At 43.9% G+C, this 144179-nt stretch overlaps 3 protein-coding genes across 12 annotated transcripts; 1 reads left to right on the top strand and 2 right to left on the bottom strand.

Annotated features, from left to right (window-relative positions):
* Positions 1-66762: 66762 nt before the first annotated feature.
* CRYGS (crystallin gamma S) lies at positions 66763-79870 on the bottom strand. The gene is made up of 3 exons (XM_023551566.2): positions 79725-79870; positions 69343-69661; positions 66763-68747 (listed from the first exon to the last, which is right to left on the bottom strand). Exons 1-3 carry the CDS (start codon positions 79868-79870, stop codon positions 68475-68477), a joined length of 738 nt encoding a protein of 245 aa, XP_023407334.2. The 3' UTR covers positions 66763-68474.
* On the bottom strand, positions 69473-103336 carry TBCCD1 (TBCC domain containing 1). Of its 10 annotated transcripts, XR_010319404.1 has the most exons (10): positions 103271-103336; positions 99794-100172; positions 93500-93655; positions 89384-89750; positions 86924-87110; positions 86274-86771; positions 81251-81402; positions 74216-78425; positions 73778-73909; positions 69473-69585 (listed from the first exon to the last, which is right to left on the bottom strand). XR_010319404.1 is itself a non-coding variant. In XM_003412906.4 (8 exons), the coding sequence occupies exons 2-7, from the start codon at positions 100127-100129 to the stop codon at positions 81273-81275; spliced, it is 1674 nt and encodes a 557-aa protein (XP_003412954.2). In that variant the 5' UTR covers positions 100130-100172; positions 103271-103336; the 3' UTR covers positions 71599-78425; positions 81251-81272. The 10 variants fall into 10 exon arrangements, 6 of the variants coding, with proteins under 6 accessions (XP_003412954.2, XP_023407336.2, XP_010591135.2 ...); XR_010319385.1 differs by having other exon boundaries at positions 73778-78425; XM_003412906.4 differs by lacking the exon at positions 69473-69585 and having other exon boundaries at positions 71599-78425.
* A 5099-nt stretch (positions 103337-108435) lies between these two features.
* On the top strand, positions 108436-128045 carry DNAJB11 (DnaJ heat shock protein family (Hsp40) member B11). The gene is made up of 10 exons (XM_003412907.4): positions 108436-108708; positions 111615-111771; positions 116028-116125; positions 118228-118360; positions 122934-123076; positions 124184-124266; positions 124884-124941; positions 126007-126118; positions 126527-126686; positions 127593-128045. The coding sequence occupies exons 1-10, from the start codon at positions 108641-108643 to the stop codon at positions 127655-127657; spliced, it is 1077 nt and encodes a 358-aa protein (XP_003412955.1). The 5' UTR covers positions 108436-108640; the 3' UTR covers positions 127658-128045.
* The last annotated feature ends 16134 nt before the right edge of the window (positions 128046-144179 follow it).

Here is a 144179-nt window from a genome sequence, read left to right as displayed (position 1 = left end):
CATCTGATGGGGTACCCGTGGCCTCTTACCAGGCCCTTCCTCCTCCTCAGATACAAACTTACTATTCCCCCTACCCACTGCCACCCCCTTGCTGACGCATATTCTCTCTAGCTCTGGGAGAGTCTGACTGCCTTCTCTTCCACCCCCACTTCCCCTTCCCCCAGCACCTAGTTCACCTTGCCTTCTTTGGTAGTTAACCCTTCCCTGCCCAGTCAGTATCAGTGTCTCAAGCCCAAGCTCCTTTAATATCCTATCATAATGGGCTCATTCATTTTCATATCTAGGCACTTCATCCTGCCCAGGAAACGGGAATCTGCTTATTGCTATTAGGATCCTTCCCTCGCTCACCCAGGAGTCCTTGGGTGCCACAAACGGTTAAGCACTTGCTGAAAGGCTGGTGGTTCCCACCCACCCAGAGGCTCCTCACAAGACAAGCCACCTGGTTTCAAGAGGTCACAGCCATTGAAAACCCTATGGCTCATACCTGGGTCGCCATGAGTCGGAATTAACTCGATGGCAACTAATGACAACAACTCTGTGTATATAAATACATATATATATATATATATATATATATATATATATATTTAAGTTTCATCTCTAGTTGCTTCCTGCTCCAGAGGAGAGAACAGAAAGTCTAATAAATAGCAGAGTAAGCATTCCCCCCACAACTGACACAAGAGATATTTTCTCCTGCTTTAACTCACTGGCTGCTGCTGCTTTGGTCAGAAAAAAACAGAACTACAAAGCCTGCTATCCATAATTTGTTGTGATCCACACAGCCAAAAGCCTTTGCAGAGTCAATAAAACACAGGTGAGCCTCTTTCTGGTATTCTCTGCTTTCAGCCAAGACCTATCGGACATCAGCAATGACATCCCTTGTCCCACGTCCTCTTCTCAATCAGGCTTGACTTTCTGGCAGTTCCCTGTTGATGTACTGCTGCAGCTGTTTGTGATTTATCTTCAGCAAAATTTTGCTTATGTGTGGCGTTAATGATATTGTTTGATAATTTCCGCATCTGTTGAATCACCTTTCTTTGGAATGGGCACCAATAAATCTGTGTTGGAAGAAATACAGCCAGAATGCTCCTTAGAAGTGAGGATGGCGAGACTTTGTCTTGCTTACTTTGGAAATGTTATCAGGAGGAGCTAGTTCCTGGAGAAGGACGTCATGTTTTGTAAAGTAGAGGGCCCACAAAAGAGAGGGAGACCCTCAACAAGATGGATTGACACAGTGGCTGCCATAATGGGCTCAAACATAGCAGCGATTATGAGGATGGTGCAAGACCAGGCAGCGTTTTGTTCTGTTGTGCAAGGGTCTCTATGAGTCGGAACTGACTCGATGGCACCTAACAGCAACAACAAAGCCCAAGGAGAAAACCTTTCTAGGAAATTCAATTTCAACTCACAGTTCTCCCTGGCAGCCTCTTGTGCAGGGCTTGCGTGAGTTTTTCCCAAAAGTCTTGAGGACAGCTTTGTTACAATCAGCCCTGCAAGTCTGTTTTGAAAGTAGCAGGACTCTTGGCAGAAAAGTTAGTAATTTCCATGCTTTTTTGCATAAGCTTATAGCTGGCATCCCCAGAGTCAAACTTGTGAGATAAATAAAATTAAGGGTGTGAGGCTGTTAGCTGAAGCCTACCTTGATTCTATTCCTACCAGAGATTTAAGGGGAGATGAAGATAAAAATCAGAATGATTTTTAAATTAGCTCACCATACAGATAGAGGCTAGGACTTAGGAGGCTCCTCTGGCCTGTGTGAGGGCAGGAGGGATGGCTTTCCTTAGCACGTGGACAAATTCCTATGGCTCCTGCCCATCAGGTGGAATGTGGGGGGAGCTGCCACTCTAGTGCTCTCCGTGGCCCTCTCTGAGAACTATTGTGTCCATAAATTGGCCTGGCCACCACGCAAATGTCAAATTTGTCTCTGGATCATTCGATCCTATTCATTAACCTGAAATCCTAGAATTCAAGAGAATTGGTGAGGAGGAGCCCTGATGGTGTAGTGGTTAAGTGCTCAGCTGCTAACCAAAAGGTCAGCAGTTGGAATCCACCAGCACTCCTTGGAAACCCTATGGGGCAGTTCTACTCTGTCCTATAGGGTCACTGTAAGTTGGAATTGACTTGATGGCAACAGGTTTTAATTGGTAGGGTCAGCATTGCAGCAGAGCAGCAATAGGCTTTGAAGCCTAAGTGGATGGCTTGTAGACAGATGGACAGACAGATGGATGGATGGAAGGAAGGATGGATAGGGAACTATCATGAATAGAATTTGTACTTATGTGTGGTGAAATAATATTTCAAAACAATAATTGATATACTTTATGTCTCTTACAATATACTTTTATTTCTTAACATTTACCACCATTAAAAAGTACGTGTAGAAATTATTGAATGGGAACCTGTTTTGCTGTGTACACCTCCACCAAAAATACAATAAAATGTTATTTTTTTTTTAAAGCAAGTGATAGTAATAATAGTGGTTTCTCTACAGAATTGTTGTGAGGATTAAATGAGATAATTTAGGGAAAGCTGTTCAGCCCAGGTATTACACATCTTAAGAGATTAATACCTGGCAGCTATTATTATTTTTATTCTCCCTCTTTTATGTCAGTAAATTGCCCAGGGTCAACGGCTTGTAAGTGGTGAAACCCAGGTCTTTGCTGCCCTATAAGTTAGTAGCTGATGGCTTGGATTTCCCTGGAACCTCATGCATTCTTCGCTCTTGGAGTAAGAACAGCACCAATGAGGCTGCCCAATGCCAGGGTAGACCAGTCCTCCTCTCCCTCAAGTGCTCACAGTGCCTGAGTTAGAAGGAAAAGAGAGACGTGAGTATTGTGTGTGTTGCGATGGGGTAAGGAAGAGGTCTGCTATCCTATCTGGAAAATTACAATATGTGGGAGAACTCAGTGTGGTTTCCTGAAAGACCTTGTAGGGATGGAGGCCCTCAGTTTTTATTTTGGAAATCCAACACCCTCTGCCATAGCTCTGATCCCCCTCAAATAGGAAAGCAATGCATACCCGGAGAGTACAGGAGAGGAGCTACCAGCTCAGTCTTTTCTCTGCTTCTTTCCTCTGAATTTGTAAGTAAATAAACTTCAGCAAATCTATGTAAGCAGAGAGGGACCTCCCTGTTCCCCCTTCCCACTCCAGCTCCAAAGGTCCTTGATTGCCCTGAATACCAAGCCCGGTCCAGAAGGAGGCAGATCAGTGTTGGAATTTGGCTTTGCCAGGTATTAGCTGTTTTTCTTGGGCAAATTAATTTTCCCTCTGAGCATCCGAGTCTAGTAATATGGAAGTGAATGGGCGGGCCTCCGACAGAGAAGGTAATACTTGACCAGGCTTCATTAAGTTGGGTAGAAAGTTGCTGGGGAAACCAACATTTTCCACAAAAGGTATAGTCCATAACTCCTCCTTTGTTGTCTGAACGTTACATTATGGTAGCCTCCTCTCATGTCTGAGGCCCCAAGAGAGAGCAGGGTCTGAGAGCAGACACAGCAGCTCAGCTTGGTGACAGCAAAGTCCCCCTCCTCCCCAGGTAACCTGCCTGCTGCAGAGACATAGAAAGGTAGACCCGAAATAGAGGTGGACTAGAAACAGAGGGCCTCTGTGCGTGTTGGAGTGGTGGTTAAGAGCTACTGCTGTTAACCAAGAAGTTGGCAGTTCGAATCCACCAGGCACTCCTTGGAAACCCCATGGGGCAGTTCTACTGTTACGATGTGTAAAACCTGGGCTGAACAGCTTTTCCCCAAATTATCTCATTTAATCCTCACAACAATTCTGTAGAGAAGCCACTATTATTATGAGTTGGATTCGACTTGACAGCAAGGAGTTCAGTTTGGTGAATGCTAAGGAGTGCCTGGGAGGTGCAAATGGTTAAGCACTGGGCTGCCAACTGAAAAGTTGGTGGTTCAAATACACCCAGAGGCTCCTTGAAAGAAAGGCCTGGTAATCTACTTCCTAAAGATCAGACATCGAAAACCCTGTGGAGCACAATTCTGCTCTGAAACCTATGGGGTAGCCATGAGTTGGAAGCAACTCAACAGCAGCATGTTAGCATGGTACATGCCAACACTCAGATTTCTTCTTCTGAAGTACACAGTACCGACCGTGCTTACCTTGCCTATTGGATAATCCGCCCCTACTTACAATATAGCCTGATTTATAAAAAGCCCATCTGCTCACAACATATGATGTTTGTCATAGCAGAGTGGTTGGTTTGGCTACACTACTCATATGAGAATGACAAGGACAATGTTTCTTTGACTCGAGTGAGCAGTTTTCCTGAGATTCTGAGGCTAGTTGCCATCAAGTCGGTTCCAACTCACGGTGACCCCAATTGTGTCAGAGTAGAACTGTGATCCATAGGGTTTTCAATGGCTGATTTTTCAGAACTAGATTGGCAGGTCTTTCTTCTGAGATGCCTGTAGGTGGACTCGAACCTCCAACCTTTGGGTTAGCAGCTGAGCGTGTTAACCATTTGTACCATCTAGGGACACCTTGAGATTCTCAGAGAGAGAGTATATTTTCTTAGAGATTGTCCCAGTGAATCACAACTATGACAATATAGTTTGTGGCTAAAAAGATGAGGAAAAAAAAAATAAAACGATCTAGAGGAGATATGCTGTCATACTGGCATCGAAGGTGACGGAGGGTGGCAGGGCTGGAGGAGAAGCCAGGACCAGGACACCTGAAGCAGGCCCTTTGTGAAGATGGAGACGGCGCTCGAACCTGGAGGGTGGTCTTGAGGCAGGAACCATACAGGCAGTTAAGACCCAGGAAATCCATGAACCAAAGCATAAAAGCAAAGCTGTGGTTCTGAGGTCAGTGAAGAGCCAAGGGGCCCACAGGACCTGAGGCTTCAGGCAGAGGTCCAGAAACCAGAGTTACAGGTAACGTGAAAACTGGGGAAGCTCATCAGCTCCAGCCCAGGAACTCCAGTGCCTGCAGGTGTGTAGGATAGGTGAGCCACATCTGGGAGGGTCCTGTGAGCCAGAGATAAGGCTGGGAGCAGAGATTCACTTGAAATGGTTTATATTCGGAAAAGGTGGGGGCATACTGTCCAAAGGCCAGGAAATTAAATCTTACTCTCTGCAGTCTCCCTGTCTATCTACAGTGGCAAAACCTTTTCTTTCTGTAACTCTCATTACCTGAGTGAGGTGTGTAGCCATCTTGTCAGGGGTCCAAAAGGGAGATAAAATGCTTTCCTAAGCCCTGTCATCTCACATTATTGAACTGAAGAAAGATCTTCCAGGAGGGAAATTAAATCCCCAGGACTTCAGCAATTGGCTTTCCTTTTTTTTCCTGCTGTGGGAACATTGCAGATTTGGAAAACAATGCATTAGTTTTGGAAAGACTCAGATCCTCTACAATGAGGAACGGCAGACTGCGGTGGCCTTTCCTGCCCATAGCCTTGAAATATCGAAAATCAGAGAAACAGTAAGAGAGACAGTGGCCCAAAGCAAACTCTGCCCACTTCACCGTTTTGCACAGAGCTGCTCCTGAGTACAGGCATCCTGAGCAGCATGCCTAATACGGGCAAGATGATTAAAGATAAGGCTTTGAGAGGCATAAGTGCATATTTGGGTTAATGGGAGCAGGAGCGGGTTGGAGAGACAGGAGCAGAAACAAGGAGCCCCAGCCAAGTCAACATACTGCATAGACACTGTGCTCTCTCCCGTATTAGGCAGCTTCCTCCAGCAAGTCCATTTTTATTGGTGACCAAGATGAAGACAGAGGAGGCACACTGATGAAATCTGAGAAACCACAGAGTTGCAAGGAAAAGCTAATGCATTATAGAACAGAATTTGGATGTAAAATAATCTCAGAAAGATAGAAAAAAAAATTAGAACTTAAACAGATAAACGTAGGAGTCTTCACTAGGGTTCAAAAAGCACGGTCTCACATATGAATAATGGAAGAGACATGTCTTGGCAGTAAGCAGAGTAGGTGAAAATCTTCTAGACTTTTTAATTGGCTGCAAACTTAGCATGGGGCAGCAGTGAGAGAAGGCTATCAACAAGCTAATGTGGTGTCTGGCTACATTAATGGAAGTGTGCTGCTTAGGTTGGGAATTAGCAGTCCACATATCTGGCCAGAACACCATGAGGGTTTTATAGGCAGTTCTAGGTCCAGTCCTTTAGGAAGGGCTTCCACAAAAGAGAGACAGCAAATGTGGAAGCTGTAGTAGAATGGTAGCAGAATTCCAAAACCATGATACATGACCCCTACCTCACACCATATACAAAAATTAGCTCAAAATGGATTAATGACCTAAATATAAGAGCTAAAACATAAAACTCTTAGAAGAAAACATTGGGGTACATTTTCATGACCTTGGATTTAGCAATGGATTCTTAGGTACTACACCCAAAGTATGAGCAACAAAAGAAAAAAAAATAGATAAATTGGACCACACCCCCCCAAAAAAACTTTTGTGCGTCAAAGGATATTATCATCAAGTGAAAAGACAACCTACAGAATGAGAGAAACTATTTACATATCATATACCTGGTAATGAGTTAATATCCAGAATACATAAAAATTCCTATAACTCAACAACAAAAAGACAACTCAATCAAAAAGTGGGCAAAGAGGGGTACCCTGGGTTGCACTGACAGAACCAGACAGGAGAAGAGCAAGACCTGCAGAAGCCCAAGGCAATGTAGGACTATTTGTGAGCTTGTGTGGGACACGCCCTGCAAAGAGGCAAAATCAAAAACCTAAACCATTGCCATCAAGTCAATTCCAACTTACAACTACACTATACGTTGCAGAGTAGAACTGCTCCATAGGGTTTCCAAGACTGTGACTTTCAAAAGCAGATAAACGAGCCTTTCTACTCACATATCTCTGGGTGGATTACTAACCTTTCAGTTAGTAGCTGAGCACTTAACCTTCCGCACCACCCAGGGACTCCACAAAGGGGCGAGAGCCAGTAAAACTGGATTAGAATCATTCATAGGATTCTGTTTGTAGCCATAGGCTGCTGAGGCCTAGGGGGAGCAGATGAGATCTCTGTTTTGAGTATTAGAGTCCCGTCAGGTGGGAAAAGATGGACCAGCTCCCATGAAGATATTTAGTTGTGTAAATACTGGGTAGACAGCTTTTACCCCATGTGAAAAACAAGAACCTTAACTGTCAGAGATATCTAGAGCAGGGGTGGACCGCCTCGTGAGGCAGCAAGCCCCCTGCCCCAGAATCAGTTCCAACAGATTGCATGACTCTGGGTCAAGAACCTTGGGTAGAAGATGCAGGAAGGGGATGGGAATAGGTCCTCTCAAGGGGAATGTTTTCAAAATGCTGCTGGAGGATCACCTGCTTCAGAACCACCTACCCAAACCCTAAAAAAAAAAAAAAAAAAAAAGCAGGGTTAAAATGCAGATTCCTGGCCCCTCCCTGAAATTCTAATTTAGTCGGTCTGGGTATGGCCTGGGAATCTACTTCTCTGACACATTCCCCTGACAATTCTAATGTGCGTTAAGGTTTGAGGACCACTGTAGTAAAGTCTTTGCAGCTGTAAAACTTGATGCCTCTACATCCCAGCATTGTTCTTCCTGTCCCTGCAATAACCCCAATAATTATTTCAGAGAGAATCCCTGAGTCTGTAACCCACTCAGAACTCCTGCTCCCGAACACTAAATATTAGAAAAAAAGCAGGACACTGTGTAAGTCTCTAATTTCTTTTTTTTAAAAAATATTTTATTGTGTTTTAAGTGAAAGTGTACACAACATATTAGATTCCCATTCAATAATTCTTACACAAATTGTTCCACAACGTTGGTTATGTTGGTTACTTAACCCCAGTGGTTAAGTGTTTGGCTACTAACCAAAAGGTGGGCAGTTCGAATCCACCAGCCGCTCCTTGGAAACCCTATGAAGCAGTTCTACTCTACTTATAGGGTCGCTATAAGTTGGAATTGACTTGACAGCAACAAGTTTGTTTGTTTTTAATATGTCAGCACTCTCACCATCTCCACCTCATCTGCCCCGGTTCCATCCATCCAGTTTCCCTGCCCCTTCTTTCCGTCTCTTTGCTTTTGAATAAATGTTGACCAATTGGTCCTGTATAGTTGATTGTTTAAAGGAACACATGCCTAACAGTTGTTGTTTATTTTATAGGCCAATCCATTATTTGGCTGAAAGGTGACCTCTGGGAGTGGCTTCAGTTCCAGGGTATCTTGGGGAAATTGTCTTGGTGGTTCCTCTAGTCTCTATTAGCCCAGTAAGTCTAGTCTTTTTTGTGAATTTGAGTTTTGTTCTACATTTTTCTCCCATTTTAACCGGGACCTTCTATTGTGTCCTTGGTCAGAACGGTTGGTAGTGGTAGCAGGGCACCATCTAGCTCTCCTAGTTTCAGGCTAGAAGAAGCTGTGGTTCATGTGGACCATTAGACCTGTGGACTAATTTCTTCCTTGAGTCTTTGGTTTCTTTCACTTTCCTTTGCTCCAGATGAAAAGAGACCAATGTTTGTATGCTACTTAGATGGCTGCTTACAAGCTTTTAAAACTCCAGTCACTACTCACCAAACTAGGATATAGAACATTATGTTATGAGCTAAGTTATGTCAATTGACCTAGTTGTCCCATGAAACTATGGCCCTGAGCCTTCAAGCCCCATAAATCAATCCTACAAGGTGTTTGGATAAGTCTAGAAAGTATCCATAACTGTACCCCCTAAGTGCTTTATTATGTATATATATATATATATATATATATATATGAATCATCCCTCTAACGGCTAATGACCGTGACCAGCTCTTCATGTGTTTGTTGGCTGCCTCAACATCCTCTTTGTTAAAGTGTCTGTTCATGTCCTTTGCCCATTTTTTAATTGGATTGAGCTGTTGAAGTTTGTAAATGGTATTTTTTTTTATTTCCTTTTTAGAATTCTCCTTGTTAGTATAGAAGAACCCAACTGATTTCTGTGCATTGATCTTGTACCCTGCCACTTTGCTGAACCCGTCTATTAGTCCCAGCAACTTTTTTGTGGAATTTCTGGGGTTTTCTATGTATAGAATCTTATCATCTGTGAATAGGAATAGTTTTACTTCTTCTTTACCAATTTAGATACCCTTTATTTCTCTTTCTGGCCTTATTGCCCTGGTTAGGACTTCCAGTACAATATTGAATAAGAGTAGTGGTAATGGGCATCTTTGTCTTGTTCTTGTTCTCAAGGGCAATGCTTTCAATCTCTCTCTGTTGAGAATAAGGTTCACTGTTAGTTCTAATTTCTTACTAATCTCAGAGCACTTGTCAAAGAAGACTCTCCGTGTACAGGTGTCGGACTAGGACAGCATGCATGGGCCTGAGGTACCACTGCCAATTCAGCACTAAATGTGGAACAGCCACTTTCACCCATCAAATGACTCTCTACTCCACTTTTTGCATATGTTGTGTCTAGTCTGCACATCAACCCAAGAAATAGGTGATCAGAAATAGGCGGTAGCATCCATAAAATCCTCAGGGGGCATCTCACAAACTCCCTTTAGACAAGCAGTTCTCTTAAGTGTGTTCTGCAGATTCCTTGAGGGTTGCTGTTGAGTCAATTCTAACTCATATCCACCCTATGGGACAGAGTAGAATATCCTGTAGAGTTTCAGAGGAGCACCTGGTAGATTCGAACTGCTGACTTTTTGGTTAGCAGCTGTAGCTCTTAACCACTATGCCACCAGGGTTTCCATAACAACAACAACATCATCCATAAATTGCAGATGATAGACTGAGGCTCAGACGTTAGGGAATTGCTTAAAATCCCATAGTAAGTAATACAGCCAGGATTCAAGTCAAAGACCAGTTTAAATCCTGGACTATTCCCAGTGCACTCGGCAGGGAACACTCCCACCTTTTTTCTGGCATCAACAGAACTTTATGAGTTGGTAGCTCCCTTTCTGCCTCACAGATAAGTAGATCTTCTTAGGTCAAAACAAGATGCTATTAGCTAGGAGTGCAAATGCAAATGTCTGTGAGGGTCAGGCAGATTATGTAAATGAATGAATTATGCAGTTAGAAAAATTAACATAAATCCGCTAGTATAATGAACATATAAAAATAGTTTTTATCCCACAAAGAAATATGTTTTAATTCTCTTTAAGTACATGGCCCTCTCAGTTTAACTTTCCTGTTTACCGCCTTTATGGCAATATGAATAAAGAACAACATTTCACTATCATAAAAATAGTGTTTACAATTGTTTAACAATACAAGGATGATAATAGAAAGCAAACTACATTCAGCTCCAGTGTTGAGGAGGCAATAAACAGAGGTAGGGATGGTGTCAAGCTGAAAAGTCTATTTCCTATCCAAAGGATGTTGTGAAAATAAGACCATAGACTCAAAATTTAAAATAAGTCTTTAAAATAAGTCCAAGAATTGGATTAAAAAAAAAAGAAGAAGAATTAGATTCCAGGAAGGATGGTAGGATGCATTCACCAGCCAGTAGTGGGGCAGCCATGATATCCCATTTCCCTAATGTGCCAAAATTACAGGTTTTATAACAAACACAAATCATCACTCCTCCCAGAAATGCCTGATGATCACCAGGTGATCATAAGGGGCCTCCTGACACTCAGGAAAAGACTAGAGGGACCTTAGGATCAATGGTTAGCAAACTTCCAAAGGGCCTTTGAAACTGCTGTTGATAAAATACATTTGAAAGGGGTCACAGGGTTCATGCAGGTTGAAGACCTATCAACTTGTTGACACAAACTTTCTTTCTTGAACTCCTGACCCACAGGAGGGGCTAGTTTTTTCACCAAGGGTGAAGTTTCTTTCAGCTCCAGTCCATTGTTGCCATGAAACAGTATGGAACTCAAATTTTTAAAAGTTAGCTCAAATTAAAAGCAAACTAAATGGAATGCGTGGCTAATTGGCTCCATGAACAACTGCTTACTTTGCCATGAGACCAGAAGAACTAGATGGTACCTGACTACCATTACTGAACTTTTTGATCAAAGATTCTATAGAAGAATCCTGATCAAAAGGGGGAAAATTCAGAACAGAGTTTCAAACTCTCATGGAATCCAGACTTTCTGGAGACATTGAGGTTGGATGAATCCCCAAAACTATTGCCCTGAGATGATCTTTAAACCTTAAACAAAAAGTATCCCGTGAAGTCATCTTTAAACCAAACAATAAAAAAAAAAAAACTAGGTAAGCTTAATTAGCAAAGAATTCCTACCCTGAGCATAGTGCTCTTTTAAAGAACTATCTGTATGGGATAAAACTGACAGTAGTAACTGGAAAGGTTAGATAAGAAGCTTGGGGAGCAATGTGTTTATGTTAATGGGATGAGAATGGTTGCACAACTGGAAGGCTGTAATCAATGTCACTGAATTGTACGTGTAATTTGTGTGTGTTTTTCTGTGTATATTTTCAACAACAACAACAAAAAAACTTTTGCAATTGAAAAAAAAAAAAGGCAAACTAATAACACCCTATGTGGACCAACTATATCATGTTTTGTTATTGTAATCAGCTCGCCATTTTCGTGCTCCACATGGAACCTTTGGGTACTAACCAGGGTATCACTTGGGAGTCTCTACAGAATTGAAGGGTTAGGAGGGGCTGCTGTTTGAGAGGTGGAGAATTGAATGATGGAATGGCAGGACAGAAGAGGAAATTGTGTAGTCTATAAAGGCTATACAACTAGGCTTATCTAGCTGTGTGCATGTCCCCCTGGTTGAATTATGATTCTCAAGAGCAGGGACCATTTCTAATTTATCTCTTCCACCGGTGGGTGTCACAGTAAAAGTTGATAGAATGAAATGGAATAAATGGGGTGGGGAAAGGTGTCCCACTTTGCCTACAGATTCCCTGGGGTCAGGAGATATGACAGAGGCCACATTACCAAGCGACATTCAGCATCCCACAGCCTCCTGGAGGTACAGGAAGAACCCGATGCTGTTCTCCTCATGTTGAGGTGGAATGGGAAATGACTTACCCCTGAACTTTTGCTAAGAAGATGGTCTGAGTGAGGCAACATTCTAACAGCAGACTAAAGACCACCTCCAAAACATCTAGGGAAATTTTCTGGGTTGGTCTGTTGGGGCTGTGTTTGCCACAGGCCCATGGAGATCCCAGGGTTTCAGGTGACTGGAATGAGGTGTAGACTTGACCCTCCCTGGAGGCTCTATCCCCTGCAGACCCAGAGTGACTGGAACCTGCCTGAGGCAGGCCGCCCAGGCTGTGGTGGGATCCGGATCAGCAGAGTAGGAAGGATACAACCAGGATAACTCCTGGTCTGTGGTATTAAACAACGTTTCCCTCCAGATCTGCTTCTCCCCATTTGCGTTGCGAGCCATGGGGGAGCCTAGGACACTGTATGCCTTTGTACTAACCAGCTGTGGAATCAGAGCAAGATCCCTCTCTCCCCCAGGCAGATGTGTCCTCTGCAGAGAGGGTTGGGATAAGTGATTTCTAAAACCCCTCCCAAACCCCATGGCTTTTTGATCTTCAAGAGAAAAGTTGGCTTTTAAAGCATCTCTGTGTATTTCTCCCCAGGACTTTGCCACCTCCCATCTCTCGTCCCCAGCCTCATCAAAGATTTGCACCATTTGTTGTTCTTCAGATCTAGCCACTGTGGTTCTCTCACCTGCTGCTCCCACCTGGCCCTCACAGGGCATGAAACTGCCTATTTTTAAGGTGCAAAGTGTCCAAAACCGACGACTTGTCAGGTGGGGGGCAGCTATTATGTTTGTTTTCTCCTCCCCCTGCACTCTGCTCAAAAATATTCTTTTAATTTTTCTCTTCTTTTTTTCTTCCTAAACAGTTGTTCAGAGGTTTTATTTAAAATGTGATTGAAAAAAATAATAAATAAATAAAAATAAGATGTGATTGATTAGCTTTCCCCACACATGGTTCCCCAGGCCCTGATTACTTCATAAGAACCACTGCTTACCATACACCTCACCCTGGCCAACCCCATTTACATTCATCATCTCCGTTCCCTCACACACCTGCCCTGGGAAGTAGGTATGGTGAGCTCTATTCTACATTTAAGGCATCCCTGGGTGGTGAGGAGCCCTGATGGCATAGTGGTTAAGAGCTATGGCTGCTAACCAAAAGATCAGCAGTTTGAATCCACTAGCTGCTCCTTGGAAATCCTATGGGGCAGTTCTTTTCTATAACTGATGGATCTAACCAACCACCACAGCAGAAAACCTATCAGCTTAGAATGAAGGGGACAGAGAAAGAGAATGCTGTCTGCCTCTTGGAATTCTACAAGCAGGAAGCAAGCCAAAGGAGCTGTATCTGTTGTCTTCCAAGAAAAGAAAAGAAACACCTCTGGAGCAGCTAGAAGATCAACTGACCTGTTGGAAGGAGCATGGGAAACAGAACTGCCTCGGTCTCAAACAGTGGGGCCAGGGCCTCTGGGGTCTCAAAGGGTAGAGCCAAGGCCTCCTAGGTTTGAAAAAGTCAGATCTTCACCAACTCAGTTCTAGACTGTGGGGCTACCATTCAGTTTGCCCAAGAGGATGAGGCCTCTGCCCAAAGCTCAAGGGGCAGAAGAATGCGGGCAGTGGGGGCTGAGGGGGTGGGGTTACCACTCAGATGGACTAGGAGAATGGGGCTTCCCAAAGCTAAGGGAGCAGATTTGCTGTTCCATTGGTCCTGGAAGGCAGAGCTGAAGCCCAGGGCTGATGGGCCTCCACTCAGAATCCAGAGAGCAAGGCAAACACCCCGAGTCTGGAGGGCAGAGCCATTTCCTAGGTGTTCTCAGAGAAGAGAGGATTATTTTCAAGCTTTGAAAGATAATGTAATGTGTTCCGCTGGGTTTTGGACTTGCTTGGTGCCCGTTGACCCTTTTTTTCCTCCGATTTCTCCCATTTGTAATGGTAGTGTCTACTTTGTGCCTGTTCCACCATTGTACTTTGAAAACAGATGACTTATATTCCAGATTTCACAGGTTCTCAGATGAAGAAGAATTTTGCCTAAAGTCTCACCCATGTTTGATTTAGATGATTCAGAAGATGAGATTTTTGGATTTGGAATTAAGACTTTTGGGATGACGTGATGAGAAGGACAGGAATTGGGGGGGCAGAGGGTGAAATGTTATGGCTTGAACTGTGTCCCCCAAGATATGTGTTGTAAATTCTAACCTCAACCTATGGTTGTAATCCCATTTAGGAATGGGTTGTCTTTGCTATGTTAATGAGGCAGGATTCCTGTAGGGTATATCTTGAGTCAATCTCTTTTGAGATATAAAAGAGATTAAATGCAAGCTAGCAAGTAGAGACTGAGAAAGACACATGTCAAACCACATGAAGATGTCCCAGGAGCAGAAGCTCAGGAGAGACGGGACCTTCCTCCAGAGCCAACAGAAAAAAAAAAAGCCTTTCCCTAGAGCTGACACCCTGAATTTGGACTTTTAGCCTCCTAAATTGTGAGAGAATGAATTTGTTCGTTGAAGCCACCTACTTGTGGCATTTCTGCTAAAGCAGCGCTAGATGACTAAGACACCACCCGGTCACACACCATGAAGCACAGAATTTTGCTGCATTCTAGACCCTGTACTTGCCCTAGAAACGCCCAGGGTTTGCCCTGAGGGCCTCTGTGAGATGGCCTGATATTTTAGAAATGTGTCGGAGAATGTCTTAGGGGAATAGTCTGGCCTTGATTTCAGGAGCCAAATAACACACCTGAAATTGAAATGAGTGATTGCTTTTCTGTCTACGGCAGGCCACAAGGTGACTTCTTTTCAAAGACTTTCCCATGCCACCTAAGGGAGCCCTTTGTCACCCACTGTGCTGAGCTGATTCTTAATGCCCCCCACCCCGGCTCCGCCCCGCTGCATCTTGCTCTCCCAATTTTAAAGCTTTTGAGAGCAGGATGTGTGCATGATATTGATTTTATTCCAGTCTCCACCCCATTCCAATGCCTAGGCACTTTGCAGGTCACATCAATGGTGACCAGATACTTTTAATAAAGAAAAAATGTCAGGCAGAAGGATCTAGGCTGATGGAGAGGAAGAGCAGACAATGACAGGAAAAGAAGTCCCCACTCATCCATGGTTTTACCTCATGCAAGTCTCTGGACTTATTCCCTGTGTCTTGTTATTTCCTCAGCTCTTACCTCTAAAGCTCCATTTATTCTAACACACCGAGGATTAGCTTAGCATTTCACCCTGGATTGCTTTATCAAAACATGCTGTGCATTTTCTTTCTAAGAGATTAAAAGAAAGAGAAGCTTTCCCCTGCGTGGGATGGCAGAAATGTGGCTTTGTCTAAAGGCACGATAAGTTCTCACACAATTATCCTGCCTCAAACGATTTGAACAAACAAGTCAATGTTCTTGCCTTTCTCCTTCTTGGTAGGGACCCTCTGCTACATGCTACTCCCCCTGCTGGCTAGAGTGCGGGACCAGCTGCACGGCTGGCAGTGCCACCCTGGGGTCTGAGCTGCTCGCAGGACGTAGTGTGGCCACAGACCCCATCTTGCCTGGTGAGTTCCTCCAGGAAGTGGACAAAAATTGTGTAGGTGGCAAGGAATTTTCCGGGAGAAATAGAATCAAGGTTTCCATTGGCTTTCTTTTTTAAGGCTCAGTGTTTTTGGAACTCGCCTGATAAGTTTCCATTTTAAGAAGTTGAGTAGTCACAGGTGTTAATCTCCGTGACCTATCAAAACTTTTTGAAAATGGTAGTAAAAGATAGCATCAACCCACAAGGACAAAGGGAACAGGAGAGCAACCGCAGACAAGCCATTGAAATGAATTTTAAAAGGATAGAAAGTAGACCGAGAAGTGGCTGCTGACTTTGCAAAAGGAACAAATTACAATGTAAGGGTCTGTAGTTGAAGATTCTGGCATGAAGCAGAACCCATAGAACCTCCAGAAAGGCTTGGGATTTGGAGGCTCTGCTGAGAAGCAGAGATGAGACTCTGGTCTGAAAACAACAGCCATTGGTTGAAGGTCTGTATATCGTGTGCAGGGAATCTCACCCCACCCCACATAACCAGGAAACACCTACTTGGGTCTCTCTCAGGGGAAATGCTGGCTCAGTATTTGAAAACCCCAAAGAAAGTCAACCAGTTAACAGGCTCTATCCACACACTCCAGAGCTTCCTAGTAGCTTTTTGCTGCCTCACTCTTAAGACGGATAGCTAATGATATGACATATGAGGAAAACTTCCAATATGAGAGAGAAAAAAGTCTCAAAAAGAAAAAGGAGACTGGAAGAAACAGACAACACAGGGAGCATAAGAAATGATGCTGTTGTTGGGTGCTCTCAAGTAGATTCCAACTCATAGCAACCCCATGTGACAGAGTAGCACTGCCGCACAGGGTTTTCTTGACTATAATCTTTTTATTATTATTTTATTGTGCTTTAGGTGAAAGTTTCTCCTAAACAGAGCAAATTAGTTTCTCGTTAAGCAATTAATACACATACTGTTTTTTGACATTGGTTGCCAACCCCATGACGAGTCAACACTCTCCCGTTCTCCACCTTGGGTTCCCATTTCCATTCGCCTGGCTTTCCTGTCCCCTCCTGCCTTCTCATCCTTGCCCCTGGGCTGGTGCGCTCATTTAGTACATGGTTGGACTACATTGTTTGTTTTATAGGCCTGCCTAATCTTTGGCTGAAGGGTGAACCTCAGGTGTGACTTCAGTACTGAGTTAAAAGGATGTCTGGGGGCTATACTCTCCGGGTTTCTCCAGTCTCTGTTAGACAAGTAAGTCTGTGTTTTTTTTTTTTTTTTTTGTGAGTTAGAATTTTGTTCTACATTTTTCTCCAGCTCTGTCAGGGACCCTGTATTGTGATCCCTGTCAGAGCAGTCGGTGGTGGTAGCTGGGCACCATCTAGTTGTACTGGACTCAGTCTGGTGGAAGCTGTGGTAGTTGTGGCCCATTAACCCTTTGGGCTAATCTTTCCCTTGTTTCTTTGGTTTTCTTCATTCTTCCTTGCTCCAGATGGGGTAGGACCAGTAGATGTATCTTAGGTGGCTACTCACAAGCTTTTAAGACCCCAGTCGCTACTCACCAAAGTAGAATATGGAACATTTTCTTTAGAAACTATGTTATGTCAGTTGAGCTAGATGTCCCCTGAGACCATAGTCCCCAGCCCTCAACCCAGTAACTTGGTCTCTCAGGGAGTTTGGACATGTCTATGACTTTGCCTTGGTCAAGTCGTGGTGACTTCCCCAGTATTGTGTACTGTCTTAGCCTTCACCAAGGTTACCTTTTATCTATTGTCTAGTTAGCCTTTTTCCCTCCCCACCCCTCCCCTCCCCTCTCTTGTAACCATCAAGGATTTTTTCTTTCTGTGTGTAAACTTTTCATGAGTTTTTATGATATTGGCTGTAATCGTTACAGAAACAGATTGACAGGTCTTTCTTCCACAGCTTGGGATTTGGAGGCTCTGCTGATTTGGAGGTTCTGCATCACCAGAACCCTATATGAAATTATTCTGCATCATAAAACAAGAACATGGTGCTATGAGAAAGGACCAATAATAGAACAAGAAATAGTCTCCAGGAAAAAATAAACGGGACTGATGTGGCTAAGCACATGGGAAATTTGGTAGATAGGAATAAGTCAGAGATGCTGGAGCATTTAGGAGAATAATAATAATAAATTGTAGAAAAACATAACACAAAACAATTACTAACTCCAGGAAAAAACAAGGATCATATAGGAATGGAAGCATGATCTAACTCACTACTCGGCTCAATGGTGAAATATTATTTGCAGTCAAAATAATAAAATGTGGATTGTTGATTTAACCAGACATTGTGATATAACTATGTTTGGGAGATGGGGGAGGGAAAATGAGATGGAAGGTTGGTTTATAAGAGTAGGTTCTTATCTACCACAGTAGGAACTTAATAGAAAAGAGCTAAAATCAGTAGGTTAAGAATTAGCAGTGTAAATATACTATTCAGAATATGGAAGTAACTACCAGAAGAACTAGAAAAGAGAGGTGTGGGTAGTTACTTCCAGGAAGCAGGACTTGAGGATGGGAAGGTTGCAGAACGTGGTAAGCGACTGGTGTTTTTCAATATGGGTTTTTAGTACCATTTGACTCTCAACCTTGAACATGTGTTAGTTGGATTTTTTAAAAAATGAATTATTAATTAAAAGGATATTGCTAAGGATTGAGACAGACTTGCTTGGAATCAATGAATAACAAAAACAAAACAGAACAGAAAAGACATCATAGGCTCCCTTGGGCACAGAGTAAGCACTCAAATGGCAATGGTTATTTTTATTACAACAATGAGCAAAGAAGCCAGCAGACTTTGCAAAATCATTGCCTGTCCATTACTGCCCTTTGTTCACAACTGGCAGGAATTCTCATATGTCAGCTGTAATTCTTAGTTTTGGCTTAAGAGCTGGGTGCTATGGCTCAGTCAAGGTCAAGAGAAACCCTTAACTTGGGGTGGAAATAGTAACTTCGCAATGGAGAAACCTGGCAGACACCACCTTAACCAAGGTAACATCCTCAGTGATACCATGTGGCTATTTCTTGTAAGTCTAAAATTATTTCAAAATGAAAAGTTTAAAAAAGGCAAAAGCTATAAATAGACAATTTAGAGAAGAAACTGGCCCCAAAACATATGAAGGTATGTCCGGCATCCCTAATAACAAGAGAACTGCAAATTTAAAAATTACGACCTATCACTTTAGCCCCACCAGAATGGCAAAAGGTTTAAGAGAATGAAAACAGCTACTGCTTGGGAGAATGTTGGGGTGAGGTTTTCCCCAAATGTTCTCTTTCATTGTACAGAGGACTGTGAATAGTAATGCTTTCGAAGATCAACTTGGCTCTATCTTTTAAAATTAAAAGTCCACAAATTCTACTACCCATTAGTCTCTCTTCTTGGAATCTATCTAATAGAAATTGAAATTAGAGTCCATGGGCATACCATGATCATATATTCGGCGATATTTATGGCAGCCTTGTTCCAAGTGGCCAACCAAAACCGCGATCAAAATCCAACAAAAGGAAAATGGAAAAAAAAAAAAAAAAAAGACAACAAATCAGTAAAAGAAGGAATTAGATCTATTCCAGCAGACTTGGGGGCAATTCCCAAGTGTGTTTTTTTCGTGAAGCTATATGATGAAATATATACTTTTATTTCTGACCTCCTGGCCTGGTCCACAAGGTGGTATCATGGGTTACCTGGAATAGAAAGAAGAGTTGATGCGGGTGAAGAGGTATGTAAAAAGGAAGCAAGGAAGTGAGGTTACAAAGACTGCATCTTAGAGAAGATATCCCAAAAGAAAAACAGCATGGATGAAATAATCTCATTGCTGTCAGAAGGATATATGTTGTATTTATATGTCCAGAAACATGTGTACGCAAATTGCTCTTAATAAATGGTTGATGGGATCTTCTCACAGTGGTGGGATTTTAAGTGGTTATTAAAGTTCTTTCTTACACTTCTGTGCATTGCTCAAATTATTCCAAAGAGTATGTGTTGATTATATAAAATGGAAACAACAATAAAGCTGTTCTCACAGTGAGGAAAAAAAAAACTTGTCAAGGATCCATCGTCCATGAATCTACCTGATGATCCGGTTTCTTAAAAACAAAACAGTAACCAACTTTGTCCTGGAGCAGACATGTTCCTTTATTTTCCTATGTGATGAACTAAAAAAAAAAACGACTCATAGCGACCCTATAGAACAGAGAACTGCCCCATAGGGTTTCCTAGGAGCAGCTAGTGAATTTGAACTGCCAGCCTTTTGGTTAGCAGCTGAGTTCTTAACCACTGAGCCACCAGCGTTCCACTATGTCATGGAGGTGGTAGAATTTCTTTTTTCTGTTCAAACACTCCCTCTCTCTTGCTGTGAGAAGGGTCACTTGGCACTCTGAGAATTGTTAAATAAATGCTGCCCATTGCTAAACCTGAAATCCTTTTGTGGATTTGGTCATTGGCTGTCCCATCAATTGTGCAATTCTCCCAGTGCAGAGCAGGAAACTAGGGCAGATAGAAATTAAAGCACCTACCAGCCTCACACAATCGAGAGCCCCCTCAGACACCACCCCGGGGAGCTGGTAGATAAACTGGAATGAACATTCTCAATCTTCTTAGTCTCCCAGGCCAATGTCTTCATCTTGCTATAGCGCAAGCATTAACGCAATGCCACCCTGTCCCTCTGCCCTTCTCTGGAGCAGGGCTGCAAGGGCAAGTCCCCTCCACCAATACAAGGCACTACCACAAATGCCCCTTGACCAGAGAGCCACTATTACTCTCCTTCCACCAGCCCATGAAAACAAATGCAGGCCACTCAGCCAGTCAGCAAGCTTTCAAGAGTGATGATGATGGCTGTTTTCAGGCCCCAGGCATCACTATAGCCCAGCTGTGCCTTCTGTGAGTCTCTTTCATCATAAGCTCCCCAGACCAGTGACCTCAGCCAGCAAAATTCCCAAAATAGAAAACCATCTGGAGAAGAGCCAGACAGAGGCCTTGACATCAGGGTTCCAGGCCCTGGGAGGGATGACACAGGGGCCGACCCAGCAGCAAAGCACTGCCTGGCCCCCCAGCCACCCACAGTCACTACCCTCCGGCCTCGTTTTGCCACCTGATTAAAACATCAGGGTCTTCGGAGAATAAAATCAGAGCATCTCTGGAGATAGAACCCCTAACTCTCGGAGTCATAAACTCTTGAGCTCAGAAACTATGGAATGCTAGAATCTCTCCATTGGAAGATAACTCAGAGGTTACCTAGTCCTGTTTCCACACCTGAGCAACAGGTATTTTCTTCTGAGGAAGCTGACTGCAGTGGTGCTGTGACCACCAACACCTTATCGACATGTCCAAAGTGGCAAAACTAAGAAGCTTTATGAAACAGTTGTCATCAGCTGCTGCCATGGGGTTGACCCCCAGAATGAAATGCTGCCTGGTCCTGCACCATCCCTATGATCAGTTGTGAATCAAATCACCCTGATCCATGGAATTTTCACTGGCTCATTTTCAGAAGTAGTTCGCCAGGCCTTTCTTCCTAGTCTGTCTTAGTCTGGAAGCTCCACTGAAACATAGTCAGCATCGCAGCAACACGCAAGTCTCCACGGAGAGATGGGTGGTGGCTGTGCATAAAGTACACTGGCCAGAAATCACACCTGAGTCTCCCACATGGAAGGTGAAAATTCTGCCACTGAGCCACCACCGCCCCCATTCTGATGTAATACATGAGGCAAAATATAGCCCTTCTCTGGGTCACTACGCAACCTACTCATATCTGGAAGTCTCTGGTACCTTGTACACTCTTGGAGCATCACTCTCCTTTGCAGAGGGTTTGAAGAGGAAGGAGAGGCTTTGAAAATGCCTTCACAGGCTTTCACCACTGCTTCTGAGGCTCCAGCCTTACATACTGTCATGGATTGAATTGTGTCCCCCAAAACATCTGTCAACTTGGCTGGGCCATGATTCCCAGTATTGTGTGACTATCCACCATTTTGTCATCTGATATGATTTTCCTGTGCGTTATAAATCCTGCCTCTATGATGTTAATGAGGCAGGATTGAGGCAGTTATGTTAATGAGGTAGGACTCAATCTACAAGATGAGGTTTTGTTTTAAGCCAATATCTTTTGAGATATAAAAGAGAGAAGCCAGCTGAGAGACATGGGGATCTCCTACCACTAAGAAACCAGAGCCAGCAGAATAGCACGTCCTTTGGACCTGGGGTCCCTGTGCTGAAAAGCTCTTTGACTGGGGAAGATTGATGACAAGGACCTTTCCCCAGATCCAACAGAGAGAGAAAGCCTTCCCCTGGAGCTGGCACCCTGAATCCTGACTTCTAGCCTCCCAGACTGTGAGAGAGTAAATTTCTCTTTGTTAAAGCCATCCATTGTGGTATTTCTGTTACAATAGCACTAGATAACTAACACACAGGCCAACCCTGAAAAAAACAAGAGAAAATGGGAAATTCTTACTTCTTTCTACTTCAAAACTATTGACTACGATAGTCGACGTTTTTGTTCCCCTCCTTCCTCCAGTTTTTGGTTTGTATATCTAAAAGCACATAAATAAAAACAGCCTGTTCCAAGAACTATATGCAATCTGAGGTACTCTGCTCCTCCCCTCCTTCCATCCATGGCAGACTCAGGCCACAGCCCGTGAGCGTTAGAAAACAACTTGTTATCCACTCAGCCCCCATCTCATTCTTAAAGGAAAATATTTATATTGTGCCACAGAAAGGGTTTCCATGGCAGTGATGACTGTAGCACTGTTGCCTTGGCAACCACTTGAGTCCGTCTTGAATGATCTGAAATCCCCCTCACAGACAAATAAGGAAAATCTCTCAAAAGTGCTATTCTGCTGGCGAGGGAGCCCTGAAAGACGGGTTTTCTTTTGGGGGGGGGTCCCTTATCCTTCCACCGAGTCCTTCTCCACAGTCCTCTCTAGCTCGTTTCCTTCTCTATACTCAGGAACTTTCCATAAATCCTGTTCTTCTGAGAGCTCGCCCTTGCCCTTTTCCTAACGACAAGACCCTTGACCACTGAGGAGATGCTGCCCAGAGCTCTTTGAGGGGTTAAGGATTGGAATGCAAAGCCATGCCAAAGATAACAGGAGGCAGAATAAATACACAGATCATTCTTTTTATAGAGTCTTGCTGCCCGCCCCTGGAGATCGAAGGCATGTCCCTCTGTCAGCCCCAAAGTAGCCCTGAGGGGAGAGTTTTACAGGAAAGAAAGGACAGTTATTCCTGAGGTACGCCTTCCGGTCAGCACATATTGGCATGTCCACTCCCCGGGCCTCAGTTTCCTCATCTGTAAAACAAAGGGGCTGGGTAGAGGTTCCAGGTGTCTCTCAAATTCTAGGAATCCTGATGAATCAGGAATGCACCATCCTTTCCCTCCCAGAGGTGCCAGAGATTTCCCTCAGCATGCCCTCAGGAAACTCAGACAGGACATTTGGGCAAGTGTGAAATCCTGGAGTGAAAAGGAACATACCAACAATGCATGAGAAGCTGCCCTTTTAACCATAAAAGACAAGGTGCACACGTGTAAAAAGTTTCAGCGTCATCGTTGTTGTCATTAGCACAGCCAGTCCCTAAGCCACAGACCCCATCTTCAGGGCCACCGTAACTCAAAACCTTTTACTGGAGAAGATGCTCCAGCAAACAGGTTAAATAAAGGAAGAGAAGCAGTGACCACTTTCTCCAAGAAAATACCTTCACAGCATTTCATGTCCAACTGTGGAGTTTTCTTTGCCTCTTTTCTCGTTGAAAAGCTGCCTGAGAAGCTGGAAATGCTGACCTGTTTTCTTTCATTTTTCCTCCAGCTGACAGGAGAAAACCTCTTTCAAGAGAGAAACAGAGTTTAAATTATTTTTATCGTTGTTATCACCAGTAGGCAAGGAAACCAATTTGCCGGTTTGGTATGGAGACTAGGAGAAATGCAAGGAATTATGGGAAGAAGAAGAAAAGAAGAGGGAGAAGAAAAAGAAAGGAGAAGAATGAGGGAAAAAGGAAGAGGGGAGGGGAAGGAATGGCAGGAGAGAAGGAGAAGAAAGTGCTATCTCAGAAGGAAGTTGAAATGCCTCTTCACTGAGTTCTGGCCTTGCAATAGAAAAAGCCCCCCATACATACAAGGGTAATAACTAAAACTCGCCCATCCCCTTCCCTGCTCCCTTAGAGCTCAAGTCTCTCAGATGCCTAACCCTAACCCTAGCCCTAACCCTAACCCTAACAGTAGAATGAACTGCCACCCAAGGAGGATTCGAGGGAACGCTGGCTTGTCATTGGGCGGCCCCACCTCAGGGACCAGCTAGACACCGGGAGCCAGGTCAGCCCATTTTGCCAGGGGTGACACAGGGATGAGAGCTGCTGCTGACTCATGGGAAATCCAAAGTACCTTCCATGAGGGGCATATCTTGGGCTACATGAGGCCAGGTGTAAGCAAGAGGGAGATTGATTCTCCAGATACCTGGGGAAGCTAAAAGTGATGTCCAGCAGGACTTTCAAGAAGCTGATCCACACAACCAATGAGAATGGACTTCACCCCAGCACAGGGTCTGGGCCTGGGAGGCCCCATCCTGTGTCTAGTGTTAACCCACTAGTTGCTGAATTGTGGAAGGGGTCCCAAGGGACAGCCCCAGGGCAGCTGGGGCAGTAGGTTGTAGGGACACTTCAAGGGCTCTGGGCAGTGGCTATTTACCAGAAGTGTGGAGCCCTGGTGGCACAGTGGTTAACAGTCCAGCTGCTAACCCAAAGGTCTGCAGTTTGAATCCACCGGCTGCTCCTTGGAAACCCTATGGGGCAGTTCTACTCTGTCCTCTGGGGTCACTATGAGTCAGAATCAGCTCGAGGGCAATGGGTTTGGTTGTTTTGTTTTTGTTTCTAAGGAAGTATACAGGTCCCTGGGTAGTAGCACTCAGCTACTAACCTAAAGTTTGGCAGTTTGAACCTACCCAGTGGCACCACATTAGATAGGCCCAGCGATCTGCTTCGGTAATGATTATAGCCAAGAAAACCCTACGGAGCCCGGTTCTACTCTGTAACACTTGCAGTTGCCATCAGTCGAAATCGACTTGACCGCAATGGGTTTAATGGGAGTGTGGAGTGTTTTAAGCACTGGTCTGGTTGAGCCTGTGACTGTCAGGGCTTTCGATCACAGAGCAATCCTTCATTAACAACCATCATGGATTTTCGGCCCGTTTACCAGTTTGCAGCACTGCTACCTTACTGGTTTAATGCTGGTGCCACCCCAAGGCTCTCCCTGTACTATGCACAGGGATCTTTAGAAACCTGGCTTTGGCAAGGCTTTGGGTTCAGAGATGTGTGTGAGCTCCAGGGGATTGCAGTTTGTTATCACTCACTTGCAGGTGCTCTGGACAGGAGCCATGGATCGCAGTGGGCAGCGAGGTCTTAGCTTCACATTCTAGTTACAGGTGCTACAGCTGGGACGTGTAAGGCCTGGCTCACAGCCTGGGTGAGGGTGAGAGCAGGGTCCCTTGTGCTGGCCCCTTGGCTGGCCTCATCAGTGGGGAGCTTCTTATGGTCAAATTTAAAATCAATAGTTGGAGTAAGGAACATGGTTATCTGAGGAAGGAGGAAAATTCTTTTTTGTTTTGTTTTGACATTTGCCATAATCACATAGATGGCAAACCACCTGGTGTACCTGAGTTGGGTCTTTTGCATTTAAAAACTCTCAATTTTTTAAAATTCAGATTATTCTCTGAATCTAAGGTAACTTGACTTTCAGTGTAGAGAATTTGGAGAAACATCAAAGAAAAAAAAAAAGAACAAGAAAATAGACATTAGTGTTAAGAAAAAATAAATCAGTCTTAGAAGAAATACAACCAGAATGCTCCTTAGAAGTGATAGCGAGACCTTGTCTGGTTTACTTTAGATGCTTTAGTCATCAGGAAAGATCAATCACTAGAAAAGGACATCAAGTTTGGTCAAGTGGACGATCAGTGAAAATGGGGGAAGCCCTCGGTGAGGTAGATTGATCCAACAGCCTCAACCATGGACTCAAATGTATCAATGATCATGAAGGTGGCACAGGTCCCAGCAACACTTCGTTATATTTCGGGTCGCCATTAGTTGGAGACGACTTGATGGCAACTAACAACAAAAACATAGCTGAAAAGCTCCTTGTAGCATTGGGCCATTTGTGGATTCCTCTCAGTTCAGTCCTGGAGCTGGGGATGTAGAGCCAGTCTTAGCTAAAACCAAACAGGAATTCTTTTCCCTCAGAGCCAGCCGCTCGCTCCAAGGGAAGGCTCCAGGGACTCAGGTTATCCTTTGACTACCTAGCAGTGTCTCTCATGTAGCCAGGGTCTGCTCCTAACTCTGGAATATTAGCTCCCATTCCTGGAGGAAATAATTATCTTCACTTGGAAAACTCCAGAGCTGACTCAGCCGCCAGATTAATCCCTAACTTCCCTTCTAACATTGCCTTAAATCAAAACTATCCTTTCAGGACGCCATCTCTCCCTTCCCCACAAGCAGCTATAATTAGTAATTCCTTGCGCGTTGTCTCACACCCTATTCCCCTCCCCAAGTCAATGGCTACTTTTACATTGGACTGGCCCATGTGTGAGAGCACATGCATGCGTGTGTATCTGTGTGTGTGTTTGTGTACATATGTGTATTTGTGCATGTGTGTATATGTGTGATTGTGTATATGGATGTGTGTACGTGTGTGTGTTGTGTGTGTATGTGTGTATTGTGTGCGTGTTTATGTGTGTATTGTGTGTATGTGTTTATGTGTGTGTGTGTATGTGTGTGTCTCAGGGCAAGTTACCACCCCCAATTCTATGTCTGGACGGCCCTTGTCCCTCCCTCCCAGCTCTCACTTCTGTGGCATCTCTCCCCACATTCTCGTAGGGAGCCCCGAGGACCTCCTCTTGCCACCCTCCCGCTCCCAGCTCCAACAGCACCTGTCAGGTTGGCTGGTTCACCACATGTGCACAAGTGTCACATGGTGAAACAAGGTTAGGAGACACTGCTTTAAACAGGCCACTCGTGTGGCGCATCTCCCAGGACACCATTTTTCCTTTCCTACACGCCTACATACTGAGTCAGTCTCCAGCCAAAACAAACTCCCACAAGTCCCACTTAAATCTCTCTGGTCGCCAAGTGGTTAAGAACTCAGGCTGCTAAACAAAAGGTCGGCAGTTCAAATCCACCGGCTGCTCCTTGGAAACCCCATGGGCAGTTCTACTCTGTCCTATAGGGTTGTTATGAGTTGGAATCGACTTGGCAGTAACAGGTTTGGGTTTGGACCACATACCAGGTCCTGCGCGGGTGCGATGGAGGACAACTAGTGATTGAGACGGTGTCTACCATCAAGAAGTCATAAGGCTCCAGAACGTTAGAGCAGGAGGAGGCAGGAGACCATGGGGTCCAATCCCTCATTATACAAGGTAGGAAACTGAGGCCCCTTGTGGGGACATGTCTTGTTTCTCCAGGGTTCCAGAGTTAGCATCCGAATTGGACCTAGAGCCTGATTCTTCAGACCCTTTCAACCAGACCTTTGCCTTCCCATCATGAAGAGTACCTAGAGCAGAGGGGCAAACTGTAGGTCACCAGCCAGGTAACCTAAAGGTGTTAAGTGGGCTGAGTAGGGGCTGTGTTGAACTGGAGAGGGCAGGCCCCTCTGAAGGCGATCCCTACTTCGAAACCTTGCTGATCACTGCCAGGGGTTTCCAGGGCTTCGCATCTTTAGCAAGAGAAACCAGGAATCCGTCCATCTTTAAATTTTGGACCAAATTCAAATTTAGAAAATAAATAAATAAATAAAAGTCACGCAGTCCAAACAGAATATGTCTATGGAGAAGATCTGGCCAACGAGTTTTGGTAACCTCTCCCTGAGAGGTTGTAGGGAGAATGGAGACAAGCATTTAAAGGTTGGTGCTACCAGGCCGGGAGGGTTAACTGTAGGCAGAAAGGTGCTGATTCGGTGCTATTGGGGTTCCCGAGAAGAAAAGTTCATCCAGCCTTCCCTCGTGCACACGCTTCTACTTCCCCCCAAAAGACAGGCTGTGTCTTGGAGTGCTGCCACATCTTTCACTGGGTGTGGGTATTCCTTAGGGGTAAAGGCAGAGGTGTTTGTGGACAGAGACGGGTCCTCACAGAGGTGGGGTCCACAGGACCCAGCACTGCCCTCCATGTGGTTGGGTCGGGGGAGGCAGGAATTCACTGGAACAGTGTTCTGCAATGCACTTTACCTTCACGAGAGCCCAACCCGTCACTCTGCTCTGAACCAGGTCAACAGCCCTGTACCACAGGCAGTACGAACATATTATCATCCATGGTCGCCCTTTTTCAGATGAAGAACTGGGGCTCTGAGAGGTTAAGGAATGTACTCAAGGTCACGTAGGGAGGAAGGGACAGGGTTGGCCCTCAGCCCCACTGATGCCCACTCAGTGTCCCCCCCGCCGCCCCACTCTGATGAGAGGAGTCATGGGAATTGAAGAGATGGAGGTTTATGACGTTTAACCACTTACTCCATCTCTCTGAGCCTTAGTTTCCTCATCAAAACAATTGTCAATAATCACAACAACAGTAGCAATAATGGCTTTGTGGGTCTGCTGTGCTCACTAGCCTTATATAGTAAGGGTCAGTAAGGGACAGATGGTCTCCCTTCACACCTGAGACTTGCAGATCCAGTGCCACCTGACAAAAGTTTACACTTTAAATGGACGTTAGCCATTTGCCCAGGGATTGTGAGGGTGGTCTGAGAGTCGAGTGGGCCTGAGGGGGTCCAGTGGTTTGTGTAGATGTCTGTGTGTACTCATGTATGTATAGTGGAGAGAAGATGTAGATATAGATAACTCCCTCACCTGCCCCTGGAAACGACTTTGTTAGAGACACTGTGATCTTAGGCTCTCTTCTTTGGGAACAGGCTTAGTCATGCCAAAGCCCAACTCTATGTGCAGATCTCCAGGGGTAGGAAGGGCTCCACTGGTCACCACTGGAGCCTCACAGACTCCTGGACAGGTCCTCTTGCCCCTTCCTGCAATGGGAAAGGACAGAGCTGGAAAGAGCCACTGCTTTGCTCCAAGACTTCTGGGAAGGAACACTTTCCTGGCAGCCAGCTGAGGATCACCAGAGCACCGCTACTCACTCTTTCCTCACTTTCTGGATCCAAGCAGATAGTCTGCAGGGTAATGTCTACCTGCCCCAGGCTCTGGAGATCTCACAGGGTAATGTCTACCTGCCCCAGGCTCTGGAGGTCTCAGAGCAGCAGGTGACTGGAATGAGAGCCACTTCCAGGCAGCCTCAGCCCATCCACCACCAGGACTCTCCCTGTATACTCAGCACCCCACAAGTGAGGCCAGAGAAGGGTGGATAAAGTCAGGCTAAGTTCAGCCCCTTAGCTCTACTCGGTTCGGTTGCCTTAAACACCCTAGTAATTGAAATGTGTTTAACCTCACTTGTGGAGTCCATGGATGGGGCAAATGATTAAGCACTGGGCTACTAATGGAAGGGTTGGTGGTTTGAACCTACCCAGAGGTGCCTCCAGAGAAAGGTCTGGTGATCTGCTTCCCAAAAGATCACAGTCTTGAAAACCTTTTGGAGCGCAGTTCTACTCTGCAAACACACAGGGTCACTGCAAGTAGGAACTGACTTGATGGCACCTTTTTTTTTTTTTCCTTAGGGAATTTTAACCTTACTTGCACGGTTGAGCCAAGGTGCTCAACTTTAATGTGTATGAAAATTGTTGTTGTTAGCTGCCATCAAGTCAGTCTCGGACTCATGGCAACCCCAAGCACAACTGAAGGAAACGCTGCCCACTCCCGCCCTATCCCCATGATTGGTTGTGTCATGATCAGTTGTGGATCAGACTGTTTTGATCCACAGATTTTCTCTGGCTGATTTTTGAAAGCAGATCGCCAGGCCTTTCTTCCTAGTCTATCTGTCTGTCGAAATCTGTTCAGCATCATAGTTTCCACACAAGCTTCCACTGACAAATGGGTGGTGGCTGTGCTTTGAGGATCATTGGCGAGGAATTGAACCTGTATGTCTTGTATAACCAAAAAACACCCAAACCTATTGCTGTCGAGTCCATTCCGACTCTTAGCGACCCTAAAGGACAGAGTAAAGAGTAGAACTGCCCAGTTGGGTTTCCAAGGAGCGCCTTGTGGGTTTGAACTGCTGACCTTTTAGTTAGCAGCCATAGCTCTTATCTACCACGCCACCAGGTTTCCTATCTCTTGTATATAAAAAAAAAAAATGTATAGAAGGTGAGAATTCTACCACTAAACCACCAATGTGTGAGAATTACCTAAAACCCGTTCCACTGAGTCAATTCTGACTGATAGCGACCCTATAGGACAGAGTAGAACTGCTCCATAGGGTTTCCAAGGCAGAAATCTTTACGGAAGCAGGCTGCCACATCTTTCTCCTCCAGAGTTGCTGGTGAGTTCAAGCCACTGGCCTTTCAGTTAGCAGCTGAGCGCTTAACCACTGCAGCACCAGGACTCCTTGAAAATTACCTAGGGAGGGTCTCTTGTTTAATACTGGACCCACACTAGGGACTCTAAAACAGAAGCAGATGATTCTGTCTGACCCCTGGCAGAACCATGTTACTAAAGAAGGGGGCCCAGGCTCACAGTGGCGGATCCCAGGAGCAGTGGAAGCCACTGTGAAGAGGATAGAGCACTGGGTTGGTCACTGAGAGACTCAGAAACCAGAGGTGGCCAGGCTAACCACGTGTCGTCATTTGATGAGTTCCATGCATTCAGCACCCTTGGCTTGACTGAGCTGAGAGCCACAGTGATGGGGCATGGGCCACACAAGCTGACCTGCACACGGCTCCTTGGACATCACTGTTCTCCCTGCAGACAAGCCTGGAGCTGGGTCCCTGGCCCAGGGGGAGCACCCATTCCAAACGATGCCTTTCCAGAGGCCTGGGGCCTGGCCAAGGGGCCTGTTTGTCTCAGTGGGTCAGGTCCCTCAGATTCAGACATCTTGCACCGTCTTCTTTCTCCCACTGTCTTGTCTTGCTTCCAAGGATGTTCATTTCCACAGCTGGGCAGGGATCAGCCCTAGACACAAAACTCGTGCTCCTCCAAGATGTAGGAAAAGATCACTGGGGAATCAGCTCTGCTTTTCCCCTTTAAGCCTTGAGGCACCACAGAGGGGAGAAAGACTTTGAAGTCAAACCTCTGTTCTGAGACCAGCTCTGCCATTTACCGCTGGAGGGGATTCAAGGTACTTAACTCCCCTGAGCCTCAGTTTTCCTCATCTGAACAAATAAAGCAGAACTAACCCATTTTACCTGGAGGGGTGTGGCACGAATTCAGTCGCATTGCGTCCAAGAGCACCTGGCACAGGGACGAGGCTTGATAATCCTAGCCCTTCCCTTCCCAGCTCCAGCCACCCTCTGCTTGGGGGAAGGTATTGCCATCTAGTCTCTTGAGCCTTAGGAGTTATCAAGATAGAACAGGGGTGGGGGAGGACTCCTCTCTCTTTTATTGAAAAATATTCAAAAGAAACATTGACACCAAAAGCAACTCTGGGGAAACAAAGGGAAATGAACAAAGCAAATATAAACCCATACAATGAAAGGCAGATTGCAGCTCCTTCAAGCGCCTCTGATAACCCCCCAGGGTTCCCAGGGACAATGGGCCCGTGGGAGCGGAGGGCTGTCCCAAGCTGAAAAACGAAGCCCGTCCCTCCCGGGGGCTTCTTCTGCCTCGGGCTGTTTTCTCAGCCCAGAGGAGAGTGGGAAGTGCCTATTAAGCTCCAAGAACACTCGCCCCGTCAGCTTGGCAGGGCTTCCGGCCCCACGCACAGGGCTCCCCTACCCACCTCCTGGCCTGCTGGGGCGCTGACAAAAGAGAACCGCAGCCCTGCCCGCGCCGAGCTGCACGAGGCTGCGCAAAGCCCCTCAGGACACCCTCGGGGCTCAGGGGAGACTCCTTCCCACTCAGGTGGGTGTGGGGCAAACAACAGGATTAAGAGGCTAACGCCGCACTTGCCTTTTCTGCATCTGGGCCAGGTCGTGCAGCGCGGGTCGCTGGGCACATCAAAGCATGGAGAAAGCAAGCAGCAGCAGTTTGCCATCAGTGGGACGATCCTGGAGCCCACCAGCCATGCTCAGCCCTGAGAGGGTGGGGCTTGCAAGGCAGGTCCTGTCCAGCCACTACCTCAAGGGCAGGGCCAGTCAAACCACTGGCCTGCAGCTCCCTAAGACTGAAGGAAGGCTGTGTAGCCGCTGCAGTCACTCCGCACCCCCACTCACAGCAGCCCCGTGCACAACTGATTGAAATGCTGCCTGGTCCTGGCCCATCCCCGTGATGGGTTGGGATCTGAACGTTGTGATCCACAGGGCTTTCAATAGCTGCATTTTGGAAGTCGATGGCCAGGCCTTTCTTCCCTGTCTGTCTTAGTCTGGAGGCTCTGCTGAAACCTGTTCAGCATCACAGCAACATGCAAGCCCCCACTGACAGATGGGTGGTAGCCATGGTGGTGGTTGTGAAAACTCTACCGCTGAACCACCACTGCCCCCGGAGGAAGACAAAACCCACTGCCATCGCGTTGCTACAGCTCATGGCAACGCCATGTGTTACAGACAACAAGTGCTCCAGAAGGTTTTCTTGGCTGAAATCTACACAGAGCCAGATTGCCAGGCCTTTCTTCTGTGGTGCTACTGCTGGGTGGATTCAGGTTAGTAGTTGAGCTCAAACCATTTGCTCCACCCAGGGACCTTGAAGAAAGGCTAAGATCCTCTAACCCCAAATGCTTCTGAGCCAGACAGGCCACTGTTGCTGACACAGTGAGGGTTAAGCATGTCCTGCCTGGGCCATGGCCTGTGGGCGGTGGCCAGGGTCTGCTCAAGGGTCGGGAAACTTGCCTATGAGGAGTTAACTAAGGCACAGAGGGTGCTTTGCAGGAAGGAAGAAACTTCAGGGGCACCTGGGTTTACCTGTGTGAGGGTCCAACTGTGAGGGAGGAATTTACCATAATCAAGGGACATCTCAGGGCTGAAGTAGAGTTAGAGGCTAGAAGGTACAGAGAGAGCTTTCAATCAGCCAGAGCAGCTGCCGATGGAGCACGCATTGTATTGAGGCCTTTAGAGGGATGATCTCTTTGAAGTTAGAAGAGAGATGCCCCAAATGAAGATGTGTTGGTAGGCATTACACCAGTTAGGGAGCCACCAGGTGGCCTCGTGAGCCCTCTTCAATATTTTGAGCAGGGTAGATTTCCTGAGGAGTACAGTCGACTAAGTGCTTAATTACTAACCAACAGGTCAGCAGTTTGAACCCACCCAGAGGGACCTCGGAAGAAAGGCCTGGTGACCTACTTCCAAAAGGTTCAAACCCAAAACCAAACCCATTGCCGCTGAGTTGATTCCTACTCATAGCGATCCTATAGGACAGAGTAGAACTGCCCTATAGGGTTTCCAAGGCTGTAATCTTTACAGAAGCAGACCGCCACATCTTTCTCCTGAAGAAGTATATAAGGTACCTGTGAGTCAGAGTCAACTCAATGGCAGCTATCAACCGGCCAATCCATCTATCCATCCATCCACCTACCTACCTACTAGTGTCGGTGGGTGGGTTAATTGAGTTAATTTATGGGAAGGGTATTAAACAGTGCATGTTATATACACTTAGTACGTAAGCACTAGGTATCAATTAGGATTATTATGGTGAGGTGGTGAGCACCTTGTGGTAGGAACTGGTCAAACCTTGGCAACAAGACGAGTGTCGGGGATGCTAGAGACCCTTCCTATGCTGGGAGGGAGATTGTGCCAGACCACGGTATAGAACCCAGAGCACAGGCTTTGGTGGCAGATGGCTCTGGTTTCACATTACACAGCTACACTGTGACCATGGGAAAATAGCAAAATCTCTAGGTCTCAGTGTTCATGTCTGCAAACAGGGCTTACAACTCTTATTCCATAGTGCTGTCACAAGGATTTAATGATCATGTCTGCTTTATTATTCTTTGTACCTTTCTATTTTTTTAAATATCAGAATAATAATAAAAGATATTTAAATAACGATCAGCTAAGTATGGCCCCTAGCATATAATGGGGGCTGAGTAGGTATGATCCCCTCCCTCCTCCCTAAAGGGCCTGTGGCTCCCTGGACACCAGAGCTGGTTTTCCGCAGCCTTCTGGTCTTTTTCTACTTTTGCGATGAGTGTCCTCTTCTTTCAGGCTGCTGTCCATGACTCACCCTTCTTTGCAATTAATCGTTATGTTCTGCTGGAGGCTTCCATTATAAATGATGAGAACAGCCACTTTGGTCCAAACAGGTTCTGGCAGACGGGATTGTTCCATCTCTCAATTTACTGTCAAGGAGATGGAAGATGGGCCCCTGGGCAGGTCTTGGCTGGTCTGCCTCCCTCCGTCTGCCCAGTCTGTCCCTGTCATGGATTGAATTACGTCCCCCCAAAAATGTGTGTATCAACTTGGTTAGGCCATGATTCCCAGTAGTCTATGGTTGTCCTCCATTTTGTGATTGTCATTTTATGTTAAAGAGGACTGGGGTGGGATTGTAACACCTTTACGTCCCTGATCCAATATAAAGGGAGTTTCCCTGGGGTGTGGCCTGCACTACCTTTTATCTCTCAAGAAATAAAAGGAAAGGGAAGCTAGCAGGAAGGGGGACCTCATACCATCAAGAAAGAAGCACCAGGAGCAGAGCGAGTCCTTTGGACCTGAGGTTCCTACATGGAGAAGCTCCTAGTCCAGGGGAAGATTGATGACAAGGACCTTCCTCCAGCTGACAGAGAGAGAAAGCTATCCCCTGGAGATGAAGCCCTGAATTTAGACTTCGAGCCTGCTAGACTATGGGAAAATAAATATCTCTTTGTTAAAGCCATCGACTTGTGGTATTTCTGTTACAGCAGCACTAGGTAACTAAGACAGTCCTTCAGCCTGGGCCCTGGTGGCACATTTGGTCCTGAGGGCCAGGTCTACACTCTCACACGCACTCTCCAGCACCCACAGGCCTGCAGGAACCAAGAAGACAGACTGGGAGGAAGGTTGGCAAGGAAAGAAATGGGCTGTCTCTTCTCTCGGAGCTTGTCTTCCAGTTGATGGGAGGTGCTTTAATAGAGCACCTACTTGGTGCCAAGCACACTAGGGAATTAGATGAGAATTTGAAGCAGTCCCCAGGACCTCCACCTCACCGCCAACACACACCAAAACTTACGGTTCAGCAGTGAAGGCAAGTCCACAAATAGTTGTAAGCTTCTACTATGGCACTGAGCAACTGCTATAGAAGTGCAGAGAAGGATCTTTCCAACCGATGGGGCCTAAAAATTCTGTGAGGAATGGAATTATGATCACCCCCATTTTACAGATGAAGGAACTGAGATTCTAAAAGGTTAAATAATCTGACCAAGGTTACATAACCAGTAAGAGATAGAACCAGAATAAGATTCTGAGTCCAAAACATGTGATTTTTCAAGGAGGCCAGGCTGCCTCCTTCTTAGAGAAGGCTGGGCCTGATCTGAGCCTGAAAGATGGCTGATATTTTGTCAGGCAGCTCTGAGGGGTAGGACATTACTTCAGCTTCCCCAGTTCTAGACAGGAACAAACAGCCTGCTTGGAGTCGCAGCTAACATCCTCTTGTCTTCTTTCCGGGGGCTGATGAACCTGATGGGGGAAGGGCCACCTTAGTTCCTTTCCAGCCTCCACCTGTGATTCAACTCTAAATAAATAACCATTCTGCCTGTCCACAGGAACCAATAACCCAGATTAATTTAGCACCTGCTGGGAACCATTACTCTGTTACGCACCATTAATAACCAATTCAACTCTCTGACTTAGCTGGGCACAAACGCTTTCCTTACATTTCCTCAAGGCAAGTGTGTTCTTGCCTTTGTCACAGAACTTTAGGTCCTCAGTGCTGGATGACAGATAATCAAGTTCAAGCACCTCTTCTTATAGATCCCATACTGAAGTTCAGAGAGGGGAAGGGGCTGGCTTGAGGCTTCCAGCAAGGACAACAGGAGAGAGCTGTCTTCTCCACACTCCACATCTACTGAGAAGGACAGAACTGAGATTAACTGAGCACATTTTCTGTAGGTATTTATCCTGGGTGTTGTGTTGTCTCGTTTCACCCTCATTAGAGTGCCTGCACCCCATTTTCACATGAGGAACCTGAGGAGCTGAGAAGTCATGTGACTTACCCAAGGTCACACGACAAGAGACATAACCAAGATGAGAACGCACACCTGCCAGTCTCCAAAATCCTACCACAGCATGGATGGGGGCAGGTGTATTTTTCCCATTCACCCCTTTCTGGGCTTACAAAAGTGGGGTTGGGATTGGTATGGACCAGAAGGCCTAGGACTCAGCTTTTCCAGCTCAAAGGGGCCCAGAACTCGACATTTCCTCGGAGAAAAACGTGTGCTGCCTGAAATAATGGCCAATCCTGGGCAGATGCCATGTGACATGCAGAGGGCTGTGAAAAAGTGTACTTACATCTCTTGTTTTGTTCTCGAATGACTCATACAGCCCACAGAATGAAATTAATGTCTTCTCTAGCTCCAGTGAATTGTATTTCTTTCTTAATAAATCACAGTCAGCCTGCAAGTGGCCCTGGCTTATTCTGGAGACATGGGGCCACCCTGTGGCCACTTCACTGGACAGGCTGGATGCTCCCATGAGGCAATGGATTTGAGACCAACACAAATTCACACTGCACTCTTAGCCGGACCCTTGGCCACTTAGCAATCCTTTGTTCCCTGATAATTAACTGCCTGACACATTTTCAACAGCGCATAATCCAGACTTCTCTTCCTGCCTCCCTGCTCACTGAGGGTGACCTGACCTCCTAAGAAAACAAAGACCAGCCAGTGTGAACTCCCACGCCTCCTCCTTCCTCTTCTGATCTCCACCTCAAAGAATATTTGCATCATCAATCTTTGTCTCCTTCAAATGACCTCAGAAAAAGATGTGGTTATTCTTCTTGATTAAGATTACCCTCTTGGAAAAAATTAAGCATTTATCTTGCCTGGCCTTTTTTTTTTTTTGGCCTAGATGGGTTATATTTCAGGGTCACCAAATATTCCATTTAGATAAAGGAAAGCTCTTTTGCATAGAAGAACCCCACTTAATAAATGTGGAAGTGATGCAGAACGAGAAAATCATATTTTTGCAATCCCATTCTATTCAGGTGAAGATTGGCAGTGGCTGAAATAAAAAGAAGGGGACTCTACTTGGAGAGATAAAGTTGTCACCACCTGAACTCACCAGTCAGTCTTAGTCTGATCACCAAGAATGGGATAAATAATATTATGGACCTTCAGACGAGATGAAATATGCAGTAGAGGGCACTTTCCCTGCACAGTGGAATTGCCATCCTGCTAGAGTTAAAGTGAGCCATCCCGGAGGCAGGAGAGGGGACCTCATGACCATCAAAAAGAAGAGTTAGCAGTAGAGTGCACCCTTTGGACCTGAGATCCTTGTTCTGAGGACCTCCTAGACCAACGAGAGAAAGAGAGAGCGAGCACTGTAGCACTGGAGACAACGAGAGATGGTGAGAAGCGGTAGCAGAGAAATGTCAGTGGCAGAGGCAGCAGAACCAGGGGACCAGCAGGAGATGGCGCAGTGGGCTTCCTGGCCCATGGAGAGAGAAAGCTGAACACCTTCAGGCAGGAGATTTGCTGGCAGAGTGGGGTGACTCCAGGCACTTACTGGCAAAGCTAAAGAGCTTTGTAACACTTGCCTGAGCAGGACAGAGCAGGACAGAGGCCGAGGGGGCAGTGGGGTCAATAAGCCGAGGGCCAGAGAGAGGTGTGCACAGCTGAGAAGAGGCTGTACTGATAGAAGAACTGTATCCTGAGTGTTTCTGATCCTGAACTGTAACCTGTTACTTCCCTAATAAATCCCATAATCGTGAGTATTGTCTGTGAATTCCGTGTTGCCATTGCAACAAATCATCGAACCCAGAAGAGAAGTAAAGAGTGCTGTGGGAAGGATGGTTGGTGTCAGAGTTAGTAAAAAGGTTGGAGAGAGGAGGTTGGAGGGTGGAGGTATGTCTGACCTCCACCTCATAGGAATCAGTCTTGGACTGTTGATTTTGATTCTCCTTCCACCTTGTAAAGTTAAAGGAGATCAGATGCCGCCCCTACACCATTTTTACATGGATGTATGTGTGTTTATGGAGTCCTGGTGGCACAGTGGTTAAGCATTTGGCTGCTAACCAAAAGGTCGACAGTTCATATCCAACAGGTGCTCCTTGGAAACCCTATGGGGCAGTCCTACTCTGTCCTATAGGGTCACTATGGGTCAGAATCGACTTGACGGCAACTGTTTTTTTTTTTTTTAAATGTGTGTTTATTGTGTTAGTTTCTCTACTTTTGTGTATGTTTGAAAATCTTATAAAAAAAGTAAACATATGGAAAGGAACCCCTTTGCTTTTCCTGCATCAGAAATAGTATTGCTATTTGTATTATTACATATTTTCTTAGGTTCCATCGTCATTACAATCATCATCAGCAGCAGTATCATTAGTGCTAGTTGAGTGAGATCAAGAACTCTGCTGGGTGCTGTAATTCTTACTACAATTCAGTAAGGTCTGTGATGTTGTCTTCATTGTACAAATGAGAAAACCAGAGTTTGGAGAGATTAAGTCACTTGCTTAAAGTCACATAGTAAAAGGCAGTTAGGATTAAAACCCATTGCTGTTGAGTTGATTCCAACTCATAGAGACCCTACAGAACAGAGTAGAACTGCCCCATAGAGTTTCCAAGGAGCAGCTGGTGGATTCGAACTGCTGACCATTTTGTTAGCAGCCATAGCTCTTAATCACTACACCACCAGGGTTGGAAGTCAGGTATAAAAGCCCTTGGTCTTAATCTTAAACTGTACTATTATGTTCCCTCTTACTCTCTGTCTCTCTCTCATCTTTCTCTTCCTCTCCATCATCTCTGACTCTTTCAGGCTCACTTCATCTTAAAAAGACACTCCCTGTCTTAGTTTCATAGTACCCCTGTCACACAAACATGAGTGGGTGGCTTTAAAGAACAGAAATCTATTTTCTTACAGTTCTGGAGGCTAAAAGTCCAAATCAGGGTCTCAGCCATGTTGATTCCTTCTTTATAGGTAGTCCCGAGCTTTCCTTGGTTCTTTAGTTTGTAGACAATCTTCACATGGTGTCTGTCTTCCCCCAGTGCGTGCATATCTCTGTCTAATCTGCTCTTTTTATAAGTCAGGAATGATTAGATTTAGAATCCACCCAACTCAGGTATAATCGAATTAACATAACAAAGAAAACTGTACTTTCAAGCAGGATTACATCCACAGATATAGATTCCAGAGGTTAAGATTCCAGCACATATTTTGGAGGGAACACAATTTGACCAATAATACTCCCCTTCAAACTTTTTGTAGCATTTTGTAACTTTCTTTCTCCTTCTCTTTCCTTCCCTATACTGCCGGAAAGAGTCATCTACACTTACCTTCCTACTCATCTTCATACCGTTATTCCTTAGTCCCTTGCAATCTGGCTTCTACCACTCCAAGCTCACAAAAGACCTCATGAATAAAACCTGGAGAACTTTCTTAGCCTCATTTAACCCCCCTGCAGCACTTGACCCACTTGTCTGCTCCTTCCTTCTTACAGCCGTCTCTCCTGTTGACCTGTCAAAGACTGGATTCTCCTGATAACTTCCCTGTCTCTTCTGGCTTCTCTTCTTCCTTCTACAAACTTAATGTAGATTGTTCCCAGTGTATTAAGCAGTATAATCTTCATCACCTACATAATAATTTCTCAAATTGGGTCCCTAAGACCAATATCAGAATCACTTTGGTATATGTTAAAAATTCAGGTCCCAGGACCCCATTCCTGACCTGCTGAATCAGACTCTCAAGTCTGAAATCCTCGTTTTTAATAAGTTCTCTGGGAAGTTCTTACATTCCTAAAGCAACAATGCTTTTCTGGTGGCACATTCCTTCCAAGGCTTCCACTTGCCACCTGCAGGCTGATGAGTCTGAAAGCTACAGATTTATTACAGCTTTCAGGCCTCATGTCCTGAATACTTGACTGTCTTACCAGTCACCCAGTCTTATCTTCTACTCCATCCTCTTCCTAATTTCCCACATGTGATCAATAGCTTAACCTTGTCAATTTTGTGTCTGGACCATTCTTTGTGTCCATCATTTCCCTTTGGCTGCCAACCTGTCTCCTTAATCCCACTGGCATGCCCCAGGCTGAACCCTCTTCCTCTCTCACCTGGCCTATTGCATTAGTTTTCTGGGAGGTTCCTTTGCCCCTAGGCTCCCCAACCTACCACGTCATTCTCCACATTGCTGCTCCAATGCTGAAAACAAAACACCGATATAAGTGTGTGGATTTCCCGACCCCACAGCATGCACTGGTTCCCCATTGCTTACAGAATAAAATCCACATTCTTCCATGATCTGACCTCCACCCACTCTTCCAGTATTATCTTCCATTTAGATCTAAAATTATCAAAACTAAAAATCCAAACCAAACTTATTTTTGTTCTTTACCTGTTCTTTCCTCATGAAGTCTCTTCTGCCAAGGATGTTTTCCTCCTCCCATCTTGGATGTTGAAGTCCTATCCATCTGTGGTAGCTAGTCTCCAAAGAGGCTCACCAGTGAACCATACTTCCCAGTCATCAAGCCCTTGTGTAATCACCTCCCACTCTGAATCTGGGTTGACCAATAGAATGTGGCAGAAGTGACGTAGCATGACTCCCAAGGTTAGGTCATAAAAAGTCTTGCAGCTTCCACCTTGGTCTCTTGCAATACATGCTTTGCCAAAAATCGTCTACCATGTAAAAAGTTCAAGCTACCCTGAGTCAGCCATGCTGTGAGGAAGCTCAGCTAGCCAAGTGGAGAGGCCACGTAGAAAGAGAGATGCCTGGTCAGTCAAGTTGTTCCAGGCATCCCCATGAGGTGCCATAACATGTGAGTAAAGAAGCCATTTTGGGTGTCCAGCCCAACCCTGTTGAGCCTTTGAATGACTTTAGCCATATGTGCAACTTGACTGCAACCCCATGGGAGACCCTCAAATAAGAATCACCCAGGGAGCTCAGTCAACCCACAGAACTATAAGAGAATATAACAAATTGTTGTTTAAGCCACTAAGTTTTAGAGTGGTTTGTTACACAGCAATAGATTTCTAGATGTAAAAACGACGTGGTGGAGGCACGGCGGAGGTGTCTGTTCTCTAACTTTACAAGGGGGAAGGAGAATCAAGATCAACAGCCCAAGGCTGATTCCTATGAGGCAGAGGTCAGACATACCTCCCTTGCCAGCCCTTTTTACCAATCCTGACATCAACCATCCCTCCCACAGTGCACTCTACTTCTCTGCTGAGTTCCATAATTCATTGCAATGGCCACACAGAACTCATAGACAATATCCACGATTACCGGGTTTATTAGGGAAGTAACAGGTTACAATTCAGGTTCAGAAATGCTCAATATGTGGTTCTTCCATCAGTACAGCCTCTCCCCAGCCATGCCAGTAGTCAGGTCTTTCCCTGGCCCTTGTCCCCTTGGCCCTTCAGCCTGACCTTTGCCCTGCTTGGGCAAGTGTTACAAAGCTTTTTTAGCTCTGCTGATAAATACCCAGAGGCACCCCACTCCAGCCAGTAAGCCTCGGCCCAAAGGCACTCAGCCCCAGCTATGTGGGCCGGCAAACCTAGCCCACTGCACTGTCTCCTGCGGTCTCTTGTGGTTTCCTGCCAGTCTCCTGGCTCTGTTGCCGCCGTTTCTCTGCTATTGCTTCTCACCATCTCCAGTGTAACAGCTCTCTCCCTCTCAGTCTTCCATGTTACTCCTCCTCTCTCAATCTCCTGGTTCTAAGAACTTCTTAGCACAGGGATCCTGAGTCCAAAAGATACACTCCACTCCTGGCTTTTTGTTTTGGTGGTGGTGAGATCCTCTCTTCCTGCTTCTGGGATGGCTCATTTTAGGCCCAGCAGAATCGCAAAGCTGACTAATCCCTTCATTAGAGTTCCACATACCTTATTTGCATAGTTCCACTCAATCATTGTGTGTGAGTCACAAAGACTATGGCTAGAAGGGCCATATTAAATAATTCATTGCACCTCATCAGAACAGCTTCCTTCTAAGTACAGCTCAGATACCTTCTCCTCAGCAAAGAGATCCTTAAACATTGGGTGGAATGAATTATTCTCCCCCTTTGCTGCTCAGCTCTTTGTGTCTATCAGACAAACTTGTTGCAGCCTTACGGCATAGTCAGGAAGGGCAAAGCTTTTGTCTTATCCATCTATATGGCACTAGTGCCAATTACTGTTCAAGGCACAGAGTAGATGCTCGACAATGTTTGCTGAGTTGAATTCATTTCCTTTCCCTTCTCCAGTCCCTCCAGGCAGACAGGCAGCCTTGAGAAGACCAAGACACAGAGAATCAAGGAAACCCCAGAGAGCACAGTATTGACTCATGACATTGAATGTGCCAAATCAGTCTTGGCAAAGCTTCCCAGAACAGAAGGAAAGAAAACCTTCAAGACAATTTTGAAAAACTAAAACAAGATTTGAAGCGAGATGGAGGAGGCTAGAGGTGACCATCATTCCCTGCCCACTGACAACAGACACGTGTGTGGACTGATGCCTTCTCTGCCAAGATCGTACTTCCCCAGCTCTCCAAAAGGCTTGTGCAGGTTCTGGGCTGGAGGACTCTTGTCCATGAGATTAGTTCAGGGCATCAAACTTGGCTGAGATGGATACCGCACACACTTAGTTCACCAGACAATGCCAACCGAGGTCTTTTAAATATTGCTGATCCTCAGAGTCAGAAAACCACACAAGGCACTCTGTAGGTCATGAACAAGTCTTCTGTATCACTTGCCCCATTTTAAAACACTGCCAGACCCCACGCTAATCACCTTAGTTCTCTTCCCATTAAACAACCATCCCATTGTGTTTAGCTGTATTCTGCCAAATAATTTTAAGTATGTTTTATGCAAATTGCAGATGACACACTATACAGATGACAAAAATCTCTGTTCTAATAGGCCAGGATTCTAATTAATCTTCCCTTATTCTTTGTGTGATACGTGATGAGGATCTTTCTAAGGATTTGGCCTAGTTTAGGCCAGTGGTTCTCCATCTTGGCTGTATATTAAAAACCCAAAAGCCAAACCAAATTTGAATTCATAGCAACCCTATAGGACAGAGTAGAACTGCCCCATCAAGTTTCCAAGGAGCTTCTGGTGGATTCAAACTGCCAACCCTTTGTTTAGCAGCTGTAACACTTAACCACTGCACCACCAGGGTTTCCAGTTGTCTGTTAGGATTCTGGAAAGCTTTGAAAAAAATACCTCTGCATGAGTCTCATCCTAGAACAATTAAACCAGAACCTCTGGGCATTGGGTCTAGGTGTTAGTATTCTTAAGAAGCTCCCCAGGTGATTTGAATGTGCACCAGAGAAGAGAATCATTTTTCTAGTAAGACAAAAACACTGGTAACATCTGGGGTTCCAGGCAAACACCTGGGGGCTCCTGGCAAACTCATGCAGTTTCTTGCCATGTCCTATTTCTCATTTTGGGCACAAATTATCTTTTTGTAAAATATAGTCAACTTTGATGGGACAAGAGGGATACCAGGGTATCAAGCTGTCTCCAGGGAAGCTTAACTAAATTCAGACCCAGTCAAGAAAATGCAGAATAGAATTTCACATTCTCACGGAAGCCAGATTTTCTGGAGCCATTGAGGCTGGATGAACCACTGAAACTTTTGCCCTGAGATAATCTTTAAATCTTAAAGCAAAAATGTCCCCTGAAGTCTTCTTAAAACGAAGCAATAGTTTAACATAACTAGTAAAGAATGTCTTGAGCATTGAGCTCTTTTAAGATCTGTTTATATGGGATCAAATTGACAACAGAAACTTGAAAGCTTAGGTAGGGGGCAGAGAGTTAATGGGGGAGGAACAACCTGGAAAAGGAGGGTGAGAATGGCTGCACAACTCAAAGAATGTAATCAACATCTCTGAACTGTAGGTGGAGAAATTGTTGAATTAGTGTACGTTCTGCTATGTGTATTCTCAACGGCAACAACAAAAATAAAATAAATTATCAAAAAAAAAATTCAGACCCAGTCATATCCCATGAGTTCAATTCTGTCTCATCGAACACTGATCTACTGCCCCAAAAGTGGTATGTTTGGGTAAACTGAGGCACACTCACTTGCTGGTGGCTCAGCTGGCATTTTGTGACAACTCTGAAGACTGCAGCGTGAGAAAACATCCTACTATTAAATGAAAAAACAGAATACAAAACCGTCTCTCCTCTATGACTGCATAAAAATAGGCATTTTTAAAAGCCTGAAAAGGAAAACACAAAAATGATCATCATTAGGGAATTTGGTGATTTTTTTCCTTTTCCTTCAAAACTCCTCTCATGTTGATCATCAAATTTAAAAAGAAAAACTTTTTTAATAAATAAATAAAAAGAAGTAGACTTGGATTTATGAGAGACTGCCTTTACCTGTCCACCAGGATGAAAGCAGGTTACCGTGCAACTCAGACAAGTTCCTTCCTGTCTCTGGGCCTCGGTCTCCTTGTCTGCAGGTTGGACCGGAAAAGCTGCAAGGATTCTTACAGCCCCAAACTCAGATTTCAGGCTCCCACGGCGCTGTTTCTATGAGACAAGTAAAGCAAATGCTACCCAATATGCTTTCCTTGGTGAGGACTTGGGGCCAAGCAGGCTCTGAGACAAGCTAGTTCACCTCCGCACCTCCAGGGAACACTCGCCCACAGCTCTGCCCTTGCCTGCGCCTCCACCAAGGCTCCCCACTTGCCAGCTTCTCCCGTGGTCCCCTCCACCCACTCACAACTGCAGGCCCCCTTCCCAACCGCCCTTCCGCAATGAGCAGTCTGCCAGTTAATACGTATCAAGCTGCCACATTCAAACAGCTCGGAAAGCACCATCTGTTCTCAGGAGCTTTCCAGCTAGAATGACCACCCACCACCCACAGCTGCCGGCAGTGCTCTGGCCATCTGATGAGGCCCTCCCCGGAGTGCCGGGCAGAGGAGACTCCAGACTCTGAACCCAGCAGGGCTTGGCTTGGAGGAGCAAGGAGCAGGAGTATCCAGATACCCGCCTGGACTAAGGACTGCCTACCCCACAGTGTTTCTAGTAAGAAGCCCTGGTGGCACAGTGGTTAAGAGCTCTCCCCTAACCAAAGGGTCAGCAGTTCGAATCCACCAGCGGCTCCTTGGAAACCCTATGGGGCAATTCTACTCAGTACTATAGGGTTGCTATGAGTCGGATTCGAGTCGGCTGCAACAGGTTTGGTTTTTTAGTTTTCACCATTCAAGGCCTTCCTAAGCGAAGGTCCATCCTGAGTCACCCTCCCTGGAGAGACCTGAGGGCTGAGGACCACACAGCCCTGGACACCAGCTCAGAGCTTGAGAAAATTTCATTCAGTTGAATATCTGGGATACTTGTCCTTTGCAAATTATCCCGTAATGATTGTTCTAATGGGCTGTTCACTGTGTGCTGGCTGCTTCAGACTTGTTATTCCATCAAATGTTCTCAGCAACCTTGAGTGGTAGGTACTGTTATTATAAGCATGTATATATATATATTTTTAGATAAGGATTTTGAGGCTTTGACAAGTAATTTTTCCCAAACACACAGCTACTAAGTGGTAAGACAGTGTGAAGTATTGCTCCTGAATTCAAACTGCTTGGGTTTGCATTCTATGTGACGCTGGGTGGGTTATTAGTCTTTCCGAACGTCAGCTTGCTCTTCTTTAAATGAGGGTAAGTTTTTTTAATACCTCCTATTTGTCAGGATGGATGGGTTAGGATTAAATGACATAAGCCATGCAAAGTGCTTAGCACAGTGTCTGGCACAAAGTATGTGCTCAATAAATCATTTTTTAGCCTGATCTGCACCCAGATCCTCCTTCCAAACCAAAAAAAAAACATTGCTGCTGAGTTGATTCTGACTCATAATGACCCTATAGGACAGAATAGAGCTGCTTCGTAGGGTTTCCAAAGAGCAGCTGGTAGATTCGAACCACTGACCTTTTCGTTAACAGCCAAATGCTTAACTATTGTGCCACCAGGGCTTTGATCCCTCTTCCAGATGTTTGAAATTTCCATAATGTTGGATTTCTTTGGGTTTGTCTCTCCACGTGGATCTCAGGACTGCTGAGCTTCCAGCATGTGCCTTCAAAAGCCCAGGCCTGAAGAAAAGGAAAAAGGCTGCTGAATACATCTCATTTCAAAGTTCACCAGCTCCACAGTCTTCTATTTCTAGATGGTTTATCTCCTCTTGAGTTATCAGAGGAGACTTGGTGGTGCAGTGGTTAAGAGCTTGGCTGCTTACCAAAAGGTCGGCAGTTCAAATCCACCAGGCGTTCTTTGGAAACCCTATGGTGCTGTTCGAGTCTGTCCTATAGTGTTGCTATGAGTAGAAATCGACTCAACAGCAACAGGTTTGGTTTGTTTTTTTTGGGTATTATCAGAAACTTGGTTCCCCCATACCAAGGGATGTGGTAGAGCAGAGCAAAGCCAATGCAATATGTAGGCAAAATGAAATGAGTGCACCTTCCCAGAAACATACCCCAAAGGAGAGTGGGGTAGTCTCAGAGCCTCTTGAAACCAGGTAGTCTTACATCCCACCTTCTTCCATCCCATATTACCCAACCCCTTGCTCTAGTCAAATAGAGATGGAAAGACTTTTGCAAAGCAAATACAAAAATAAACTAAAATCTGAATAACCAGTTGAACGCTGTGCCTTGAGGTTGGACTAATCTAGAGAGTGAATAAGCATTTTCCCTGCCCCAGCATTCAGGTAGGAAGAGATGGCAGCAGTGATCTCTGGGAGCCCTCCTAACTTCCGGAACACCGTGTGGATTTGCTCGGCCTGATTATGGAGAATCAGCCGGTAAGTGCTACGGCTGAAACATGTACGCACGTGTGTGTATGTGTGCATGTGTGTGAGAGAGAGGGAGAGATGTGAGATACGGTAGTGATTTCAGAATCCAGGCCACCAGTAAAACAAATTGAGACAGGGGTGACATCCCAGTGGAAAAGACCCCAGAGATGTCACCTCCCTTGGGATCCGCCTCCAGACCTCTGGCTTGGGGAATCCAGAGAAAAGGCGAGCCTTCCCCTAACACAAGTTCATTATGTGTCACTGATACGCCCACACTTTGCCACCACTTGGGAACTGGAATGGTGACTGCAGCGAGCTCCCTCCCACGTGGGCAGCTCCAGGGGACTGCTGACGAGACTCCTTCCATTAATCTTTGACTCCAGAGTCCATGGGGCCTAGGATTTTGGGAAAACAAGGCTGACGGTTGTAAAAATCATACTCAGAGGACTTCCTTCTTTTTTTTTCTGTTGTAGTTCATTCTGAGCCAGACTCACTGGCTTGTGACAGGTAGATGCTCTGAAAAGGGGTGCTTACCTTCTGCTTCTTTTCATCCTTCTGGTGTAAGGGCACACTCCTTCACTTAGCCTTGTGAAACATTCCTCCTGTCAGATGGCCTCTCCAGCTGGAATCTTCTTCCCTCCTGGAGGTCAGGTACCTTTTCCCTTTCTCCTCATTTGGACATATCTGGCCTTATGCCTGCCATGACACACTGTTCTGCGTGGTGGGTCAACCCCATTGTGCTTCCTGAGAAAGCTCTCATGGCCTGGCTTCCGTGAGGTCCCATCCTAGAGCAGGAGTTCTCAGCTTGGACATCCAGACTCTTTTCCATGCAACCTTTATCTAGCTCCCCATTCTATTCTCCCATCCACTCCCCCTTTTTACCCTGCATCCCTCCACCAGACCATGCTCCTGCACGTACACTGAGGAGTAGAGAAATTTGGTTGAGGTGAGGGTGGACTAAGCTGGGGGAGGGGGCTCAGGGAAGGGGTAGAAAAGAGAAAAAGGTGCTAGGAAAAGTAAAAACAAGAGATGCAGAGATAAGACTGCTGCTTGGGGAGGTGGTCCAAGATGGCGGAGTCGTCAGACATTTCATAAAGTCCCTCTTACAACAAAGACCCAGGAAAACAAGAGAATCAGATATAGAGGACAACTGTGGAATCCTGAGCATCGAAGACAAGGCTGAAGAACCAAACTGAGCACCAAGCGGAAGGAAAGACAGTACTAAAACAGCCTCCCACTCCCTCCGGCTACCAGCACCAGTGGCCTGAAGACTGGCAGTACTCCCTATACCCTCTGACCGTCCACACAGGAGCCTGAGGGCTGGCAGTCAAGGGACCTAAGAACTGGCAGCGCCTCCTATTCCCTATAGCCACCTGCACTGGGGGCCCGAGGACCAGCTGCACAGCCTCTCCTGCAACATGGTGTAGCAGATAGGACACACCCTCCAACCAGGCACATTCTCCAGAATAGACCACATTTTAGGCCACAAAGCAAGCCTTAACAAAATCCAAAACATCGAAATAATACAAAGCATTTTCTCTGATCACAAGGCCATAAAAGTAGAAATTAGTAACAGGAATAGCAAGGAAAAAATCAAATACATGGAAACTGAATAATATCTTGCTTAAATACCACTGGATAATAGAAGAAATCAAAGAAGGAATTAAAAAAAATCTAGAATTAAATGAGAATGAAAACACATTGTCTTAGTCATCTAGTGCTGCCATAACAGAAATACCATAAGTGGATGGCTTTAACAAAGAGAAATTTATTCTCTCACAGTTGAATAGGTTACAAGTCCAAATTCAGGGTGTCAGCTCCAGGGAAAGGCTTTCTCTCTCTGTCAGCTCTGGAGGAAGGTCCTTGTCCCCAATCTTCCCCTGGTCTAGGGAATTCTCAGCACAGGGGCCCCAGGTCTAAAGGACACATTCTGCCCCCCGTACTGCATACTTAGTGGTATGAGGTCCCCCGCTCTCTGCTTGTTTCCCTTTCCTTTTATCTCTTGAGAGATAAAATGTGGTGCAGGCCACACCCCAGGGAAACTCCCTTTACCTTGGGTCAGGGAGGTGACTTGAGTGGGGATGGTGTTACAAACCCACCCTAATCTCTCAACATAAAATTACAGTCATAAAATGGAGGACAACCATACAATACTGGGAATCATGGCTTAACCAAGTTGACACACACATTTTTGGAGGCACATAATCCACTCCATGACACACAACATACCAAAACCTTTGGGACATGGTAAAGGCGGTGCTCAGAGGTCAATTTAGAGCAACAGTCACACACAACAAAAAAGAACAGGCCAAAATCAAGAAGTTAACCCTACAACTTGAACAAATAGAAAGGGAGCAGCAAAAGAAGCCCACAGTCACCACAAGAAAGAAAATAATAAAGATTAGAGCAGAAATAATTGAAATAAAGAACAGAAAAACAATAGAATCAACAAGACCGGAAGCTGTTTCTTTGAAAGGGCCAATAAAGGTGATAAACCATTGGCCAAATTCACAAAAGAAAAGCAAGAGAGGAAGCAAACAACCCGAACAAGTAAGAAATGAGATGGGTCACATTACAACAGAGCCAACTGAAAAATTAAGGCTCATAACAGAATTCTATGAAAAAATTGTACTCCAACAAATTTGAAAACCTAGAGGAAATGGACAAATTTCCAGAAACAGACTACCTACCTAAACTAACACAAACGGAGGTAGAAAAGTTGAATAGACCCATAACAAAAGAAGAGGTTAAAGAGGGAATGATAATAATAATAAACTCCCAACAATAAGAAGCCCTGGCCCAGGTGGCGTCACTGGAGGATTCTACCAAACATTCAGAGAAGAGATCACACCAGCACTACTCAAACTATTTCAGAGCACAGGAAAGGAAGGAATACTCCCAAGTTTATTCTATGAAGCCAGTATAACCCTGATACAAAAACCAGGCAAAGATACTAAAAAAAAAAGAAAATTACAGATGAATATCTCATGAATACAGATGCAAAAATTCTTAACAATACTCTAGCCAAGAGAATTGAGCATCAGATCAAAAAATAATAATAATACACTACGACCAAGTGAAATTCGTACTAGGTATGCAAAGATGATTCATCATTAGAAAATCAATCAGCATAATCTACCACATAAATAAAACAAATGAAAACAATCACATGATCATCTCAATCACCACAGAAAAGGCATTTGATAAAGTCCAACACCCATTCCTGATAAAAACTCTCAGCAAAATAGGAATAGGAGGGAAATTCCTGAACTTAATAACAGGCATTTACACAAAACCAACAGCCAACATTATTCTCATAGAGAAAGGCTGAAAGCATTACCCTTGAGAACAGGAACCAGAGAAGGATGTCCTTTATCACTACTCTTATTCATGATTGTGCTGGAAGTCCTAGCTACAGCAATAAGGCAAGAAAAAGAAATAAAGGGCATCCAAATTGGTAAGAAAGAAGTAAAAATATCCTATTCACAGACGATATGATCTTATACATAGAAAACTCCAAGATTCCACAAGAAAGCTTTTGGAACTAACAGGATTCAACAAAGTAGCAAGATACAAGTTCAACATAAATATTCAGTTGGATTCCTCTACACCAACAAAGAGAACTTCAAAATGGAAATCAGTAAAACAATACCATTTATAATAGCCCCCCAAAAAAGAAATAAAAAAAAAAAAGGAATAAATCTAACCAGGACCTATACAAAGAAAACTACAAAATGCTTCTGCAAGAAACCCAAAGAGAACTACATAAATGGAAAAACATACCATGCTCATGGATAGGAAGACTCAACATTGTGAAAGTATCAGTCCTACCCAAAGCAATCTACAGATATAACCCCGACTCAAATACCAACAGCATTCTTTAAGGAGATGGAAAAACTAATCATCAATTTTATATGGAAAGGAACGAGGCCCCAGATAAGTAAAGCATTATTGAAGAAGAAGAACAAAGTGCTAGGCCTCACATTCCCCGATCTCAGAACCTACCTTAGTCATGGTCGTCAAAACAAATGATAGACACATAGACCAATGAAACAGAATTGAGAGCCCAGATGTAAATCTATTCACCTATGGACAGCTGATCTTTGACAAAGGGCCAAAGTCGGTTAAATTGGGAAAAGACAGTCTCTTTAATAAATGGTGTTGGAAAAACTGGGTCTTCATTTGTAAGAAAAAAAATGAAACAGGACCCTTACCTCACATCATACACAAAAAATAACTCAAAATGATTCAAAGACCTAAATATAAAACCTAAAACAATAAAGATCATGAAAGAAAAAAATAGGGACAATGTTAAGGGCTTTAATATATGGCATAAATAGAATACCAAACATAATTCAAAATGCATAAACAGCAGAAGATGAACTAGATAAATGGGACCTCCCAAAAATTAAACATTTATTCTTATTAAAAGATTTCTACAAAAGAGTAAAAGAGAACCTACAGACTGGGAAAAAGTTTTTAGCTACGACATATCTGATAAAGTTCTAATCTCTAAAATTTATAGAAAACTTCACCATGTCAACAACAAAAAGAAAGACAATCCAATTAAAAAACAGGCAAACAAAATGAACAGACACTTCATCAAAGAAAACATTCAGACACTTCAAACAAAGAAAACAAACACATGAAGAAATGCTCATGATCGTTAACCGTTCAAAGAGATGCAAATCAAACCTATGAGATACCATCTTATCCTGACATTACTGGTACTAATCAAAAAAAAAAAGAAAAAAACCCAAAAATAACAAATGCTGGAGAGGCCATGGGGAGATTGGAACTCTTATACACTGCCGATGGGAATGTAAAATGGTACAACCACTGTGGAAAATGGTATGGTGCTTCCTTAGAAAGCTAGAAATAGAAATACCATATGACTCAGCAATCCCACTCCTAGATGTATACAGTAAAGACATAAGAGCCTAGACATATACACACACATGTCCATTGCAGCATTATTCACAATAGCAAAAAGATGGAAACAACAAAGCGCCCAGCAACAGATAAATGGATTAACAAACTATGGTGCATACACAGAATGGAAAACAACGCAAAAACAAAGAACAATGGTGAATCCGTGAAACAGCTCACAACATGGGTGAATTTGGAGGACGTTATACTGAGTGAAATAAGTCAATCACAGAAGGACAAATACTGTGTGAAACCACTATTATAAAGAAACAAGAAAAGGTTTACACATGGAAAAAAAAAATTATTTGATGGTCCCCAAGAATGGGAGGGGGAAGGAAGGAAAATTACCAAATAGATAGAAGACACTTGTTAATATTGGTGAAAGGAAAGCAATAGACAACATGGGGGGAAGTTGGCAAAACATGACCAACGCATGGTAGGACACTGAGAAAAAGGCAAGAACAAAAGGCAGTGACCATAATTACTATAGCATAGACAGTCCTGCAACAATAGTATTAACAAACACTAATTTATGAAAGGATACATAGATAGATATGCCAAGGGGTGTGGGAGGGTGTAAAGGAACACACTCGCCTGCAGATATAGGCTTGGCAGTGGATATTTCTAAATATATAACTGCAGGTGCTACTTATATATTAATGTAGACAATAGAGCACACAAGGGTCACAGCCAGGGCAACTTCTTAGACATAACGAAACATTTTGTTGGACGAAGTTCCTAGGCTCGAAGACAAAGGACCATATACTTGGGGGACATCTACATCAATTGACACGAAGATAGTTCACAAAGACAAAGTTCTGCATCCTACTTTGGTAAGCAAAATCTGTGGTCTTAAAAGCTTGCGAGTGGCCATCTAAGATACAACTATTGGTCTCTTACTGTCTGGAGCAAAGGAGTGTGAAGAAAACCAAAGAGTCAAAGGAGTAATTAGTTAAAAGGACTAATGGACCACGTGAACCACAGCCTACATGACCCTGAGACTAGAAGAACTAGATGGTGCCTGGTTACCACTACCAAACACTCTGAGAGAGAAAAATTGTAGAACAGAAAACCAATCTCACAAAAAAGGCCAGATTTACTGGTTTGACAGAGAGTGGAGGAGCCCCCGAGAGTATAGCCCTGAGATGCCCTTCTGAACTGGAACTGAAGGCATTCCTGGAGACTACATTTCAACCAACAAACCTAAAAAACCCAACTCGTTGCCACTGAGTCGAGTCCGACTCACAGCAACCCTATAGGACAGAGTAGAACTGCCCCAGAGGGTTTCCAAGGAGCTGCTGGTGGATTTGACCTGCTGAACTTTTGGTTAGCAGCTGAGCTCTTAACCATTGTGTCTCCAGGGTTCCAAGCATAGAGAAAAAAAAAAAAAAGAGAGGCACATAAAATAAACAATAACACCCGAGAGTAATGTGCTCTTTAGAAGAACCAACTGTAGGAGATCAAAAGGATAACATTTGCCCAAAAGCAAAGATAAGAAGGTGGGAAGGGTTAGAAAATCAGTAAAAAAAGAAACGGGATAACTAGAATGGAAACGAGGAGAATGCTGACACATTACAGGGAGTGAAAACAATGTCATGGAACACTTTATGTACAAACTATCCAATGGGAAACTAATTTACGCTGTAAACCTAATGCAGAATTTAAAAAAGACTGCAGCTTAGGTTGCCCCTGGTCCTCCAGGTCTTGATTCTGGGGCTTCCAGAATCTGGCTGTAATCCTATAATACTTCCTACTTATGTTAGCTATTTGCTTTCTATTTATTGCCCTCCAGAGAGTTCTAAGGAGCCCTGGCGGCGCAGTGGTTAAGAGCTCAGCTGCCAACCCAAAGGCTGGCAGTTCGAATCTACCACCCTCTCCTTGGAAACCCTGTGGGGCAGTTCTGCTCTGTCCGATAGGAGCTGGAATCGACTTGACGGCAATGGGTTTGGTTTTTGGCTTGGTAAAGAGTTTTAAAGAAACCCTGGTGGAGCAAACAATTAAGCGCTTGGCTGCTAACTCAAAGGACTACCTAATGGAAACCCTGGTGGCTAAGTGGTTAAGTGCTACTGCTGCTAACCAAAAGGTTGGCAGTTTCAATCCACCAGGCGCTCCTTGGAAACCCTATGGAGCAGTTCTGTTCTGTCCTATAGGGTCACTATGAATCAGCATCGACTCGAAGGCAACAGGTTTGGTAAGGAGTTTAGAGGATTAACAGGGTCTGCTCCCTCCCTTTCTCAGGAGTGAAATCAATCATCCCCTTTTACACAGCGTCCCTGCTGGGCTAATCTGCTCCTGGTTGTAATCAGCAAGCCCTGAGTGTTCCCATTCCATAAACAAACACGGCTCCCATAAATACCACATCCACTGGCTTTGAGTCCTGGAGCCACAGACTTTCCCCAGACAGCCCCTTGACACCCTTCTACCTGGTGGGACGTCCTTGCCACCTGGTCTCAGCTAAGCTGATTTCCCTAACACCTTTGGAAATGGTAGGCACTCTTGAAGAAGGAAAGGCCCCATGTGCTTAGTTGGAGCCAGTTCCTGGTGCAACAACGTTCTCATATTTCCAGCCATGTCCCCAAATGTCCAATGTGAGTGCCTCCTCCAAAAGGTGGGAGGAGACATATGAAAGAAAGAGAATTAATTTTTTGTTTGTTTGGGCCAGGAATTTTATAGAAAATCTCATCACAACTTTATGCAGGAGATGAGATCACCTGATTTGATAGAAAGTAGTGCTCAGATAAGAGGCAGGGAAGATTCCCAGCAGGTCTGTCTGTCTCTAAAACACAGGCTTTCCACTCTGCCCCACTGCCTCCCGACATTGGTATGATGTCTGCAGCTTGCCAAGAGCCTCACACAAACTATCTCATTTGATCCTCACAGCCCTGAAATCTGGGAGTTATTTCTGATTTCCATTTCACAGAGAGGAAAGCTGAGGCTCAGAGAGGGGAGCTTAGAGACAGCAAGGTTTAAGAGAGAGAGCACTGGACAAGGAGCAGGAAGGCCTGGATCCTGCTCCTGAACAGCTTTGGACTTGGGCAAGTTATGTGCCCCCTCTGACCCTCCGTTTCCTCATCTGCAACGTGGGGCAGTGGACTAGATTGTCTCATGACCCCAGCAGCTCAGGTAGTCTATGATCTTATCAAATCTCTCCATATTCCTTATAACAAGATTAGAACTGTGGTAGCAAGGGGGAGCCAACAGAAACTCCTGTACTCAAGTGTCTCCGTTGGGATATTTGCATTTGTTCCTATGCTCAAGTTCACACTTCTAAGTTCATACAGTTACAATATCTTAATCATAATAACACTGTTTCTAGCTCACCATTAACATTCCCATAGGAAATGGAGATGCCAAATTGCTAATAGCACCCCAAGGCTTTGCAGCTCAGACTATCACCCACCTTCAGTGATTTTTATCATGTTTAAATGTGTTATAATATCAACCTTTTAAATTTTAGAATTAGGGAACTCTAAGCCAGTGTCTGAAAACCTTGGTGGCATAGTGGTTAAGAGCTACAGTTGCTAACCAAAGGACAGGGCAAAAAACAAAACTGTTCCCCAGAAACAAATGCAAGTCACCGACTACACTGAGCTGGTGAAACCATTTGAAAAACCCAGCTCTGCTTGTCTGTCTTTGAGGGTGGGGGTGGGGGGCTTCCCTTTGCTAATGGGAATTGCCAGCAGTGGTAGCAGGCCATTGCTGAGTTAAATAAAGCAGTGGCCCAGACTAGCTGTAGGTAGAGGCCCACAGTCCCTGTCTTAGGCTGGGCTCTCTAGAGAAGCAAAACCAGTAAAGCATGTAAATATATATATAGAGAGAGATTCATATCAAGGAAATGGCTCATGTGGTTGTAGAGGCTGTAATGTCCCAAGCCCATGGGTCAGGATAGAGGCTTCTCCTGATTTATGTTGCAGCGGGGCCTGGGGAACCCAAGATCAGTACGTTGGGAAGCAGGGGTGTTGCTCTCAGGCTCTGAAGATCGACGAATCCCAAGATTGGCAGGCAAGACAGCAGGTAAGCTGCTAGCTCAAGCCCTAGAAACCGGAAGCCAGACAAACAGGAGCTGCAGAATGCAGATGAGCAAAAGCCCCGAGTCCTGCCAGAACTTCCACCCACACTTGACGCAGGCCACACGCCCAAGGAAATTCACCTTCAATCAATTGGCTACTCACAGCAGATACCATCATGGGGGTGATCACATATCAAATCCCAACAGGGAAGTGACCACAACATCACACGACTGCCAAAACACTGAGAATCATGTCCCAGCCAAGTTGACACACTGTCTTAAGCATCACAGTCCCCATCTGTGGCACAAAACCTGAGAGTGAGCAATGGCGCCATGCATGGTATGGCAGTGGGAAAAGAATGGGCAGGCGGGGCTTGAGTCTGGGTCCTTTGTTACTTGTAGCTCTGTGTTGGTGGGGCAGTTACTCAATCTCTCTGAACTTTAATTTCTTCACCTGTATTTCAAAAAAGAAAAAAGGATGCTTAGGTTACAGTCTCCTAGAAGCAGTTCCAAAGACAAGATTGAAGTGTAAGAAATGCATGTGGGAGGTCATCCCAGGAAGCCCTGGGAGGAGAGTAGAGGAGTAAGACAAGGACGAGAAAGAAGTCAAAACAGGGTTGTCGCCAAGCAGGTAATGGTGGGTACAGCTGGAACTCAATCCTGCCGGGGATCTTTGGAAGGCAGTGTAGAATGTGCCTCACTCAGGGTTATCCCACCCAAGGGGTGAAAAATTGGGGTATATAACCTCAATTCCCTTCCGTCATTGGCTAGGGATACTCCCAGAAGCACCAACTTCCAGTAAAACTTCCCAGTATGTCTGGCCTTTCCCATGTACTGGCTGAATTTGCTCCAAGGATTGGGCAGGCTTAAATGTGTGGAGAAAACAATGATTGTCAGCATTCACTGAGTGACTAATAGAATGCTGTTTTATATGTATCAACTTAAGTAATTCTAACAGCACTCCTAGTTTACTATTCCCATTTAGTAGATGAGTAATTGAGGAACAGAGAGATTAAGTAATTTGTCTGAGGTTATTCATTTAGTAAATTATAGAGCAAGGATTTGAACCCAGGTGGTCTGGCTCTGGAGTCCTAAGTTGATGTGAATGTCTATCATGCTCACCTGCTAATCAAAAAGGGTGGAAGTTTGAGTCCACCCAGAGGTACCTCAGAAGAAAGGCCTAGCAATCTACTTCCAAAAAACCAGCCATTGAAAACCCTGTGGAACACAGTTTTACTCTGATACACGTGGAGTCAGCATGAGTCAGAATTGACTCAACAGCAGCTAGACTTGTACTGGCCTAGCTCCGGAGCTTGCATGGTTAACCATTACACTAGGCTACCTTTCTAAAAAAAAAAAAGAGCTCTCATTCATGACTACACAACACAATCAACGTGTCATTTCCTGGGGATGCTGTCTGCACCCCAGGATTTCTTACAGAGTATCCTTCATTGCTTTGGTGAAGTTGTCCTAGTCCAACACCTTGCCTTTAGATCTGGCCCAGAAACCTGCTTCTGTCAGACAGCACAATGTAGATGGGTCCACTCCTAAAGTGTGCACAGACACACATTATCCCACTCCAGAGACTGATGTGTAAACCAGGTCATTAATTTCCAATGAGTAATAACTATCTCAAGGAAAGTTAGTGGTTCAATGGTTAAACACTTGACTGCTAACTGGAAGGTTGGCAGTTCAAACCTGCTAGCCACTCTGCTGGAGAAAAGCCCTGGTGATCTGCTTCTGTAAAGATTGTTATTGTTGTTAGGTGCCAAGAAGTCACTTCTAACTTCATAGCGACCCTATGTAGAACAGAACAAAACAGTGCCCAGTCCTGCACTATCCTCACAGCTGTTGCTATGTTTGAGCCCATTGTTGCAGCCACTGTGTCAATCCGTCTCATCGAGGGTCTTCCTCTTTTTCACTAACCCTCTACCTTACCAAGCACGATGTCCTTCTCCAGGGAGTGGTCCCTCCTGATAACATGTCCAAAGTACGTGAGATGAAGTCTTAGCATCCTTGTGTCCAAGGAGCACTCTGGCTGTAAAGATTACAGCCTAGAAAACTTTATACGGCAGTTCCACTCTGCCCTATACCAAAAAAAAAAAAAAAACCCGTTGCCGTTGAGTTGATTCCAACTCACAGCGACCCGATAGCACAGAGTAGTACTGCCCCACAGGTTTTCCAAGGAGTGCCCAGTGGATTCAAACTGTCAGCTTTTGCTTAGCAGCCATAGCTCTCAACCACTATACCACCAGGGTTTCCACTCTGTCCTGTAGGATTGCCGTAAGTCAGAATCGACTCAATTGTACACAACAACAACAAATATCCTAGGAACCAGAACCCTGGAGTCCTTACGATCAATACCAGTCAGAATCAGAAGTTTACCTGAAAACCATGGGCTCAGAAAGAGGGAGTGGGAGGATTTGTGTCTGACAGTTGGGGGCGTGCCTCCTACTTGCTCCTGCCTGGAGGACAATGACTCTGAAGGCTCTGGCCAAGCCTTCCTCTCCCAACAGCAGTGTTTGGATACACTCACCCATCACTTTTCACTGGGATTCATGTTTTCTTGGATTTCATGGTTGACCTAGTCCCTGCTGCTTATTATTTCTTCACATAAGTGACTCGTTGCTTTTAATGAGGTTACAGTAAAACCTGGAGCATGGGGAGGCTTTCTGTAAGATGACTTTGGGAGCACTGTTGGTTTAGTGATAGAATTCTCATCTTCCCTGAGGAAGACTTGGGATCGATTCCCAGTCAATGCACGTTATGCACAGCTGCCACCCATTTGTCAGCAGAGGCTTTTGTGTTGCTATAATGCTGAACGGGTTTCAGTGGAGCTTCTAGACAAATACAGACTATGAGGAAAGGTCTGGTGATCTACTTCTGATTATTACCCAGTAAAAACCCTATGGATCACAAGTGTCCAATCCTATTGTGCAAGAGGTCACCATGAGTTGGGGCTGTCATGGATTGAATTGTGTCCCCCCAAAATATAACAATTTGGCTAGGCCATGATTCTCAGTATTGTGTGATTGTCCACCATTTTGTCATCTGTTGTGATTTTCCTTTGTGTTGTAAATCCTACCTCTATGATATTAATGAGGGGGGATGGGCGACAGTTGTGTTGATGCGGTAGGACTCAATCTATGGGATTGGATTGTGTCTTGAGCCGGTTTCTTTTGGGATATAAAAGAGAGAAGCGAGCAGAGAGACAGGGGGACCTCATACTGTCAAGAAAGCAGTGCCGGGAGCAGAGCATGTCCTTTGGACCTAGGGTTCCTGCGCAGAGAAACTTCTAGTCCAGGAGATTGATGAAAAGGACTTTCCTCCAGAGCCAACAAAGAGAGAAAGCCTTCCCCTGGAGCTGACACCCTGAATTTGGACTTTTAGCCTATTTTAATGTGAGGAAGTAAATCTCTCTTTGTTAAAGCCATCCACTTGTGGTATTCTGTTATAGCAGCACTAGATACCTAAGACAGGGGCTAACTCCATGGCAGCTAACAACAATAACAAAGATGACTTTGAGGATGTCTGCTGTGACCCTTGAAAAGTTTAGGAGTTCACTGTCCAAGGAGGTAAAGAAACATGGGTAGACAACTACAACTCAAGATATGGAGGATGATGGAGGTGAGCATGGAGTGTAACAGGAGCTGAGAAAAAAGTTGTGCAGCCATATTGGGAGGGAGGATGTTGTCAGGAAAGACCCCCTGAGGGGACTTTTTCAGGCTCCTTTGATCTGGCTGTACTTTAGCACCTCCCCTCAGTTGGGTGTCTTTGTGCACAAACCACACCACCAACCCCCAGACCCTGGCACAAGGTACTGTATCATTCAGGATATGTGTCATGATCTGGGGGGTTTGGATTTTGTTCAGAAAGTACTTAGAATTGGAAAGATCAGACGGGTTGAAATCAAGTTATCAACACAACCACAACTGTGTTGGAGAAAGAACACTCTGAAAGTAATGAGGATGTTGGGTTGGTAGAGAGAGAGAGAAGGCTACGAGGCCTGTGGGGAGGCTCTGGTAATACCAGGCAAGACACATCAAGGATACAAGCAGAGGCAGGGGAAGTGGAGGAGAGAGGATGGCTTTCAGAGATCCTTGGAGGGTAGACTGGACAGAATTTTGTAACCAACTGGATAAGGGAGAAGAGAGGTGGGGGACAAGATTATGGCTGGGTATCAGCTTGGGAAAGAAAGTGACTCTGGATGTGGGAGCCATTGATAGAGAGAGAGAGAGATGAAGTTGAATCCATGGGAGAATCAAGTGTGAAGAGCACCAAGAACAAAATCAGGGAACCCTGAGATTTTAGAGACAGGAAGAAATTTGCTGGGAGTGTGGAGGAAGCAGGGCCAATGCCCCGCCTACTGGTATTTTTCTGATAAGTAGGAGGTACCTCTAGAGGCCAGCATGTGATGGAGTCTTAAGAGAGTGAGGAAGACACAGCTGCTGTGGGGAGTGGGTGAGGGAGCTGACTGGGGACACAGAGAGGACTGCCAAGCCTGGGTTGTTTTCTCCTTGCCTGACAGCTGCTCACCGTCAGTGGACCAGATGGAATAATGAGGTAAGATTCTCCCAGCACAGAAGCTACACCCCGGGAGTGAAGCAGGTACTTTCTGGACCACTAGAGGACTGTTGGGGCCTGATGAAGTAATTTGCTCATCAAAGCGGATGAAGAACCTCCCGAATGACCTCTGTAGTTACAGCCAGGAGTGGGCCTGCCCCTAATATTTTCAGGCCTGGGCAGGAGTACAAATGGAGACCCATATACCAGATGTCTAAATATTTACAAACTATAAATTTATCTATTCCCATGGCTGGCTTGCATTCCCAGCCAGGGCCTTGCAGCCCATTCCCAGGCAACATTTTTGCAACCCAGAGGCTAAAGAAGCTGAGCGCTCCCCTGGACCAGTCCTGCCACTGTGAGCCTAGGAGTAGCTCAGATCAGCTCCTGGAGCAGGACGGGGCAGGAGCAGGACGGCGCAGAAGCTGGACCTGGGCCCAGGACTCCTAGCTGATGACTGGACCCCCTGATCCCTGGGTAGTGACCAACTCAATTAAGACCCTCAGGAAGCCAAGTGTCTCAGTCATCTAGTGCCGCTATAACAGAAATGCCACAAGTGGGTGGCTTTAACAAAGAGAAACACATTCTCTCACAGTCTAATAGGCTAGAAGTCCGATTTCTGGGTACCAGCTCCAGGGAAGGCTTTCTTTCTTTGTTGACTCTGGAAGAAGGTCCTTGTCATCAACCTTCCTCTGGTCTAGGAGCATCTCAGCTCAGGGACCCTGGGTCCAAAGGACATACACTGGCACTACTTTCTTGGTGGTGTGAGACCCTCCTGTCTCTCTGTTTGCTTCTCTCTTGTATATCTCAAAAGAGATTGACTCAAGATACAATCTTCTCTTACAGATTGAGTCCTGCTTCATTAACGTAAGTGCCTCTAGTCCTGCCTCATTAACATCATAGACTTATAACACACGGGAAAGTCACATCAGATGGCAAAATGGTAGAAATCACACAATACTGGGAATCAAGGCCTAGCCAAGATGACACACATTTTTGGAGAACACAATTCAATCCATTCCCTGGAGAAGGACATCATTCTTGGTAAAGTAGAGGGCCTTTGAAAAACAGGAAGACCCTCAATGAGATGGATGGACACAGTGGCTGCAACAATGGGCTCAAGCATAACAACAATTATGAGAATGTCAGAGGACCAAGCAGTGTTTTGTTCTGTTGTACATAGAGTCGCTGTGAGTCAGAACTGACTCGACAGCACCTAACAACAACAACAACAAATTCAATCCATAACACAGAGGCAGCCAGCACTGCCCCTCCCCGCCTTCCGCCAATCCCCACCACTCACCATTTCACCAACTCAGCATTTCCAGGCAGTTCTAAGACCTCCCAAAACTATATTATTGGGGCAGAGAGGAGGGAAAGAGCACAGTGATCTTAGGGAAACTGGCTAGACATCCCCTTTAGGTGATTATAATCAAAATGGGCCCTCTGGAAACATTCAGCTGCTGAGTGGGAAAACAAACAATACATACAATAGAACACTACTCAGTAATAAAAAAGAACTATTTGTTGTTAGGTGCTGTCAAGTTGGTTCTGACTCACAGCAACCCTATGTACAACAGAATGAAACACTGCCAAGTCCTGTGCCATCCTCACAATTGTTGTTATGCTTGAGCCCACTGTTGTAGCCACGGTGTCAATCCATCAAATGTGTGTATGCAATTAATGTGTGCAGCAACATGGAGGTATGTCAAAAGCATTACACTAAGAAGCCAGAATCAAAGGGGTCATACTGGATAATTCCACTTATATTACCTTCCGGAAAGGGCAAAGCTGTAGGCAGAGAAGACAAACCAGTGGTTGTGTGTATGGGGGAGGGTTAACTGCAAAGGGACACAAGGGAATTTTTTTGGGTAATAAAAATATTCTGTCTTGATTGTGGTGATGGTTACACAACTGCATGAATTTGTCAAAAATCATGGACCCATATGCTTAAAAAAGTGATTTTTATAGTTTGTAAATTATACCTTCATAAAGCTAACACCCCAAATAAGTAAGTAAATAAATACATCAATCAATCAATCAATTGATCAAGACCGTCTTTCTCTGGTTTTTGAGGACAGAGGCTGTGATTGTCTCCCTCCCTACCCCGCCCCAACTTGAACACTCAGACCCACATTGCCTGGCCTGGGGGGTCCAGTTCAGCCCAAGTGACACTCTCCTATAATCATCTTTCATTCAATTGTTTATCAAACCGGATGGATGGAGGGAGGGAGGGAGGGAGGAGGGAGGGAGGGGGGAGGGGGAGGGAGGGAGGGAGGGAGAGATGGATGGACGGACGGACGGACGGGTGGGTGGGTGGATGGGTGGGTGGGTGGATGGGTGGGTGGGTGGGTGGATGGAAAGAGATTTTTAGACAGAAAAGTCAGAAAATGTTTTGTATTTCAGAGTTTGTGACAGGTTTGTTGTTGTAGTGTGCCATTGAGTCGATTGTGATATATAGGAATATCTAAAGGGTGGGCCGCAAGGCAGGGTGGGGCTCCTCTTTGCAAGGTTAAGCAGTAAGAGAATGTGAGAGGCTGAGTGAAAGCACTTTGAGAAGTCTGGGTGTACCTCAACTTCTAACACCCAATAGGCTCTCACCTAACACACAACCTTTGAGAGTGAACTTCCTGTGAAAATTATTTTTGTTCAAATTTTAAATGTGCATTTTTTAAAAAGAGTCTCATAAGTAAGCATTTTAAAGTGAATACTTTCCCTCTAATTTACCTGTTTTGCAAATTTGAAATCTTTCATGGATTGGTTTTGCTTAAAAGGTAAGCCGTCATGTCTCCATCTTCCTTAACAGATCTACCATATGTGTCCTTTTATTATGGCAGAGCCAATTGGAAACCAGAAAAATGGAGGGAAAGAGAGAAGATAATAAAATAATGGATAAAAGAGAATGCGGTTCTATTTGTCTTTCTAATGCAGGCTCACAGACACTCACAAGTTCCTCCCCAGGCCAGCACTCCAGTTCCCACTTGCTTTTCACAAGCATCGCATGAAACCATAGGAGCCACTTATACTGAAAGTGTGCCTTACTCTTGTGACATAACTGAAGCAAGTGCTTTCTTAGAATTGTCATATCATGGGGAAGACATTGGCACGAACATCTGTTACACCAAAGCGTTGTTCTTAACTATGGGGTTCTAGGATGTCTGGAATGCCTGCTAAAGTCAGTCTTTCTATGACTCAGTTTATTCATTTGTAAAATGGGAATAATAACAACTGTCCTCCTATTCTCACATAAGGGGTTTGCGCTCAACTACAAACCTAAAGGTTGGTGGTTTGAACCTACCCAAGGGCACCACAGAAGAAAGGTGTGGCCATCTGCTTCTGTGAAGATTACAGCCAAGAGAACCCTATGGAGCAGTTGTACCCTGTAACACATGTGGTGGTCATGAGTAAGAACAGACTCCAGGGCAACAGGTTGAGTTATCATTTTTTTCCTCACATAAGCATGGTGAGGACCAGATAAGATGTCATATATGAAAGAGCTTTACGAACTCTGAGATAGCGTGAGCAAACCTGAGCCACTGCTGAGTGCGGTAAGACACAGCCCACATGGCAGGAAAATGTGACTTAATGTGCTTGGCTGCTAACTGAAAGGTTGAAGGTTCAAGTCCACCCAGAAACACTTCAGAAGAAAGCCCTGGCGATCTACTTTCAATCATGGAAAGCCCTGTGGAGCACAGTTCTACTCTGACACACACGTGGCCGCCAGGAGTCGGAATTGTTTTTTTTCCAACTGGTAACAACTTCAGGAACCCCTGGCCCTTAGAGATGGCCTCAAAAGCTTGTTAGTGGGTGGAATCCTTTGTATCTCTAGCCTACAATCAATACGCAGGCAGCCCTCCTCTTCCCCATCTTCCTCCCTTCTCTCACCTCCTATTCACAGGAACACAATCTAAAGATTGCTCTTTCTGCTTGAGTTCTGGGTCCCAGCCGACTAGCCTAACCAAGGTCACTAGGTTGACTGGTGAGCTCCAGCAAAACCATCCTGTGTATGCTCAGAAACAGTGGAGGTCAGCAGTACAGCCGCCCCGCCGTCGTTCTGGGTGCACAGTTCAGGGGACAGGCTAATGCGGCTGGTTCAGGGAGCTGGGGCGTGAACAACGGGAACAAAGCCCGGTCTGCTGTGCTCGGGGAGGCAAAGTGCTGCCAGGATTTCCCCTGAGAGCTCATCAATTCCAGAACCACTCATCCAGGCTGCTGAGCCCCTGTGGTTGCTGACTTGCAATGGGGCATGTTGGCTCTGGGGAAAATGGGACCAGAGTGAAAGGAAATGAGATGGGTTAGCTGAGATAAGAGAAAACCAAGGGGCCATAAGGGCCATTGAAATCTCCATGGAGCACAGTTCTACTTTGACATACATGAGTCACCATGAGTTGAAATCTGCTTGATGGCAACTGACTTGGTTTTTTGTCTGTTTGTTTTGGCATCTCCTGAGAGGTGTAGGCAGAAGAAATGGGTAGAAGAGAACAAGGGGGATTTGTGTGCACTCTAGAGACAATCCTACTGACTTTGAAAACTGCTGGGATCTAGAACCAGAGAGGCTTATGTGAGAGCTAAGAGAAGGCCAGACTCCTGTGATAATGAAGACTTGGCTCTTTCTAAAGGCAGTGGGATGGGTTGGATGATTCTGATATATTCTTTTCCAACCAGGAAGCATTTGCCAAAACATAGATGCTTTTCTAAAAACAACTGGGGGTAGAAAAAAGCTAAACAAGTAAAAAAAAAAAAAACCAAACAAGTTGGTAATAGAGTTACTTTTAGTACTAAGAAATAGCACCATCATGGTATCCAAGGTGGTCACGTACATGCTATGTAGTTTTCATACATTATCTCATTTTAATGCTCACAAGGAAGATGTTATCTTTGTTTTGCAGGTAAGGAAATGGAGAGTTATATGTATTGGATTGGGTGAATCTGCTGCAAAAGACCTCTTTAAAGTGTTAAAAAGCAAAAATGTCACTTTGAGGACTAAAGTGAGCCTGACTCAAGCCATGGTATTTTCAGTCACCTCATATGCATGTGAAAGCTGGACAATGCATAAGGAAGACCGAAGAAGAATTGATGCCTTTGAATTATGGTGTTGGTGAAGAATATTCAATATACTATGGATTGCCAGAAGAGCAAAGAAATCTGTCTTGGAAGAAGTACAGCCAGAATACTCCTTTGAAGCGAGGATGGTGAGACTTAATCTCACATACTTTGGACACGTTATCAGGAGGGACCAGTTCCTGGAGAAGGACATCATGCTTGGTAAAGTAGAGGGTCAGCAAAAGAGAGGAAGACCCTCAACAAGACGGATTGGCACAGTGGCTCCAACAATGGATTCAAGCATAACAAGGATTGTAAGGATGGCACAGGACTGGGCAGTGTTTTCTTCTGTTGTACACAGGGTCGCTATGAGTCTGAATTGACTTGACAGCACCTAACAACAACAACACATACCAGATTCTGTGACTTACACCTAATCAGTAGAAATGGCAGCATTTGAATCCACTTATGCCTAACTCCCCAGGCAAGAAGGGGACTTGTTAGCCCTTGAACTGGAATGTTGGTTCTTAGGAAGGGGCTGTTGTTGTTGTTGTTAGGTGCCATCGAGTCGGTTCCAACTCATAGCGACCCCATGCACAACAGAATGAAAGACTGCCCAGTCTTGCACCATCCTTACAATTGTTGTGATGTTTTAGCCACTGTGTCAATCCACCTTATTGAAGGTCTTCCTTATCAGGGCTGGTGGAAAAGCACAAGGAGAGCTGAGTCTCCTTAGGACTTATGCTGTTGTCTGAGTCTGAGAAAGGAGGGTCAAACGTAATCCTCCAGTCGCAGTCTGCGCTGCTCAGACTAGAGCTAAAACAGAGTGAAAAATGTAAATGGCAATCTGCACAGAGGAGAGGACCAGGATGGGGAGGAGACAAGGAGCCAACCACATCCAAAGAGAAACTGTGCAAGGAGTAGGAATCGTTCGGCCTAGAGGGCGTAGAGGCAAGTTGGAGGGGCCTTTAAACATATAAAGACCCATCTTGCAGATGAAGAACTAGTTGGAAAGCAGAAGTAGGATTGCTGGTTGAAAGCTACAGGGAACCAATTTTGGCTCCATGTAAGGAAACACTTTCCAATATTCAGAGCCCTTTGACAAACAAAAATTGGAAACTGGTGGTCCATAGGCTAAATTCAGCTGTGGATGCATTTTGTTGGCTTGCGGTGTTTTCTCATTGTGTTTGTATGTCCTTCTGTGGGCGTGTGCTGGCCTGTTAGGCCACAAGTTCACACCCCTTTGTGCTTTTATCTCCCAGGTCATTCGTGTGTAACCTGCTTTGCCCCTGAAGCAGAGTCGTTGAATTTAGAAAATAAAAATACAAGATGTCCAGTTAAATTTGAATTTAAGACAAAGGACAAATAATTTCTTAATATGTCTGTGTAATGATTGGGATATACTTATGCTACTTGGGGTATACTAATATTGTCCTGTATTTAATCTGGCCACCCTAACCTGGAGGCATTTAAATGTGAGCCCCGGATCATACATTTTCAGGAAGTAGGCTTCACATTTGGGAAATATCCAAGCAGAGACTTGTCTCAGAGGAACGGTTGGATGGAAACTGGGCTAAAACGGCCTCAGTATGCCCTTGCCCTATTTTCTTTCGGCTTCCACTCGAGGGCAACAAAACAATAAAAGGTAGAGGGAGAAAAACCTCTCACTAACAACTCAGGTGCTGTTCTGGGTGTGGTTGACAGGAGGGGAACCCCCTTCTTGCTCTAACAGCAGAATGTTCTGGGATTGATTTATAGATGAGGATATCAAATATTTTTGACCTCTAACATCAATTGCTAGTAAAACTCCTTTTAGGTGCAAGTTTACTGACGTGTCTGCAGCTGGGGAGAATGGTGGCAACCTTTTTGCCTCAGGGCAAGTACCAAGAGGCATGTAACACCCTAAAATGATAACCCTGGCTTATCAATTGAAAGCCATTTTCTGCTTCTCTGTGACTGTGGTTCTTCATCCTGACACTTCTTGTTTGTCCTGTTGCTGGAATGGCTACCGTGATTGTTTGACCGACTCACCAAGGATTGCAACGTGGCAGCTGTTGATATTCAAGAAGAGACTGGCACTAACTACTCTGTTACCACAGCCTCAGTTTCCTCCACGGAAAATGTGTCAGGATCCCTGAGGTCACTTCCAGAAATTGTGCCTCAGAAAATAAGTGTCTATAGTCTTTGGTCATCTGCTAGTCCTTGTGGCCCCCAGAGAATTAGAATGCGTTCACTCTGAGTCGGAATTGACTCGACAGTAACGGATTTTTTTTTTTTTTTTGGTTGATATGTCTTGAGAGAGTATTCAACTCCCACATTCTGGAGATAAGGAAAGTTAGCCTCACAGTAGGGTGACAGGGCCAGGGCTGGTGACTAGAGTCAACCCTCAGGCCAGAGCTCTTAGCAGCCCAGCCCATGGTCTCCCCTTCCTTCTCCTCAGTCCTCTATGTCTCCCTCCCTGACTTTTACCCAATTTTCTCAAAGCCCCTCACTCAAAACCAAAACCAAAAGGTCAGCAGTTCAAATCTACCAGGTGCTCCCTGGAAACCCTATGGGGCAGCTCTACTCTGCCCTGTAGAGTCGCTATGAGTCGGAATGGACTCGACGGCAACGGGTTTGGTTTTGGGTTTTGGCGTACCTGAACAAGCCCTCTCCTTAGTGACTCCAATTTGTAATTTTGGAGAAAGCTCCTAGAGGACATGGGCTTTGTCGCCTCTTTTAAAGAGTAGTGCACTCAGAATAGCCCAGGTTTCGTCGGATGCTCACAAAATCTTCCTGATGACGCTGTGTTTCCTTCATTGTTCTCCTCGTCAAGGTTAAATGGCTAAAAACCTTAAGAGTTACTCAAAACAAGTAAAACTAAATAAACTTCCATTTTAACTATTGTGAAGTGGGGACGAACTGTTTAACAGGTCCTTTATTTTCACAGGAAAATTCTCAACCTTAAGTTAACTGACACAGAAATGCCTGGATCTTATACAAGGGACGTTAGGTGACTATGGCACCATGTTTTTCAAGTAAGAGCCCTGTTTTTACTGGTAGTTCTTGATAGGTACTCTGCCTCCTTCCGGGGGCCCTGTCCTTCCCTCCTTTAAAATTTTTTCAGGGTCTTATACTGCCATCATGCACACAGATCCTCAGCCAGTGTGTGTTGAATGCATGAGTTGAAAATAGAAAAGAACAAGGGCTTTGAAAGCAGAAATATCCTCGATCAAACCCCGGCTCCCCCATCCATCAGCTGATAAACTTGGGCAAGTTTTTAATCTAAGCCTCCGTTTCCTTATTTGTACATTGCCAATCAACCACCTTTCTTCCAGGGTTGTTGTTAATAGAAAATGGGATGATGTAGGCACTCAATACCTGAAAAAAAATACAGAGCTGTTCAATTCATGCAAAACGTAAGCAATAAGAACCACCACGTGGCGCCATGATTTTCTAACTTTTAATGCAGTCCCACTTGGTTTGGCTCAAAGATCTAAATAGGCAATCTGAAGGATGAGGTGTGTCAAGTAACTGCTGAGTGTGGGGGGCACTATGTTGCTGGTCCCTAAAAGCATTGAAGGGGAGGAATTACAGTCAGCAGTGGAATGCAAAAGCCCACTGTTTTATTTATGCTGCCTATGTGGACCACACGGCCAGCCGGCATTTGGCCCCCATGACGAAGCTTGTGGCTCAATCCACATCATCACTCCACAATGCGGCGGAAAGACTGAACAGCTGGGGACACTGCGCCCCAGTCGATGGGCTTCCGGTACTCCGTCTTGTCCAGGAGGTACTGCCTGCCACGGTAATTGGGCAGCTCGTAGAAAATCCAGATGCCCTCCAGCACCTTACAGGAGTGGATCTCTCGCATGTGGAACTGCTCCATGATGGAAGGGCAGTCTTGAGTGGTTTCATGCATCTGGCCATTGAAATCCCCCTTCTCAAAGATCTGAAGCTTATACTGGGCTCCCCTAGGCTGAAGAAACATAGGAGGAGATGAACAGGAAACCATTATGGAAACCACCAGCAGGTCAAGGACTCAGAGAACAGGACGGCTCAGAACCTACTCTCTTGAAAGCTAGGTGGTCTAAACTCTTACCCCATTGTGCACTGACTAAGACATCTGACTTTTTCAATAAGAAAAAAAGTAATTCCTCAAAATGCTCAAGAGGTCGAGAAAGAGCTATGGAGATCATCAGTGTATTTGGTCTTGTGATGAAATGCCCTCAGATTTTATTCAAGCCTCAAAAAACAAAACAAAAAACCAAACCCATTGCTGTTGAGTTAATTCCAACTCATAGTGACCCTACAGGACAGAGTAGAACTGCCCCTTTGAGTTTCCAAGGAGCTCCTGGTGGATTTGAAGCACTGACCTTTTGGTTAACAGCATAGCTCTTAACCACTACGCCACCAGGGTTTCCATTCAACCCTCAGTAGCCAACAAAAGACAGGCACCCATGAAGACTTGGAAAAATTATAAGAAAACTCAGGTAAGAGCAACAAAGAGAAGGAGAGAGCGAGGAAGTGAGAGAGCAAGTGTGAGAGACAGCACACAAGCCTGGCTTTCTCACCAGGTGAATAGCTCTGCAGGAGCTCAGGCGGTCATTGAGGCCCATCCAACGCTGGTATTCCGGGTACTCGCCCTGAGGTAAGATGTACACGTGGCCAGCAAAGTTAGGCCTTTCGTACACAGCCCAGGTGCCTCCTTCCACTCGAATGGAGTTGCAGCGGTTCAGGTATATGTGGAAATCTGCACAGTCACAGTCACAGTCATAGTGACGGCCTTGGAAATTCTTCTCTTCGTAGAAAGTAATCTGAAGAAATGGAAACCCAAGAGAAGAACTGAAGGGTTGGGTGGCTTTATTCAAAGATAAAAATGAACAGTATAGTCTTTACTTTTAGAAATCCCTTTCTCTTCTGTTTTGAGAAGAAAATATGTCATTGTACCTTGTCCCATGACAGTATCCATTTCCTGGAAGACAACTTGGAACCCACAAAACCAAACTCATAGCCACCCTATAGGACAGAGTAGAACTGCCGCATAGGGTTTCCAAGGAGCAGCTGGTAGGTTCGAATTGCCCACCATTTTGGTTAGCAGCCGAGCTCTTAACCAGTGCACCACCAGTCTCCAAAGGCACTTTTAGTTGTCAATAATATGTACAGGTACTTTCTCAAGGCTTAAAATGAAGCCAAACAGAAGAGTGCTCCGATAGAAGCCAGCACCTTCAGACTCAAGTTCATTGCTTCCTCCTTTATGTTCCCACAGCCCTCTGTACTTATCACATTATGTTACAAAATCTCCATCTGTAGTCTGTCTCTCCCTCTCTCCCACCAGATTTCTTCCAAAGGCAAGGACCAAGCCTTAATCAGTAACGGAACTCCTGTGCTAGCACTTGACAGGCCTCAGTGTTTGATGAAGATGAGTGAGTTCTGGAGGCAGAAATTCATATACAAAAAGGAGAGAGAGAAAACACACAGACCTGATATTTAGAAAGCTGATTTTAGGTGAGCACAGAGCATACACACATGAAAACATATTATGTTCCATGTTATTAGTTTATAGCCAACAGAGTAGTTGCAAAGGAATCAAAATGACAAGACAAGAACGCTCTTTGCTTCCAACTCTTACCCACTTCTCAAGTTTCTATCACAATGCCTGGGGCGTGAATCCGAGACCACTGATGGTGCTAGAAAACATGGGTTCTCGAGTTGCCTCCCCATAACCTGCCCTACTACTTTGTCAAGTCACCTCTGTGCTTCCGTATACCGTTTGTAAATGAAAGGACTAGACTAGATTAGAAGCCCTGGCTATAAAATAAAACTCAGAGCTTTTCTGGTTGAAACAGGAGATGGAGTTCCCAGGAACTCCCAGGACTTCGCGGAGCAGTTCCTGAAAACTAGACCAACGAACTCTAGAGTCTGTTCCTCCTTGCTCTACAATTCCACCATTCAAGATAGATACTAGGATGTAATTTAAACCGAAACCACAAAAAGGTGTCCCCCGCTTCCAGTGGCCAATTTCCTGGCATTATGCTGCCACCTAGTGGCTGATTTGCTCGGTCGATTTAAAAACTGAAAACACATGAGCCGTTTCAGATTGAAAGGAGCTGAGTCTGGTAAAGGGAGTCTGTGAGCTGAGGATTAAAAGATAAGTGGGGTTTTCCAGAGGCAGAGGGAAAGGATAAGCCTGATCAGAAGAATAAAGGAGTGAAAGAAAATGGCCCGTTATGGGACAGCAAGTAGTTCATTAAGACAAGTGCCTATTGGTATGTGGTGAAGCATTAGAACATAAAGCCAGAAAAAGGGATACAGGAACCACGTGGAAGCCCGTTGGTGATTACGTGGGAGATAGAACATGGTGGTTTGTGCCTCTAAACAGATGGTCCAGGTGAGGGATGCTGAGGACCACCTGAAAGGCAACTGCAATGTGAATAACCATGTCAAAAGAAATGTAGGATTTGGTGATAATCAAATGTAGGGAACAAAGGAGAGGAAGAGACCAAGAATGACCCACCAAAGGGCATGAATCTCGTTCTCTTGTAGCCCAGGTGATTCTTTCTAAATAGTAATACACCAGTAATTCCTTTCTTCACCTTCATTTTTTCCCTCCCATTTCTCTTAACTCATCTTTTTCCCATTCCCTAAAAGTTTCCTTTTCCTTTCCCACCCTTCAATCATCTACTTTATCTCTTTTATAGGCTCCCTCAGTATCTTTCTCTCTCCCAGCTTCCTTCCCTATCTTGACATCCCAGTTGCCGTGGAGTCAATTCCGACTCATAGCCACCCTATAAAAAAAAAAAAAAAAACTAAAAAAAACTAAACCCAGCGCCATCGAGTCGATTCCGACTAATAGCGACCCTATAGGACAGAGTAGAACTGCCCCATAGAGTTTCCAAGGAGCGCCTGGCGGATTTAACTGCCAACCCTTTGGTTAGCAGCCATAGCACTTAACCACTATGCCACCAGGTTTCCAGCCATTCTATGAGTCACAGTAAAACTGCCCCACACGATTTCCCAAGGCTGTAATCTTTATGAAGCAGACTGCCACGTCTTTCTCCCACAAAGCAGCATCTGATTTTTCTGTTAGCAGCCAAGTGCTTAACCGTTGTGCCACCAGGGCTCCTTATCTTAGCACAGCACATACTTAGAGATACATGGTACCTCAGTTTACAAATGAAGAAAAAAAAAATCCCACTGCTCTGGAGTCACCTATGGATCCCCTACTTGCTGGTTATGTGACCTTGGACAGGTCATTGAGCCTGTCTCTAAAGCTCAGTCTCCTCTTCGGTAAACTAGAGTAACAGAGGGCTGCTGTGAGGGTCCAATAGGATAAAGCATTGAAATATCTGGCTCATAATTGCCAGTGAGTTTTTGCTAGTTATCACAGACATAGAGGTTCAGTGCCTTGCCTAAGATCTACTAGCTAGTCACACAATAGTTGCAGGCAAACCAGCAGACTGTAGCACAAAACTGGTCCCTAGTCTGTGGTTCCTTCTATTTCCCCTTGCTTCCCTTTGCTGTCTTCCTACCGGCACAGCTAGCTCTGTTCAACATGGCACCATTTGCTCTCTGAGAAACTCAACAAGACTGATCCTGAGTCTGAAGGGCTTTTCCCACGACCTGTGAACTGTCTTTAGGACAATCAAGGTAACGTCTCTAAGAATGGATAGATTCTAAACTCCTTAATTCAGAGGCTCTGCTTACATTTGTTGGCCAACTATTCACCAAAAACAAGGCTTGGCAAAGGATATGCTGTTGGAAATGAGGTTACCTCCCTCCAAGCACCTATGGACTTCAATTCCTTTTTAGGAGATTTGCCTGGCACTCCTTTAAGATCCTCACAGCACTAAAGACACTATCTTATTTTTCTACTCAAAACTCCTGGATGGCAAGTATGATTATTAATTCTATTTTCCAAAGGGAAGAAAAAGATAGGCACTAATCGGTTTGGGGACAAGTTAACAGGTGCCTCCAACATGATGAAATGGGAAGAACTTGACATTACCTAGGTTGTTTTCTTGCCAAAAATGTTAAATCTAAATCTGACAATATACATTGCAGGGCTTTCTACGAGACACCTGGCCTAGACTGAAAAATGTCAATGTCTCAAAACACAACACAAAAGAGAAAGGGGCTGTTCTAGCTTCCAAAACAAACAAGCCCTTTGCTGTCAAGCCCTAATTGGTGCCCTGGTGGCACAGTGGTTCAGTGCTTGGCTGCTAATTGAAAGGTTGACAGTTTAAACCCACCAGTCACCCCACAGGAGAAAGATGTGGCAGTCTGCTTCTGTAGAGATTACAACCTTGGAAACCCTATGAGGCAGTTCTACTCTGTCCTATAAGACCTCTATGAGTTGGAATCGACTTGACGGCAACAGGTTCTAGATTAAAGGGGGTTAAAGGGACTTGACAACCAAATGCAACGTGTGATCCTTGGCGGGATAGTGAATGGGTAGAAAGCCAGCCATCAAGCACATTTTGGGGGAAATTTGGATACGGTCTGAATATTAGATATGTATGATATATTTCGGGGGTGTTTAAACAGGGAAATGCCCTTGTTTTTAGGAGATACATGGCTAAACAGGGGAAAAGTATAATTAAGGCTGATACTTATTTTCAAATGGTTTAGTAAAAAGAAAGAGACAGACACCTAATACGGCAAAATACTAACAGTTGGAGAATTATCAGTGAAGGCCATACAAGCATTCATTCAATATTTCTTTCTTCTTTCAACATTCAATGGGTTTGAAATTTTTCAAAGAGTTGGAGGGAAAATCAGGCCCCAGAAAGTGGCTTTGCCTTACACCAACAGGTCAGTGGAAGAGCCGAAGAGAAATGAAGGTATAGGCCCCATTCCCAAAACCCTGCTGAGAGATCAATTTCCATGCCAGTCATCCCGAGTCAAATATTTTAGAGGCAATTTTTCTAATGTTAAGTGAGCACTTTATTTGGTGGAAAGGAAGAAAGTAACTGCTTGTATAAGAAGAATAATTAGGATTTAATTCACCTCACTGGTCCGTCCACCGTGGTCTTCTAGAACATTAATTAATAGTTGAGGCTAAATTTCACAGAACACATTTTAAAACGAATACCACAAGTTTTCTAGTCCACAGAATCCATTCACTAGTGTTTCCTATTCCTGTGGAGATACACAGAATATTAGCTGCTGAGAAGCAGAAATCATGATATTCAGGCATGATTTCCTACACAGCATTCAACATAGCACCACACATAAAGATAAACCCTTAATAGAAATAGAGTGCTGGGTAATTCTGCTGGAGGAAAAATATAATAAGCATTTCTTAACCTTCCCTCCTCACCCCAGCCTACCCTAACCACTATCATACTCACCTCCAGGCAACGAGGCAAAAACACTTCTCCACGTTCCTGTCAGTGGGTCATGAGGTGAAAAGCAAACAAGACATCACTATGACTATTTACTTACCTTGGTTCCAACCTTAGACATTTTTGGTGTGTAGGCTGGTTCCCCAGGGCTGAAAGAAATCCGGGAACAGCTACAGAGAGTTAGAGGGGCAGAGACAGCATTTATACAGGGCTGATTTCAAATCAAACATTTGCTTGGTCATGAGAACTGAATCCAAAAATTGAGTCAGTCATTTGGAGGCTACTGACACTTTCTAGAAAAACAATTGGGATTATGAAATAAAGGAAAGCTTCAGTGCCCCCTTTCTTGCTTACCAAGCCTTCCTGCACTGGGATTTTGCTGAGTCAAGACACTAAAACCCAGCCAAAGTTTTGAAAATTAAAAACACAGAAGTCCCTCTTCCCTGGGCAGTTTTGTTTTTTAGTAAACAGCCCCTCTGAAATCTCCACAGCCTTTTTCCTTTAACGAAACTTGTAGGATGCAGGAGTCAAAAGACCACCCTCTATTCTGAACAGAAGTGACATGTTCTAAAGGCAACAAAACTTACCTGTTATGGGCTGAATTGTGTCTCCTGCCCCACTCCCCCAAGAAGATATGTTGAAGCCTTAACTTCCAGTACCTGTGAAAGTGACCTATTGGGAGATGATGACTTTGCAGATGTAATTAGTTATGTTAAACATGAGGTCACACTGGAGGAGGCTGTGGCCTAATCCTACTGATGTCCTTATAAAAAGAGACACAAACCAGTGACACGGGGGGAAGACGGCCATATGAAGACAGAAGCAGAGATGGGCGTTATGCCTCCATAGCCTAGGAGTGCCTGGGGCTGCCAGGACCTGGGAGGCCAGGAAAGATCTCCCCCTAGCCTCAAGAGAGAGAATGACTCTGCTGAAACCCTGAAATTGAATTTCTAGGTCCCCGAATCGAGAGAATAAGTCCTGTTGTTTTAAGTTACCCAGTTCTGGCACTTCGTTACAGCAGCAATAGAAAGCTAATACAGATGACAGCTAAAGGCAAGGCTTGGTCTCGTGTGTGAAAAACCAACACGCCAAAGGGCATTCGGGGATGATTGGTGAAAATTTTAATATAGACTGTATTTAACCCTAGATAATGTTGCTGTTAGATGCCGTGGAGTCAGCGCTGACTCATGGCCACCTTACATTTAACAGAATGAGACACTGCCTAGTCCTGCACGATCCTCACAGTTCTCAGTACGTTTGAGCCCATGGTTGCAGCTATTAAGAGTATTGCATCAATATTAATCTTCCTGAATTTGATTGGCTGTACTATGATTAGGTAAGAGATTGTTTTTAGATGCATGATAATGTATTTAGGAGTAAAGGATCATGAGGTCTGCCACCTACTCTCAAATTGTTGTGTGAAAATAAAATACTCTATGATGTTGTGGTTACAGGCCGTGGAGCTGGACCCTGCCTCATGACAACTCTGTGCTGGTCCCACACCGGCCCCATGATCTGCTGTAGATCAGAGTGTTGTGATCCACACGAGATTCACTGGCTGACTTTTGGAAGTAGATCGCCAGGCCTTTCTTCCTAGCCTTAGTCTGGAAGCTCTGCTGAAACCAGTGCAGCATCAGAACAACACACAAGCCTCCACTGACAGATGGTGGCAGCTGTGCTTGAGGTGAATTGGCCGGTAATTGAACCTGGGTCTCCCCTATGGAAGGTGAGAATTCTGCCACTGAACCACCACCGCCCCGATACTGTACATACTGGGAAAGCAAATACGGCAAAAGGTTAACAATTGGTCAGTCTAGACAAACGGGAGTTTGTTGACTGACTCTTGTAATTTTTCTATAAACTAAATTTTTTTTTCAAAATATAAATTTTAAGAAAAAGCTCTAATCCACAAGGAGCCCTGGTGGTGCAGCGGTTAAGAACTCAGGCTGCCAACCAAATGGTCGGTAGTTTGGATCCACCAGCAGCTCCTTGGAAACCCTACTGGGCAGTTCTACTATATCCTATAGGGTAGCTATGAATCTGAATCGGCTCAACAGCAATGGTTATTTTTTTTTTTTTTAATCCACAAGAAAGGGTGCTACTATATGGAGCCCAGCAGGCAGAAAGTACCGTGGGACTCTTGAATTTGCAAAGGTTTAGCTAAATTCAACTTGCCACCTACTAGGTTCTTTTCTCTGCCCATGATAGCGTAGTAGGACCTATTCAGAGAACATTTTTTGTCACTTAATACACTTCAGGAATGAGATTAGTTTAAGTAGACTGTTAGGGTTTGAATTGTGTCCCCACCCCACCCCAAAATATGTGTTGGAATCCTAAGTGCTTGGCTGCTAACCAAAAGGTAGGCAATTCAAACCTACCAGCCACTCTGCGGAAGAAAGATGTGGCAGGCTGTTCCTTTAAGGAAACCCTGGTGGCGCAGCGGTTAAGTGCTTTGGCTGCTAATCAAAAGGTCAGCAGTTTGAATCCACCAGGCGCTTCTTGGAAATGCTATGAGGCAGTTCTACTCTGTCCTATAGGGTGGCTATGAGTCGGAAGCAACTCAAGGGCGATGGGTTTGGGTTTTTTGTTGTTGTTGTTGTTGGTTTCTGTAAAGATTACAGCCTTGGAAACCCTATGCGACAGTTCACTCTGTCCTATAGGGTCACTGTGAGTTGGAATTGACCCGACAGCAATGGGTTTTGGGTATACAGCTATGGATATAATCCAATTTGGGAACAGAGTTTTCTTTCTTATGTTAATAAGGCCATACCATGTAGGATGTATCTTGAACCTACTCAGTTTGGAGATATAAAAAGAACAGATTAGGAACAAGAAGCAAACACAAAGGACGGGAAAACAGATGCCATGTGGAGATCGCCGGGGAGTCAAGGAATGCCACTCTATTACAGAAGCTGGAAAAGATCTTCCTCCTGAGACGAGAGAGATAGAGCCTTCCCCTAGAGCTGGCACCCTGAACTCTAGCCTCCTAAACTCTGGGAAAATAAACTTATTTTTTAAAACCACCCACTTGTGGTATTTGTTACAGCAGCACTAGGTAACTAAGACATAACTCAAAAGAAGCAACTAATCAACTCTTCTCCATTTTAATTTTCCTGCTCAAGTATGTTCTTCTCAAAAGGCCAACTGAATTCTTCCGCTAACAGAGCTCTCCAACAAGTATTTTTATAAATGGGATACCTCCAAGAGGTACTGAGGCCACTCAGAAAACGTCAAATACGCCTTGACATGAAGATTACTGAGGAAGTATTAAGTTACATACTTAGTTTTCTGAATTTTATAAACTTTTTTAAAAAAAGTATGTGATTAATATTAATTTCATTAACCATTAGCAATTTCCAAAACACACTTCCATTATTCCAGTGTGTCTATATCTGGTAATACTCTGCTTGCTTGAATTTCATCTTAAAATAAAGACTAAGAAAACCTGAATTAGAATGAACAAACACATTTTGGAGGTTGACTTTCACTGCAGAAAGAAAACATCAAGTCCTTTTTGATATAATGACTAACTGAATGGTCAGTGAGCGTATGAAACAATGTTTATCAGCCAACAGATTCATTCCACCACTTTGATCATCGTTTTCCTTGACATTATTAACAGACAGAGGTTTCCCAACAAAACGGAAACTTTATTTTGACATAACTTCAGGAATGACGTTGGAAACCTTTTCTAAAGCGAAAAGTAAAGCTTTATCTTTTCATCAAAAGGAGAAAATAACTTCCTAGAGTTTACTGAAAACTCGAAGCAGAAAACAAAACATAGATTGTCACACAATTTGGTTACGTTTCATACTTTAATGACTAAAATATCTTTGTATAAAACTGTTTCTGCTATATTTATACACCAACCGATCATATTTTCATTCCAATTATTTTTTACAAGGAGTGCAATTACCTTTTAAATAGTTATAAAAAAAAATCATAAAATTCGTATTTAGCTCTAGAAAGACTGAAACCCTTCATACACGTTAAATGTGAAGCTCATTTGCAAATTCACATTCAATCACTTTAATATTAACATATATACAAAGGTACTGCCTTCACCAGCTTCTTCATTTAGGGTTTACAGGATGAGTCTTCCAGTGATCCATAAACAACACGTTTATATGACAGTCAGGAGTTTAGCTAAAATTCAACCTAAACAGTAATACACGAGTATGGAATGGAAACCAAGGAAAAGTCTTAAATAGGGAGAAAAAGCCCCATAGTCTCTATGCAGCAAGAAAAAAGGTCTTCCCAGTTTAGTTTCAAGATGGGTACCATCTGCCATTCATCCTATTTCCGAGGTCCTAAAGATAACATAAATAGAAATTAATATTGGTAACTTAATTTTCTGTTGCCTTCATGCAAATAAGAAGAAAAAATGAGTTTGCAAAGTCACAGATGATCGAGGTAAGATGACAGTTCAAAGTGATAAAATACATAAAGTTTAAAGTTAATTAAATTAACTTTTTCTTAGCGCCAATTAGTTCATAGTAAAAGAAAAGAAATTCACAGACATAAAAAACTGGTAGGCTATGAAGATGAATCTAAACTAAAATCCTTACCCTCTTACAGTTCCCATTTCCTCTGTATAATCTCTATCAGATTTCCAATGCTCAATCTCAGCATTATTAACTAAATATTATATAATTATTTTTAAAATATTTATTAAAGAAATCAATACACCCATAAAAATGTACATAATAGTCAAAATAAATCATAAAGAGTAAGTTTCCATAGCTTTGGAAAACTGTCTGTTTTCCCCCATAATTTGAAATTCCACTCTTAGGTGGTGTAGTAAAACCTGTGAAAGCTGGAACCTCTGTAAGGCAGAGACCCGTCAGAGAAGGGACACTCAAGTATTTCCCACTAAAACGAGTGACAGGCAAGTGGTAAGACTGCACCCTGTCATGGGGGAAAACCTGTGAGACCTGGAAAAACAAGGCAGTCCCATCAAGTTCTGGGTCTCACAGGTTTCCTGGATATACCCAAGAGAAATGAAAACACGTTGACACAAAAACTGGTACATGCATGCTCATAGCAGCATCCTCCACAACAGCCAAAAAGGGAAAACAACCCAAACGTCCCTCAACAGAGGAATGGATGAACCAAACGCAGATCCACCAAATGGATGAACCAATGGAACAGTACTTGGCCACAAAAAGGAACAAAGCACTGATACATGCTACAGCACGGATGACCTTAACAACATCATGCCAAGTGAAGGGAGCCAGACGCAAAAGGCCACGAGTTGTATGACTGCATTTGATGAAATGTCCAGAACAGGCAAATCCACAGAGACGAGAGCAGATTAGGGGTTGCCAGGGGCTGGGGGCAGAGGAGACACTGGGGGTGGGGAGAATGCTGAGAGACTGCTGACATGTACAGGGTTTCTTTCTGGAGTGACGGCAACGTTCTGGATTTGACAGCAGTGATGGCTGCACAGCCTTATAAATATACTAGCAGCCACTGAATTGTGTACTTTTAAAAGATACATTTTCTGGCATGTGAATTATATCTCAATAAATTCAAAAAAGACTATTTTCTCCTACCCTGGACCCCCAGCCCTACTCCTCAGAGAGAAGTGCCGTTAAAAATTTCTTTACATCCTTCCAGAAATGAGCATGTGTGTAAGAATCCCTCTCTTCTTAAACACAGAAGGCGACATTTTCTGTTTCCCCCGATCTTGGAGATCAGGCGGTGTCCGCACATACACACAGCCTTCACTGCTGACGGACGCATCCCACGGCATGGACGAAGCAGCTCATCAGGCTCCAGCCCTCTACAGAGCGGCACCGGGTGGGTTCCAGTCTACAGCTGCTTCACGTGCTACGATGCGCGTCTGTGTAAACACATCTTTGCACACGTCTGTGAGATAAATTCTAAGACGTGAAATTGCTGAGTCAAAGAATGTGTGTATTTTTAATTCGGATGTTGTCAAACCGCCTGCCAAAGAGTCGCACAGATTTACACTTACCCCGGTGGCAAACGAAATACCTTGCCAATGTTTTGGACGACTAGTTTTTAATCCTTGCCAATCTGACAGCTGAAAAGTAGCATCCTATGTTTCTATAATTTTAAGCGAGAATGAGCGTCTTTGTGTTTATAAGTATTTTTCTGTAAATTACCTATTCAGGTCCTTTGCCTGTTAGTCTTAAAAAACTACTTTAAAAAGCAAAATAAACTAATTTCTATAACAAAGAGTACCATATATTTGGGTTAAGTAACTTCCAGTACATCTGTCTGTATCCACATTCTCTGCTGTTTAACTGTGACCTTCTAGCGCACGATAATCAAATTTTCATTTGAAAGAATTCTGGCAATTTACTAATGTTCACATGTGCAATTAACAAAGATCAGCTAATCTATTAATTGGCTTATGTGTGGGGTGATGGGAAAGGGCAAAGACGTTTTAGAAATGGGGGATAAAACCTGAAGCAATGTCTGGGGGATGCAGTATCTTCGGACAGTATGCCTTGTGGCAGGCAAGAAGCAAAAGGGCAAAATTTGGCCATGATATTTGCCCGTAATGCTACAGGATCCACCCGAAAAATATGGTTGGCCTTTTCACCGTAAAATGCAGAAAATATGGAATACTGTACAAGTCTGTGTATGCTGACAGGAATGGTGGAAAAAACTGGCAGTGGTTAATGTTGTGGGTTGAACTGTGTCCCCCAAAAAGATACGTCCAAGTCCTAAGCCCTGGTACCTATGAATCTGACCTTATTTGGAAAGAGGGCCTTTGCGGATGTATTCAAGTTAAAATGAGGTCGCACTGGGCTAGAGAGGACCTAATCCGATAACTGGTGTTCTGATAGGAAGAGGGAGATTGGACAGTCAGACACAGGGGAGAACGCTAGGAGAAGACAGAGCAGAGGCTAGAGTGAAGCTAGGAGGGGGCATAGAGCAGCGACTCCCTGCGAACCACAGAAAGAGCCAACCTGCTGAACCTGGATGTCAAACTTTTAGCTGTGAGAGAGCAAGTCTCTGCTGTTTTAAGGCACATACAGTTTGTGATGACTTGTTAGGAGATGAATGCAGTCAGTTATGTAATATTCTGGGCAGTTTTTGGTATCTTTGCAGGATTTCCCAGAAGTAATTTCCTTTAAATGTCTGGATTATAAATGCCTACCCTGGGCTTTGGTATAGCAGTCCTAGCCTGCTGCCTGTTTGCAGCCTGCTGCAGGGGGCACGAGGCTGTCCAGCTGTTGGCGATGCCCGGTATTAATCAGCCACTCATAAAACTTGTTCTCCACGAGCACCTGGAACTGCTTCCTTTGATCTCTAAAATTGCAGTCAAGAACAGAAAGAATATAAGAACATTAATTCACGTAAATTTTACTCCAAGGATTACAGAACATTTTACTGGGATAATGTTAAATGATTAAGTATTCCTAGTTATCCATTTCTTCTTTCCAAATACCTTCTCTGTTTAGGGGACACTGGACCACCACCACCATCACCACCAAAAAAAAAAAAAGATTGGTCAGATTTGTCAAGACATACTGTCGGTCATTATATTTTGTTCTACTGTGGTTATTCACTCAACAGGTATTTACTGAGGACCAAATGACTGCTAGGAAGTGTTCTGACTGACAGGACAGATGTGGGAAGAGAGGAGCGACAAAGCCTCTGTCCGGGCAGGTCTGCACTGCACAACTCCACAAGGCACCGTTCACATTATGATCCACGGAGTCTCTGCCCCTTGTGGACCTTATATTCTAGTAGGGAATACAGGTAATAAATAAAATACGTCATATATGGTTAAGTAGTTGTAAGTACCTTAGGAAAAAATAAAGCAGGGTGAGGGAATGGAGAGTGTGGGAATGTTGTTTTAGAAAAAGAATGGCCAGAGAAGGTTCTCTAAGATGACCCTTGAGCAGGGGTCTGAATGAAGTTCTGCACAAGCAAAATGAGTACCTGCAGAACATTCCAGGCAGAGGGGAGAAAATGTGCAAAGGCTCTAAAGCAGGAGCATATTTAGCATGTTCACGATAAGGAAGAGTAGCTCCTGGCAGCTGGGAACTAGCTTAGCTGGGAACTATCAGCTAGACTTTGGTATAACTAGGAACTGGCTTGGCTGTGGAGCACCAGTGGTACAGTGGTTAAGAGTTCAGCTATTAACCAAAAGGTTGGCAGTTCAAATCCACCAGTTGCTCCTTGGAAACTCCGTGGTTTGACGGCAACAGGTTCGGGTTCAGCCTGGCCATGGTGTTCTCCTGCTGAAGAGAGTATCTACATCAGACAAGACCACTCTGTGCTGACGACAGATCAAGGTAAGAACAAGACCACTCTATAATCGTACCTCAGCCCAGACAAAAAAACCAAAGAAATGACTAAACATACTCTTTCCTGGCTAATATGAGTGACTGCTGCTTCTTTAATTACAGTTTTAGCCCCATTTCACTCCTCTTGCCTTCAAGATAAAATTTATTAAGATATAAAATCACAGAATTACCTTTACTTCCAGATAGCATCCAATTCACGGCAAAGCCCTGCTTCCTAGCCCTTCCTAAAATCACCTAACACGAGACAAAATCCAATAACTTCTTTTAACACCTTTTACAGAGATGAAACCCAGTTCCACACGTTCCCCAGCCTCCTGCTGAGATGAAACACAATTCTCTCCCTCCTTGCAATAAAATCAACAAAACTCATCTTTGTTCTGCAGACATGTTCCTGGTGGCCTTTGGCTGGAGGGCAATGACAAAGGAATAGCAAAAAGGCTATATGGCAGGAGTTGGGTGAATGAGGAAAGCGTGGCAGGACACGGATGGTAAAGGCTTTGACGTATGATGGGAAGCCGTTGGAAGGGTCAGAGCAGGCAAGTGACACAATCTCATTTTCAAGGGATCGCTTTGGCAGTTTGTGTTCTCAAACTGATCAACAACTCTCCTGTCTTCCTATATTCCCAAAATTAAACTGACTGCTTTCATTGTTTCCAGTGTCATCATGGAGCTTGCTGTTTGGAAACATGACTCAGAGCCAACATCCACTCAATGCTCGCCACATTCCAGACTCTGTAATGTGTGGAAGCTTCTTACTTGTGCAAGGGAATCTAGACACCTAAATACGACACACATTCAAACAACAGAATTGTCTTAAAAGAATGTTTTTTCAATGATGGTCCATTTTTAAAATCGCATCATTGTAATGTGAAGAACTATTAACAATAGTTGCAAGAGAACAAGAGATATTAGAGGCTTCAAAGAACCCAGGCTCTGGAACCAAGCTGACTGGATGTGACTCCCGGTTCCTGTGTGACTCTGGGTAAGTGAATCTCTCAGTTTCCTCTTCTGTAATGGAATAATGTTACGAAGAATAAATGAGTTGATACATAGAAATATGGCACATAGCAAATGCTCAATACATACTACCTGTTATCACTGTCATCATCATTACTACATGACACGGTAGACTGAGAATGACTGGTCTATAGTATTAATGTCTTGGTGGCTCAATTCATGAGATATACCAAAAAAAAAAAAACCCAACCCATTGCCATTGAGTCTATTCCAACTTACAGCGATCTTACAGGACAAAGTAGAAACCCCACAAGGTTTCCAAGGAGCAGCTGATGGATTCAAACTGCAGGCCTTTTGGTTACCAGCTAAGCTCCTAACCACTGCGCCACCAGGGCTCCTCATGACATATAGACCAGGTCAAATGTTTGTAATAGGAAATAGCAGTATTATGATAATAGACTTCCAGGAAAAGTATGTTCTGGCAGGTAATGACTGTTTTTTTTTTTTTTTTAAGGGTCTGAAAACAACTGTATTACTATATGTATTTCACTTCTTAATCCATATGATGAAAACAAAACCATGAGAATGCATCCAGAGAATATCATGGCTGCATCAAGACTCCAATTACCACATAACGTTAGAACGAAGTTAATTCTAACAGTCAGGCCTCAGATACTCTGAGTAAACAGTCTCACCCAGAAGATGTGTCTTACACATATAACTAAACAAGGTGTCTCACACTACTGAACACGGTATCTCACACGCATAACTAAACACAGCACAGCACACATCACACAGTGTCTCACAAGCACACTGCTACTGTATGCTATCTGATTAAATCTTCACATCAATCTAATGCGGTGGAAAACATACTTTATATATGAAAAATTAAGAGGCAGAGAGGTTAAACGACACACTTGGTGTCAAACAGTAAGTGACATGATCAATATTCACTCCTGAGTCTGAATCTAAGGCTTCCCACGACGATACAGACACAACTATCCAAAGAATAAGACTAAACTTGACAAAACCTAACCAAACTTAGAGACTTAATTAAAATAAGCATTTCTGTTCATATATCAAACAGCAGTTCTGGATCACCTGAAATAGAAACATTTTGGAATGGCCGCTACTCTCCAAGATAATGACAACCAGGGGAAAACAAAGCAAAACAGAAAAGGCTAACATCATGAAAACAGAATCCAAACATTAGAATTTTTCTAAGTCGTAAGAAAAAAAGCCATAAAAAGGTGTTATGAGGACATATGACCTTTCATATAAAAAAAAAAGGCCTCCAAAAAGAACCTGATACTCTTTACTCAAACTAGCTCCAGGTCTCAGATGGGGAATGCTACAGAAGGAGCTACCCTCCCTTCATCTTTGGGCACTATAACGTTTCTTGTTTTCCTTTTCTAACATCTCTAACAAATAAAACTTGCTAAAATACCAAAATACTTGTGCAAGAGTAATTACTTACTCTGAGCATCTCCTACTTTTAAGCTGGATATGCTATTCTGTCCAGAAGACAACTGATTAATCAAAAGTTTCTAAACTGAGCTCCAATTTTTGGAGTCATCTTTGATTTTCTTGCCGTCTTCATGAAATCTGGCACCCAGCCTGGCCTCCTTGTCAGAGTATTCCTGGTGTCCGCCCCCTTTCTCTCCACTCTAGTGCAGTTTCTCGGCACCTCAAGTCTGGGCTATTGTAAAGGCACTCTACTTCCTCTTTCAAATCTCTCTAACCAGAGGATTTTCTTATGCGCCAACCACACTGCCTTACGCATTCTGCGATCTGCCCCAGCATCTAAAACAGTGGCTTACACGTAGTAGGCATTTTACAAATGCTTCTGAATAAATGAAACACGACTTTCTGGCCTGCATTCCATTGCTCAAAGCCCTTTAAATGGCTCCTGCTGTGTAACTTTCACTGCCTGGCATTCAGGAGTCTACATAATTCAGCCCAATCTACCCACCCAACCCTAAACCCCATTAGCTCCGTACCCAGCATCCTACTTCAGTGATTGATTTCCAGGATACCCAAGGTCTGCTTCTACTTCCCAGTCCTCACCTCCTGTCTAAACTCTGCTCATTGTTCGAGGTCCGACAAATTCTGTTTCCTCCATAAATCCTCCCTGACTATCCACAGTGATATCCACAGAATCTCCATAAACCATATAGGGGGTTCCTGGCTTTTGAGTTCAAAGGCCAGTATCCTTCAAATAAAATTGTGGAGTAGACATAATAAACCACAACCATGTTATTAAAAATAAGGTAGTGTAGTACCCCAAAAGTAGGAAGGAAATAATCTCAGAATAAAAGACAATATTTTAACTAGACTTAATTCAGCTTTATTTAAACACACTGTACTTATTTCTTACATTTACCATGGCCTAGGGAAGACTTTTATTAAAAACTGCCATTGGTCCTTTGGCCGCATCAGGAATCTGCCCTTGGAGATTCTGACCCAGTAAGTCTGTGGTGTGGTAGAGCTGGGGAACTGTATTTTTACCAAGCTCCTTGGAGGATTCGGATGCACAACCACTACTATAGTGCAGAGAAGTATGTTAACAACTAAAACTCGTCCATTTAGGTGCTGGATTATGTGGCACATTCTATATGTCATTTCGTTTACGTCAGTCTTGTATCTGCCAACTAAAATTAAGCTCCTTAAAGAAAGGGGTCTAATACTTAAGTATCACCCATTCCCATCCCCCAGCCAAACTTTGCCTAGCACACTGACCTGAAATCCAAGCCTTAACAAAAGACACCGTATAGATATATGTACGTACACACACAGTGTGTGTCTCTCTGTATACATCTAATTGCATTACCACAGCTATAAAAATATACAGATTAGTTTGTTTTCCCACGGAGTTTCACAAAAAGACAATTGCTTCTAGAAAATACTCACTTTGTCAAGCGAGCCTCCTTCACGGTTTTCTGCCAGATTTGTATCTTCTGTTCTCTTTGACCCAGCGCTTTCTGGTATGCAGGTGGAAGGCCCCCAGGTATCTCTGTGGTGTCCCCTTCCATTTCAAAGGGAATAATAAATACATAGAACTCACAAGGAGGTAAGAGCCGGAAGACGCTGGTGTCGCTGCTCTCTCCGCACACAACCATCGGACTATCCCAATAGTTAGGCACTGTGGCAAGGCCGGTCCTGGCCATGTGGTCCTCCAGCATTGGGTAATGGGTATGAAAAGGGGCGAAAGTTACTGCCTGGTTACCAGAGAGAATAAGTGGGCGTGTAGGCGTCAGCATATGAAAGACACAACCTGTCGTGGAAGAGAGGGACAAGCGATGGCAGACAGCAATGGCTTTAACATTGTCACAGCCGTGGAGGTGAAGAGCCGTCTGTACAGGGCCCAGGACAAAGGTGCTGTTCCTGCACTTCTCAATTGTCACAGATCTGAAAAATGAAAAGATGAAGGGAATTCCTCCGAATGAGAATTAGATAAACAACATGTCACTAAAATACTGTTCTCAGATGGCAAAAAAAAGGATCGATCCCAGTGCCAAGAAAAGGTCAAGGTGTCGGTGTGCTGTGAGGACTGTGCTTACCGTAAGGGAGACAGCAGGTAGATGAAAGACTCGTTGCACCGATGAATCTTTATGTGCGCCCCCACCAGAGTATCTGAGCTCTTGGCCAATGTCTGCTTGTAAACCTGGCTCATCACTACCAAGCGGTGCATCCTAGGGGCCACATGAGTATTACAAGCAATCTTAGCTCTTTTGGTCGTCCCTTCAACTATTTAAGAAAACATATAATAAATGAGATCAGCTTCAAATCAATGAAAAACAACCATATGAGCTTATTTGTGTTGACATGGAAACATCTAAAATTGGACGCATGTGAGGGGAAAAAAGTTAAATCTGGCTGTTGGGTAACAAGGTATTTGCTATACTATTCACTATACTTTGCTGTATGTTTGCAATATTTCATAATTAGAAGCCTATAATCCATTCAAAATTGCCTATAAATCTAAGCTTTTTCATGTCTATCCTTCAAATTAAGTTGTTGCTATCGATGCTGTTGAGTCACTTCTAACTCACAGGGACCCCATCTACGTACAACAGAATGAAACACTTCCCTGTCCTGAGCCATCCTCACAATCGTTGCTGTGTTGTAGCCACTGTGTCAACCCATCTCGTTGCAGGTCTTCCTCTCTTTTGCTGACCCTCTACCTTACCAGCATGATGCCTTTCTCCAGGGACTGGTCCCTCCTGATAACATGTCCAAAGTTCGTGAGATGAAGTCTGGCCAGCCTCATTTCCAAGAAGCGCCCTGGCTGTACTTCTTCCAAGGCAGGCTTGTTCATTCTTTTTGCAGTCCATGGTATATTCGATATTCTTCGCCAACACCATAATGCAAAGGCGTCAATTCTTCTTTTGTTTTCTTTATTCATTATCTAGCTTTTGCATGCATATGAGGTGACTGAAAACAGCATGGCTTGGGTCAGTCACACCTTAGTCCTCAAAGTGACATCCTTTGCTTTTCAACACTTTAAGAGGTCTTTTGCAGCAGATTTGCCCAATGCAATATGTCATTTGATTTCTTGACGGCTGCTTCCATGGGTTAGATAGCCTTTATTATCCTACTAGTGCCTACCCTAAGAACTTTCAGGAACTTACCTGAACCTATATTCCTTCATCAACATCAAGAATGATCTAGTATCTACTATATATTAATATATCTGAGAGTTTTTGCTCTTATACTAGACCAATACTTTGGTGGGATACAGAATTCTTGGATCACAATACTTTTTTTTTTTGCTGAAGAGTCTAAAAATGCTGTCCAACCATCTTCTGTTTTTTTAGTATTATGAAAATTCTGATACAAAATTAATTCTTTTAAACATTTCTATGGAACATATTTTTTCTTTATCTTTGAAATTCAGATGTTACAGTAATATATCCTAGTGCAGTTTTCTCCCCCATTAATTTTGTCTGTCGCTTGCCTTCAGTGAGGCTACCTACTGAGATGTGCACCCAAAGCCTCTTCTCTTAAATCCTACACCCAGACCCCAAGCAGCCACATATCACCGGGACCTACCCCTTCAGCCATAGCTGAACTACCAGGAATAGATACCTGCTGCAATCAAAGCCAGGTTGTCTCTACCGTAAATTTCCAGTTTAGAAGCATCTAGTCTGCTTGTGTCTACGTAGCTAAAAAAGGCCCCATCTATACACCAACTCTCTGAGGTTGCTCTGTGGGATGGCCAAGCTCTGCTGTGTTGCACAAAAAATAGGACAGCCTCAAGCAAGTGGGTGTATGAGAGTGAGGAAGAGAGAGACTCAGAGCAAAGAGAAAACTAACTACAGTTTGGTGTTTCTGTTAACTGCAACCAAAAGGACCCTAACAAACAAATCAACTCTGAGATTGTTGCTGCCTTGAGAAAAAAAGTCACATACAAAAGAGAGCTACTCCCCCTAACGGAGCAGAGCAGTGGGATGCAGACCTCAAATTCTCATAAAAAGACCAGACTTAATGGCCTGACTGAGACTAGAATGACCTCGGGGGTCATGGTCCCAAGACCTTCTGTTAGCCCAAGACTGGAACTATTCCCAAAGCCAACTCCTCAAGCAGGGATTGCACTGGACTATGGGATAGAAAATGATACTGGTGAGGAGTGAGCTTCTTGAATCAAGTAGACACATGAGACTATGTGGGCAGCTCCTGTCTGGAGGGGAGATGAGAAGGCAGAAGCGGACAGGAGCTGGTTGAACGGACACGGGGAACACAGGGTGGGGAGGAGGAGGGTGTTGTCTCATTAGGGGGAGAGCAGCTAGAAGTATATAGCAAGGTGTGTATACGTTTTTGTATGAGAGACTGACTTGATTTGTAAACTTTCACTTACAGCACCATAAATAATAATAAAAAAAAGATACTCTCTTTTTCTCTTCAAAAGTAGCAATTATTTTCTTTAGGTTACAGAAGATATGTGATCATTAATACACCAGGAAACATTAGGTTCCTTAATTTGTCATCAATTTAATAAGCATTAAAAAATTAAAAAATACCTTGGTGAGCCCAAGCCAATTTCTTTCCTGACTTGAGACAAGCAGATGTACCAAATGGATTCCCAGTTAAGCAGGCTCTCACCCAGGCTTCCAGCTTGTAGAAAGAGAAGGTCTTGGAGATCTTCGAGAAGCCACTCTCTGCATGCAGCGGCTGCCACAGTGCAAGCTCATGAAATGGATAGATCTTCCTGGCTCCGCTCACTGTACCTTCAATGAGGAAGCTGAGCGCCACAACAGCTTCACGAGAGACAAGACTGCTGTGGGTCGAATGGAAGGATGCGGTGAGTTGTTCCGGCTCCAAAAGCAGCTCAAGGAGGTCTGACAGGTGGTCGCAGATGAAAGCTTGGTGACTATAATCATTCCAGTTCTAGAAAGCAAAAGAACGCACTCTCAACAGAACAAAGGGATTCTACAAGACCTGAAGCGTTTACATTTTAACTATTTTGTTTTTACACTTAGCCTTGTCTCAAAAAAAAAAAAGGTAGCCACATAAATCTTATAAAGTTTGCGGAGTTTTTTTTTTGTATGTGTGACAGGTATATATAGGCTTTCTCTACCTTAGCTAATTCAAAAGCAGTACTAATAGCTAACCCTTAGGGTATGTCAAGTACTAAGTATTGTATATATGTTAACATATTTAATCCTAAAACAATCCTAAAATAGATGCCATTAGCATCCCCATTTTACAGATGAGGAAAAGAAGATACAGAAAGGTTAAGAAACTTGCCCAAGGTCACGCAGCTAATAAATACTGCGTAAGTTTCAGATCAAATATAAAAATAACCACTGCATACATTCATTCAACTTGTGAAGCACTGGGCTTCTCTGTTTGTCTTCTATATTTAAAGAAGGAATTTCCAATTCTACTGGTTGAAACAAGACAACTGACCTCACAGTGACTGGATTTAAGAGAAATTATAACTTTGGGAATAAGCTTTCACTCATTCGTTTGACAGGTATTTTTTTTTTTTGAGGACCTCCTATGTGGTATGAGCGGTGTCAAGTGATAAATACGCAAACTGAAAAACTGAGTAAGACATGGACCCTGTCCTCAAAAAACTCAGAGTCTACTTAGGGAGAAGACAATATAAACAAATAAGTACAACATGATGAGATTAGACCTATAGCAGAGACGGGTAAAAGATGTTCTATGCACATGAGGGGAACAACTAACTCCATCTAAAAAAAAAAACCTTCACAGTGACACGATGTGTGAACAGATCCTTGATTGATGTTGGTAGTTATGCAAACAGGTAAGGACAAACAGGCACTGTAGGCATACAGAACAGCATATGCAAAGACCCAGAGGAGTGAAAATACCTGCTGTGTGCAGAGAGCTGGGTTTTGGGTGGGGCGTGGGAAGCATGGAGCCCCTGCGTGGTGCAAACGGCTAATACACTCAGCTGCTCGTCAAAAAATTGAAGTTCAAGTCCACCCAGAGATGCCTCAGAAGAAAGGCCTGGAGATCTACTTCCAAAAAATCAGCCATTGAAGACCCTATGGAGCACTGCTCTCTGACACAAATGCGGTCATCATGAATCAGAGTCAACTCAACGGCAATTTGTAGGAAGCACACTGAGGAGTGGCAGCTGAAGTAAAACGGTAGGCAGGAACCAATCATCAAAGGCCTTGTATGAAATACTAAAACAAATGCATTTTATTTTGTGTGTGCTGGGAATTTTCAAACTATTTTTTAAATAGCTATACTTTTTTTTTTCCTTTTTAATAAACTCTCATTTGGATGCCAAAGAAAACGGGTCAAAGTAGAGTGGTCCACAGCTCACCTCCTCTTCCTCCCTCGTGCTACACCCGCCTCCCTCCTAGCAGGCCCTGAGGAAGGTCCACAGGGTACAGTTTGAAAATAACATTGACAATGAGGATTCACTGACAAGAGTTTAAATAGGTGATAGATACAATCCAGTAACTGTATCCATCATACAATAATTCCTAAAATTGTATCCATACACAATACAATAATTCCTAAAATTAATTAAAGATGTGTCAAGATTATGGCTTTGGGAACCCTATGAGGCCATTCTATTCTGTCCTATAGGGTCACTATAAGTGAGAATTAACTTGACAGCAGTGCGTTTGGTTTTTTGTTTTGACTTTTTACAAAGTTCAGCACGGCAGGTGGAATGTAGACTAATAGAGTGACTAGTTGGGGCCTAATTACAAAAATCAAGGCAAAAAAGTCACTAGGATCTGTATAAGAGAAAGAAAAGGGACAAGGTTAAGAGTTATTTTGGAGGCAGAATCAGTAAGACTTGACAACTGGGTATGGGTGGTGAGAGAGAGCTCTTGGGTGGCTGGTGTAATGCTCATGGCATAAAGAATACAAATTAAGTGAAAGGAGGGTTTACTCATAGGGATACACAGTAGACTCCCAAACTGAAGTATAGGCAGGCCTCATAAGACCTGGAGAGCATCTGAGCCTGGTTCTCTCATGGGCCAGTGTTGCTCTGCATGTCTGTGCAATTCTCTTCTTTTCCTTGAATGACAAGCATCCTGTGTTTGGCTGGTTATCTCAGAGTTTCTAACCCCTCATAACCCCAGGTCACTTCTGATAAACCATTGCCACAGAGTCGATTCCAACTCATAGCAACCCTACAGGATAGAGTAGAACTGCCCCACAAGGTTTCCAAGGAGCGACTGGTGGATTCAGACTACTGACCTTTTGTTTAGCAGCCAAGCTCTTAACCACTGTGTCACCAGGGCTCCTTGTTTATGATGCACAGTGGCAAATTTGGTCCCAATGCTATGGGAGCTTTCAGCTCAAGCACCCTCACCAACTGGTAACTTCTTAAGTCCCTGGGGACACTAACTGTCCCAGGTCATCATTTCAAATTGGGCTAGTGTCAAATGCACACCAAGGAACGGGCTGGCCCCCTCCCAGTTCTAATCAGTTGTTGGGAGGGGTCATGATATAGCACAAACCAGTCACCACTTACTGGTGTTTACTGTGCAACAAGCCCTATGCTAGTATGTTATGGAATTTCACAGCCATTCAGAAATAGGCACTATTACCCCATTTAGAGATGAACAAGGCTTAGAGAAGGTAACTGACTTGCCTAAAATCACATGGCTATTAGGTGGCACAGCCAGATCTGACTGCAGGCTGCCTTCGTTCAAAACACAATCTCTTAACAGTACCCATTCAGCAGGAGCCTCCTGTGTAGAGAGCCTGCAATCCGGACTTGGACATTCTGAATTTAAGGTACAGATAGGGCATTTATGTCAAGAGGTAAATATGAGGCAAGAACTCTAGGATGGAGAACAACTTAAGAGTCACTGAGGTCTATGAAGTCATGGGAACAGAAAGAATTATGTTGAATATGGATGTCAAGGGAGGAGCAAAGAATACCACTGGCAGAATCCCAGGGGAAGAGGGGCATGTAAGGGCCAGGAGGAGAGAGATGCAGGAAAAAGTGTGAGAAGACGACTCAGAAGCAGAACCTGGAGGGTGTAGCAAATGAAATGTATGGGAAGGCAGATTTATTAAAAAGGAGGTTATAAAAATGCCAAATAATGAAGAGGATTTTTTTTAAGCCTCTGAACATTTTTAAAGGACCTGTGCATGATAGTAAATACTGAGAGCTACATTTCACTTAAATTTTTTCAAAATACTTTCATAAAAACAGGTAAAACATTTTCTTTATAAAAAAGGAAGGAAAGAAACAATGAGACATTTTCCAAAACTCACAATGTGAAACAGTTAAATTTAGCTACTGGGTGGCCACATTAGATATAATTACTTAAGCATGAGGAGGCAATACGAGAAGGTATTTTTATACAAAATTTTTTCAGTAGATTTCAATAGACTTTGCAAACACTACATCCTCTCATTTATCCTGTTAAACAAGCAGATTCAAATCCATCAGCATGTGGAAAAAAGGGGAATGCTTGCAAGAGTGATTTGCCCAAAAATCATGTGATTTTTGGGTCCATGAAGCAACTGAAACCACTGATTAAGATTAAACACACTGATTTTGTTTTATAATTAAAAAAAGGTAATCAAATCAATGCTTGTATATAGAACACCAAGATAATTTCTGATGAAGATGAGCTATCTTCCTTACAAATGGCCCCTTTCATAGAAGAAGATTTAAGCAGTACCTTATTATGACAACTGGATTTTTCAGTCAGGTCGGGAGACTGGGATCGGTTTCTGGGACTAGGCCACTCTTCTCCAATCAAAGACGTCCTCAGGGAGACCTTGTTTAACTGCTGTATGTACAAGAAGAGGAGAAACTGCAGGCTGTCCACAGAAAGCTGTCCAAGAAGGGAAGAAATTATCAGCACATCTCCTGAAACCACAATTACTAGTCCACAACTGAGAAGATACAGTAGACTCTGGTGCTCATATATAGGAACTCCTGAAGTCAACTGAACTGAGTCCACTACCTTCCCAGAAAGCTGCAGAGAATCTATGGCCATAAAAATTCTCTCCCAAAACTGACGAAGGGGAAACGACGAAGTACATGCTTTGTTAAAGTACATTATTTCAGAAGTTTAAAAGTTTAAAGAAAACAAACAAACCTTACTTTGAATAAATAAATGAATAGATGGAAGAAGGAAATTTAGTTAGGACATTGGGGTTGGTTTAACCGAAGGTTCACAGGCCTATCAGTGAAACCCCTGAAATTGTATGCAATTTTTTCCGAGTATGCACATTTTGTGGTGAGGGTCTCATTTTCATCAAATTTTCAAAGGGCTCTTTAACTAAAAACAATTTCTGGTCCAAGAGTTGTTTATAACTGATTTCTTAGTTGAGGATGGGCACGGTTTGAAGCTCACCATTTGAAGTTCATGATTATCCTCACATACCCTTTCCTATGCATGTATAAACCCAAAAACCAAACCTGTTGCCATGGAGTCAATTTCTACTCATGGTGACCCGCTGGACAGAGTAGAACTGCCCCATAGCGTTTCCAAGAAGCTGCTGGTTGATTCAAACTGTGCCACCAGGGCTGGGTATACGAGTGGCAAAAAAAGTGGTGTAATCCATCTGGGTCTACTGTACTACAAAGAAGTTAGGCTATATTTACCCCAACGCTACCTGGATAAAAAGCATTATCACCTCAGGAACCTAAAAATACAGATTCTCAGGAGCCACCTCAGATCTATTCAATCAGCTTAGGACGTGTTGCCCCTCCGACGCTGTATTTTTTATTTTTACTTTCTTAAATTTTTTTATTTTGTGGTATCTATTTTTTCCACACAGTTGTGAAGAATAATACAAAGATTCCATGTAACCTTCAGAAAGCTATCCTAGACTATCACACCCAGGACACTGATACAGTTAAAGTACAGAACATTTCCATCCACACAAGGACCCTCATGGTGGCCTTTCATAGCCACATTCACTTTCCTCCATCCTTCACCCCTCCTTTACCCTTGAAAACCACTTACCTGTTTTCCATCTCCACAACTTGTCATTTCAACAATGTTATATAAATGGACTTATATGCTACGTAACCTTTTGGGATTGGCTTTTATTCACTCAGCGTAATTCTCTGGAGATTAATCCAAGTCACTGTATGTATCAACAGTTCATTATTTTTTATTGTTGAGTAGTATCCCATGGTACGGATGTGCCATGGTTTGTTTAACCATTCACCCACTGAAGGACATATGAGTGTATCCAGTTATTGGCCATTGGAATAAAGCTGCTAAAAAATTTCATGTAAAAAAGTCTTTGCGTGAACATTAAGTTTTCATTTCTCTGGGACAAATGCCCAGGAATGCAACTGTTGTGTTCCGTAGTAGTCACGAGTTTAGATTGTTAGGAAACTGCCAAAATGTTTTCCAGAGTGTACCATTTTACATTCCCACCAACGATGTGTGAGCGATCACTTTCTCCACACCCTCGCCAACAATTAATGTAATCCCTTTATTTTTGCCATTTTTGATAGGGATATAGTGATGTTTCATCATGGTTTTAATTTGCATTTCCCTAAAGACTAATGATATTGAACTTCTTTTCATGTGCTTATTTGCCATGTCCATATTTTCTCTGGTAAAATATCTTTTACCCATATTCGGGTAGGATTATTTTTTAAGTGTTGAGTTTTAAGACTTATATATTCTAGGTCCTAGTCTTTTGTCAAATACATGCTTTGCAAATAATCTCTCCCCCTCTATAGCTTCTTTTCATCCTCTTAACAGGGTCTTACACAGAGCAAAAGATTTAATTTTGATAAAGTCCAATTATTCAATTTTTCCTTTTAAGGATCATGCTTTTGGTGTCAACTCTAAGAACTTTTTGCCTAGCCCTGGGCCAAGAAGATTTTCTCCTGTATTTTTTTATAAAATTTTTATAGTTTTATGTTTTACATTTAAGTCCCTGATCCAGTTTTACTTAATTTTTGCATTAGGTGTGAGTCATAGGTTGAAGCTCATTTTTTGTCTATGAATGTCCAATTGCACCATTTATTTAAGAGGCTATCTTAAAATACACAAACATACAAAAAGGCTATCTTTACTGCTTCTGTACCTTTGTAAAAAATCAATTGGGCATTGATGTCTCGGTCTATTTCTGGGTTCTCTATCCTGTTTCACTGATCTATGTTTCTATTCCTCTGCCCATACCATATGCTTAATTACTGTAGCTATGTAGTAAATCTTGAAATTGGGAAGATTCAATTATTTTCTTTCTCAAAAATGTTTTAGTTATTCTTGTCCCTTTGCTTCCCATATAAATTTTAGAATAACCTTGTCTATATCTACCAAAAGAAAAAAAAATGCTGGTATTTTTATAGGAACTGCATTAAACCTATGCATCAGTTTAGAGAGTACTGACATCTTTAGTATTTTGAGTCTTCCAATCCATAAACACAGTATGTCTCCATTGATTTCTTTCATCAGCGTTGCGTAGATTTCAGTGTACGGTCTTATATATGTTTTGTTAGATTCACACCTAAGTATTTTCATTTATTTTAGCAATTGTGATAGTGTTGTATTTTTAATTTCAATGTCTGTATGTTCATTGCTAGTCTGTAGAAACACAATTAATTTTTCTGTTTATCTTGTAACTTGCAATTTTGCTGAACTCAATAGTTCTAGTAGGGTTTTTCGTAGATTTCCTACATAAATAACCATGTCATGTGGAAAGAGGGATTTCATTTCTTCCTTTCTGGCCTGTATGCCTTTTTTTTTTTTTCCCCCCTCTCCCTTTTTTTGCCTTATTGCATTGGCTAGAACTTCTAGCACTATGTTGAATAAAAGTGGTGAGCAGACATCCTTGTCCTGTCCCTGATACTGGAGGAAAACACTGAGTCTTTCACAATTAATACTAGGTGTAGGTTTTTTCATGGATGCTCTTTATCAAGTTGAGGAAGTTCCCCGCTATTCCTAGTTTTTCTGAGAGTTTTTATCATGAGCGGGAGTTGAATTTTGTCAAATACTTCTTCTGCATCAATTGATAAGATCATTACATTCTTCTTCTTTAGTCTCTTAATATGGTGAATTACATTGGTTTTTGAATACTGAACCAGACTGGGATCCCTGGAATAAACTCCACTTGGTCACGATATGTAATTCTTTTTATATATCGCAGAATTCTATTTGCTTATATTTTGTTAAGGATTTCTTACCCTCCTCGTCTCTCTGCCCTGCCCCCACAAACCTCAACAATTCACCTCCAGACACCCACTAGAATATCTTATCTTAAAGTATAAATTTACTTAGGTCTCTACCAGGAAACCCTGGTGGCATAGTGGTTAAGTGCTATGGCTGCTAACCAAAGAGCTGGCAGTTCGAATCTACCAAGAGCTCCTTGGAAACTCTATGGGGCAGTTCTACTCTGCCCTATGGGGTCGCTGTGAGTCGGAATTGACTCGACGGCACTGGGTTGGGTTCTACCTCAATTAAAAACTCTCCAAGCTATATTAGAACCTAGCTATAAAATGAAGCCCAGATTTCTTAGCACAGCAGTCGATGTCATGATTTGACTCCTCCTACATTTCTATAGGAATGCCCCACGGGACAGTTCTACTCTGTCACATGGGGTTGCTATGAGTCAAAATCGACTCGACGGCACCTAACACCACCACATTTCTACCTTCAGGCCCACCTCTTCACTCCACTGTCTCTCCTGTCCCGAAAACATCCAACTATTTTTAGACCCTAAAAACACCTTACTCTCTCTCACTTCCTTGATTTTGTACATATTTCCATTTTAACAATTAGTTGTTATATTATCACCATTCCTTCATATGCTTGCTTCCTCATGAGACTGTAAGATCCATGTCTTCCCCACGTTTATATTCTTAGGAACTAGCACAGAATCTGGCCATAGTAAGCACTCAAAAAATCTGGAGCTTCGTAGGTTCTATTTATTTCTGTATCTACACACCCACTCTGTAACTGGCACACTGTTGTTGTTAGTTGCTGTCAAGTCAGCTTCAACTCATGGCGACCCCATGTATAATAAAATGAAATACTGCCTGGTCCTGTACCATCTTCAGTGTGTCTGAGTCCAGTTTTGTGGCTTCTGTAGTCCCTTCCAACCTATAGGGCTCACCTTCCAGCACTATAATGGAAAATAGTCTATTGTGATCCATAGGATTTTCATTCGCTAATTTTTAGTAGATCATCAGGCCTTTCTTCTTAGTCTGGAAGCTCTGCTGAAACCTGTCCACCATCACAGCAACACACAAGCCACCACAGCATGACAAACTGACAGATGGGTAGTGGACCCAGCACGTAGCAGGTACTCAACAAATGTTTGATTAATGAATAACTATAATGCCCTTCCCCTCTTGCCAAGCTTCTTTTCAATTTCCAAAACCTTGTTTATATAGTACCTCATGTGGCAGAGACTGGCTAGAAGACAATTAAACACCTTTTACAGTCTTCCTGGGCACAGAGTTAGATTACTTTTCCCAGTCTCCCTTGCAGTTAGATATAATATGACTGAGTTACAGTCAATTGAATGTGGGTAGATTTATAGATACCACCTTCAGGCCTAGCCCACAAAACTCACCCAAAAGAAATGGAAGCAAAGGACTCTTAAGGCCCCAGTGGCAATAGCTGGGGAAGATGGTATTATTATTTACAATGGCTCACTTCCCCATCCTCCAAGAGGCTAATATGGCTCTGTCAGTGGCTGTGGAACTTGCCTTATATCTGGAGAGGGGAATTTACCTTCCCATCTCATTGACTTTAGACTTAGTCATGTGACAAAGCTTTAGCTAATGGAATGAAAGTAGTAGTTTACGTTCCATCTGAGCAGAAGCTTTAAGAGGCATCATGAGTTTCTGCTGTTCTTCTCTGTCACAAGAACAGGCATGACCTACAGAGGGGCTCTTTCTTCAGCATGGGTCCCTTCAAACGAGAAGACACATAGAGCTAAGCAACAGCCTGGAACAAAGCCATAGCTGAAGTGCATCCTACATGCACCACGAACAAGAAATAAACCTTTGGTGCTATAAGTCACTGCATTTTTGTTTGTTCTTTACTGCAGCAAAACTGACTAACAGTAACACCAAAAGATAGGAGCCTGAATCCCTAAATCATCACACAGAAAACAGCAGCCCAGAGATTCATTAAAACCAGGAGCACCTGTGCTGGATTGCTCCATGAATGAGAAATAAATTATTGTTGTGCAGAGCCGCCAAAATGCTGAGATTGTTTGTTACCGTAATTAGCCTATCCTGATTAACAGACCTCCTCTGTGGAGCCTTTCCTGATTACCAGAATGAATGGTTCTCCATTTAATTTCTGTACCTTATGGATACTTTTATTATTATACATATCACACTATTAAGTAGTATTTTTAACACACCAGCCTCCCCACCTAGTCTGTAAGCTCCATGAGAGCAGAGTGCTGTCCTGATCATCTTTCAATCCCAGCATGCAGCAGATACTCATTTGAAAATAATCAGGCACCCTGACTATAACAGGTTAGTGGTTCATAAGTACTCACCCTAAAATATTTTAAATATCAGTGAAGATATTTCCCTCTTTCAATTACAGAGTTCCTACAACATTATCGCTTTGGGAGTAAGGAGAATAAAGATTAATTCATTAAATACCGCCAAACTGGAAGTGTTAAGATTGAAATGGTGCTTTGGGGTCACAACGGTCATTAACCTAAAACCACAAATTATACAGATAGTACAAAGATTTTTAAAAAACCAAACCCATTGCTGTCAGGTCGATTCTGACTCAGAGCAACCCTACAGGACAGCACAGAACTGCCCCACAGGGTTTCCAAGGCTGTAAATCTTCATGGAAGTAGACTGCCACATCTTTCTCCCTCAGAGTGGCTGGTGGATTTTAAACGCCGACCTTTCGGTTAGCAGCAGAGCACTTCGCTACTGTGCCACCAGGCTCCCAGTACAAAGATTAACAGCTTATTTCCTAAAATAATTAAACACCCACACCCCTATACTCAGAAATCTATACCTGATTTCTCTGCTTTTCAACTTCATCCTCAGATGTGCAGTTGGATATAACCTCAGACCATTCCAGGCGCTCCTCCGGTGTCCTCACCACGAGACTATCAAATACTTCAAAGTAAAGCCACGCCAGGTCCTTAGGCAACTGCAACTTCCCACATGCGATGCGCCTCCACGTAGACCAGTAGAGGCGTGGGTAAGCTCCCTCTGAGGCCCGGGTTCGCACATAGGCAGATATCTTCCTGAGGTAATGAAGGCTGAACTTGGACGGCGGGGGCATCTGCAAGGCGCCCACTATAAAGGGTTCTGCTTTCACCCACAGGAGAACTCCGGACTGATCCATATTATCTCTAAGGACATCTGTGGGAGAAGGCTTCTTTGCATACCTAGGAAACAAGTTTCTTCACAAACTGATTCAAAACAAAACTCATTTATACATTTTCTTGGGAGATGAGCATTCCCTTAGCTGTTTTTCAACGTACTGTATCAGAAGAGTTTGCTGGTTAGATAGCATTACAGATTATTTGAGCAAGAAAAATTTTGTGATTAAGACAAAATTATCTCACTTGTATACTCAGAAATGGCAGTTTTAGGAAGAGTGAATAAACGTGTGAGGTATGAATTGGATCCTGGCTATCGGGGCAGGTGAAAAGAAGGCCTGGGGAAAAGATTCATTCCATTACTGGAAATCTTGTTCTACCCTGAGGGGGACGTCCACAAAGTTAAATCATTTACATATAGAGCACAGTTGGTTAAAGATTTGGAGGTGTTAGCTGATGGTAGAAGCTCAATACTAACATGACGGGGCGGTCAAGAAGGCCACTGCAAACTGTGGAGTGAAGGGTTATTTTACCCAGGGAATTTGGTCTCTGTCCCTAGTTCTTGGGAGATAACCTCTAAAACCTTCGAATGCCTTTGTTATTTATGGAGGGCACCAGACCACACAGGACAGTTTATATAAACGAGATGACCCGTGGTGGGGGCTGGCCATTCCAAAAAGACCCACCTGCGATATCAGCTGGACTTATGGGGAGAGGAAGTGAGCTTGAGATTGAATTCAATTACATGGCCAGTGATTTGATCAATCATGCCTCTGTTACGAAACCCCAATAAAAACTCTGGACACTGAAACTCGTGTGAGCTTCCTAAGGACATCTGTGCACCAGGAGGCTAACACATCCCTGGGAACATGGAAGCTCTGCATCTGGGACCCTCCCGGGCCTTACCCTGTATCTCTTCTTTTGTATCCTTTTTGCTTATAATAAAACTGTAATCTTAAATACGGTGCTCTCCTGAGTTCTGTGAATCATTCTAGCAAGTTATCAAATCTGAGGGGATAGTGGGAACCCAAGCATTTGCAGTCAGCTGGTCAGAAGTTTGGGTGGCTAGGAACCCCTGACCTTGTGGCTGGAACCTGAAGTCTTGGGCTGACTTGGCAGTCCGGAGGACTGTTCCCTTAGCCTGTGAAATCTAACCTAAGTCCCTGTGGTTAGGGTCAGAAAAACTGATACCTCTGCAGTTGGTGCCAAAACTAAACTGAAATGCATTTACCATTGATATTTAGATAAACCTAGCAAAAATAGATCAAGGGAAGTTAAAAACATCTTTACTCTCTGTAACTATTGTGCTTAGTTCAAGTGCTATACTTTTAGATTCTGTTCGTTGTTTCATTGTTGTAACGGCAATGCATGATTTTTACAGAGTATTTTATTTTAAAAAGTGGAGAAATCATCCATAGTCCCACCACCAAATGACAGCTAGTTAATATTTTGTAGTACTTTCTGTCTTTTTTCTACTCATAATCGGATGTTAGTTTGCCTCTACATTTTCATAGTTGTGATAATGGCATATATACAAATCCATATCATGGCATCATCAGTGCTTCATATCGTTTAAAATAATTGTAGTCTAGTTTATTAAATAGTTCTCCCACTTTCAGACACTTAGTAGGTTCAAAATTTTTCACAAAATCAAAATAGGCATAATATTGATAATTTCTGAAGCCCAGTGATGGGTTATGTGAGGGTTTATTTACCTATTCTACTTTTGTGTATGTTAAAATTTCTACAATAAAAGGTTTAACATTTTTGTTATTATAAATACTGTTCTTATTACCATCTTTCTACATATTTCCTGCATTGTGAATTATTTCCCAGGGAAAATTCTAATATTTGCAAGATGAAGTAACACTGACATTTCTGAAGCTCCTGACATACATTCCCACTGCTTTCCAAAACCCTTGTATCAAATTATACTATGGCTTGACCACGGGTATCCTCTTCACTGACCATCCCTCAGCATTAACATCGTTTAAATAAATCTTTCCTTATATAAGATGAAAAATGCTTCATTGCTATTATTATACTTTTCATTTGTATCAAAGAAAACTGTGCTTCTTTTGGGAACTGTCTGTTCAAGAAAATAATTGACATCAATGGAGTACTTCCTATGAACCAGAAGCCATGCTAAATATTTTTCATATTTCACCCACTTTCATCCTCACAACCACCTGGAGGGACCTATGATTATTCCCATTTTCATATGAGGAAACGGGCTCAAAGAACGGCTTGCCCAAACTCACGTGCTTAATTGGCACATATGTGGATTAGAATTCCGGTCTACCAGACTTGAGAACTGTGTTGCTACAAATATACTTAGGGAACCCAGCTTTGGGATGCCCCCTGAAAAACAGGAGTGGATCCAGTGGAGAGCCACAAGAATGACGAGCCTTAGACATGACACCATATAATGGCCAGGGCGAAGGAAAGAGACAGTGTGCGCCCCAAAGAAGGAAGGGTGAGGATCGGTAAATTACAGCTATTTTTGAATATGGGTATGGTTTAGCGTCGCTCTGAGTAAAACTAGACGACGAAAGTGACGTGAGTAAGATCTTAGTTCGCCCCTAAATGGACACAGGCTGCTCTGTGAGGTACTGGGAAACCGTGATGGCGCAGTGGTTAAGAGCTCGGCTGCTAACCAAAAGGTCTGCTAGTTGGAATCCCCCGGGCGCTCCTTGGAAACCCTATGGGGCAGTTGTACTCTTTCCTATAGGGTCGCTGTGAGTCAGAATCGACTCGACGGCAACAGGTTGTTTTTGTTTGCTGAGGTACTGGGTTCCTGTCCCTAAAGAGCCAGGTCGCGGAGATGTACCCTGTAAGGTCCCTTCTACCTGCGGGACTCGAGAGGACCAAATATGTAAACAAACACAAGCTGGGCTCTTTCTCTCTTCAGAAGCTCCCCCGGGGCGCTGGGGCACCTTAAGATCTTTCAGGCGGGGAGATGGGCGTGAGGCCCACGGCGGCCCCCCTGAGGCTTCACCCGAGCTGCCCAAGCGACACGACCGGCTTCCGCGACCGGAAGCCCCTGCTGACAGGGTCCGCAGCGGACCCGAGGCCTGGCCAGCGGGAAGGCAGCCTACCCGACCCCAGCCCGGAGCTCCACCGGCCCACCCCTCCAGCCCTGGCGCCAGCCCACGCGCGGTTACCTGCGAAGGCAGGCCGCGCTCCGCCGGCCTCTCCACTCGCCGCCGCGCCCCACGTCGCGCTCGCCCGCCCGCCCCTCGCCCTCTGCCGCGCACCGCCGCCAAACACAGCGCAAGCGCGAGCCCTTGTACCACCGAGAACAGGCGGACGGCGTTGCCAGAGCGGCCGGCTGCTTTTCCAGTCGCTCTGAGAGAAACTTGGCTTAGGCCACCACGCTGGGACCTGGGGCCGGACTGGACTCCTTTCTGGTGTTTCGCCTTTCAACCTACCAAAAAGCAAAACTGCTGCCGTCCAGTTGTTACTGATGCATAGCAGAACCGCCCCATAGGGTTTCCAAGGCTATAAATCTTCACAGAAGCTGACTGCCACATCTTTCTCCCCCGGAGTGGCTGGTGGGTCCAGTGGGTCCGAACCCACGACCTTCCAGTTCGCAGCCGAGCGCTTTAACCACTGCGCAACCAGGGCTCCAACCTAAGGGAATAGGAAGTTTTCTATTGCTCCGCAGAAAGGTAGTTGGCCAAGAGCTGCTGTTGCAAGGTCAGCACGCTTTGATCTGTAGTAATAATTATGGCAGTTTACATGAGCACTTACCATGGCAGCTGTGTAAAACACCTTCATGTGTATTATCTTAGTCTTCCCAAGAGTCCTCTAAGTCAAGTTCATTTGTTTGACTGATGAGGAAACTCGTACCTGTATTGTTCGGCGGTAGCGAGTCGCGTGCAACTCATAGTGACCGTAGGTATAACACAACAAAACACAGCCTTGTCCTCTGCCATCCTGACAATCCTTGTGAAGCTTGAGCCCATTGCTGCAGCCACTGTGTCAATCCATCTCGGTGAGGCTCTTCCTTTTTTTTGCTGATCTTCCACTTTACCAAGCATGTTGTTCTTCAGAGACTGGTCCCTCCTGATAACATGTCTAAAGTACGTGAGAGGAAGTCTTGCCATCCTTGCTTCTAAGGGACATCTGGCTGTACTTCTTCCAAGACATATTTGTTTGTTCTTCTGACAGTCCATGGTATATTCAATATTCTTCACCAACACCATAATCCAAAGGCATCAATTTTTCTTCAGTCTTCCTTATTGTCCAGCTTTCACATGCATATGAGGCAACTGAAAATACCATGGATTGGGTCAGGCGCACTGTAGTCCTCAAAATGACATCCTTGCTTTTCAACACTTTATAAAGAGGTCTTTTGCAGCAGATTTGCCCAATGCAATGTGTCATTTGATTTCCTGACTGCTGCTTCCATGGGTATTGATTGTGGATCCAAGTCATACAAAATCCTTGACAGCTTCAATTTTTTTCTTCTTTTATCATGATATTGCTTATTGGTTCAGTTGTGAGGATTTTTGTTTTCTTTATGTTGAGATGTAATCCATACTGAAGGCTGCAGCCTTTGGTCTTTGTCAGTAAGTACTTCAAGTCCTCTTCACTTTCAGTAAGCAAGGTTGTGTCATCTGCATACTGCAGGTTGTTAATGAGTCTTCCTCCAATCCCTATGCCCCGTTCTTCATATAGTCCAGCTTCTTAGATTATCTGCTCAGCATACAGGTTGAATAAGTACAGTGAAGGGATACAATGCAGATGCACACCTTTCCTGACTTTAAACCATGCAGTTTCCCCTTGTTCTCTTCGAATCACTGCCTCTTGGTCTAATTTAATGTTTTAAATCATGGGAGAGAGGGATCCTCATGAGCACGATAAAGTGTTTTGAAATTCCCATTCTTCGCAATGTTATCCACAGTTTTTTATGATCCATATAACATACCCTTAAGGTCACACAATAAAAGATGGAGTCAAGATTCAAACCTAGGCAGTCCGAAGGGAGAGGCCCCTGCGTTACTGCCTTAATTCTGTTAGCTTCAGACGAGGCTATGCCATGTTGCCTCCTTCATGAAGCTTTTTTGGATTCCACTCAGAATATGTCACTCCTTTCTCTGAACCTCCATTTTATGATTTCTGGCCATTTCCTGCTTTCTTTGTTTGTTTATGGCCTCTGTACTTGTGGGGTATACAAAGATAAATAAGATAATACGATGTAATTTAGTTCCTCTTTTGCATGGCCTCTCTCCCCTAATAAGCATTTCCTGAAATCAGCAATCTTGTCTTCCCCTTAACTCTACAAGAGTCAAGATGCAAAAAGCAGGGGATTTGGATTCAAATAGACCCGGATTAGGATCCATTCTGCACCAGTTAACTAGCTCAGTGACCTTGGGCAAATTCCATCACCTATCCGTGCCTCAGTTCTCTGCAACAGCAATTATTTTGTATTGAGCACCACTGTGTGCCTGGCAAAGTACTAGGCACTAGGATTACAGCAGTGAACAAAACAGACAAGGTCCCTGCTTTCTTGGAGTGTATATTTTAATAGGGAGAATGTTGTTGTTGTTGTTGTGTGCCATCGAGTTGATTCTAACTCATAGTGACCCTGTAGGACAGAGAAGAACTGCCTCATAGGGTTTCCAAGGTGCAGCTGGTGGATTAAAACTGCTGACCTTTTGGACAATACATGATAAATAAAATAGGATAATTTTTTATAGTGCTAAGTGCTATGAAGAGATGGAGGAAGGGGACAGGGAAGGCCACTTTGTGGTGTGCATATTTGAGCTGAGGTTCAAAGAATAAAAAGCCAGCCACATGAAGATCACAGTCAAAACAACTATTCATTTACTCAAAAAATTTTTATCTCCTACCCTATGCCAGGAGCTGTTCTAAGATGCTGGGGATACAGCTGTGAATGTAACAGACCAGATTCATGATCTCCAGGAACAGACATCTCAGTGTGTGAGTACAAGGGGGTGGGGGGGGGTAGGGTTGGAAACAATAAAATAGGGTGGCGTAAGAATAAGGGACTCAGTGGGGGCTAATTTGAATTGGTTGGTCAGGGAAGTCCTCTCTGAAGTGTTGGCATTTAAACTCATACCAAACCAAAAAAAACCAAAACCAGTGCCGTCGAGTCAATTCTGACTCATAGCAACCCTATGGACAGAGTAGGACTGCCCCATAGTTTCCAAGGCGTGCCTGGCGGATTCGAACTGCCGACCCTTTGGTTAGCAGCCGTAGCACTTAACCACTACGCCACCAGGGTTTCCTAATATCTGAGTTTAAAAAGGAGTCACCCATATTAAGATCTGAGGGAAGAGTGTTGCAGGTGGAGGGAACAGCTAATACAAAGGCCCTAGGATGGAATGAGCTTGGTGTATTCAAAAAAGAGGAAGCCAGGTTTGCTGGAACGTGATACGGAGTATACTAGGTGAGGGTACAGATCATGTCACCTAAAGAGTTAGGACTGTATTCTCAGTGCAGTGAAAAGCCATCTGGGGCTTTTAAGCAGGAGCGACATAATTTAATGTTTTAAATCATGGGAGAGAAGGACAGGAGTGAACAATGGATGGTAGGACATTAAGAGTGGAGGCAGAGAGACCACTGAGGAGCCCTTGCCAGGTGAGAGATGGTGACCTGGCCCAGAGGTAGTAGTGGAGATGTTGAGCAGTGGACATATTCAGGATACAGTTAGGAGGATGAATAAACAAACCCTAAAATTGGGGCTGCTTGGCATGATTGAAATGGTTAATCCCAGACCCAAAGTGAAATTCTGTTTTAGATGAAGTTGCAACTACGTTTGAAGCTTGCCCTTGCCGTCTACAAAAGACAAGTTGGCTTCCTGTGAAAGTTTTAATTGCTTATGACACAAAGAGTAGAACTTACGTAAATAATCCTGCTATCTTAACTGCTCTCAGAGAGTTAATCCAGTGTATGCCTAGGCCCTAACTCACTTCCTCTCAGCCAGATTGGCAGTGTTTACATTTCGAGAGGCTTCACATTGGAGTTGATTTCATCTTCCTAACCAAATGGTCTGAATCAACTCGATGGCACTGGGTTGGGTTTTTTAACCAAATGGTCGACTTTTATATTTCAAGGACTCCAACTAAGGTTGAGCCAGTGTACAGTCAATCACTAAACCCCCTCATCAGGAATGCTTACACAGCTTGCTTTAAAAATATTGTTTTAGTCAACTTGTAATGGGAAGTAAGAGACTGATGTTAGGCTAGAAATCGAAGTTAGGAAAGTTTGTAGTTTGACAACCCCTTGTAAATTTGTCCTTCCTTATCCTGCATCCCCTTGGATATAAAACCACTTGCCTGTTTGTTCTGCCTGATAAATACCTCACTGCTGTCCTCACAAGCCAGAACACATGCTGCCTGTTGTTTGAGTGCCCCTGGGATTCTCCATTTCGCGAAATTATCTTGTCTTTTTCCTTCAATAAAATTGTTATAATTTCTAGCGGAGCGTCACTCTAGTGTTAATACTGGGACAAGGAAGACACCTGGAGTTTTGTTCTAAACTTGGTGAGTTTCCTGAGATGAGCAAGACTAGATTGGGGCAGAGTTCTGGTCATAACGGTAATAATAGTTATTATTCATTGCGTGCTTACTATGTGCCAGAACCTGTGCTAAACGACTTAAAGATTTTCTCCCATTAAAAATTCACAGCAACACTGTCACTGGGGGCTTTTCCCCAATTTTGTTAATATAATCAAGCAGCTCAGACTTGTGCAAAGTCTTACCGCTAAGAAGTGGTGGGAGCCTCATTCAAACCTAAGTCTGTCTGCCTCTACCAAAAATATTCACCTTAGGCACCACGACCTCTTCTCTAAAACGCGGACAACCTCCTCGTAGGGTTGTTAAGAGAATTTAAAATAAGATCTAAACAACGTATCCGTTGTACCGTTGGCCGGGAATTCTCGTCCCCGCCCATTTCGCCTAGGTCGCCCCGCCCCCGCATCCAGCAAGCACTTCACCGTGAATGAAATTCCGAGACTTGTAACCAAGATAAAGTCTCCTTCCCGCAATTGGCTGGAGCCGGAGGAGGCTCCTTCTGATTGGTGAAGAGTCCGAGGAGGCGGGCGAGGGGAAACCTACCTCTGGTACCCCCGTTTGGCCCCACCTTTCTCTTACGTGATTTTCTGTGACTTGCTGGAGCTGGAGCTGAGAGGATTCCTGCGGCGGCGCCACCTTCTGACGTTTCCTCTTGTAATTGGTCGCGAGCTGCGGCTGTAGTTCTGAGACCTAATTGGCCGTCCGCGCCGCCTCGGAGGTGAAGTGTACCGCGTTAATTGGCTCCGAGGCGCCGGCAGCGTGTGATGTCCCAAGCAGCTATTGGCCGTCGCCGGCTGTGGCTTCTCTCACCGGACTGGATCCCCGGGAAGTGGACTGGCAGAGGAAGGGGGCAAGTTACCTGTCGCTGCGGACCGAGTAGGAGACCCCCAGCGCGAAGCGGCCTTACAGGGCCGGGTGGACTGGCTAGCCAACGCGCCTGCTGAGGCGGCTGTGAGGAGAGCGTGGGCGAGGGTCCGGGACGGAGGAAGCATGGCCCCGCAGAACCTGGGCACCTTCTGCCTGCTGCTGCTGTACCTCATCGGGGCCGTGATCGCCGGGTGAGGGCCAGGCCCCCGCGGGCACAGGGCCCGTGAACCAGCTTTTGCTGGGGAGGAGGGAGGCCGGGGGCAGATGGGGGGCGGAGCATTGCTGGGCTGAGGGAGTGGAGAGGGGCAGTGCCGTGGTGAGGCGGTGGGGAGGAGGAATGGATAGTGCAGGCCAGGCTCTTGGGGTGGAGAGGAGAGCCGTGGGTAACACGAGTGAGAGGGACTTAGATCCAGAGGCCCCGAAGACCTAAATTAGCCCAGGGGAGTAGGAGTTGGATGCAGTGCCAGACAGCATTGGCGGGGGGAGGAGGAGCGTATTTGAAGCGAAGCAAGTGATTTGTGAGCGGAATCAGTGTCACGCAAAGGTGGGAGAGGGACGGAGCCCCTGGCTATAATGAAGGAGTGACAGCGGCAGGCTGAGGTTGAGGGGCCTGGGCAGGTCTGTGGTCAGAGAGGTGGGTGGTTGTGCCTGCTGGGCTGGAGAAGAGGACGATGCGATGCTGTGCCTGCGACGAGCCATTGGGGCGCTGATATTAAAGTGGGTGGGTTATGATAGCAGGCTGAGTGACGAAGTGAGGGGAGAGGTAGGGAGGCCATGCTGGGACTGAAGAAAATGAATTGAGGAGCAAGGCAGACCGTTTGGAGAGTCTTCCCAGCTTCCTGGAGTATTGAGCCTAAGCTGTGATTGTGTGTCACTGTCTCTCTCAATGGTACCTTCTTGAGAAGCTGAATGGCATTATGAGCGGGAGAAGCAGTTCACCAACTGGTACCTGACTGGGATTCTAGCCTGCAAACCCCACCCCGCTTATGAATTATGTGACTTTGAAGGAACCTGTATAAATTCTCATCTGTAACACGAGGATAATGTGCCACCTGTATGAAGGGAGTAGGACCAGATGAACTCTTGAGGATCCTTCCTGTCTTTAAGATGCATGATTCTCTAAGTCTGGTGACCACAGGATGTTTATGCCAGGGATTAGTAGGATCTTAGCTTCTGACAGTTTATACATTGTTCTAATAGGGGCGATAGTACTTAGCAGAGCTTTAAAATGTATGTGCTTCTTATTTTCTTAAGTTTTTTTTTAAATGTGCATTTATGCTTACCGTTTTGTTACTTTGTGAAACACTAAATGTCAAAAATATTTACTTATCCTAGGTAATGCTTTTATTGTTTTTTCTCGGCATGTTTTTGGTAGTTCTTTTAACACTTAAAGCAACAAATACCCTAAAAAAAAAAAAAAAACCCAAACCCGTTGTTGTCGAGTCACTTCTGACTCATAGCAACCCTATAGGACAGAGTAGAACTGCCCCATAGGGTTTGCAAGGAGTGGCTGGTGGATTAGAACTGCCGACCTTTTGGTTAGCAGCCTGAGTTTAACCACTGTGCCACCAGGGCTCCAACAAGAACCCTAAGGTGTTTAAATAAAATGTTGATATAAATGTTGTTAATACTGTAGCTTTGAACTTCATTCATAAAGGAGCCTCTTGGGAACGGTAATGTTGATGGTGAGCTAGCTATACTAGCCATTGTTTCTCTTCCTTTTTATATTAAGTATATTCCAAGGAAGCGTCATTCTTTATAGATTTAGACCTCTAGTTATTAATTATAGCAATCCTTTTGATTTATTTAGTTCTTATCATAAGAGATGTCAAGATTTTACACGTTTTGGGGGGAGCAGAAGACACCTAATTCTCATGGAACCACTTGTGGGTGATAATTAAAAAAAAAAAAAAAAAAAACAATTACATGAAATGGTCAAGTGATTTTTTTCCTAAACTGGGACTAAGGGCTTATGAAACTTATATTTTTTAATATTTTGTCCTATATGACTTGCATTTTGATACTCCAATATATTTTTACCTTCACTGCTACATCAGTGTCACTATTGTGAACAACTTTCCCAGCCTCATTGTTGAGAAAGCATTTTCAGAATAACTTAAGGTGGTGAAAGGAATGCATAGGTTTTTTTCTTGCGAACGTTCTTTTTTATTCATTTCATTCAATGAATATGTATTGGTTTCTTCTATGAGCCAAATACCATCCCTATCCTGAAAGTTTTAATAGTCTTATTCTACCTTCCCATTGGCCCTTCTTGCAAAGATCCCCATTAAGATTAATTGGGTTCCAGCATAGTTCATGGAAAGGAGGTCAGTGGATCTCTGTGTCACCTCCCAGCATATACCATATGCATACCCATGGCTGCTGAGACATACGGGCTTCTGCATACGGGCTTCAGCAGCTGTCTTTAACTAAGACTTGACCTAGAAAAACTAGCGTAACAAGAAGATTGATATTTCTTCTGGCTTTCTCTTTCAGCAAACACACCACAATTTATACATCCAAACGGATGTTCTTTTCTCTTCAGGTTTGTCATGTGTGCTTTGGTTTAAACTCTGTGTTAACCTCTGAAGTGAGCTTTACTCACTTCATCTTTAACATTCCAGCAGTTCCGCTGTTAATGAAAACATTAATGTAACAATCTTTTTGAGTATGGAAAATAATCCTTTGAGGTTGTTATTTGACTTTTGGAAATTGTCAGAAGTCATTTGGAGTCGATACAGGGAAATAAAGAGGAGAGTTACTTTCATGATACAGTTAATTGGCTGAAAATAACCTGTGACCATAAAATAAGAGTTTTTTTTTTTTTTGACTGAAGGTAGTTCTAAAAGAAAAGTGCCACAGGTGTTTTGAATAATTCTAGCATTGCTCAAAATGTACATAGCCTCTCATTGCGATTAATATATAGGACTGGTGTTTCTTTCTAGTCATTTTTTTTTTCTTTTTGCATCATATGTATATCTTCATTTTCCTAACCCTTTGCTCAAACACAAACCTAAATGTAAATGCAAAAAACCTCACTTTTATAAAATGTAATATACAACTCTCTAATGATGTCTTCTTCCCCCATCCCCACCAGGCGAGATTTCTATAAGATCTTGGGGGTGCCTCGAAGTGCCTCTATAAAGGACATTAAAAAAGCCTATAGGAAACTAGCCCTGCAGCTTCATCCTGACCGGAACCCCGATGACCCGCGAGCTCAGGAGAAGTTCCAGGATCTGGGTGCTGCTTATGAGGTAAGTCAGGAAAAAGGATAAAGTATGAATAAAACCTACAGATACAGAACAGACCATGTAGCCTAGGAACTTTCTTCTTTCAGGTCACTTCTATTTAAAACCAGACAGTAGATAAAAGTAAAAGTCATACTTAACCATATTGTAGTAGATCTCACATTCATGTTAATAGACGTTCCCTTCCTTCTTCCATACTAGTGTTTCTTTTATTAAGGAGAGTAATGTTAAAAAGATATGAATGAGAGAAGGTACGATTAGTAGACTAATGAGTAGATTGGTCATCTATAATCAACCAATCAGTTTGGGAGCTGGAGCCAGAAATACAAAGTCTAAGTGCAAATCCACACACCCACAGGGACCAGACAAATAACGTGCAGGGCAGGTATAAGATACAACAAGACAAGGGATATTCTGCTGCCATAATGGGGAGCAATACGGAATGGTGAGGGGTGTTACAAACTAGAGCTTCCTGCCCCATTACAAGGCAGCGGCTGTTACCTAGCTAGATGTTGGCCATATGGAAATGCAAACACTGTATTAACTGTAACCTCTAATCTAGAAGTCACAACACTTTCATGCATATTGTCTCATTTAATTGTCACTGGGACACTATGAAATAGAGCAAGGCATATTTTTCTTCCCATTTTTTAAAAGGGCACAGAAAAAATATATATATTTTTTCTTTTATTGTACTTCAGATGAAGGTCTATAGAACAAACTAGTTTCTCATTAAATAGTTAGTATACATATTGTTCTATAACACTGGTTAACAACCCCACGACATGTCAGTATTCTCCCTTCTTGACATTGGGTTCCCTTTTACCAGCTTTCCTGTTCCCTCCTACCTTCTAGTCCTTGCCCCTGGGCTGGTGTGCCCCTTTAGTCTTGTGTTGTTTTATGGGCCTGTCTACTCTTTGGCTGAAGGGTGAACCTCAAGTGATGTTCTGAGCCAAAAGGGTGTCTGGGGGCCATATTCTTGGTGTTTCTCTGGTCCCTATCAGACCAGTAAGTCTGGTGTTTTTTTTGTGGGTTAGAATTTTGTTCTACATTTTCCTCCAGCTCTGTCCAGGACCCTCTATTGTGATCCCTGTCAGAGCAGTCAGTGGTGGTAGCCAGGCACCATCTAGTTGTACTAGACTCAGTCTGGTGGAGGCCATGGTAGTTGTGATCCATTAGTCCTTTGGACTAATCTTTCCCTTGTATCTTTAGTTTTTTTCATCCTTCCTTGCTCCCGAAGGGGTGAGACCAGAATTGTACCGTAGATGGCCACTCACAGGCTTTTAAGACCCCACACGCTACTCCCCAAAGTAGAATGTAGAACATTTTCTTTATAAACTCTGTTATGCCAGTTGAGCTAGGTGTTCCCTGAGACCATGGTCCCCACAGCCCTCAGCCCAGCAATTTGGTCCCTCAGGGAAAAAATATTTTAACTCCAAAAATCATAGAGGTAAAACTCCTGCATTCAGATTAAATTGCTGTGTAGTAAAGACGCTGAGAACAAATCTGAAAAATATTTTAGTGGAAAGAACCCAAAGGAAGGCATCTCAAAGTTCCCCCCTCCTGCCCCACACCGCCCCTATTAAAGACACTATGGGATTGAGTGACTAATATCTGTGTGAAACCTAGAGCCAGTGGACTCCCCATTTATTTCCTTCATACGTTTAGGGAGCCTGTAGGACAGAAATTCTTAACCTGGGGCCCGTGAATTTGAGAGAGCTGGTAGACCCTCAAAAATTGCGGGTAACACTTTGTATATTGTTGATAATATACCAGATTCCATATTTTGCATATATTTCCCATGAACAGTCCCATTATTTGCTAGGAACCCAGTAGTCAAAAATATTTTCTAGGAAACTGTATGGGGCAGTTCTACTCTGTCTTATAGGGTCGCTATGAGTCGAAATTGACTCAATGGCACTGGGTTTTAGGAAACTGTTAGTAAGAATTTACCATGCCCTTTAAAGAATCTGTCACGTTCTTTAGCTGAGCCCTAGGCAGGGGTCCCTATATATAGATAATTCATGAGACTGCAGTTTGTGAAACTATGAAAAACTTGCTAGTCACAAGTTGAACTCTGCATCGTTCTTTGTAACTGTCAGGCCCGACTGCCCTTGGTCCTTGGGTGAAGTGGTCACAAGTCAGAATCCCAGCACTGCATGAAGGGCTCTTTTGTGAATACAAATTGGTCTTCTCTACTGAGCTGGGATTACTGCTGGCATTTTAATTAGTGGAGACCCTGGGTTGTTTGGCCAAAATCAACTAAGAAACCCCTCCTCCTCCTTTTTTTTTTTTTTTTTTTAAAATAAAATAGTTTCCAGGACCATGGAGTAAAATTACATTCCTCAGCCAGAGGAAAAGTGAGTGAAAATAAATGACTTCAAGGGTCGTTTTTTGAGAGTTATTATAGAAGCCTCTGATGTCTAAAAAGAAACTGGCATAAAAGTGTCTTTATTTGGGGGTTTTGAAAATGATCTTCTTTACAGACACAAATGTGAAGCTCATTTCTTTGCCAAGAAAAGACCAGAGAATTAGAAATTCAGATGACCTACTAGTAAGAGAACTATTTTTGCTTGAAAGTTAGCTATGCCCCTCTCTGCTGCCCCAAAGCACCTATTTTCGAAGGATGTTTGTGAAAACGTTCCTTTCTGTTACCTTCTGTTTTTGGCCCATTGTAGTGACTTTGGTCATTTCTGAACTAATGCAGAAATGAGTTTTTGCTTTTAAGAATGCCCAGTCTCTCGTAAACTCAATTTCTATTTCTCTCCTTAAATATGTACTAATGTCAGTGGTTAAGCGTTCGGCTGCTAACGAAAAGGTCGGCAGTTTGAATACACCAGCTGTTCCTCGGAAACCCTGTGGGTCACCATGAGTCGGAATTGACTCAGTGGCAGTGGGTTTGGTTTGGTTTTTTAACGTCAAGACATTTTTGCCATGGCTTCCTACACATTTCAGGCCCTGAGCCAAAAGTGTGTTGTGTTTGAATATGCCAAACAGGCTTTTTCTTTTACTGAGTGAATAAGCACTGTCACTTCCGGCCTCTCTTTTCTCGGGCCACCACGAATTTGGGCTTGAAATAACTTTCTCTTACAGCCTTCTAAGTAGGAGTTTATGAATATCAAAAGAAGATCGTAAAGCTATTTAATTTTCAAAGATACATGTGTGCATATACTGCAGATTGCTCCAAATGGAAGGGAAGCTTTGTTTATCTTCCATGTTGAAGATAAATTTTGAAGAGTACGGAAGTTTCTTGTGTTCTTAAATTCCTTAGCATTATATATGGAGTGGGTGCAGTGAGGAAGCATAAAGCTGTGACTATGTATTAAAACCATTAAAACTTAATAGTTCTTTGCGAACTGTGAAATTGACCTTGAGCAACCCTTATAGAACAATGTCCCTTTTACCCTCTCTGGAGTTCAAACTCAGGACACAATGAACTGAAATAGATATTTCACACGCATGTGTGCACAGATGGCATCGGTCCACAAGTGGGTTTCTGTATACACCAATAAATGGAAAAAAAGAGTATGAAGATACAGGAGTATAGACCTTTCTAGAAGAGCTAGGGTCTGATTACTCTGATTTGCTCATCTCTTAATGCATGGAGTGTGTGTGTGTGTGTGTGTGTGTGTGTACTCATGTGTGTGCCCATGTCTTGGACATAGAAGGTAGGGCAGAGCTATTTTTAAGGCTTTCCTAGTCTACTGCTTCTATCACTAATGATGATTTCTGGTGGTGAAGAGCATAAACACTGGAGTCAAACTGCAGGGAGGTAAACCTGAGGGATCCATCACACCTCTTCCTTCTCACCTTCACAGACACGTCGTTCATCTCAGATACGATTTCTGAGTGGCTAAGGAAACCCTGGTGGCGCAGTGGTTAAGAGCTACAGCTACCAACGAAAAGGCCGGCAGTTCCAATCCACCAGTCGCTCCTTAGAAACCCTACGGGGCAGCTTCTACTCTGTCCTGTAGGGTCGCTGTGAGTCAGAATCGACTTGATGGCAACGGGTTTGGTTTTTTGGTTTTTAAGCTCTGAAAAATTTAAATTGAGAACACAAACAATGTGGAAGTTACAAAATGGACAATACATCAAAAAATTTAGTCTGTTAGAGAAAATAACTGTTTACAATGTGCTTAAATAATACGTACATTCCACAAAAATCTTAGACACAGTTTCAGAGTAAAAAAACATGAGTCTGCACGTACATTAATGGAGTATTACCAACTCATGGTCTTTCCCTTCACTGACTCTACCCCCAGGTCCTGTCAGATAGTGAGAAACGGAAACAGTATGATACTTACGGTGAAGAGGGACTGAAAGATGGTCATCAGAGCTCCCATGGAGACATTTTTTCACAGTAAGTGTTCTACCTATCTACAAAATATCGGTGTCTGGGAATGGGTCTCTTGGTGATAATCAAAGAATTAGCCTTGCTCCTTGTTCAGAAACTTTTGATGGAGAGTACATATGATCCTTGAGCAAAGATCAGCCACCATCCTCTCTGCGGGAAGGGAGCTGTCTCCATTTTTACAAAGCTTCAGGAAAAACTGCCCCAAAAGGACTGTCCATCTAGCCAACATCAGTCAAATCAACCCTGACAATTTTAGGGGGGGTTTTGTGGAAGCCCTTTCATCCTCAGTGTCTCCTGGAATCTGCAAACCGCTTAATGAGCAAAATCATTCTTGTAAGCAGAGAGAAAGAAATTCCTACTCCCATCCTTAGAGCTGCCACTTTTTATCCCTATCAACAAAAAAGGGATGGTGATGATAATCAGCGATGGGGGAAAGAATTGGGGTCAGGACTCTGTCTCCTGTGGTGCACAGCTTTCTGGGAAGGCTGAGTGTCTGGATTAATAAGCACCTTTGCTGCTTACTCTTTGAGCCCCTCTCTTGAGCATTTGTTTCCACATGCCCTGATGATGCCATATCCTAACCAAAAAAACAAATGCTTTTCCATCAGGTGGACTCCAACTCCTGACTACCCCATGAGTTACAAGTAGAATTGAGCTCCATAGGGTTTTCTTGGCTGTAAACTTTAAAGAAGCAGATCACCAGGCCTTTCTTCTGGGGTGCTGCTAAGTGGGTTCGAACCACCAACCTGTTAGTTGGTGGCCAAGTGCAAACAGCCTGCTTCACCCAGGGACCTTGCCATATACTAGGCGATCTTACGCTGGGGTTTCAGGTTGGAATTATAAACAAAAAGATGTTTGAATAAGCATTTTTACGGGGAGAAATCTGGCTGCTTTCTTCAGATTCTCAAAGGGTTCACGAACCTTTCCCCAAAAGAAGTTAACAATCACTGTTGCATATGGTAGCTTCCGCCATTTATTGATTAGGGTGCCAGTAGATTTCCCGGCCTTGCGAAGATGTACAAGTAATACGATTATAGTATCTTTTACTTCCCAGGACTGATTTTGATGTTTTGGCCTTCTAGGGACGTGTCCTGTTTCCCACAGCTGTTTGAAGCGATACCTAGGGATGGCATAAAGAGAAAAAGCTCCTCCCTGCTCCCGCTTTTATTTAAGGCTCAGGGAAGCCATTCACCAGGGTTGCTGGGGGGGAGTTATATAATTGTCATCATTAGTATACTAATATCTGAGCCTTCTAAATAACACCCAAAATCAACATTAAGGTTAGAATTCCTGCACAATTGAAGGCTGCTGTTGATAGTAATCATGAAGCGTTGCTTTTGTTACATTCAGAACAGAGTTTTGGTCTTGTGGAGGCCAGAACTTCCTTTGTCTTCAGCACTACAATTTTACTAAGGCTGTTTCCTTTTCAGCTTATTTAGTTACATACCCAGGATTTTTGTACAAAGTGGTAACTTCTTTTACCGAGGTGAGCGTCTAAAACGTATGTAAAGTGAACGCTACCCATGGTCAAAATTACCCTTAAAAATTCTGTAATTTAACCATAAAGTTCAACATTACATGGGATTATAGATGCTATACCAAAAAAAATCCAAACCCATTGCCGTCGAGTTGATTCTGACCATACCAACCCTCTAGGACAGAGCAGAACTGCGCCATAGGGTTTCCAAGGAGTGGCTGGTGGATTCAAACTGCCGACCTTTTGGTTAGCAGCCGACACCTTAACCACTGTACCACCAGGTCTCCTATAGATGGTGTATGCTTTCTCAAATCCATCAATCCGGGTTTCCCTCAGTATTGAAACAGATCATTATTTCATTGCTTCAGTCTCGCGTTGAGCTCACTGGCATACATTTAGGGCCGTGGCATATCAAAAAGTAGATTTTTTGTGGTGGTGCAGCAATAAAATTGATCCTGTATAAATTAAAAATTATGTCTGATAGATGACTGAAATGTATTAAATAAAAATGTCTTTCAGTTTTGCACAGCAAGTTGGTAGGACACAATATTTTACCAGCAGAAAACAAAGTAAATAATTGTGAAATGTGAACTCCGGTTTTTTCTCCTGATAATGTTGCACTTATTTACAGCTTCTTTGGAGATTTCGGTTTCATGTTTGGAGGAACCCCACGTCAGCAAGACAGAAATATCCCACGAGGAAGTGATATTATTGTAGACCTGGAAGTCACTTTGGAAGAAGTGTATGCAGGGAATTTTGTGGAAGTAAGTTCAACAACACAGCTGTTCACACTGACTTCCAGAGCTTGTTCTTTTGACTGGAGTTTCTGAGCGCCTTTGTGTTGAGGGGTTAGGAAGGAGCGACCAGGTTCACAGAACTGAATTAGCCCTTGGTTCATGATACACTTGGTGTCGTTTTTTCATGAACTCAGCACCCAGCCCGAGAACTGAGTGACACGATACCGTGACTCACGTCTACCTACATGCTGTTTCCCCATGCATTCCCCTGCCTCTCTTCTGGGCTAACGACGATCCTGAGTGTTGTGTTTTTTGTTCCCCTGCCATTTTTGTTTGTTGGTTTGATCACATACACATGGGTACCTGAGCAATATATTGTTTTTGACTTTGTAAAAATGGTCTCATATGTTATCTTCTGGAGCTGGCTTTTTTGTGTTACTAGGGTCCATCCATGTTTGTAGCTGTAATTCTGCTGAATAAAATGTCATTATGTAAGTATACCATGGTTTTTCAATAGGCATTTAGGTTATATTTCCAGTTTTCTTTTTCAATTCCAAACAGTGCTTCTATGGGCATTCTTGTACGTAAATCCAAGTACCTATGAGCAAGAATTTCCCTGGGGTAGGTACATCCTAGATGTGAAATTTCTGGGTAAAATGAGCAAATGTTCAATTTTATAAGATAATACTGTATCGTTTGCCAAAGTGATTGTCCCAGCGCTTCCACCAGCAATTTATAAGAGATCTATCGATTCCCTGCCTCTCTAAAACTTGGAATTATTAGACTTCTTAAATTTCGCCTATAAAATGGTATCTCTCCGTGGCCTTGAGCTGATTTCCTTGATTAGGAGTTAGGGTAAGCGTCTCTTCATATGTTTCTTGGGCGTATGCGTTCCCTCTGTGTGAATTGCTCTTTCGTGTCTTTTGCCCATTTTTCTGTTGGGTTGTTTGCCCTTTTCTCATTGATTTCTAAGAGTACTTTATTCTTGCTTCCAATCCTTTCTTGGCTATTTATAACACAAATACATTCATGTGCTGTGTAAATCTGCCCCTTCAGGCAACATCTGACATCTGTAGTGGGGGGGCCCTCCAGGGGATGCCCATAGCCCTACCTCACAGCGAGCCCACTCTGCCACCCTCCAGCACCAGGAACAGGCGCCCTTGCCACCAAGAGGAGTGGTTGCTGGGTCCTGCTTCCCAGCATGCCCAAGGTCAGCAGCAGGCATTGTGGGGCCTGGCTGGGGCAGGGGCGCCTGGTCATCAGGTCTGTCACTGAGGCCTCTCCCCTGCTGTCTGGGTGCCCTGGAGCCAGATCCTTCCCGCTGTGACTTTCACGGGGCTGCAGGGTTGCACCCTTGGTGCGATTCGTCCAAGCAGTCACCTAAGGAATCTGCAGGGGGGGCTGCCCAGGCTGCAGCTGCATGGCAACCCCCTGGCCGGTGTGCCCAGGAGCCCCATGCCCCGTGGACCCAGGTGTTAACAGAACATCCCAATCACGTAACTTCCGATGTCACAGGACCTACTTGGACATTACGTGATGCGTGACTATATATCCTACCAGTTCATAACTTGTCTTTTCATTACGTTGAAGATTAAGTGAACAGAAGTAATTCATTTTAATGTGGTCAGAATTATCAGTCTTGTCTTTTGTGGTGAATTTTGATGTCTTGTTGAAGAAACTCTTCTCCAAAGTCAGAGTGCTATTCATATATATTTTCTACTAACACTTTGCAATCTTTTAATTTCATGTGATTTATTTATTTATTTATTTAATTCTGGGAAGTTCATCTCCATTATTTCTTCAAATTCTGAATCCTGTCCTCTGGTACTTCTATTTCTATCTGCTCTTAACTTATATATGATATATTCTATTTCTTTATCTTTCCTTCCTTCTTTGTGGGAGAGGGCCTCATTCTGGTCTTATACCTGACTAGTTCAGTCTTCAGCTATATCTGTTCTAATAATATCTCATCTGTGTTATTTCAACTCATATTTTTATACATAGTATTTCTGCTTGATTCTGTTGTGATTTCCTAATATCTATTTCATTTTGCTAGTATCGTCCCATACCCCGCTAAATATTATCATGCTTGTTTTAAACTCTTGGTTTGTCTCCTCTAAAACATTTGCTTAAAATATATGTGTTATCCAGCCTCTTGTTTTTTGTGGGGGAAGTGGGTAGTTGGACTTCCGAGGTGTTGAATTTATTTGGCCTGTGGTCCCTTGTTCCCCTATGGATATTGGCAACTCTCTTTCCCTGGTGGTTTTAACTGCATTTTGTTTGTTACCTTGTTTTTGTTTTGTTGTTGTTGTTTTTGGTGTCTGGGGTCCTGTTGTTTTCTGTGGAGAAGGGACAGGCAGTATCTGTCCCAAGGTAGTTCAGGAGCCAGGCAAGAGCAGAACTTGAACCGCTTTTTTTGGTATCTTCTCACTGTCACCACTAGCTGCTATTGCCCCAGGTTGTAGCTACCATCTGACACACGTACCAGCTCAAATCAGACTTCCGTCTCCAGGCTTCTCTCATAGATTCTGTGTTGTCATTTCCTGGAATCCATGTTTTCTTGTAGTTTTTCTAGGATTGGTTTCGGAGGAGACAGCTGGTAGCCTGTGCATATTTGCCATGTTGACAAGAAGTAAACATTTTCTTCTTCGCCGTGGGTTTGCTCTGAATAGTTGAGAGGAGAAGACTAGACAATTACAGAAGATGTGACTGTCTAGCAATACGTTTCTTCAGTCTGCAGAATGGGAGCAAGGCACATTCAGAATACAAGCCATCTTGCCTTCAAAAACAGGAGATTGTACAGGTAGGAGAAAACCAGGAGAGACTGAATAGGTCGGAGAAGACCAGGAGACTGTATAGGTAGGAGAACACCAGGAGAAACTGTGTAGGTAGGAGAACACCAGGAGAGACTGGATAGGTAGGAGAAAACCAGGAGGCTGTATAGGTAGGAGAACACCAGGAGACACTGTATAGGTAGGAGAACACCAGGAGAGACTGGATAGGTAGGAGAACACCAGGAGAGACTGGATAGGTAGGAGAACACCAGGAGAGGTTGTATAGGTAGGAGAACACCAGGAGAGACTGGATAGGTAGGAGAACACCAGGAGAGGTTGTATAGGTAGGAGAACACCAGAAGAGACCGGATAGGTAGGAGAACACCAGAAGAGACCGGATAGGTAGGAGAACACCAGGAGAGACTGGATAGGTAGGAGAACACCGGGAGAGATTGTATAGATAGGAGAAAACCAGGAGAGACTGTAGAGGTAGGAGAAAAGGTGAGCTTCATTAACCCTGTATTCTCTGTTCTGCTGCCATCGCCAATACGCAGTGTGATCACTGTTTGCGTTTGACGTGTTCCTAAACAAATTACTCTCTAATCTTATTACTGTAAAGGATGTAGGTGGCCTTGCTATTTAAATGACCCCACAATATATTATTTTTCTAAGTTACCTTGAGAATTAGCATGTACAGTGGTTAGAAGCATGGCTTTGGGAGCCAGACCACCAGGTTTAGAATCCAGCTCTGCTGTTTATTAGCTGTGTGACCTCGACCACACTACTTAACACTTGACCTTTCTCTGCCTTCGTTACCTCAGCTGTAAAGTGGAGATAATAGCAGTACCTACCTCATAAGGCTGTTGTGAGGACTCAATGACTTAATATAGATGAGTGTTTAGGTCATTGCTTGGCACAGTTACCACTATAAAGGGTTTGCCCTGGCTACTATTATTGTTGTCGTTATAATTTATTCTTTTGACCTGGACTTTCCTATGCTGGTAGGCTTTGAGGGGTTTTCCTCCAAGCATGTTTCATTCTGCTGCATGCACACTTACCTTGTGATGAGGTGTTTGATTAATTAAACAGGCAAAAATAGGAACACCTTTCTTCATCTATATATATGTGTGTATGTATAGATATATATATATATAGTAATTTTCACATACTTGGAGAGATCAGAATATTTGACTGCAAGTCAACTGCAAAGAGATGGTTATTGTCTCTCTAACCACGTGTGTCTGAATTGAGATAGCGCCGGCAAACAGACCTAGACTGAGCTGCCTGAAACAAGGAGGCATTTCATTAGGTTAATCACAGGATTAGGTTGTAGTCACATACCTAGTCTTCAGGTATCGTGCTTCACGTAGCTCAGATTTCGTAAAAGAAAGTAATTCTGTGAAGTATAACTCAGTAGCATTCAATTACGGCACAGAAACACTGATACCACGCACAGTGTCTTTCAGTTCTTTCTTACTCCTCTTTCTCTCCCCTTCTCCAGCTTTAGAATAGAGTCATTTAAGTGTCTGTTTGCCTCATTCCTGTTTGGGGGCCGATTTGTAACTCCTCAAAGAGTTTTGCCAGCTGTCGGTCACCTTGAGGGATAACTTGCCAGAAAAGGAGAATTACCAGCCCGGGCATGTGTGAGGGCCCTGATGGGTTGAGGAAACTAAAGGCCGTTTTACTGGGGAGAGCAGGCTTGATGTTCCTAGGCCAGCGTTCAGCCCTGAGGCACCCAGCCCAGCTGATGTTGTGTGTGCACTTGTAGGTAGTTAGAAACAAACCTGTGGTACCTGCCCCAGCTAATGTTGTATGTGTACTTGTAGGTAGTTAGGAACAAACCTGTGGCAAGACAGGCACCTGGCAAGCGGAAATGCAACTGCCGGCAAGAGATGCGAACCACCCAGCTGGGTCCAGGTCGCTTCCAGATGACCCAGGAGGTGGTCTGTGATGAGTGCCCCAATGTCAAGTAAGTGAAAGCACTTCTGTGCTCAGCCGGGAGACATTTTAATGATCTGATTTGTCTTGTAAGGTGCCGACGGTCCACACTTAGGTTTTTTTCCTTCCTTTTGTCTCTCTCTTTCACGGCCTACCAAAGGATAGATGATAGAGCAAAGAAGTGTACTTTTTTTCAAAAAGTATTTATTCTGAATGTCTCCTTGCATGTTTCTGGACTGCTCTTTGTTTCTGAATATACTTACCAAGTTTTAACATTGCATTTTCTTCCTACTTGGAATATTAAAGCGATCTTCTATGTCCAGCCAACATTTCAGATTAGAGAAGTAATAGCTGCTGATTAAGTTATAAAAACAACTATTTAATTGAACCTGAGTACTGGAAAGCATTTTAAATATAATATTGATTGAACACTTGGCCATGTTGCTGTTTACTACGTTCCTTGGCACTTGACTCTGACAGATTTGTGACATCACATGCCCCAAAAGTAGGCCCAAATCCCCCAATAAAACCAAACCCATTGCCGTTGAGTCAATTCTGACTCACAGCGACCCTATAGGACAGAGTAGAACTGCCCCTTAGGGTTTCCAAGGAGCGGCTGGTGGATTCAAACTGCTGACCTTTTGGTTAGTAGCCAAGCTGTTAACCACAGTGCCACCAGGGCTCCAAATGTAGACTCAGTTGTTGCTTTATTCTACCTCTTCAGAACTCACAACTGCCAGTCATGAGCGTGTGTGTCTCAGAACTGTATCGGTTCCTTTGAGATCAGTAAAAAAATCAGATAGGGTGAACTCTTCTGGTAGATTTCTAATACCATGAGGCTGTCCCTCCAGATGTAAACTTATATAAGTGAGTAGTTTTTTCTGTTACTTATCCCAGAGTTCAAAGCAATCAGCCTGCTGCAGGCCGTTTTGGAGGCAGCACTTGTGTGTTTTTATAGTATACGGTAGCTTGGTCCTGGATGTTGGAACGTAGAAAATGTAAATGGATATCAGGTACCTTTGTTGAGTAGAGGTACAAGGTAGCATTCTAAGAAAACACTCTAATAGAATAGATAAAACTTTGTCTATCTGGGGCTTGGTTCATATATTTATATTTCTCTCTTAATTCTCTGTCTCAGACTGGTGAATGAAGAACGAACACTGGAGGTAGAAATAGAACCTGGAGTGAGAGATGGCATGGAGTACCCCTTTATCGGAGAAGGTAAAATATTGATGTTGTTGTTTTGTTATAACTTTCTGCTCTCTGCTTGTCAATACCCCTACCTCCTGCCTCCCGCCATGTCTTATTGGCCACGTAGTAAATGCATATACAAATTCAACACTCTTCAGCTGGTTTCAGGATGCAGAAACCCTTTTATGTCTGTCATGATTGGTTACTTTGAGCAGTAGCATCACTGTTTATCCTTCAACTATCTGGCCAAAGCTTGCTATCAGGTAGCCTAAGTTATATCAAGATTTAGGGCATTCAGACCTTAACGCAGCAATGAAAGAAGACCTGCAACACTAGTGGCATTAATAAGATGCTCACAGACCGCACCCTTGGGCTTAAATTGAAAACTCTAAAAGAAAAAAAAAAAAAAGCTTTAAGGCTTCAGGTTCAGGAAATGAGCGAGTTGTTCTTTGTTCAGTAAATAGGTATTTATTGCTGCACCTGAGGCACAGGTGATCTTTACCCATCATCCGATATAACCAGCTAGAGACACTGTTCTCACAGATAAATTTGACACTCAGTGCCTAAGGTAATGGCTTAGAAAAATTCTCTCTGTACTGCCACATAGATTTACGTGACTTAGAGTATGCTGTAATCTGTTGTACTAGGTGAACCGCACGTGGATGGGGAACCTGGAGACTTAAGATTCCGAATCAGGGTTGTCAAGTAAGTAATCTAATCTTGGAGGCTCTGCTGGCCTCCAGAGCACTTCAGACTTTTTCTCTGTTCCGTGTCCTTAGTGCCTTAAGCCGTTATTTGTGACTCTACAACAATACTGAAGATTTAATTTGGCTCGGGGCCTAGAACTGAGCCTCAGTTATTACTTAGGACCTACAAATCCAGAAGATGTTGGAAAGAAAGAACTGATAGGACAAGTGAGGGGTTGAAAGAGAGGCAAACAAGAACAGAGAGCCGAGGAGAGCTGAGATTTTACCTGAGGAAACAGTGCGCCATATAAGAATGGGATACTTCCCCCAGCCCTGTTACGTAATAGGCAGCTTTGCTGCAGAGAGAGATCTCTGGGCTTCTCTCAGCATGAAGTGCTGCTGAGATAATCATTTTGCCAGAGACTTGGGCTTGTTTGTTATTTTTCCCATTACCGCGTCAGAAACCAGTGTTACCTTTGCATCCAAGGATTCATTGCAGTAGGGTTCCCACCTGATGGGGAGCAGTGGGCCCCCGACTGGCTAGGACTTTCCCCTCACTGCACACTAAAATCTCAGTGATCTTCCCCCAGCTTCCCTTCCCTACCTCGTCTTTCTCGTCACTCCCCAGAGAGACTGTTCCCTGAATAAACCTGGTGCCTTCTCAACTCCTGGTCTTTGCCAGAACTACCTCTTGCCCTCTCCCTGCCCCCCACCCCTAGCTTATCTGCATATCTAGAGCCTACCTGACCTTGTGAGCCTGACTCAGGAAACCCCCACAAACCCGTTCCTGATGTTATCTCCCTGGCTGCTGCTGCGGTAAGTTATCTTCCTCTCTCCCCCATGAACGAAGTATAGTTTTATTTACATGCTTTGGCTTCTGCCGATTGCAAGCTCCTTAGGAACAGGGTTTAATAAGCCTTACGCAGCTTTATAGTTACAGTTAATACTATGTACTGAAGGAAGGTCCAATAAATGCTCACAGTTTGAAAGAGCGGTGGTCACCCTTTTCCAAGATTTTTCTGGAAACTTTTTGAACTTTTCTCGAAGACGCAAGGAAGCTAACTTCTTGTCCTTCTGTTTTTAGGCATCCAGTATTTGAAAGGAGAGGAGATGATTTATACACAAATGTGACAATCTCTCTAGTTGAGTCTCTGGTCGGCTTTGAGATGGATATTCCTCACTTGGATGGTCACAAGGTAAACAAACTGATTTTCCTGTTTCCTGTCCTGCTAAAGCCTCACCGTGGGTGGTTTTATGATTCCTTTGGCGACTACAGTCATTTAGAGCCACAGGGACGCCTGTCAATCTGCTCTGCCTTCTCTCCCCACTCTGCTGCAGAATGTCAGTCAGTAACAGCACCACAGGCCTTTCAGCTACTCACCAGTGATCACACAGCCTTTTTCTTTTGCCTGCGCGTTTTTCTTTAACATTGAAAACCCTTTCCTTCTTCAGCTCGCATCGCCCTGATGATGGCCCCCTTACCCCTCCGCCCCTTCTTCTCTGCTGAGCCTGTAACACTAGGTGTGTGCACCGGTGCTTGCTGGAGCCTGTGCACTGTACTTGAGTGCCAGCCCTGTTCCAGTCCAGTGCCTTTTGCCCTCCAGGTACATATTTCCCGGGACAAGATCACCAGGCCAGGAGCCAAGCTGTGGAAAAAGGGGGAAGGGCTCCCCAACTTTGACAACAACAACATCAAGGGTTCTTTGATAATCACCTTCGATGTGGATTTTCCAAAAGAACAGTTAACAGAGGAAGCAAGAGAAGGTGCGGGGTGTGAGTGTGTGTGTGTGGGAGGGGGTGAGGGGCCAGGTAAGTGAGCGTGAGAACATTGTGGTTAAAGAGGGAAGACAGTAAAAACAAAACCTTCTGATGACGTTTGTGAACTAGGGATAGGAATGAATTCTGCTTTGTCTGTAAAGGCAATACTATAAACCCCACTGTTGCTGTGACAAAAGGCTGCGTAAGCTGGGCTTTGAAACCTAAGAGATGGGTTGTGTGGTGTGTGAGTGTGAAACAGATCACTTAGAGCAAATTTCTGGACCAGACTGTAAAAGGAAAGATGAGGTGTACCTCTAGGGATTAGAGGCTTAGGGGTGATGTCGTGTTCACTGGTTGAGAAAAGGGCCTAACTGGTGGGCCCTAAATAGTAAAAAAAAATTCCAAGCCTATTGCTATCAAGTCGATTCCGACTCACAGCTACCCTATAGGACAGAGTAGAACTACCCCAGCGGGTTTCCGAGGAGCGGTTGGTGGATTCAAACTGCCTACCTTTCTGGTTGGCAGCTGTAGCTCTTAACCACTGTGCCACCAGGGCTCTCAACAGTAAAAGGAGAGCAGTGAACGAGGTGCAAACTGAAAAGGGGACAAAGAAAAAGGAATGGAAGATAGCTGGAGAGCTTTCTTTCCGTTTCGATTGCCTCCTCTCATTGATTCGTGGGTGTATGTGGTATGCGTGTCTGAGAGAGAAAAAGACAGGGATTATGTTGGATTTCCTTGGCATATGTGGGGATATTCCTAGGCCATCAATTTGGAGATTAGTAGCTATTTGTTTAACTCAGATCGGTGGTTGTCGTCGGGCCTTTTGTGAGCCTCCCCATGAAAGATGCTCTTTAAAGTCTAGGGAAGTCAGTACATTTTCTTAATGGATACGTTTGTCCATTCTTCCATCAGGTATCAAGCAGCTGCTTAAGCAAGGCTCAGTGCAGAAGGTGTACAATGGACTGCAAGGATATTGAAGTCAAATAAAATTGGACTTTGTTTAAAATAAGTCAATCAGTGATATTTATTATCTGCAGGAGTTTTTTGTGTTTTTGTTTTTACTTTCAGTACTCAAGTCTGACTTAATTTTTTTTTTCTTCTAATGATCGTCATGGAATGAATACGTGGGCCTAAGCATTTGTCCATTTGTATTCAGAAAGACTGGCCAGCAGAAGTTTAATAATACCTCTCCCTTTGGGGATTTAATGTCTGGTGCTGCTGCCCAAGTTTCAAGAATTAAAGCCACAAGAGGACTCCAAGAGCAAAAGAAACACAGTATAGAGGGTTGAAGTTAACTGTCAGCTGTTTCATTCAAAATGCCAACTGGAGAAGTCTGTTTTTTAAATACAATTTGTTGTTACTTTTCCTCGACTCCTGTTTCTTGTTGGTTGAGCTACACTGCTGTCTCTCCCATGTCCATTTTAGCCATTTTTCTTTCATCTGCCCAGTGTCCCTCTTTGTGGCCTGTGAGCTCTTTGGAATGTCTTCTACCGTCAACCAAGATGGATGCAAAAACCAAACCAGACCCGCAGCCATCGAGTCGATTCCTACTCATAGCGACTCCATAGGGTTTCCAAGGCTATAAATCTCTAAGGAAGCAGGCTGCCATGTCTTTCTCCCAGCGAGCAGCTGGTGGTTTCAAACCGCTGGCCTTTCGGTTGGCAGTTGATCACATTAACCACTGTACCACCAGGGCTCCCCATGCACACCCTTGCAAAAGAGTGATAAAGATCCAGTCCCCATGCCCAGCTGCACACACACGGTCTCTTTTAGAAAGCACTTGAAGAAACTGAACAGATTGAGCAATTGGGGTTGATGAATCAAGTATCTTTAGATCTTTACACAAAGATCTAATTGTCCTTGAAAAAAAGTACATTTCCTCTCATTTAATTTGGGAGTTACAAAATCTAATATGGAGACTTTACTGTTTAGACAGCACTTTTCATGTATACGTTCTCTGTTGACCTCATGATTAGAAAGGCTTTGGTTTGTTGTAGGAAGTAAGATTACCATTGGCTCTAGAAAGTGGCCGTAAAGCAGAGTTACAAATGACATTTGCCTCTTCAGCAGCACCTAATTCAGATGGTACATGACTTTAATACATTTAATTTTCGAACCTTCACTTTTCTGCATTATATAGTCACATTGCACACTACTTTCCGTGTCCTTTTGGACTTCCTGCCTCAGCTCTTGAATGTTTCAAGCTGTTGCAAGGTGTGGGGAGCTGCCTTCCAGCTACCAGTGTAGTTCCAGCAGCATCCCCACCTTCAGCTACTCAGCCTTTTCATGACATTTTGGGCCTATGTTTTTTTATTTTTATTTTTTTCCTTTTTTTATTGTGCTTTAAGTGAAAGTTTACAGTTCCAGTTAGTTTCTCATACAAAAATTTACATACACATTGTTACGTGACCCTCGTTGCTCACCCTGCGATGTGACAGCACGCCCCCTTCCGCCCCAGGTTTCCTGTGTCCGTTCAGCCAGCTCCTGTCCCTTTCTGCCTTCTCCTCTTGCCTCTGGACGGGAGCTGCCCTTTTAGTTTCGTGTACTTGAGCTAAGAAGCACACTCCTCACAGGTATCATTTTATATCTTACAGTCCAGTCTAATCTTTGTCTGAAGAGTTGGCTTCAGGAATGGTTTCAGTTTTGGGCTAACAGTACAGGGGCCATGCCCTCTGGGGTCCCTCCAGTCTCATTCAGACCATTAAGTCTGGTCTTTTTACTAGAATTCGAGTTCTGCACCCCACTTTTCTCCTGCTCCTTCAGGGACTCTCTGTTGTGTTCCCTGTCAGGATGGTCCTTGGTGGCAGCTGGGCACCATCTAGTTCTCTGGTCTCAGGGTGATGGGGTCTCTATGTGGCCCTTTCTACATTTTGGCTCTATTTTACAAAAATAAGTGGAAAAAGGAGGGGGGGGAGGGTAGGAAAGGAAATCTCATCAATTTAGAACACGAGAAAAAGGCAGAAAGTAGCTCATTTTTAACCTCAATCAGATACTATTTGGACTTGAATAGTCCAATCGTGAAAGAAAAGAACAAAATTAAAAGGTTTATTTGAAATGCTGAAACTCCATCATCGGAAATCAAATGAAACAACCCATAATTACACATTTAAGTTTATTGGACTTTTTGTACATTTATGATTCATTAAGTGCGGAAGTACTGAATTGCCTCTAGTCCAGCATTTCTTAGATCAACATTTTCCTTATATATCCTAGCCCAGGACAGTTTCTGATCATCATTTTCCCAAGACATTTGCAAGAGTCCGTCATGACATTATGGGCGAGACTTAATTATTAGTCTCGGCTGGAAAGACCCCAGAGATGAAATGCTCTTCCTACAAAGAAGAGTATTAATGGGCTTTATCTCTCTTGAGCGATGGTGCAGACCACCCTGACTTAATGAGTTAGAATATTCTTTCATCATTGGACCCTGCGCTTCAATTACCTTCTGAAGCACATTGTAATTTGGAAAGATTTGTACCCAAGTTCCAGAGACTTTTTTTGTAATAGACTGTGGAGGGGTTGGGGTGGGGATGATAGGATCATAAAACCAGGCTCCACGAACATGACTTTTGCCATTAGGAGTCTCACATTCTAGTGCAGGGGTTTCCAACACTGACCCAAACAAAATAACTCATGCTCAATGCAGAAAACTTGGAAAACACACTTGCATACTGTACAGATGCCAGACAAGATTTTTAACATAAACACACACACATGCACAAAACAAAACTACATTTGTAAACAAATGAGCCAGACCACAAAACTCATAAAGGTCTAACCACTGACCAGTAAGGGATTTGAAATGTTTTAGCTAAATATGGAAAACTGAGTTAGCCTAACACAGATGGAGTAACTATAATGACATGATGACAGTAAAAAAAAAAAAGTGTCAACTGTTTATCCAAGTCAAAAGACAAAGTGGCTGCTTCCTGCATTCCCTGCGTCGTTTCTCAAGTTTGTGCTGTGAATCTCACAAGTTCAGTCTGCTGCATGAGCAAGGGGTTAAAGCTGTATCCCCTTCACGGGTAGTCAATGCCTTTGGAGGAAAAATTTTGAAGACATTGAAGCAGATGTGAGGGTTTCTTTGATTTGGATGCACTTAGTGGTTTAATTATAGAAAATGGGAGAGATTTTTTAACTCAGATCAAGTCCTTTGAGACTTAAATTCTCTGAGAACTCCTAAGAATAACTCCTAAGAATAGACTTTCCAACTGATGTGATATTCGAATATAGTAAACCTAACATGCTTGGCAGAGTACAGGGTCAGCGGAAAAGAGGAAGACCCTCAACGAGGTGGATTGACACAGTGGCTGCAACAATGAGCTCAAGCATAACAACGATTGTGAGGATGGTGCAGGACTGGGCAGTGTTTCGTTGTGTTGTGCATGGGGTCGCTATGGGTCGGACGACGGCACCTAACAACAACAAACCTCACACTCTAGAGGAGAACTCAAAACATAGGTAATCTGAGCATGTACGTGCTTACAGAGAATTCGATAAAGGAGGATGTGCAAACCCAAACTGTCATAAACGATCACACCATGAGTGTTTTTTTTTTTTTTTTTCCTATGACAGCCTTGGAAGTACAAACCTTAGGGGTACCTGAATTCTCAAGCCCAGGCTTTATTAGGGTGGTTCACTTTCAAGAGGAATTGGTTGAGTTGGAAAGTAGCCGTGGGTTACCAGCCATGGGCATGGTGATCCTGCAATTCTGATGATACCATGTGAATCGCAGAATAATCACGAAATTTTGGACTGTATGGCCCAACTCTGGTCCCTTTAGTCCACAGACATCTTGCTATAGAAACTAAGAGCTCCATAACTGATATCATTGATATAAACCCAGGTTCAGATAGGAGACACACTGGCCGATATATCCCCTCATTGTCTAGAAAGTGGTCTGTGACATTGTAATGTTCTCATTGGCTTGTTCAAGCGTGATTGTGCTTCGCATCAGGCCTATAGTTCTGAGTCCACGTGCTGGCTCTGAGTAAGACTGTCTACAATCAAATCCCAGCTCTGCCCATTAGTAGCTCTGTGGCCTCAGACAAGTATCTTAACCTCTCTGAGCCTCAGTCTCTCACCTACCTCATTTTCTGAAGATTAACCTGATTTAAGTACTTCACACAGTACCTGGCACATAGCAAGCACTCAGTAAGTATAAATTGTTACTGTTATGTAATAAATGTCATTAAACGTTTTTTACTTTTTGGTGAAATATATACATAGCAAAACATACACCAATTCAATAATTTCTACATCCACAATTCAGTGACATTGATTATGTTCTTCAAGTTGTGTAACCATTCTCACTATGCTTTTCCAAATTATTCCACCACCATTGAGATAAACTCACCGCCCCCTAAGCTGCTCATCTAACCTTTCAAGTTGCTCTTAATCCCATATAGACAATTCTTTAGAAAAGCACAGTGTTCAAGGCAAACATTCTTTACTAATTAAGCTAAACTACTCTTTGGTTTAAAGGTGACTTCAGGGGATAGTTTTGGTTTAAGGTTTGTGATTTAACTGTTTTTGAACCAATTTGTAGTTTTGTTAGGAAGTCATCTTTTTGAAACAGTGACAGGTAATCCTTCCCCAGTGCTACTGATGAGACATTCATTGAACTGGACTTGTGTGGGTTTATGACTCTCTGACACCCCCTACTTTGGAAAACACATACGAATGTCCTTGCCGAAGGATTTCTGCACAGGATGGACACCACATGCTCTGTCTGCTTCAGGCCCAGAAAGACAGGAACAGCCAGGAGGAGAATGCACTAAACATTAAAAAGGGTAAAGGTAAACCAACCCCAGAGCCTTACAAGGAATGAAAGCGGGTGTCTCAGGAGCTGACCTGAGATGGGCCATCTAGCAGGAAGCCTCAGAGATTACAGGCCTTTACTGCTAGAGCTCAGAAGCCAACAGTCACAGCCCAGCCCCTGCCTGTCATGACCTCCCTGACCTCACCCTCACCACTAGGGTGACCAACTCATTCCTATTTGCCCAGAAACCCTGGTGGTGCAGTGGTTAACTGCTACAACTGCTAGCCAAAAAGGTCGGCAGTTTGAATCCACCAGGCGCTCCTTGGAAACTCTATAGGGCAGTTCTACTCTGTCCTATAGGGTCGCTATGAGTCGAGATCAACTTGATGGCAATGGGTTTGGTTTTTGTTTTGTTTTGTTTTTTCCCTCAGTTTTAGCAGTGAGAGTCCCAGGAAATCCCTTAGTCCCAGGCAAACCAGTATGATTAGTCCCTAAGGTTCAGCACTGAGGGTCCCCTTGAGGCTCACATAATGCATCACCATCATGGACAAGTGCAGAGCAGTGGCTGAAGGGACTGGGGGTGCTAGAGCCAGGTCGAGTACTAAGAGTGCTCCATGAAGGAGGAGTCCATGGGAGAGGTGCAAAGTGACCTACAGGGGCATGACCAAAGTGCAGCTCTTCCAGAGCCAGTGTGTGCAGGGGCAGGGCCACACCAAGGGGGGTCCTAGCCAGGCCAGTTCATAGACTGGTGTTTCTCAGGCTCGGTTCTCCAGAGAAGCAAAACCAGTAAAGCATATAAATGTATATAGAGAGGGATTTATATCAAGGAAATGGCTCACACGGTTGTAGAGGCTGAAATGTCCAAAGTCCATGGGTCAAGCTGGAGGCTTCTCCTGACTCCGGTAGCCACAGGGGCTGGTGAACCCAAGATCAGCAAGTCAGACAGGCCCTGAAGACTGACGAATCCCAAGATCAGCAGGCAAAATGGAAGGTAAGCTGGTAGCTCAAGTCCCAAGAACTGGAAATCAGACAAACAGGAGCTCCGAGAACCTCACCAGAAAGCCCACCTATATTGGATGCAGGCCACACTCCCAAGGAAACTACTTTTCAACTGATTGGCTACTCACAGCAGATCCCATCATGGAGGTAATAACATTATATCAAATCTCATCACGGAAGTGGTCCAGCCAAGTTGACACACAACCTTAATGATCACAATTGGCATACATTAAAAGCAACATTCTATGTTGGATATTTATTTAGCAGAACTAGGAGAAACTAATTTTCTTTGCTCCAAGTTGTGTCTGCACTTGATCCTTCACATTGAAGATAAAGCGAATTTGTGCAAGCACTGAATATAGGATTAAAATGTAAACTTAATTTCACACTTTTTCTGTTTATTTTAATGAGTAACTTACCAAGAATGGAAGTTACTTACATGGTCATTGGTTATGTATCCTCTGGAAAATATCTTTTATATTATTTTTTTCTGGTTGTACGTTGGCAAAACCCTCCCGGTTTTTGTTTGTCCTCTTTTTATTTCTGTTGATCTCTTTCTACTTGTTGTGTGGTTATTTTGTGTGTGTGTGAGTCTTGAGCCAGACATTGTCTTAAGACACATATTAGGGACTCTACAATTTTAGACAACAAAATGCATCAGTTTCTCCTGTAAATGTGCTATCACTCAGTTTCAGAATTTTAGCTGGATCTGATTGCTGATGGCAGACAGCTGCCAGCTAGCTGCTCTCCCAGTCATTTCACACCCTCAGCTTGTGGGTAATAGAATAAATATTTTTAGTGCAGATGGCAAAAACCCGCCACAGAAGGTACATTTATGAGAATGTTTATTTCCACTAGAGGGTGCTGTTGACCATGGATGGTGTGGGAAGGATGTAACACTCCTACCTCCTCTCAAAACAAACAAACAAACAAACGTTGCTGTTGATTCAGACTCACGGCGAACCTATGTGTGTCAGAGTAGAATAGTGCTCCATAGGGTTTTCAATGGCCTTGAATTGGCTATGGAGCACAGTTTTACTTTGTAACACAGGGGGCCGCCATGAGTCAAAAGAGACTCCACAGCACCTAACAACAATGTGTGTGTGAGTGTGAGTGTGAGTGTGAGTGAGTGTGAGTGTGTGTGTGAGTGAGTGTGTGTGTGTGTGAGAGAGAGAGAGAGAGAGGCGAGAGAGACAGAGAGAGACAGAGAGACTCCTCCCGAGGACTGTGGCTGTCCTTGGCACCACAGCAGAACTGGGGCCAGACCGTTGATGACACCATCAGAAAGTGGCAGTACATAGTAGAGATGAGCTTGCAGGTAGTGGTGGGTCTAGAGTTTCTATTCAGGAGGTGCTTGGGGTAACCTAATGGGGATGGGGGGAGCTGACAGGTCATACAGCTGCACTCACATAGCATTTTTTTTAATGTAACATTGAGAAAACATCAATTATTCTTATGAAAGATGGGGAGTGTTGATGGAAATTAGGGGGGTCTAAGCCCCTCCCTACCCACTCCAGGTCACCCAAGTACTCCCAGGTTTCAGGTTCTCTGGTTAATAACTTTCCCCTGAGCCTGTCTTTGAGCTCATGAGCAGGGGGCATACGGAGACTTTGGACCCACATTTTGTTACATCAGACAGTAAACCAACATTGACCTGTTTGGTAGCTTTAGGTATTTTACAAAGAGATAATGCTGACCCTCCTCTCTACAGTCCCCTGGGTGCATGCGGTCACTGTTCGTTTAGACTTTCCTCGGTAACCATGTCCTGTTCCTTAAATGTGAGGCTCTCAAATTTCTTTTGGTTGAAGTTCCATCTTCTCTGTTCACTTTTCAAAATACCCCATATATTAGCTATTCACGGTGAGTGGCTGTTGCATTCTAATAGCAATCAAATGACATAAAAAAAAAAAAAACCAAACCCGTTGCCATCGAGTCGATTCTGACTCACAGCGACCCTATAGGACAGAGTAGAGCTGCCCCATAATAGAATTTCCAAGGAGTGCCTGGTACAACAACAGACACATAGACCAATGGAACCTTTTGATTAGCAGCCATAGCACTTAACCACTACACCAACAGAGATGTAAATCACAACTACAATGAGACAACATCTCATACTGCTATTAGTGTCACTGATAAAAAAAAGAAAACAACAAATGCTGGACAGGCTCTGGGGATTGGAACTCTCAAATACTGCTAGTGAGAATGTAAAATAGTACAACCACTATGGAAAATGATATGGGGCTTCTTCAAAAAACTAGGAATAGAAATACCATATTATCCAGCAATCCCACTCCTAGGTATATATCCTAGAGAAATAAGAGCTGTGACACAAATAGATATATGCATACCCATGTTCGTTGCAGTATTCACAATAGCAAAAAGATGGAAACAGCCTAAATTCCCATTAACGGATGAATGGATAAACAAACTGTGGTACATACACACAACGGAGTGCTACTCGATGTTAAAGAATAACAGCGAATCCACAAAACATCTCACAACGTGGATGAACCTGGAGGACATTTTGCTGAGTGAAAGAAGTCAATCTCAAAAGGACAAATATCGTATAAGACCACTATTATAAAAAGGCAAGAAAAGGATTCACACAGACAGAAATGTTATTTGATGGTTACCAGGGATGGGGAGAGGCGAGTGAAACTACTAACTAGATAGTAGACACATACTAACTTTGGTGAAGGGAGAAATAATAGTCTATATGGGGGAAATCAGCACAGCATAACCTAGGTAAAGGAAGACACTGGAAAGTATGCAAGAGTGAAAAACCAAAACCAAACCAAACCCAGTGCCATCGAGTTGATTCCGACTCATAGCAACCCTACAGGACAGAGTAGAACCGCCCCATAGAGTTTCCAAGGAGCGCCTGGCAGATTCAAACTGCTGACCCTTTGGTTAGCAGCCATAGCACTTAACCACTACTCCACCAGGGTTTCCATGCAAGAGTAAAACCCAACAATAAATACTAATACGCATACAATCCTGCAACAACAGTAATAACAAACAAAATGTATGAGTGGACACATAGGAAGACATGTAAGCTGAACAGAGCTGGGAGGGCATATGGAAGTACACCCATGTACATAGATATTTCTACATGCAGCAAATATACCCACGTGTAAAATAGTGCACACAAGGGACAGAGACATGAAAACTTAGCCATAACCATACACTTCCTGGGACTGAGATACTGGGTTTGAGGGCTAGGAATCATAGACTCAGGGGACATTTAGGTCAATTGGCTTATCATAGTCTATATAGACAATGTCCTACATCTTACCTTGGGGAGTCGTGACTGGGGCCTTAAAAGCTTTCAAGCAGCCATCTACGATACGACAATTGGTCTCTTCCCATCTGGAGCAAAGAAGAGTGAAGAAAACCAAAGACTCAAGGAAATAATTAGTCCAAAAGACTAATGGAGCTCATGAACTATAGCTGGCACTAGCCTGAGACCAGAAGAACTAGATGGTGCCCAACTGCTACTACTGACCACTCTGACCAGGATCATAATAGGAGGTCATGGGTAGAGTGAGAGAGAAATGTAGAACAAAATTCAAACTTATAAATAAGATCAGACTTACTGGTCTGATAGAGACTGGTGGAACCCCCAAGACTATGACCCTGAAGTCACTCCCAGAGATCACATTATAACCATAAATAGACAGGCCTATAAAATGAATAACACCAATGAGGAACGTACATCTCGGAACAATTAACTACATGATACCTAAAGGGTAGCATTCGCCCAAACTCAAAGGTCAGAAGGGAGGTAGGGGTAGGGAAGCTGGGCTAATGGACATGGGGAACCCAGGGAAGAAGGGGGGAGAATGGTGACACATTCGAGGCTTGCAACCAATGTCATGAAACGTGCTGTGCATACATTGTTGAGGGGGAAACTGCTCTGTAAACTTTCACCTAAACCACAATAAAATTTCAAAAAAGATTTTCGAGATGGTGACAGAAAAGATTAACCCAAGTGCAGGGCCCTTCTGTGTGGGACCTTGCTCGCGTGCCCATGAAGTTGGCCTTGATGATTAAACTTGTAGACTTGGATCCCCTCCTGGGGGGCCTCCTGTGCAGCACCCCTTTCTGAGTCCTGTTTCAGTGCTCCAGCACCTACGACATTGCCAAGGACTTAGCTGAGCGCTCTGCCCCATGCCTTTTCCATGACACTTGCTGATTCTCTTGGATTGGCCACTAGTACAAGGAACATGGAAAAACCTATGGGTTACCTTTCCACAATATCAATGTCTCTCTTTACGGTCTCTCCTGTTGCCAAAAGTTGCCGAACGTATAACTCTCTCATTGCCACTGTGTTTATGCATAAAATGAGGTCCTCGCACTCTTCTTCCACATGTTGTATTTCTTCTTCTCTCCAACAAAATGGTAACCACAGATGCTTACCTGATGCCAGGCATGTTCAGTGAACTATCTCATTTCGTGGTCCAACAATCCTTTTGTGTATTTATTTATTTTTTAATTGTGGTAAATATGTTTGTAACAAAATATTGGCCATGACAAACATCCTTCACATGTGCAATTCAGCAACGTTAATTGTATTCATCATGCTTGAAGAAAAGCACTGTTATTATGATTCCTTTTATAGATGAGCAAACTGAGACTCATAGAGGTTAAATAATTGCTCAAGGTGATGAAGTTAAGGAGCCCTCGCCCTTAGCTGCAAGGCTATATGGCCTCTGTAGTTGAAGGCAAAGGCCAAATCCTACTCAATATCATATTTCCTGTGATACCTCTTTGTGCTCTCAGTACTAATGTGTTATAGGGTTAGCAACGACCAGGGCTTCGAATTGGTTTCAGCCCCTGCTGAGAATTTGCATTTCCACTCCCAGACATACTGAATCAGAATCTACATTTTAACAAGATTCCCAGGTGATTCTTAATCATTTTTAACAAAATCCTCAAGTGATTCTTATATGTAGGATTCTGATTCTGTGTACCTGGAGCGGGGGATGGGTGGGGAATGCAAATTCTCAGCAAGGGTTGAACAGGAACAAACTAGTTCAAAGTCCTGGTGACAACTCCCTTTTATTGATAGCTTATCACGAACCAAGCTCTACACTGAGCAGTTGGCAAATGTTATTTCATTAAATCCTCACTGCAGCTCTACTAGCCCATTGCCGTGGAGTCAGTTCTGACTCATAGAGCCCTTCTGTGTTTCACAGTGGAACTGTGCTCCATAGGGTTTTTAATGGCTGTGGTCTTATGGAAGTAGATCACCAGGCCTTTCTTCCCAGGTGCCACTGGGTGAATTCAAACAGCTGACTTTTGGGTTAGTAGTCTAGCGCAAAATGTTTGTGCCACTAGGTTCTTTGCCCACATTTCACAGATGAGAAGACTAAAGATTAGCAAGGTTAAATCCCTAGCTAGGTCAGAGAGTTAGTGAATAGCAGCAGCAGTGTTTGGAATCTAAGCGTGGGGCTCCTAATGAAGCTAGGCTGCTCCCATGGCCCTGCCTCCCAACCATGGGGCCCCTCTCCATCCTGCTCACCCTTACCTTCCTGCCAGTGTCCATCCTTCCACTGCCTCAGTAACCCCTAGAATCTGGGTCCTGGAGACTCAGCCTGTTGCTTAATCCACTAGATTATTTGGCCACCAACAAGAGGCCAGGGAGTAAACCCTTGCCCTGTCCTTTTGGAGAGATCCTACAGAGGATCCTGGGCTATAAACAGGACAATGGAGTCTCCTCAGTTTTGTCTCTTCTATATTAATCTTCAGCGCTCTTTAGTCCTCCCTGTGCAATGGTGTACAAACTCCCATCTCCCAAGGTCAAGACCTAGACCATCCATGAACTCTTGGAGGAGCTACTGTGGGTACCCGGTATGGCATCTACATAGAAGATCCTCAAGTTCCTGGATGGGATTCTTGGACCAGCAACATTCCATGATTATCTCTGTGCCTGTTTCCTGGGTTTCTTCCAGCTGACCCTACTTTCCGTTAGCAGTGGTTGACATCCCCCAACTCTGTCCAGATCCTAAAGTTAAAGAGAGTTTCAACATGGATCCCATTCCACTTGAGAGACAACACAATATTGTAGTTTTTTATACTCATGACAACGTCTCTTGCCCAACCCCAATAAAATAAAAATAAAATACGAAAAAAAAATTGGCCACCTGTTGCACAATCCTAACGCAGAAAGAGAAAATTTCCCACATTGCCTGCCCCAGCCCAGGAATTTGTACCCTCTTGATTTTGAGTCATCACCTTCTAATATTCTAGCAAGAACACCAGAAGCAAAGACTGTCCCTAAGTGTTTTCAAGAGGTCAGACACCGAGAAGTAGTAAAGAAATGCAACCAGCTGAGGGCCTTGCAGGGTTCAAGACAGATTTTAAGTCTTCCATGTGCTTTAGCTTCATGCGTTTTCCCTCTCAACATCCAAGAAGTCTGATCAAGGCAATCTGTTAAGAATGGCCTGTGTGTTGGCTTCATTATTAATCCCTTTGAGGGTCTAGATAAGTTGCTGGAAACCAAGAGAAATCCTCCTTTTCTGTGAGTGGCAAGTGGCCTGCCTGCTTTCTTAGTAACTGTTGAATTGTCCTTCACATAAGCCCATGCCCACACACATATCTATACAATTAATTTGACTCATAACCACAAAATGATTCATCCTACTTTTAACTACCATTTGGAGCTCAAACCAAAAAACCAAACCCACTGACTCATAGTGACTTCATTGGGTTTAACAGGCTGTAAATCTCTATGGAAGCAGACTGCCGCACCTTTCTCCTGCAGAGCCACTGGTGCTTTCGACTTTTTGCTTATCAGTCAATCGCTTTAACCACTGTGCCACCAGTGTTGCCTACTGAATAAGATGGTGAGTGGTCTCAAGACTAAGTCACCTGAAATGTAACTGAAGGAACAGGGAGAATGAAGCCCAGAGAAGGGGAGCTAGATACATCATGATTGTCTCTAAATATCTAAAGCTCAACATAGAGACCACGGAATGAATTTAGTCTCTGTAGTCCCTAAGGGCAGAATCTGGGACCATTGGCGAGGTTACAAGGCAGCAGGTGTTGACTCAATATGAAGGAAAAATGTCCCAGGAATTAGAGGTATTCAACAATGTGATGGGCTGCCAGGATGGTATAGAGTTTCCTGTGTCTGAAAGTGCTCAAGGAGACCCCAGACACCAGAAGGAGGCTCTGCATTGAGTGGGGGGCTGGCCTAGACTTCCTCAGTCAGTGATCATGTACTGGCTCACTCTGTGCTGGGCAGGAGGCAGGGGCCGGGAATGCAAATTTGAATATGACATAAGTGCTGCTGTCTTCTGAGAACCCTTCCAACTTAGGGATTGGACTCCTTGGGGTTTAACACATGTTGAGGGAAGGGATCAGAGCTTACGCTTCTCTCATGTGCTTGAAGTCGCTAACATAACGCTGTGGAGCTAAGCCCTTCATGGTTTAGGGATGTATGTTAATGGATGTGGGGCCACAGAATGCTCAAACATGTCAATAAATGGACCCACAGAGTCTATAAAATGACCTACCATCAAAAGGACACATTCCAACCCCAGTAATCCATCTAAGAGGCAAAGAAGTGCCTAAATTTAACAAGGTACAATGAGTTAATTCACTCCAGTGGCCTCAGTATAACCATATGGCCCTTCCATGGTAAGGTCACGGGTCTTCTGAAAATCTCCATGCCCACTTGGGCCCCAGCAGGCACATCATGGGGCTCACTAGCAGATGATGATCTTATTTCTTTTGGTGCAGTGAATTACTTAATATGGCCTGCATAAACCCTGCTGGCGTAGTGGTTAAGAGCTACGTCTGCTCACCAAAAGGTCAGCAGTTCGAATCCACCAGGCACTCCTTGGAAACTCTATGGGCAGTTCTACTCTGTCCCATAGGGTTGCTATGAGTTGGAATCGACTCGACGGCAATGGGTTTGGTTTGGTTTTGGTTTTAGCCACAGTCTTTGTAACTTCCAACAAATGACAGCGTGGAACTAGGCAAATGAGGTGCTTGTAGCCCACCAAGGAGACTGGATAGCTTGCTAATAATGAAGATAAGGTGCATGGCACCCTCGGGGGTAGGACCATACAAATACGGAATGTGGAACCCTGACAAGGGAATTGATCAGTTTTGCCATTACACTAAGTTTAAGATGAGCCATCCCAGAGATAGGAAGGGAGGATCTCACCACTACCAAGAAAGAAGAGCCAGGAGTGGAGTGCACCCTTTGGACCCAGGAACCCTGCACTGAGAAGCTCCCAGAACCAGGAGACTGAGAGAAAGATCTGTAACACTGAAGACTTCAAGAAGCGGCAGCACAGAAACGGCAGCAGCAGAGGCAGGAGACTGGCAGGGGATGCCGTGGTGGGCTTCCTGGCCCATGGAGCAAGAAGGCTGAGCACCTTCGAGTAGGAGGCTTACTAGTGTAGTAGGATGCCTCTGATCACTTGGTGGAGCTAGGTTTGCTGACCCACAGAGCTAGAGCTGCACGCCTTTGGGCCGAGGCTTACTGTCAGAGACGGGTGCCTCTGGGCATTTATCGGCAAAGCTAAGAGAGCTTTGTAACACTTGCCCGAGAAGGGCAGAGGCCAGGCTGAGGGCCAGAGAGAGGCGTGCCTGCGGGCACGCCTGAGAAGAGGCTGTCCTGACTGAAGAACCATATACTGGGCGTTCCTGAACCTGAATTATAGCCTGTTACTCCCCTAATAAACCCCATAACTGAGAGTATGGTCTCTGAGTTCTGTGTGGCCATTGCAACGAATTATCGAACCCAGCAGAAAAGTAGAGCGTCATGAGAGGGATGGCTGGTGTCAGAACTGGTCAAGACGGCAGAGAGAGGAGGTATGTCTGATTTCTGCCTCATAGGAATCACCCTTGGGCTGCTGATCTGGATTCTCCTTCCCCCTTTGTGAAGTTACAGGAAGTCAGATGCCCCCGCCATGCCATTTTTACACTTCTCATCTTCCTTCTTGCCTGAAGAGCGCCACTCACCTTGTTTTGAAGACATGAAAAGTTTATGACAAAAACCAGGAAGAGAAAGGAATGTGGCTCTCTGCTTTGATTAGCGTTTTCTTGGGAAACCTCTAACTAGAAATAATTAATTATTTACCTTTTATTTATCTTCTAAACTGCAGGTAGAGGTAACTTCAACGCTGGCTGAGCCATCCTTACGTCAATAGGTGAAAGTCTCTTCTTGAAAAATTGATTTCCAGGTATTTTTTACTGACTGAAATTATGTGGATCAACTAATTTTTTTTTTTTTAACTCTTTTAACCTTTTACCAAGCTCAATACATTTTTCTATTTATTTAGTTTTTCTTCAAACAATAGTATACAACCATGCTTTCTGTTGGTAAGATTAATGATCTGCTTTCTTTAGACAATGTCCAAAGCCATTCTCTGCAGTCTTCTTTGGGCCCCATATTCTTTTGGTTTGGAGTTAGTAGAGAAGTAGGAGCCTTGGTGGTCCAGTGGTTAAGGCACTCGGCTGCTAACCAAAAGATCAGCAGCTTGAACCCACCAACAGCTCTACAGGAGAAATGTGTGACGGTTTGCTTCTATGAAGATTTACTGCTTGGAAGCCTTATGGGGCAGTTCTACACTGTCCTTTAGGATCACTATGAGTCGGAATCAATTCGATGGCAGTGGGTGGAGAGAAGCGAAGCAACTGGGCAAAGGTTCAATCCAGGCTCTAGCACTTTCTTGGTGTGTGACTCTTAGTTCCCTAGTTGCTATGACAGAAATACCACAAGTGGGTGCCTTTAAAGAGTAGAGATTTATTTTCTCATAGTTCAGGAGGCTAGACGTCTGAATTCAGGGCACGAGCTATAGGGCAAGGCCTCTGTTGGCTCTGGGGGAAGGTCCTTGTCTCTTCCAGCATTTCTGTGGCTCCTCGGTGATCTTCATGGGGCATCTGTATTCTTGCTTGTCTCTGTGTCTACGTTGCTCCTTATAACTCAGGAATGATTGGGTTTAGGACACATTCTACACTGATACGGCCTTACTAACATAACAAACAAAACCCTAACCCCAAGTGGGATCACATCCACGGATATAGGGGTTAGGATTCCAACACATTAACCAAAACCAAACCTGCTGCTGTCGAGTCAATTCTGACTTATAGCGACCCTGCAGGACAGAGTAGAACTGCCCCATAGGGTTTCCAAGGCTATAATCTTTATGGATGCAGATTGCCACATCTTTCTTCCATGGAGTGGTGGCTGGTGGGTTTACACCGCTGACCTTTTGGTTAGCAGCTGAATGCTTTAACCACTGTGCCACCAGAGCTTCACACATACTTTGGGGGGACATTCAATCCATAACAGTGACCTTGATCAGATTCCATAACCTCTCTGAGCCCCTGTTCCCCCCTCTGCAAAGGAGGGATGATAAGAATAGCATACCTCTCATGGACTCAAAAGGATTAAAGCACAAGCCTTTTACAGGATAAGCAGTCTACAACAATAGCTATGATGGTGATGTCTTCTCAGAGGAAGTGCTCGTCCAGTCTCAAAAATCCAAACCAAACCAGTTGCCGTTGAGTCGATTCCAACTCACAGTGACTCTGTAGGACAGAGAACTGCCCCATAGTTTCCAAGGAGTGGCTGGTGGACTTGAACTGCCTACCTTTTGGTTAGCAGCTGAGTCTTAACCACTGCACCACCAGGGCTCGAGCCTCAGAAAGGTCAGCTCCAAATCTCCCCCTCCTTTCTTTAACCCTAAAACGATTCTTTCTTTTGTGAGTCAGGA

The sequence above is a fragment of the Loxodonta africana genome, chromosome 1 (assembly GCF_030014295.1).
Source record: "Loxodonta africana isolate mLoxAfr1 chromosome 1, mLoxAfr1.hap2, whole genome shotgun sequence".
Lineage (NCBI taxonomy): Eukaryota > Metazoa > Chordata > Mammalia > Proboscidea > Elephantidae > Loxodonta > Loxodonta africana.
Note: the sequence above shows the minus strand (reverse complement) of the source record. Positions and strands in the feature narration are given on the sequence as shown.

Excerpts from the sequence above, each read along its gene's own strand:
- DNAJB11 (XM_003412907.4), top strand. The coding sequence starts at position 108,641 with ATGGCCCCGCAGAACCTGGGCACCTTCTGCCTGCTGCTGCTGTACCTC. Across the intron at positions 126,119-126,526 it reads CTCACTTGGATGGTCACAAG|GTACATATTTCCCGGGACAA; the intron begins GTAAACAAACTG and ends TTTGCCCTCCAG. Across the intron at positions 126,687-127,592 it reads AACAGAGGAAGCAAGAGAAG|GTATCAAGCAGCTGCTTAAG; the intron begins GTGCGGGGTGTG and ends TTCTTCCATCAG.
- CRYGS (XM_023551566.2), bottom strand. The coding sequence starts at position 79,870 with ATGCCGTGGGATGCGTCCGTCAGCAGTGAAGGCTGTGTGTATGTGCGG. Across the intron at positions 69,662-79,724 it reads ATGCTCATTTCTGGAAGGAT|ACTATACTGTTCATTTTTAT; the intron begins GTAAAGAAATTT and ends CTAAAAGTAAAG. Across the intron at positions 68,748-69,342 it reads CCTGCAGAGCTATTCACCTG|CCTAGGGGAGCCCAGTATAA; the intron begins GTGAGAAAGCCA and ends ATGTTTCTTCAG.
- TBCCD1 (XM_003412906.4), bottom strand. The coding sequence starts at position 100,129 with ATGGATCAGTCCGGAGTTCTCCTGTGGGTGAAAGCAGAACCCTTTATA. Across the intron at positions 87,111-89,383 it reads ATTGGCTTGGGCTCACCAAG|TTGAAGGGACGACCAAAAGA; the intron begins GTATTTTTTAAT and ends TTTCTTAAATAG. Across the intron at positions 81,403-86,273 it reads AAGGAGGCTCGCTTGACAAA|AGATCAAAGGAAGCAGTTCC; the intron begins GTGAGTATTTTC and ends CTGCAATTTTAG.